This window comes from Eschscholzia californica, unplaced genomic scaffold (assembly GCF_041429995.1).
Source record: "Eschscholzia californica isolate CP2 unplaced genomic scaffold, dmEscCali1.0.p SCAF_3, whole genome shotgun sequence".
Taxonomy (NCBI): Eukaryota; Viridiplantae; Streptophyta; class Magnoliopsida; order Ranunculales; family Papaveraceae; genus Eschscholzia; species Eschscholzia californica.
The window spans coordinates 9,325,520-9,450,316 of NW_028238420.1; the positions used below are offsets into that span (position 1 = coordinate 9,325,520).

The 124,797-nt window shown below is 36.5% G+C and overlaps 5 protein-coding genes and 1 long non-coding RNA gene across 6 annotated transcripts; 3 read left to right on the top strand and 3 right to left on the bottom strand.

The window, feature by feature from the left end:
* Positions 1-40,039: 40,039 nt before the first annotated feature.
* On the bottom strand, positions 40,040-44,835 carry PIN1 (Auxin efflux carrier family protein). Its single transcript, XM_086664914.1, has 6 exons — positions 42,402-44,835; positions 42,048-42,303; positions 41,785-41,870; positions 40,790-40,947; positions 40,527-40,603; positions 40,040-40,432 (listed from the first exon to the last, which is right to left on the bottom strand). The coding sequence occupies exons 1-6, from the start codon at positions 43,612-43,614 to the stop codon at positions 40,366-40,368; spliced, it is 1,857 nt and encodes a 618-aa protein (XP_086521040.1). The 5' UTR covers positions 43,615-44,835; the 3' UTR covers positions 40,040-40,365.
* A 16,399-nt stretch (positions 44,836-61,234) lies between these two features.
* On the bottom strand, positions 61,235-63,809 carry LOC147548233 (protein C2-DOMAIN ABA-RELATED 4-like). The gene is made up of 4 exons (XM_086667827.1): positions 63,327-63,809; positions 63,116-63,211; positions 61,825-62,110; positions 61,235-61,589 (listed from the first exon to the last, which is right to left on the bottom strand). Exons 1-4 carry the CDS (start codon positions 63,462-63,464, stop codon positions 61,393-61,395), a joined length of 717 nt encoding a protein of 238 aa, XP_086523953.1. The 5' UTR covers positions 63,465-63,809; the 3' UTR covers positions 61,235-61,392.
* A 9,900-nt stretch (positions 63,810-73,709) lies between these two features.
* Positions 73,710-76,411, top strand: LOC147548234 (uncharacterized). The gene is made up of 3 exons (XR_015238407.1): positions 73,710-73,903; positions 74,178-74,274; positions 75,056-76,411. It is a non-coding gene; the product is annotated as an uncharacterized LOC147548234 (long non-coding RNA).
* A 19,279-nt stretch (positions 76,412-95,690) lies between these two features.
* On the bottom strand, positions 95,691-100,664 carry LOC147548235 (uncharacterized). The gene is made up of 2 exons (XM_086664915.1): positions 96,183-100,664; positions 95,691-95,794 (listed from the first exon to the last, which is right to left on the bottom strand). Exon 1 carries the CDS (start codon positions 98,527-98,529, stop codon positions 97,183-97,185), a length of 1,347 nt encoding a protein of 448 aa, XP_086521041.1. The 5' UTR covers positions 98,530-100,664; the 3' UTR covers positions 95,691-95,794; positions 96,183-97,182.
* Positions 100,665-101,344: 680 nt separating this feature from the next.
* LOC147548236 (protein FAR1-RELATED SEQUENCE 5-like) lies at positions 101,345-104,819 on the top strand. Its single transcript, XM_086668006.1, has 4 exons — positions 101,345-103,623; positions 103,711-103,797; positions 103,883-103,937; positions 104,013-104,819. Exons 1-4 carry the CDS (start codon positions 101,345-101,347, stop codon positions 104,817-104,819), a joined length of 3,228 nt encoding a protein of 1,075 aa, XP_086524132.1.
* A 5,565-nt stretch (positions 104,820-110,384) lies between these two features.
* LOC147548237 (UPF0481 protein At3g47200-like) lies at positions 110,385-112,280 on the top strand. The gene is made up of 2 exons (XM_086672483.1): positions 110,385-110,486; positions 110,564-112,280. The coding sequence occupies exon 2, from the start codon at positions 110,574-110,576 to the stop codon at positions 112,227-112,229; it is 1,656 nt and encodes a 551-aa protein (XP_086528609.1). The 5' UTR covers positions 110,385-110,486; positions 110,564-110,573; the 3' UTR covers positions 112,230-112,280.
* Positions 112,281-124,797: the final 12,517 nt, after the last annotated feature.

Here is a 124,797-nt window from a genome sequence, read left to right on the forward strand (position 1 = left end):
TTTACTAATTCTTGTTTTTGCTTACTAAATAATGCGTTATTTACTGTTCATGTTTAATACTCCTATTTCATTACATAACAAAAAAAAATCTTTTCAAATATTAAACATCTTATTTATTGTAAACATTACATATTTTATAAAACATTATTTGAAATGTAATATACATATTTTGTTTTCCTTTATACATTATACATTTTGTTCACTGTTTTTTTTTTCATTTTTGTCTTTGTAGTTTGATATTTAGTTATGGAATTTCCAACAGAATCATCTAACGTAGTGAAGAAGACGATTTTAAAATCAGATGGTTGGGATAAAATCTTCACTGAAGATGGTCAGTTGTTTCCAAGTGGCGCTAAAGCATTTCGATTCGCCCTTCGACAGTATAGTATAAGCACAAGACACGATTTCGAGTTTGCCAAAAATGATTTAAAGCGTGTAACTGACGTTTGGTTTCCTCTTTCATTTCTTCTGTCATGTAGTTACGGAAGCTAGTGATTACTTCAATCTGTTTGCTCAATATATATCTGAACTGAGTAATTGATTTGCAATGCGAAATGAATTTCGCTTCACCCACAATATCAACGGTTCTACCACTTCCTTGTTTCTCTTTCACTGTTGTTGTTTTTGAACTTCCACCCACCTGTAATGTAAATAATATGTTAAGTATGTACATTCAACATAATATATCAATAATTATGCATAATTTATAACAAACAACAGTTGTTCTTGTTCAATAATTAATGCATAATAACGAATCTTTTATCTATATCTTCTTTGTAATAATGTATCATTTCATTATAAATTATCAAAACTTTTCACAACTATTACCTCATGAATCGAGGGTGATTTGATTTTGGATTTCTTCCTATGCACATCCTCTTCAGTAATGTTTTTTTTTTTTCATAAGACTTTTTCTGGTTGGTGTAGAATCCTTTGTAGATTTAGCAGTACTTTTTGACTTCGGTGTCATTCTTAATCTCATGCACACAAAGAAATTGTAGGTATTCAATAATAAATTATATGTATATAAGTAAATAAAATGAAGTGTATGTGAAACAGAAACCTATTTCGTTATATAAACTATTTGTGTTTCAAACATTATACAGTATGAAAAATCAAATCAGAAATCCTAGATACAAAAACTCTAAAAGTAATTTACATCCTACAAAACTCGTTTTTTTTACAAATAATACAAAATTGGTGGACGGTTCAAAAAGTGAAATAAAACAAGAAATAACTTTAAAATCTTCTGAAATCTCACCAAAATGTTAAAACAAATTTCATTATGACAGAAAATAAGCATGCAAGATGAAATATAAATAGTTTTTCACCTGAGAGTGATGATGGTTCGAGAGTGAAACAGTTCAAAAAGATATACCATTTGAATGGAGATCGTATGTTTTTTCACTTGAAGCTTTGTGTGAGACGGTTGAAGAAGAATGAATGATTGAATAGAGGGATTTGGTTGTTCAGTTTTCTAGAATTTCGTCGTTCGGTTTTTTGGAAGAGAGAGAAAAAGAGATTTTGTTTTTCGAATTCTGAAAGTAAGAGAGAGAAAGTAATATATTCGTTTCCTTTCTTAAAACCAAAATCACGGTTAATTTGATGTTGAAAAAATTTTCGTTCGACTTCTGCCAAAAAATGGGCAAAAATTGATTGGGATATTGAAGGAAATTGTTTTATCTAAAAGAGAATATTAAGGTCCAATATGAAAAGAGGACTAAGATCTTTTTTTCTGCGAAGATTCCATCCTATTCTCCTTTTAAATATTATTTTGGGCCTAAAATCCATGGACCATATTAGGATTTTTGGATTTTTAAATAAAATAAGCCATTTAATGGTTGTCGTGGGTTTGGTACGGTGGTGTCTCAGGGTTCTTGCTTTGTTTACCTACATGGTTAAGAAAAGGTCATGGTTAGGGTCTAGAAAGTAATGATGGGAAGGTTAGAAATTTAAGGAGATTGTAATAAATGATTGGCTACAAGAATTATGGGCTGAAGTCTTTTAGGCCATGTTTGACGCGCGGGACTAGAATGTGATTCCTGGGAATCACATTCCCGTAACGTGATCCCTGGGAATCAGATTACCGTAATTTGATGTTTCGTTTCACCAGGAATGAGAATTTGATTCCTGACATATTCCTAATTAGGTGTTTGGTTCGTATAAGAATAGGAATGTAAATATTTGTAAATGTTCACTTTTACCCTTAATTAAACTACATAAAATACATATCAACTTTTTTTTTTGCATAAAATATACACATCAACTTTGTTATATATTAAAATCAGCATTATTTTTTCAAATTCGTAGATGTGAAATAATAACATGATACATCAAAGGGTTAGAATTTAAAGATAATAAATAAATGTCTTAATAAAAATTTATCTAAAATAAAATTTTGTTCGTAAACCTAAATAGAAATTTATCTAAAATTAAATTTTGTTCATAAACATAAATAGTACTTATTAATAACAGACCCTACAAAAAAATAAAATTGGTAATTCAATATTTTGTTAAGGATATATTTGTCAATAAAGATTAATATAGGTGATTTCGGGGGAATGGGAATCACAAACTCACCTCCCCCTGGGTTTGCTATTACCCCTTTTTGTGGGAATCACATTCCCGGGCCCACACCATTCCCGCGAACCAAACAATGATCGCGCCAAACATGGCCTTAGGTTAAATGGATTGGTAGGTTAAAAGTTAATTTGGGCATGACACAACTAAAAGCACCTCCTTAATACTGAAAAGCTCACATTTGGGCTCATGGGAGCACGTGCTCGCACGACTCTATTTGGGCTCACCCTTGATCATGCTATAGCTTATCACATTTTGATGATGTATCAATACCATGTAATGACTAACGTAAATAGTAGTCTATATTAAAAAAAATTATAAAAAAAATAGACTAAGCAAGGATAAAATGTCGATAACATAAGTTACATTCATTCAGAAAGCTCTAAACATGCTACGACAGTGAACCTTAGGGAGGCCATCAAAGTATAACTAATTGTAATTTGTTTAATATAACGATAGATTTCACTCGATAAAAGGTTAACATTTGATTCAAAACTCCAAACCAAGAATTCTTTCGTTGTTTTTGAGAGTTGCACAACTAAATTGCTTTAACATATCTATAATAGTACGTTTGACTAAATTTAAAACTTTTCCATTTCCTCCCAATCTATTATATTAAAACAGATCAGTCGGTTCTCCAGGGGATAAGTCTGGCCGACCATTTTATTTTAGAGACTTAGTTGGGAACACATCCGACGGATAATATAAATTCTTTTTATGTAAATACACTAAAAAAAGAAGGGTATCTATGTAAATCAGTCAAAATTGGTTAGAATAACTACCCACATATTTCTCTCCCTATTTTTTTCTGCTACGGATTACATCTTAAAAACTACCAACTTTACAGTAGAAAATCAAAATCGTGGGAGAAATCTAAAATAACTAACCCACACTCCCATATCTTCCTAATTTCTCTCCTAACTATTTCACTTAAATTGAAATTAAACCTCCCAATTTTTTTTATCAAGTCTTTTCTGTTAGTGATATTTCTTCCATAAATACAGTTTTCACTCTCTCCTCTTTAAACACACGGTTATCTCTCCTCTATTGATTTTGGAAAATGATTTACAAATTAAGAGAAGTTAATGTAATTTATGTTATAATTTAAAATTATTTTTGTCTTCCTCAAAGGCGTTAGCCAAGAGGGATTTTCCCCGTAAGACGGGGAGGAAACCTAGTACTCTATTAATCTAAGAGAATATACTAAAAAAAAAAAAATGATTTTCCAAATATAATTAATGAAGACAAACTTCAACGGTCCAAATTAGCACTAATACATACTTGTGGCCTTGTGGGTGGAATTAACGTTGTCAACCTCAATTGGAAAAAAAAAAAAATCTTCTTAGATATCAGAAGTGATTAAAAGGAGAAGGAAGAAGTGAAGTGTTAACAACAAAAACAAGAGTACGAAATACTTTCAATAATGAGAAGGCAGCCTTCTCAATTGATTCCTCTCTCTTCCTATTCATCAAAAAAGAAAAAAACAAGATAGGAAGAATCCAAATTAACATCAAGAATAAAAAACACGCACGCTCTCTTTCTCTCACGCACTCTAAAACACTCTTTCTCTCTTTAGAGAGAGATGTTGACAACACCTCCCCCACAATGGTTTGTCCAAATAACGGCAGACCAAACATTAGCTAGTGGGAAGCATTACCCACACCTTCCTCAACACCTTTTGTCTTTTACTCAGCCCTCTCTCTCACTCTTGGATCTCTGTGTTCTTGTGTTGGGTGGGTTGAGAAGACATCACTAATCGTCTCTTGTTTTATTTCTATCTCGTCCCCATTTGTTTTGGACAGTCTTACAAACGATGCCCTTTCTCGTTAATGTTAATGTTAATGCTAATGCTAATGCTAATGCTAATGCTAATGCTAATGCTGGTAAAGACATTCCTTTTTATAACATGTTTCGATTGGAATCAATACAAGCAGAAGTTCGTTTGAGTTTGACCTAACAACACAATTGACGTTGTTAGGTGAATAGTTAAGTCAAAATTTTGACCTAACCAACCCTCCGTCCAAATTTGCCAAAAACCTCTTCTCTTTGTTAGACCATCTTCATCTTCTTTACTTTCATCAAATCTTCCTCTTCTTCAACATCCTCATTTTTTTTCAAATTTCTCTATTTTTCCTCTAAATTAACATCTCATAATCTTCTTTGCCTTTGCCTTCAACTCATACTTAACTATATTCATTATCTTTTTTTCCTTTGTCTTCAATTAATTCAACAAAGTATTTGGATTTCATTTTTCTTTTATTCATAACAATTCGTTATTTTCAACAATAGTACACCACCGTTTTTTTTGGAAGAATAGTACACCACTTTTGAAGCTTCCGCCAACGAGTTTATATCAAAATCACAACTTTAAACATAGAGCACTGCTTTGGGGAAAGAAGAAAAAATTTCGGAGTACAACATTTTGAGTAAAAGTCTTTAATTTTTCCCCCCAAATCCTAGCACCATTATTTCCCACTCCTGTAATGATCGTCAACAAACGACCATTGTCGGCAATTTTTTTTTTAAATCTCTTTCTCTTCTCCCCTTCCTACTACCTTCGTCCACCACCATTATTTTTCTCTCCTCCTTTTTCACCTTCTCTCTCCCATCCTTCTTTCCTCTGTATCCATTCCAACGAAGAGGATGATCCCCCCGCTGAAAACAACTGCTTGTTGGGGACCAGTACAAATTGGTTGCGGGATTCACCCCCAACAAACATACTGGTTTAGGGTATTTCTTCCAAACTAAATCGAATTTCTAGTGAAGAGGATCCTCTGTTTTGGCAGAATAGGTAAAGAGAGCGGGATGAGAAGAAGAGAGAGAGGGATGAGAAGAGGAGAGAGAGGGATGAGAAGAGGAGAGAGAGGGATGAGAAGAGGAGAGAGAGGGATGAGAAGAGGAGAGAGAGGTGGGAAGAGGAAGATAGAAGAAAGATAAGTGGAGGTGGTGGAGGTGGAAGGAGAGGAAGAAGGAAAAAAGAGAAAACGGTATTGGTGGTCGGAAGTGGTGGTTGGAAATGATGAAGAACCAGATGTTTTATTTCCCTTTAAAACTTTTTACTCTTGAAAATTTGACAAATTCACAGTTTTCCTTTGAAATTTTGTACCCCAAATTTTTTTTCTCCAGAGTGTCTGCCTAAACATATTGCATTAACAAAACTGACATGGTTACTGACTTTCAATGACGATCGTATAAGATCATGTTTTGTAAATGTTGTTTTTAGCTCTAGCTATTGCAGTTGTAGAATCACAGTGAATCAGAATTGAAGGCATTGGTTTAGGCCAGATTGGTATTCATCCGAAAGCTTCGTAACCATTCAACCTCTTTAGCAGCTTTATCAAGTGCGATAAATTCTGATTTCATTGTCGATTTAGCGATGCAAGTTCGATTGGACGACTTCCAAAAACCTGCGGCTCCTACGAGTGTAAAAACAAATCCACTCGTGGATTTGGATTCTTCTGAGTCTGAAATTCAGTTTGCATCAGTATATCCTTCTAAAACCGCAGGATATCTGAGTAATGTAAACTGTGTGATAGAGTGTACTTTAGGTATCTTAGTACATTAATTAGTGAATCCCAATGGGTGTGGCCAGGATTATATGTGTACATGCTTAGTCGGCTTACCGCGTAAGCAATGTCAGGTCTAGTGCAGTTCATTATGTACATTAGTCTCCTATCACCTTTGAGTACTCAAGTTGGGATACTGCCTCACCCTTATTCTTCTTTAGGACTAAAGAATGGTTGAAGGGTACTTTCGCACAGGAGGAGTCAAATTGGTTAAATTCCCTGAGTACGGACTCGATATAATGTGTTCGACTCAAGGTAATCCCTTCAAGATTTCTGATGACTTTTATCCTTAGGAATACATATGTTTGTCTTAGGCCTTTCATTTGACTTAAAACGACCCTGCTACCGTCGAATGGGTATTTCTTTGCAGTATCTGAGTAAAATCCCCTACGATTCAACTATTCTTTATCAAAAATTGAAGAAGCAAACTTCTATTCTGATATGTTATCTTGACATAAACATTGGAAAAAAAAAAACAGACAAGAGAAGTAATAAACTAGAGAGATATAGAGATTTCGTTTATGTGTATTTTTTCCTTCTGGGAGGTATGCCTATTTATAGAGTTGGATTCTAGAGCAGACGACTTTAGGTCGTTTTGATCCAACGGTAGACAAATACTAGCAAGTACACACGTACTTGGACTGTTTCCACTAGCCAGTAGTGGGAGGAAAAAGTCAGAGACCAAGACCAAAACAGAGCCAGAGCCAGGGTCGGATTGGTGACCCCGACCCGCGGGTGTGCACATGTAAGAAAGGGATGAGGCGGAGGTGTGCTTAGGTAAAGGTGTGCTTCTTAAAAGTGATGGGTCTTTCCTCTGGAGAGCACTATCGTAACCCCAAGGGGCCACACCCCTGACACCCAATTTTGCTCATATAAACTCAAACTAGTTTTTCTCTTTAAACCATGCGTGTGGGATAAAACATTTTGTTTGAAATTTATATTTCTATTTTGGAAAGGAGGAAGAAAAAGGTTTTACAGTTTATGCTATAAGTGTTGTTAGAACAAAAGTTGTTTTTGTGTGTTTATGGAAAAAAAGTGTTCCCTCCAAAAATTTCCCTTCAAAAGGTGAGCTCATTTTATTCAACTATCCAAATAAAACTAACAAACTAACATGTCATCATCTTCTCCACCTTCGTCTTCAACTCATACTTAACTATATTCATCAAATTCGTTAAAAATAAATACTCAAAAACCTTATTCTTGATTTTTTTTATATTCGTACCAAAGCTTGATTCTTATGGTTGGGGACGTTTAAAAAGTTCATTGAAGTCTTCCCGCAGGTCATTTTAGTCTGGATTTGTATAAAAGTTCTTGAATTTTTTTAGGCCCAAATCGGTCACACAAGACCAATTTTATCCAAGGAATTCGGCTCAACCCCATCGATTTTCAATTTCCCTTAGATTATTCAACTTCTTTAACTATCAAATAAGTGAGTGATAAACACCCATATATTGAAAGGATAAAGAGATTGCCTTCATCCATTCTTGGTTAACTCGTTTTGACCAGGTCGATGGTGAAATTTACATTGCCTTTAACTAGAAAAGACATTGCCTTAAAAACTTCCCATTTTCTTTCTTAGGTCTTTTCTCGTCACTTTGATCGTTGACTGTTAATCTACTTCTTCTTTTCTAATTACGCCTTGTTCACGCGAATATTTAACACTTTTTGAATAGTAACTACAGTATATAATCATATAATTAATAGTTTTTCTTTGGTTGACCGTTAAAACAAGATGATATAATATTAATGAAGGAAAAGTTCAATACAAGACTAGGGGTCTTGGGAGTTCCAACAACTTGATACATTGATAGTAAAACTATACTAGGCTAACACATGAGCTACTGAGTAACAAAAATGATTGCAATGAATGAACCAAACATTCCCTAATACGAATGCGTCCGTTATAATGTCTCAGGCGATTTGACGTTATCTCTGTGGTGTCTCTTCACCTAGGGCCTATTAAGCTTCTAACAATCCATGGTAAATCGCTTTACTGATCATCTCTGTTTGCTAGAGTTCTAATTCTAGGCAGGCTAAAAGTTGGAAAGCTTAAGCTTTAATTTCCTCCGATACTACAGTTTTGTATTCACCTCCTACAAAATTGTTGTGGGCATCTCTTTCGATCGCTAGACAAGTGGCCTTTACAGGTGTGAAAGTACCATCAAAGTAAATTGTTGTGGCCATCTTCTGGTGAAGGTGAACTTGATGCATGTGAAGTGAGGGATGAGATCTTATATTTGCTTGATGTGATGCGGAGCTTTCCATTGATAGAACTCTTCGAGTGGAGTAAATGTTGAATTAAGTTGTTGTTGTCGCGCTCTAGAATTACGTGTTTATAGCAATGCTCGACTTATTCCAAATAGGATGGGTTTTGCTTATCCTTCTTCATTGGATATCGCTTCGAGAGTCGTTGCTTTCGCCTCAGTGAATTTTTTTTGAAGATCATGAACTATCATCCAATTCCAATGTAGTGTTTGTTGAAATATCTTTCTATATATTAAGATATCCCATATAATAGATGTTGGGAAATATCAAATATTAGAAACTAGTAAGAATTAGGAACTAGTAAAATATATTAGTATAAACTATTAAGAAACTAGTAAAATATTAGAAACTAGTAAAGTTAGAAACTAGTAGTATTGTAACTCTATAAATAGAGTCTTATATTTCTTTTGTAATCTATCAAGGAATAAAATAAGTTCTTTGATCAATTTCAACTTGGTACCAGAGCCAAAAGTCTTAAATTTGTGTTTGAGAATTTAAATTAATTGAAAGAGAAGAGCCTTTCATCTTTATCTTGTTTTTCCGGTTTAGCTAAAGTGAAGGGCAACTGATGCTTCCGCAATAATGACTCTCAATAAGGCAGATTCAAATTTTGCTAAAGTTGTTTGTCAATCTGACAAAATTACTTATAAGTGTACACCCTGCACCACAAAATACGGATCATTTTCAGATATTTCAACCGACATATGAACCTGAGCTGTCTAGTAGAGTCAAATATCCTATGAGTCAGTATGTGTCAGATCATCGGTTGTCAGAATCAAATGCGATGGAAATAATTTCTTTTTCAATCTACATACCTTCTGGTTATGTATTTGTGGTATCTTGCATCCCGGTGGAAGGTCCATATAGACTTCTTCTAATAGTTCCCCATTCAAAAAAGCATTCTTTACATCAAATTGTTGTAGTGGCCAATCTAAATTTGCTGCTAACGATAACAAGACGCGAACAGTGTTGATTTTTGCAACTGGAGCGAATGTCTCTGTGTAATCGACTCCATAAGTTTGAGTGTAGCCTTTTGCCACTAGTCTCGCTTTGTAACGTTCAATTGTACCATCTGCTTTATACTTCACTGAATAAATCCACCGACATCCCACTGGATTTTTATCTTTTGGACGATCAACTAGCTCCCTAGTGTCATTCTTTTGTAAGGATTTCATCTCCTCATTCATAGCTGCTTTCCATTTTGAATCAGATAAGGCTTCCTGTACATTGTTAGGAATATATACAGTAGATAATTGATTTACAAATGACTTATTTGATTCTGGCAACCGATGATCTGACACATACTGACTCATAGGATATTTGACTCTACTAGACAGCTCAGGTTCATATGTCGGTTTAGGAATACCTCTGGTTTGACGCGATGGTAATATTTTCCTAGGTGGTTCGGAAGGTGCTTCAGGAACATCCTCGACAACTGATTGGTTTGGTGTATTACTAACCCTTGGTTCAACGACTTCAATTGGAGGTGAATCCACAATTTGTTCAACGATTTCATTAACACTTTCCTCCATTACCGATTCAGGTGTTGGTAATTCTGGAATTTCAATTTCAGCTCTACTTATTTCTTCAGGAATCAAATTTACTTCAATATTAGATCCAATTTTGTTCTCTTCTACATGATTATCCGTTTCTTCATAATCAAGTGTCAGAACTTCCTGCTTAGTTTTTCTCCCCCTGAAGTTCAGACTCAGGTGAAAAATACTTAGAATCTTCATGAAAGATAACATCCGATGTAACAAACATTCGTTTAGTTGGAGGATGATAACATCTGTACCCTTTCTGATTTGCACCGTACCCTACAAATACACATCTTAATGCCCTTGGAGTTAATTTTGTACGTTGGTGCTCATGAAGATGAACAAATGCTACACACCCAAAGACACGGGGAGGTAAATTTGAAACTGTCGGAGAAGTTGTAGCATCCGATAGAGCTTGAAAAGGAGTCTTAAAATCAATAGTACTAGATGGTACTCTATTAATTAAATAGGTTGCAGCAAGAAGTGTTTCTCCCCAATAAGATAATGACATATGTGCTTCGATCAACATAGCCCTGATAACTTCTAACAAGTGACTTTCAGAGACCCCATTTTGTTGAGGGGTATTTGGACAAGTAGTTTGATGAACAATACCATGAGAAACCAAATAAGTTTGAAGTTCATGATCCATATACTCTCCTCCGTTGTCACTACGAAGTATCTGAACATTTGCGTTGTACTGAGTACTGAACAGTTTATGAACCTTCTGAAACAATAACTTTACCTCACTTTTAGATTTCATCAAACACACCCAAGTCATCCTAGTACAATCATCAATAAAGGTAACAAACCACCGTGCCCCACCCAAAGTAGGAACCTTAGATGGACCCCAGACATCGGAATGTAAGATCATAAAAGGAGTTGGACTTTTATTTAAATTTAACGAAAACGATGCACGATGACTTTTTGCAAGTGCACAAACATCACATTGAAAACTTGAAACATCGCATTTAATAAATAGCGATGGAAATAATTTCTTAAGGTAACCAAAGGAGGCGTGCCCCAGACGGCGATGCCATAACCATATAGACTTCTTCTAATAGTTCCCCATGCAAAAAAGCATTCTTTACATCAAATTGTTGTAGTGGTCAATCTAAATTTGCTGCTAACGATAATAAGACGCGAACAGTGTTGATTTTTGCAACTGGAGCGAATGTCTCTGTGTAATCGACTCCATAAGTTTGAGTGTGGCCAATCTAAATTTGCTGCTAACGATAACAAGAATGTTTTTTTGCATGGGGAACTATTAGAAGAAGTCTATATGAACCTTCCACCGGGATGCAAGATACCACAAATACATAACCAGAAGGTATGTAGATTGAAAAAGTCATTGTATGGATTAAAACAATCACCAAGAGCGTGGTTTGGAAGGTTTACAAAGGCTATGAAGGAATTCGGTTATCACCAAAGCAATTCTGACCATACCTTATTTACAAAAAGGCAGAAAGGAAAACTCACAGCACTTATTGTATATGTTGATGACATGGTGGTTACTGGGGATGATCCTGAAGAGCGAAAGGCTTTACAGAATTACTTATCTAAAGAGTTTGAGATGAAAGACCTTGGTCCATTGAAATACTTTTTTGGAATGGAAGTATCTCGATCTAGTAATGGAATTTTCTTATCCCAAAGAAAGTATACTTTAGACTTGTTACATGAGGTGGGTATGTCAGCGTGTGAGCCGATTGATACACCTGTCGAAGAAGGATTAAAGTTGTCAGTGGAGCCTAACCAGATACCAGTTGATAAAGGAAGATATCAACGACTGGTTGGAAGGTTGATGTTCTTGGCGCACACGAGGCCAGATCTTGCATATGCGTTAAGTATTGTTAGTCAATTTATGCACAATCCCAGTGAAAAACACATGAATGCTGTTTTACGCATTTTGAGATATTTGAAGGCGGCTCCTGGAAAAGGTATTTTGTTTACTAAAAATTCGAGTTGTCGAACTATTGATGTATATACTGATGCAGATTGGGTCGGGGAAGTAAATGGTAGGCGATCAACTGCAGGATATTTTACCTTTGTTGGTGGAAATCTTGTTACATGGAGAAGTAAAAAACAGAATGTTGTTGCACGTTCAAGTGCAGAGTCTGAATTTAGAGGAATGGCTGATGGCATATGTGAAGCGTTATGGTTAAGACTCCTGTTGGATGATTTAGGATATCTTTCTGAAAGACCAATTCAATTATACTGTGACAATAAAGCAGCATGTGATATTGCTCACAATCCAGTCCAGCACGACCGCACAAAACATGTTGAGGTGGATCGATGTTTTATTAAAGAAAAGTTGGAAGACAACATTGTAGAGTTACCAAAGGTCCGATCTGAAGATCAGTTGGCTGATGTTCTTACCAAAGCAGTTTAAAGTCGAATATTTTCGAAAATGGTAGACAAGTTGGGCATGTGCGATATCTATGCACCAACTTGAGGGGGAGTGTTGAAATATCTTTCTATATATTAAGATATCCCATATAATAGATATTGGGAAATATCAAATATTAGAAACTAGTAAGAATTAGGAACTAGTAAAATATATTAGTATAAACTATTAAGAAACTAGTAAAATATTAGAAACTAGTAAAGTTAGAAACTAGTAGTATTGTAACTCTATAAATAGAGTCTTATATTTCTTTTGTAATCTATCAAGGAATAAAATAAGTTCTTTGATCAATTTCAACTGTGTTTGATATCTGTTATTAAAGCATCAATGTTAATCTTGTAGTAGGATTTTTCCGGAAGAGTCCATTTAGAGTCACTGTGCTTTTAAGTTATAGTCTCACTATTGGGGAGAGGTAGAAAAATTAAGATTTGCTGAAGTACTTGTGTCGGGGTAGTCATAGCTGAAACAATGATCGCATATAGCTTTGCAAATAAACCATAAAATTGTAGAGAAATGAATATTCATTGAGGTGTAAGTTACTTTACCATTATCATTACATGATGTTATCCAGTCAGTTAGCGGGGTTATAGTTATCGATATTATATAAAGTAAAACCATACATTTTTTTCAAAGTGACAGTGGAGTAAGGCGTGTTATACTGATTCCATACGATTACAACCAAAGCAGTTATATATATTGATTACCTATATATTTGCCTATTCGCTGTCTAATGGGTAATGCTCCTGTACAACTTTTCCAAAGGAATAGAGTAATCCGAAGGATGGTTTTGATGTTTCAGATAAAGCTCCATTTTATGTCATTGATTTGATTGTTTGTTTTTTCCATAATAAGGTGGTGGTACATGGATCCTACTGAGTACCCGATCTATTGAGGGTCCATTGAATTTTATCATGACCATTCTTTTTTATACCAGTGGCTTTAACGATGTTAATAGTATTGTCATCGAAAGTGTTACTTAAAACTTGATCATTCCAATTGTTATTCCTCATTAGTTGAGAAACCCACTGAAGCTTGGAGTTATGAGTGTTAGCTAAGGGAGGGGCAGATCAGGGATCCAGTAATCTCTCAAAATGATTATTTGGGGGCTATCCTGAACTTCCCATATGGTAAGGGGATCTATGATGTCATAATGTTTGTGAATGGCTTTCCATATCTACGAGTGCCCCTACTTTAACGAACTAGGAAAGGGATTGTTCTTGAAGTATTTAGATTTTAGAAGTTGTACCCAAATAGCACTGGGCTCGACTTTCAATCTCCATGCAAGCTTACTCACAAAGGCTTTGTTGTCAATATATGGATTATAAATTCCTAAGAATCCCTTTTTCTTTTACAGACAAATAGAGGACCAAGCTTTGAAAAATATACCATTGGTTTGTCCCACCAAATAGACTTTTGAGAAGTCGCAAAACTAGTGCTCATGCCATTTGGGACGAAAAAACACTGCATCTGGGATCGGGCGACGGTTGCAACTACGGCAGTGATGACCACTTTACAACCAGCTTGTGACAGATAATTATTCTGCCACTTCGAAAGTTTGGTTTGAATTTTCTCTCGTAGGGAGCGAATACCTTAGTTTTATTTTCACTGATGAAGAGTTGGGCTCTAAGATATTTATCAGATAGAGAAGCATTCTTAACTTTTAGACTTCTAACGATCATTCTTGTGAACTTAGGGTGAGAATTTTTTTAGAAGAAACGGTAATGCTACGTTCCCGAAATGTTTTGACGAATTATTTTCACGGAATGATGTGGCATTACGTTTGAAAATTTGACTAGATCTGGGCCGTTCATTTCTAACGGCCCAGATTTAATTTTTAGTGAAGGACTGAAGGAGTACCTCATCCTTTCATTATCTTTCATCCCATTTTAGAAAGAGAGAGGTACCTCGGCCTAGATTTTCTATTCTGAAGGAGTACCTCGGCCTAGATCTGGGACGTAAAATCTCCCTTTTAAACCAACTTAAAAACCCTAGATTTTCTATTCTGTCTTCCTAAACCAACTTAAATTAGATAGAAAAATTTCTTCAAACTTTTGTAATTTCTCTGGTTCTGCCTTATGTTCTTCCCGTACACACACTCTCTCTCTCTAAAAAGTGGGAAGAATGAAAGGATGATGTGGCAGAAGGAAGTATGAATCTGGGCCGTTTATTTTTAAACGATCCAGATCTGGTCAAAATTTCAAAAGTAACACGCCACGTCATTCCGTGAAAGAAATTCGTCAAAAATTTTCGTGAACGTAGCATTACCGGAGAAGAAAATGTTGGATTTTGTGCAATTGATCACTTGTCCCGATGAGGAGCAAAAGATATGAAGAATTGTTTTGAGGTTGTGAATGTTGTCTAGAGAGGTCATACAAAAAATGATGCAATCATCAGCGAAAAAAAGATGGTCAATCACAAAATCTGAATTAGCCACTGGGAAACCCAAAAAATTACAGCCGAAATTAGGAGATATAAGGAGACGGCTCAATCCTTCCATGGCCAGGGTGAAAAGAAATGGGGAAAGAGTATCGCCTTGTCTAAGTCCCCTACTAGGGGAGAAAGTGGGACCTGGATGACCATTAATGCAAACAACCATGGAAGCGGTTGAGATGCAAGACATAGTCATTTTTATCCATTGGTCTGAGAATCCTAGTTTTCCATGATGTCAGTCAAGAACGACCATTCAATCTTATTTTGATGATTCATGGCGCACCATAAGTTACACTCCTTTTGTTCTCGCTTTTGGATGACCCCATTGTTTTACATAGACTCCAAGCTAGAGGCACTACATTTAATATAGTGTGGATACATCTAGAATAAATACATAAATAGAATAACCAATAACTACCATCACCAAAGACATCTTGGGCCCTAAAGGTCATAAAATGACCCTTAATGCCATCCTCCTATCTTTACGTTATTTATACCCTTTTACACTAGTCAATAGATGTTGTATTCCACCTCAATCGTGAATCGGACATGTGATCCCTGGGTTTTTAGATGCATAACCAACTGGAAGCAGTTGTTGGCTGGGTTACCCCGCTTGGTAGTAGAGATTAAATTCAGTAATGGCCCTACCAAAAACGTTTATTTTGATCAATCATGGCCCCTTCCTCTGCCATGGACTTCCATATAACTTGCTTCTTGAAGGTTTACATTCTTTTTTTTTTTTTTGGAAACCGATTACATTGTCGTACAATTGGCATTGAATACATCAAAGATGTGATAAGCTTGCTACCCGCCCACTCAAACTCTAACATGACCTGGCCTATAGCCCACTCAAACATAACCTGGCCTATAGCCTAACTAGATAATGGCCTAAAGCCCAACTACACTACCTTATTTATACCCTAATAATCCCAATTCAAATAACCAAAGATTCCACCTTCTCAGGGATTCGAACCTGGGACCTCCAGGGATTTCTGGAGTTTATGTCAACACCTTGGAACCACTTGGGCTACCAACCGTTGACCGAAGGTTTACATTCAATGTAATTCAAAAGGTTAGGTTTTAAGATAAAATAAGATTAAACTTAAATAATGGTACGCCAATACTATTGCCTTTCAAGACCGCTTTTAAGAAATTTCAAATAAGGTTATAGTATGCCTTCGACTTGTTTATTTGAAGTTCACAAATCCTGTCCTTGATTTTTATTGTTGCATTGAGTGGAATAGCTTGTAGGCTATCACGATGTTGTCCGTGATCTGTCAATTTTTGTACAAAAATATTTTGATTCTACCTAATGTGATTTCCAATAAAAGCCGAGTTTTGTTTATTATGATTTTGGTTAGTATAAAGGATGTCGCAATGTGAAATTAGGGAAAATCTAGACGCCTTTATTGTTGGTTTTTACATTTTGAAATCAATACCAAAACCAAATTGATGTCATTGAGGAAAAATGAATTCATGAAAGTTGACTGAATTTGTCGGGGGGACTCTTGGCCTTGTGACTCGCTAAGAGTGTTGATAAAATAAAGTGGGGTATTCACCTGGTCTTCGACTCTTCAATTGGCCCATTTTCTTGATTACTTGGGTAATTCCTTATACAGTTGGGACCGTAGACATACTCCAGTTCAATTAGCTAGTGGTATCATCCCCAAATGATTTAAGATCTCGTTCAGTGGCGAGTCCGTCGAAGTTACTGTTAACTGACTTTAAAAGTAGATAGTCAAAAAAGAAGCTAAATCAGTAACGTCAGAAATTCAATGTTTTGATTCTTTGAATGGTTGGTTGAATTCTTCTTCCTTTTGCTTAATATTCATAGACAAAAATACTTAAGTCCAATATTGCTTTGATCTTTGTTCGATGTAACATTTGCATGTTTCTTCTAGTAGTAAAAGTTATTTTTGACCACGACTTTGGGGCATAAAGAAAAGTCTCTGGATCATAAAGACTTAGTCAATCAAGATTGACTTAGGGGGCAAATTTGCTTTTTAGTCCTAAAATAAATCTTATTGTTTTTTAGCCCATTAGCCTTCATCTTCACCTAACCTCCACATACAATTCTGACCACCGCCACCACCATAATTTCTGACCACCACCACCATAGTTTTCTATTGAAAGTATCTTAAAAATGAGTCAGTATCTAAACCGGTTTGTAACCCACTAACCCGCTTTCAGGGCAATGGTAATTGTCGGCCGAAGCTGCAGGCATTGACACAAAATTTTGTACCCGTTTAACAAGGTTGATCTCTAAAGTAGGGCTAGTGTGTGACGCAAGGCTTATGTTAAGGCGGTTATTAATACTAAGGGTAACCATGTGTAACTTGTTTTCTTATCATAGTGAAAATCATCGCGCGGTTGTTCGTTGTGAGTAGGTCTTACAAACTGAACCACGTAAATTTCTTTGTGTTTTGTGTAATAGGATTACTTTTCTTGGTTTACTTGATTTCGTTACAACATTTTCAGTCACCACCGCCATTGTTTTTTTACTCAGTGGCGTTTTCTGAATATCTTTCGTCTAATTTTTGATCAAATACCCAAGCCTTTTCAAGCCCTAGTCACTTATGTGGTCCTAAACAATAACCTTCATCATCCATTAATGGCGGTAGTGGAACTAGATGAACACTAACAATGATGATGAAGAAATGGAATCAAGAGGTGTGACTCATCATTCGCCTAAACAAGCCTTGAAAAACTTCAAAGAGATTCACAAGTTAAGGATCGAGCCTCCTAATGGTGAATTGAGGATTGATGATGGACTTTTACTCAAGTGGAAAGCTGATTTTGGATCCACTCTTCTCAATTGCGTAATTCTTGGTGTTCTGCAATTGTCTATCTAGAAATTTCCGACTCGTCTTCCTTCTTAGAGAACAATAAACTTCGTGTTGGTATTAGTAGTCTCAGAAGAGGCATCAACCATGTCAGAGGGAAACCGCATTCCTCTTCACAGCATGGCAACAGATCTGTTGCCCTGCTGCAACCATGATGAAGGGGCTTTTCCTTCGTCATCTTCTTCAATTCAGTGAGTTAAAGAAGATTAACCCCAACAAGTCTGAGATCTACTGGGGTTTTTAGAGACATAAGGAAAGAATGAGAATGGGAGAGAGGAAGAGAGAAAAAGAAGGAGAACGGGAGAAAAAAATGGTGGTGGTGGGCGAAATTGGTGCTAATGGTGGTGGTCGGAATTGGGTGCAGGCGAGGTGAAGATGAAGACTAAGAGCTAAAAAATAATCAAATTTATTTTTAGGCTAATAATAAATATGCCCCCAAGTCAATCTTGATTGACTTAGTCATTATGGCCCAGGGACTTCTCTTAATGCTCTATATAATCCATATTCTGAAGATTAATGATAATTGTGGTGGGAGATAACTTTTGGATATATAACAATCTAGATTTTTCATTTTCCCAGGAAAATGGTCAAATGTTAGTCTACTCCATTTTTTGAGTTCTGTACTTACTGCAAAAATATGGTTGGATAATGGAATATCGTTTGACACCCATGTAGTCCTTATCTGATCCATGAAATCCGAGTTATTGGGCCATATATTGGTCAGCTTTGACCAAGTTAAGAAGTCAATAGATTGTCCAGAATACATACATGATGCACCTCCTTAATGGCATCAGGGAGGAAGATACGACGGAACCTTGTCACCCGAGCTCTAACATGTAAGGCCGACATGAGTCTTAAACCCTGCACTGGCCTAGAGGAAACCAAAAGAAGAAACTGTATAAGCTCTGTTAAGAGCTCTATTGTGGGTCCCAGAACAATTTCATTGGTTTGCGAAAATCAGGTTGGCACCTTGAGCTCCGTACTCCCTCGAGGCAAGAGGGAAGGTGGATCCGAGATAAGATTTACCCTTGAACGCTTCCTTAAGATGTCACCAGTTAAGAACCCGCAAAATCGCTTTTTAAATAAGATATCTGATTTCTCCAATATAAAGATTCAAGAACTGGAATTATAACTCCTTTACTAGAGATATACGAGCCCAAATCACTATCACCACCAATTAGTTAGCCGAAACATTAAGCGAGCCGAACTCCTCATTTGATAGCAAAAATTTCACTTGAGATAAATATTTTAGATCCAACGTGATTTCCAAAATTTCTAGGTAGCTCTAGAGTGGTATCCTAGTTCTATTAAGATTTTATCTAACTTGAGTTTTTTCATTTATCTTGATCACTTGTTTGGCAAGCTGGTGTAGACGCAACGAAAATAAATAAGATAATAAACTTGAATAAAGAACGATAAGAATAACGATAAAATAATAAACTTTGATTGGTAATTCTCTAAAAGATGATCTGTAATGACAAACTTAACGTCCCTTTTTACGAACTTAGACTCTATTAGATACACTCAAACTAGGATTCCTAAATATCGAAAATACTTAAACATAGCAACTCCCTAAATCTAGACTCAATAGGAATATAACCAAACATAGACACTTCCTACTAACCCTAATGGGCTCGGCCGATTGGCCTTCTAGATGATTTGGCTGTGAGGCCCATTGATGAGACCGTTCTGCCTGACTTTATCTGCATCAGCCTCCCCTTCCCTTAAGAGGTTCGTCCCGAACCGTTTGTGAAGGGAGTTCAATTCTTCAGAGCCTCCTTCAATTGTTAACAACGTCACAAGCTTTTTACTGCAAAGAAATTCGTAAGTTTTCGCATGTCCACGGTACGTAGCATTAACATCGGATTGCCAAGGACGCCCTAGAATAAGATGACATAAGTCCATGTTCGTCACGTCACACGTAACCTCGTCCATGTAATCAGAATCAATAGAAAGATAAACTTTACACATCTGATCGACACGTGTAGTAGTACCAGACTATATCCATGCCGTTCGGTAAGAGTTCGGCTTCGAATTCGGTGTTGTTTGAATTCCTAAGTAATCGACAAGTTTTGCAGAAATAAGATTTTCTACACAACCGTTGTCAATAACAATAGTACACACCTTACTCAGTATAGTTCCCCATGTAACAAACAAATTCTTTCTTTGAGAGTGTTCCTTCAGATAAGGAGTGAATATAATTTTTGTTGTTACCAACCTAACTCAATCACCGTTATCGGGATTGGTGAGTACATGTTCGACATGCTCGTCATCGGAGTCGGTGTCTGTCTGTTTCTTCACAATGTTGGCTTTGCCTCTGATGGACAAACATTAGGATAGTGGCCTATTTTATAGGAACGATAACACTTAATCGAAGGAGGTTTCTTGTATGGATTATATGTCGTTGAATTAGATTTGTCCTTGGTCGGTTTAGTGTGTTCAGGATCTTCCGTTGTTGCCTGAACTGGCTGCTTACGTGTTGCATGCCCACGGTATAGAGTTCGTAAATCTGTTTCAAAAGACCGAGCCACACTTATACATTTAGAAATCGAAGAGTACGATCGTAGATTAACTAGGTCTTTAATATCGTTACGAAGACGATCTTTGAATTTTTCCACTTTCATAGACTCTGTATCGGGGAAGTTAAGCCTTGTACTGAGGCGATGAAATTCAGAAGCATATCCTTCGACAAACCTTCTACTTTGTCGGTAACGAAGGTATTCAACACATAGTTGATTCTCATAATCCGGAGGAAGGAAACATCCTAACATGATAGGTTGAGTTCTAACCAAGAAGAAAGAGGAGGTAGCTTCATTAGACGACGACATTCAGATTCTTGTTTCCACCAAGTAGGAGCGGTTTTAGTTAAATAACCGGTTACACATCTTACTTGTTCTTGGTCGTGTACTTGCATGATGCCCAAAAAAATCTCAAGTCGAGAGATATAATCCAAAAACTCTTCAATATTGATTGACCCGTCATAAGAGGGTACATCCATGCGGATACGATACGAGGGACTTGATGACGAAGAGGAACCCGAGGTGTTGTACCTGGTTTCGGTTGGGTATGGGTGGCCCTAGTTCAGTTGTTGGTGGAGGATCCATGGTTAAGAAGTTAGTGTGGGTTGGAGACGAGAATGGGTGATGGGTGAGGGTTCGGTTGATGTTGGGTTCGAACTCTCGGGTTTGGTTCGATGGATGGGTGTCTATAGGTAGGTGATGGTAGACAGGTTGCTCACGGTTGGGTCGGTTGATTTTATGGATTGTTGTGATGGGGTAATTAGTAGTGGGCCGAGGATGTTCCAATGTGTAATGAGTTCAGTTTGGTTTGGAACCAAACTGTCGGGTTTGGTACATGGGTGGGGTTTCAATGGGTCAGTTATTGCAGGCCGGTTGATATGGTTTGATTGGCCAAAGGTGGGTAATGTTGTTGTATGGTACATGGCAGTGGGTAGTGGGTTTTCTAAAGATTTAGGGTTTGGGAACTGTTGGTCGGGTACGTGAGGGTAGGTTAGCATGGGTTGACCAATTGTGTTATGGTTTGCCAAAGGTTCGACGAATAGAGGGGTTGAGAACGGAGGGTGGTATCTGGGCATTGGGGAGTTAGGGTTGATGTACGGAGGTCGATGGTTGGTGGTAAAGGTGGTTGGTTGACTCGTGTAAGTTTAGTGGGTTGGTGGAGGTGACAAGGGGTATGAACTGGTAATGGTATGACCGAATAGTGTAGGTGTGTTCAGATCGGTATGCCAGGGTTGAAACTGCATGGGATGTCGAAGGTGGTGGGTACAGGTTGTGTTGTAGAAGAGGATAGTGTAGATGTCGGGTAATGGAGAGGAGGTTAGTGGGTGAAGGAAGATGGTGTAGATGTTGGTAAAGATGAAGTAGGAGGTTGTTGGAAGGAGAAAATTTAGGACACATACCGTCGAGTTTTAAGTTGATTCCTCTGATTGCATCCTGAGCTTCGCGAAGTTGGTGATTGATGTTATCAAATTTTTCAGTGTTGTCTCTCTTGTATTCGTCCAAAGTTCCTTCAACTTCGAAAACCGATGATAATCCTTGCTTAATATTGTCCCCTTCGCAAGCGAAGGTTAGAGCCTTCTATTTAGCAGGAGCATTGGGAAGAGTAAGGTTCACCATCTCGAAAAATTTTACGGCTCTAGATACCACTTGATGTAGACGCAACGGAAATAAAGAAGATAATAAACTTGAACAAAGAACGATAAGAATAATGGTAAAATAATAAACTTTGATTGGTAATTCTCTGAAAGGTCATCTTTAATGACAAACTTAACGCCCCTTTTATAGGAAATTACATTCTATTAGATAGACTCAAACTAGGATTCCTAAATATCGAAAATACTTAACCATAGCAACTTCCTAAGCCTAGACTCAATAAGAATATAACCAAACTTAGACACTTACTACTAACCCTAATAGGCTTGGTCGATTGGCCTACTAGATGATTCGGTTGTGAGGCCTATTGATGAGGCCGTCCGACCCGACTTTATCTGCATCACAAGCCTTCGGAATAAGAACTTGTAAGAGGCAGTTTCTAAAAATTGAAGAGGAGGTTTAAGAGGCAGCAATAGGCAGTTTCCAAATTGGGATGGTTTCCAATTTTTTGGCTCAATAGGCAGTTTCCAATTTTTTGGCTTATAATATATATAAATAGGGGTTGAGTGCTTTGTAATCAACACACCAACACAAGCAACAACAACTCTTCTTTAGAGAGCTAGAGAGAGAGAGCAAGTGAGAGAGAAATTTGGTTCATAGTTTTGAGCGGTGTTTAATTTCTCGGTTGTCGAAGATCTAGTATAGAAGGTTAAATTCTATACGGTACCATCTTGGGACGAACTTGCGGGTTGTGTTAGTCGTCTTCATCTATCCTTCAATAAAGATTTCTTGTTGGCCCGAGGACGTAGGCTTTAAAGCCGAACCTCGTTAAATTCTGTTCGCATATTTGATTTTGACTTAGCTTTTCGATTAATCTTCATAATCGGATCAATTTCTAGGATAGGTTCGATAGCTTCCGCGACTTTTAGTTATAACAATTGGTACCAGAGCCTTGTTGAGATTGAACGAAGAGAAGATGGGATCGAGAAGTGGTACGGTCAAATAAGGAAAATATGAGATAGAGAAGTTCAATGGGAAAAACGATTTTTCTTATTGGCGGTTGCAGATGAAGAATCTGTTAATCTCGCAGAAATTACATAAAACGTTGACGGGAAAGAAACCAGGAGATATGTCAGATGAGGATTGGGAGGAGTTAGATCTCGAAGCACGGGCAACCATTATGTTGTGTCTTGAGAGGGACGTGGCGTTCCTAGTAGACGGAGAAACAACGGCGGCGAGTGTGTGGTTAAAGCTAGAAAGCAACTTCATGACGAAAACTTTAACGAATCGGGTCTACTTAAAATCCAAATTATTCACATGTAGAATGGAAGAGGGTTCTTCTATTCAGGAATATGTGAATAGGTTTGACAGGATTATCTCAGATTTGAAGGATATTGATGTTAAGGTTGAGGATGAGGACCAAGCCCTCATATTGTTACTTTCATTACCTAAATCCTATGAGAACCTTGTTCAAACTTTGATGCTTGTTGGTGATAGTCTAACCATGGAAGAGACGAGAAATTCGCTATTAGCGGATGACCTTCGTAAGGTTGCTACTAGCAGTATGGCGTCGGGTGGAGTAGACAAAGAACAAGCACAAGGGTTGTTTGTAACGAGGGGGAGGAGTAATGAAAGGGGAAAGGGAAAGGGCGGGAAATCTAGATCCAAATCTAGAGGCTCTTTCAAGAAAACGTGCTTTAGTTGTGGTGAGCTTGGCCACTTTAAAGCGGCTTGTCCAAAGAGAAAGTTGAAGCAAAAGAACGAAGGCTACAAGGAGAAACAAGAGATGCAAGAGGCGGGATATGTGTCAGAAGAGGCGGACGAATGTTTCTCGGTGACAGAGGTGTCTGAGAAGATCTTCGATAAGTGGATGCTTGATTCAGGGGCGTCACACCATATGTGCCCAAATAGGGAGATGTTTACTACCTATAGGAGTGTAGATGGTGGTACAGTTATACTGGGTGATGATAGTATATGTAAAACTGTGGGACTCGGAACAATACGTATCAAGATGCACGATGGAGTGGTGAGAACATTGACGGACGTAAGACACATACCCGATTTGCGGAAAAATCTAATTTCCCTTGGTGTGTTGGAGCGGAACGGCTGTAAGATAATTATAGAGAATGACTCCATAAAAGTCGTTAAGGGTTCTTTGGTGGTAATGAGAGGTACTCGTTACGGTAATTTATACAAACTTTTGGGGACAACAATTACGGGAGATGTAGCAGTAGGAATCAGTGGAAGGGATCCAACGGCTAGTACGAGGCTTTGGCATATGCGCCTTGGGCATATGTCAGAAAAGGGTCTATCTTTGATGTGCGGGAAAGGCTTGTTGAAGGACATGAAGAAGCCTTGCATGGAGTTTTGTGAGCATTGTGTGTTCGGGAAGGCACACAGGGTGACGTTCTCTACAAGCAAGCACAGGAGCAAAGAGGTGTTAGACTACGTACACACCGATGTCTGGGGACCGGCAAAGTTACCTTCTAAGGGTGGTTCCAGGTATTTTGTTACATTCGTTGATGATCATTCGAGATTTGTCTGGCTTTATTTTCAGAAGCATAAGAATGAGGTATTCAACACATTCCTGGTGTGGAAAGCAATGGTTGAGAACAAAACTGGTCGAAAGCTGAAGACGTTAAGGTCGGATAATGGGACCGAGTACACGGATGGGGCATTCAAGGAGTTTTGTAATCAGGAAGGCATTGTGAGGCACTGGACAGTAGTAAACACACCTCAGCAGAATGGAGTCGCAGAGAGATTGAACCGTACACTACTTGAGAAGGCTAGATGTATGCGCTCCAATTCGGGATTAGGCGTAGAATGGTGGGCAGAATCTGTTGCTACAGCTTGTTATATTATGAACAGGTCTCCACATTCTTCTTTAGATGGCGGCATACCTTACGAGGTGTGGTCAGGTGAACATGCAGATTACGGGAGACTTAAGGTTTTCGGTTGTACGGCCTATTACCATGTTAAAGGTAACAAACTTGACAATAGAGCAAAGAAGGCAATTTTCTTAGGATATGCTACAGGAGTCAAGGGTTATCGGTTATGGTGTACGGAAGACAAGAAGTTTGTAATCAGCAGAGATGTGGTGTTTGATGAGTCATCTATTGTAGCTATGGCGAAAGCTACGGTGCCTAGTTGTGGTGATGTTGGGTCTACTAAAGCTCAAGTAGTGGAAGTAGAAATCGAAGACCAACGGGTTTCTAGGAATCATGATCAGGTGGAGCATCAGGATAATACTCAGGATGAGGAAATTGATGAACCCGATCATGAGGAGGTTCAAGGGGAAGGTACACAAGTTTTACAACAACAACAGCAGGATGTTTCGGTACACACTAGGCCGAAACGGTTATATAAGCCGGTATAGAGGTTAGGGTCAGACAAACCTCTTAGGCATTACGGGCAGGCAAATGTGGTTGAATATGCACTCTCGGTGGAAGACGACAAGCCGGTCACCTTCAAACAAGCTATTACCGCGGCGGAAAGAGAGAGTTGGTTGGTTGCTATGCAAGAAGAGATGGAGTCTCTTCACAAGAACCAGACATGGGAGGTTGTCCCATTGCCCGAAGGTAAGTCTGTTATTGGTTGTAAATGGGTGTACAAGAAGAAAGAGGATTCTTCCGAAATCAAGGGTACAAGGTATAAGGCAAGACTAGTGGCCAAGGGTTATGCACAGAAAGAAGGGGTCGACTACAATGAGATTTTCTCACCGGTCGTGAAACATACTTCTATTCGGGTGCTATTGAGTATTGTTGCTCACAGGGATCTTGAGCTGGAACAACTTGATGTTAAAACCGCCTTCTTGCACGGAGATTTGGAAGAAGAAATTTATATGGCTCAACCTGAGGGATACAAGGTTGAGGGCAAAGAAAATCAAGTATGTCGTTTGAGGAAATCTCTTTACGGATTGAAACAATCCCCTCGCCAATGGTACAAACGATTTGATTTTTTCATGCTAAAGCATGGTTTTCGCAGAAGTGACTATGATTGTTGTGTATACATCAAGAAGCTTCGCGAAGGTGACTTTATTTATCTCCTTTTGTATGTGGATGACATGCTTATTGCTTCTAGAAGCATGGTGGAGATAAATAAGTTGAAATCTCAACTCAGTCAAGAGTTTGAGATGAAAGACATGGGCGCTGCAAAGAAGATACTGGGAATGGAGATTAAGAGAGAGCGGTCAAGTAAGAAACTATACTTGAATCAGAAAGGTTACATCGAACGAGTAGTTTCTCGGTTCGGGATGCAGAATGCGAAAGCGGTGTCAACACCTTTGGCACCACACTTCAGGCTCTCGGGAAAACAATCTCCCACTACTACGGTGGAGAAGGATCATATGGATCGTGTACCGTATGCTAGTGCAGTTGGCAGTTTGATGTACGCTATGGTGTGTACTCGTCCAGATATTTCACAGGCGGTTAGTGTGGTTAGTAGGTTTATGGCAAACCCGGGGAAGACACATTGGGAAGCTGTGAAGTGGGTCTTGAGGTACTTGAAGGGTACCGTTGATACGGGTTTGTGCTTTGGTGGAGACACATGTCAGGTAAGCGGTTATGTTGACTCAGATTATGCTGGCGATCTAGATAGAAGACGATCTACTACTGGTTATGTATTTAGGGTACATGGTGCTCCAGTTAGTTGGCGATCGATGTTACAATCTACAGTTGCGTTATCTACTACGGAGGCCGAGTATATGGCTATGGCTGAGGGTGTGAAGGAAGCATTGTGGTTGTGGGGTCTTCTGGATGATCTAGGGATTAAGCAAGAGTGCGTGGATGTATGGTGTGATAGCCAAAGTGCGATCCACTTGCCGAAGAATCAGGTTCACCATGCTCGCACTAAGCATATCGATGTCAGGTATCACTATGTACGAGATGTCATAGAGGAAGGTGATGTTTCTCTCATGAAGGTACACACAGATGAGAATCCCGCGGACATGTTGACTAAAGTGGTGACATGTAGCAAGTTTCAGCATTGTCTGGAATTGCTACAAATCGGCTCGTGTTAAGTTGCCCGAAAGGGCGTAATGGCGACAAGATAATCTTTATGTGAAGGGTTGGTAGAACTACGGTAGGCTTGACCTGTAAAAGGGTACGTAGGCAAACATGGTCATATGGTGCAGTCGGATGAAGTTACAAAAAGAAGATATATCTTACAAGGAGTATCCTGGTGTTCGTCCAAAATTTGAAGTATATCAAATTGTGTACGAGGTGGAGAATTGTAAGAGGCAGTTTCTACAAATTGAAGAGAAGGTTTAAGAGGCAGCAATAGGCAGTTTCCAAATTGGGATGGTTTCCAATTTTTTGGCTCAATAGGCAGTTTCCAATTTTTTGGCTTATAATATATATAAATAGGGGTTGAGTGCTTTGTAATCAACACACCAACACAAGCAACAACAACTCTTCTTTAGAGAGAGCTAAAGAGAGAGAGCAAGTGAGAGAGAAATTTTTTGTTCATAGTTTTGAGCGGTGTTTAATTTCTCGGTTGTCGAAGATCTAGTATAGAAGGTTAAATTCTATACGGTACCATCTTGGGACGAACTTGCAGGTTGTGTTAGTCGTCTTCATCTATCCTTCAATAAAGATTTCTTGTTCGCCCGAGGACGTAGGCTTTAAAGCCGAACCTCGTTAAATTCTGTTCGCATATTTGATTTTGACTTAGCTTTTCGATTAATCTTCATAATCGGATCAATTTCTAGGATAGGTTCGATAGCTTCCGCGACTTTTAGTTATAACAGAACTCTTTAAGTGAAAATACATAGGGTTGGCCGAATATTAGGAGGCAACCAAGATGAATTAGTTTGAGTTAGTAATAGTACTTAATTAAGTTTTCAACATTTTTTTCGAAATTGTGATTGCGCAGTCTCGTTTACCTCCAACTTTTGAGTTGTTAATTGTTTCTAGAGACAAACTTTAATTTCTTATAAAAAAGACAAACTTTAATTTATTTTTAAATTTCAACACCAATTAATGCAATAAAGTATTTGAATTTCATTTTGCTTTTCATTCTTTTATGATTAGTAAGAATTCGTTATTTTCAACGATAGTACACCACTGTTAAGCTTTCGCCAACAATTTTGTCTCAAAATCACAACTTTAAACATAGGATACTGTTTTGGGGAAACAAGAAAAAATTTTGGGGTACAAAATTTTGAGTAAATATTTTTTTATTTTTTTCCCCCAAACTCCTAGCACCGTTATTTCCCCACTCCCGTGATGATCGTCTACAAACAACCATTGCCGGCAAATTTTAGTTATTTTTTTCAAATCTTTTTCTCTTATCACCTTCCTACCACCTTCGACCACCACCATTATTTATCTCTCCCCTCCTTCCTATTCTCTCCCCTCCTTTTTCACCTTCTCTCTCCCATCCTCCTTCTCTCTCTATCCATTCCAACGAAGGGGATGTCCCCCTTCGCCAAAAACACCTGCTTGTCACGGGACCAGTACGAACTGGTTGGGAGATTTACCCCCAACTAACATACTGGTTTAGGGTATTTCCCCAAATCAAATCGATTTTCCGGGGAAGGGAATCTTCTCTTTCGACAGAATAGTAAAGAGAGAGGGATGAGAAGAGGAGAGAGAGGGATGAGAAGAGGAGGGAGAGGGATGAAGGGAGAGATAGAAAAAAGATTAGTGGAGGTGGTGTCGGTGGAAGGAGAGGAAGGAGAAAAGAGAAAAGTGGTAGTGGTGGCCTGAGCCATGAAGTGGTGGTTGGAGATGAGGAAGAAAAAGATGTTTGTTTCCCTTTAATATTTTTTATTCTTGAAAATTTGACAAAATTCACAATTTTCTTTTGAAATTTTGTATCCCGATTTTTTTTTTTCTCGAGAGCCTAACATATTGCATTAACAAATTTGACATGGTTAGTGACTTTCAATGCCCATCATATAAGATTATCTTGTATGCTTCTTATAAATTCCATGGTTCTTAGTACATGTATTAGAGCATCATGGCCAGAGATCAAACATGCAGGTTCTGTTGAGCAATAGGTTCACCAGGAGTTGAGCAATGAAGACAAAGCAGGAGACCTTGCTATGCTAATTATCATTTATGGGCTCCAATAAAAGGCTTTTCCAAAATCTTGAAGGAAACATAAAACTTATCATTCCTAGATTAGTGAAGGATCTGAATGTGCTAACTAGACAAGACTAAACAATTTAGACAGGATTGTAGTGGCAACTAGTTTTGCAAATTTTATTTGTTAGTGCAATTCCTTGTACTAAAAAATGTACCAATTGTTAGAACTAATGAAGTGTATGCATCATCATATAATTAATGAAAATTGAGTAACAAATGAAGAAGATTAAGTATGCCCCTTGATATTACGGGTGACAACGGTCCGTTGCGAAATTTTGGATTGAGTCGAAGTTAAACCAATCAATGACGGGTTGGTTAAGCCGTCACACAAAACTAGCGTTGATTTCAGACGCTAAGGCTGAGCTAGCGTTTTCTCGTTTAAGGACCATTCAACATTGTCCGCGAGAAGCCAATTCTGAAGCCCACATGCTGGCCCATTCAGTCTTGGAGCAACTTTCTCTTTAACTTTGCGTTCTAGTCCTTATAATGGTCTAGTGTACGTTTAGTGTTTCTTTTAACTTCGTATTGTATAACATTTGGCTTTGGCCTTTCTATGAAGTTGTCAGTTCCAAAAAAAAAAGACGGGTTGGTTAAGCCGTCACACAAAACTAAGCCAATTGAAAAGCCAACCGACTAGGGTTGAGTTTAGTTGATGATGCAGGGAGATTTTCAGAAGATCTTCAAAGAATATTAGATATTATCAAGTTTAGTTATTTTAGTATTTTCTCTATTTTTTTAGTTGAGAATTATTAGTTTTATCAATTTTATATTTTTAGGAAACCTTGTAGGTTTTATATTTAAGTATTTTATTTAGTTAGAAGTTGTTATTAGAATTTGATTATGTTCAGGAAATTAGTATTTTATTTATTAGAAGTTGTTAATTAGAGTCTGTTTAGGTTTACGAAACCTCTAGTGACTAGTGCTATATAAAGGGATTCAATAGTTGTTTAGCTCATCAAGTTTAATCAATAAAGTTCAGTATTTTATATAATTCTTCCTAGTTTCGGGTGCTACAAGTCTTAAGACGAAGATCTAAAGGTTTTTTCTAATTTTAAAGTTTTTAGAGAAAGATCTAATTCTTGTCGTGTTCTTCCGCTGCGTCAGTTGGCATGAAGAGCGAGGATTTGTCTGGTTCGATATCATCTACGCGAAGATCACTTTAGAACACATCGATGGATTTGTCAAAGATGCATCTAAAGTTGGTTTTAAAAAAATCAAAAAAAAAAAAAGAATCATACAATTATTAATGTTTTTCCTATTTTGTTAGCAATCAATTAATCAATATGGAGAAATACTATCACAGTAATAATTTTTCAGTTCAACTGCACCCACAGAGAGACTATATGAATACAAGATTAAGATATCAATCTTCGATGGATACTTACCTATTAAAGGAAGAACACAACAATTTCAACATTATGTTAATAATTCAGGAGATGAAGGTAATAATTTCACAATTCAAGCGTACCCACACGATTGTGACGAGTACAAGATCTAATTCTTTGATGGGTATTTACCTATAGAAAACTTCCTTGATTGGCTAGATAAGGTCGAACGACAAGTCAATATGTCGGCTAGTATTCTCAATGAGCAGATAGTTAAAATTATTGCTTGTCGACTTAAAGGGAGTGTTGTAGATTGGTGGGATCAATTACAACATCTAAGAATGGGACAAGGAAATGCACCCATTCAGAGTTGGTCGTCTATGAAAGAAAACCTGAGGGAGAGGTTCTTACCTCCTAATTATCAACAACACTTGTTCAGGATATACAAGAACTGTAGACAAGAGTTGCGTTCAGTGAGTGAGTACTGTGAGGAGTTTTCAAGATTGGCTCAAAGAAACAATACGGAAAACATTACAGAATATGAAGATGTTGTAGAAAATCGGTTTCTAAGCGGATTAAAATTTAGTCTGCGAGAAAAGGTGGGGATAGTTACAATATGGACTATTCAAGTTGCGCACAACTTAGTTACAATATGGACTATTCAAGTTGCGCACAACTTATCCCTAAAAATTGAAGCTCGGGAGCGGGAATATAGGAACTTTGGATTTCGAAGTGAAGAACAACCTCGCTTAACTACAAAAAAGGTAAAAACAACTCTCTTAGAGAATGTTGAACCACCACGAATTGTGACTATAGACAATCCAAATAATATTATTCATGAAGCAAAATCCGATGTTATTGTGTTTACAAAAAAAAATCTCCTAATATCAATTTACACGATAAGGACTTTGTTTCTGAAGAAGCTGTTCAAGAAATTGAGTTAAAGGAAGTGGTTCAGGAAATTGAGTCAAAGGAAGTCGTTTAGGAAGTTGAATTAAAAGAAGGTGAGAAACTTCGTAAGTCAGACTTTAGTCTAATTGAATTTCTTGCATACGAAGATTCGTTTTCAATGTTTTGTGACCCTCAAGTTGTTTCACATGGATTGATAAGTAATTTTTTTTAAAAGTCTTCATCGAAGTTTGTAGTTTCCAATGACAATACTTATGATCTACCCAAGTTTATTTTTTGGGTTGAAAAGGGAGTTTGAGTCACATTGCAATTACAGACAGAAAAATCTTTGTGATATAATAAATTATTCAATCAAATCTGAAAGTTTGGTGGTTCCTATGCACAATTCACAAAAAGGCCATATCAAAGGAGAACATTCAAGTCAATCAGTAAACTCGAGACGAGTTTTTCTGAAGGGGAGGAGAATGTTGCAGAGAGATTTTCAGAAGATTTTTCAAAGAATATCAGATATTATCAAGTTTAGTTATTTTAGTAGTTTTCTATTTTTTTAAGTAGAGAATTATTAGTTTTATCAGTTTTATATTTTTAGGAAACCTTCTAGATTTTAGATTCAAGTATTTTATTTAGTTAGAACTTGTTATTATAATTTGATTACGTTTAGGAAATTAGTATTTTATTTATTAGAAGTTGTTAATTAGAGTATGCTTAGGTTTAGGAAACCTCTAATGCTATATTAAGGGCATTCAGTAGTTGTTAAGTTCATCAAGTTTGATCAATAAAATTCAGTATTTTAGTTAATTCTTCTTAGTTTCGGGTTCTACAAGTCTTAAGACGATGATTTATAGACTTTTTCTAGTTTTAAAAGTTTTAGACGAAGATTTAATTCTTTTCGGAGTTTTCCGCTACGTCAGTTGATTCGCGTGACCAAATTTATTCAATTAAGCCAAGCGTGTGAAAGTAAGAATATTTTATTTTTTAGATTAATTGTAAGTTTTTGACTTTTCAACTTGGATAATCCCAGTTTTCATTAACTTCATTAAGTTAAAAAAAATTCAAAAAAAATCTAGAACAAAGGTCAATAACGTTTCTGGGAGTGTTATGTGCAAAATGATTTATACAAAATACTTGACTTGCTGACTCACTTTCACTATAAAACAAAAAATTTCGAACTTTGACTACTTTCTACAACGTTCTTTTACCTGGGTGACTCGGCAAGTCAAAGATTTTGTCAAATATTCTTTCTTATTTTATGTATAATCCATATAATATTATAGAATATGGGGTTGGGCAAAAGGTCCATTCCTTTCTCCAAAATAAGAAGCAGGCCCACTGCACATAAACAATGAGGGGCAGGTCTACTAGTCAGATCATTGTGGGAAATTACAACAATAAGGAGATTTTTTACTTTTATTTACATAAATTGCCACTCGAAATTACAAAAATGCCATTAATAAATCTCGTGTTTCACGTTTCTCTCTCTAGACGTTGTTCTCCACTTTCTCTCTCTACATTACCGACGTCCTCTCCATCTCTCTCTCTCAAATCTAAACTAAATTTTTTCTCTTTCTCTCTTCTATAATTTTATTCTTTCTATAACATTATTTCCAGATCTAACTAATTTCCTATTTTCTCTCTCTTTTTCTTTTTTCCTATTTCTTTGTTTTTAATTTTCTTTCTATCTCTACAAATATTTTTCATATCTTTATTTAACTATTTTCCTTATCTGTGGTATATTTTTCCTTGCTTTTTTTTTTTTGACTTTTTCCTTTCTTCAATTTCTATTTTCTCTCCCATTTTTCTTTCTTTCTTATTATTTTCTCTAGAGATTTCTCTTTCCAATTTTTCTTTCTTTCCCATATTTTTTTCCTTTCGCTTGACATTTGAAAATGAACGGGAAATTTTGAAATATACTGGAAATAAAATAATTTTCTCACATAAATATGTAAATGCGGGAGTATATATGATATTTAATGGACATTTACGAGTGTACGGTGAATAATGTAACTTTTTTCTATACTTTGCTTTCGTAACATGCACAAGAAAATTTTGAAATGTACTGGATATTTACGAATGTACTATAAATAAAATAATTATATTTCATATAATCATCTAAATGTGGTAATATAAATGATATTTACTGAACATTTACGAATTTACGATACATAGTATAACTTTTTATGTACTCTGCCTTCTTAACATGAACCAGGAATTTTGAAATGTACAAGACATTTGTGAATGTAAGGGAAATTTTTGAATGTACGAGACATTTGTGAATGTACAGGATACTTACGAATATACGATGCATAATATAGTTTTTTTCTATACTTTGCCTTCTTAACATGAACCGGGAATTTCGAAATGTACGAGACGTTTGCCAATGTACTATAACTAAAATAATTTTCCTTTCACATAATCATCTAAACATGCGAATACATATGATACGGAGTATTTACTAGACATTTACGAATGCACGGTGCATAATATAACTTTTTTCTATACTTTGCTTTTTTACCATGCAGCAGGAAATTTGAAATGTACGGGATGTTTGCGTATGTACTATACATAAAATAATCTATTTTTCCTTCTAAATTGTCCTAAACATTGCTTTCAAAACGTAAACTATTTTACTAAAAATGTATCAACCATTCCTTCTAAATTTTGTTCATTTTCTCTAACTCTCTAGATTTTTCACTCTTCATATTTTCTTTTTTTTACTTTTTTATTTCCTTTTAAACATATATTTTTTTCTCCAAATAGAAAAGAGTTATAACGGGAACAGAGTAATGTACAATATACAGCTACACGGGACAGAAATAAAAAATTGTAGAGGAAACTGAAAAATGAACATTACATTTGGATGAAATGTTGTTCAAAAGCTTTGCAGAATTCAATTAAACTTCGGCAATCAACCATTGCTAAAACCTCAAGCAACTAAACAGACTGAAATTAGCAGGAAATCAAAATTACCTGAAAATCAAGACAAATTAATTATAACCTAAAAAACCTTTTAAGCAATCCAAGATCTAATTTTGCACAAATTAAAATTTGGTTATGTACCAGAAATTTTCGTCTGTACCGAAAATTGCTTTATGTACTGGCCATATGGTTATGTCCTCGACACTTTCGCATTAATAATTTTCTGGGAATTTTGTTATGTACAAGGTATTATTTTATGTACTTGTCATTTGGTTATTATTTTATGTACCGGGTATTATTTTATGTACTTATCATTTGTTGTTCTTCATTGTTTATTCGTGACCTTATCTAGGGTTGATGTTAAAATTTGGATCAGGATCTAGGGTTTTGTACTGTTTTACTTTTTATTAAGCTTTTAGATATATAAGATTTGATTCGATTTTGGTAAAAAGATAGAAAGAAAATAGCGGGTAAAAGGGGATGTTCGTAAGGAAACTTTCACCTTGCAACCTTCACAAAATAAGGAAACAGATAGAAATATAAGACGAAGGAAACTATAAAATGTACAGTAAACTTCCACATAACAAGGAAACGTGGAAACTGACTAGGAATGATAAAATGTAGCGGGATCTGAGGAATGTACATTACATTTAAACACGTAAACGTATATCTATGACGTTAAATATAACAAATATGGTACAATATCTAAGAGAACTGGGAGATCTCACCAAATCCGGATATAGTTGCTTTAGATCCAGATTTGTTGCTTTAGATCTCGTCAAATTCGGATATAGTTTTCCATCCGGATATAGTTTCTCTAAAACCCATCAATCTCTTTTCAAGAAAAAGATTTCTTCCCCATTAAATTTGATATCGAATCTGACTTCTCCAAAAAGCTAAGAGCATCTCCAATGCAAAACTTAAAAAAAACTCTATTTGGCTTATGTGTTGAGTCTCAATTGAGATTCTCTTTCCTATGTGGCTAACTGGAGTGTCTCTAATTCAAGTCCTTCTCCAATGCAACACTCTAAAAAAATCTAATAGATACACATGGCACACATACATTTAATGAGGAAAAGTGGTTGAGAAAGAAAGGCTTTCTATTGGTCCAAAAATTAAATTTGATGACTAGGACACTTAAGACTCTCAATAGAGATCTCAAAAATAGAGTTTCTAGTTGAGACATCTTAAAACTTAATGCTTCCACATCATCTTAAGGTCCCAATTGAGTTTTGCATTGGAGAGGTTTTTTCTCAAAAAAGAACTCTAAAGTCCTAGGTGGCACTTAAGATTTTAAGATTGAGTCTTGCATTGGAGATGCTCTAAATCATTCCAAAATATTACCAGATCTGGGTTTTTAAAATATTTCTTCACCATTAAACTTTCACCAAATTTGTTCAAGAAATCAAACCATTTCCAATGTCTTCACCAATATTTCTTCGCCGAATCTGTCTTCTCCAAAATCCTAAACTATTCCAAAATATTTCTAGATCTGGTTTTTTCAAAATATTTCCTCACCATTAAACTTTCACAAAATTTGTTCAAGAAAATCAAACCGAATCTGACTTCTCCAAAATCCTAAACCATTCCAATATTTCTTCACCAAATTTGTTCAAGAAATTTCTTAGAAAGAGAAAGAAGAGAGTTCTTAAAATTTTTTAGAGAGAGAAAGAAGAGATCTCTGAAATTTTTTAGAGAGAGAATGTAACGAAATAAAGAAAAAGGGTATTAATGGTAGTAGGATAAAAAAGACACAATTTTTTTTGTACTTGTTATCTCGGGCCCAACAAAAAAATGACATTTTGGACTGGGTTCTTATTTATGTTTTGGGCTGGGGATAAAACTTATTTACCCCCACTTTTTGGGCCATTCACTCAAAAATCCTATTATAAATTATATATATACTAGGTATCTCCCGCGTCCTGCAGGCGCGGTCAATCCCGTCGGTCTTACGCCAGTCGTGGTCGAAAACTTTCATAGTACAGGCACAGTGAGTTCAAGCATTCGGTCGAATGCACGTACTACGTTGTCTACGGAAATCGTCGTCTGATGTCACGTAGACCGAGCGGGAACCTTGACGTGCTAGCACTTATTTTGTCTATTTTAATATTATGTGGTGCTTGCACGTCTAGGTTTTTGCACGGTCTGTGTGACATCAGGCGACGATTTACGTAGACAAAGTAGTACGTGCATCCGAGCGAATGCTTGAACTCACCGTGCTTGTACTATGAAAGTTTTCGATTACGACTGGCGTAAGCCCGTCAAGATTGACCGCGTCGGCAGGGCGCGGGAGATACCTAGTTAAGAACAAACACAATTAGTAACATGAATAAGAAGAACCTTATAGATTTACATAACACTAAAGTGAGAAATGATAGGGGAGAACACGAACTCAAAGAATTAAATAAATCTCGGACGTTCTATTTTTTTATCTTCGTCTTTTAGCTGATTATCTCTCTCATAATACAATGGAATTCACCATAACTTGGTCTTTTAGTTGATGAAGAACGCACAAATCTCACATTAGATAGTAATTTGGTTAAATATATTATCATCTAATCTTAAAAATTAGAGTAACATACATAAAATGGAGAGTGACTTAAAAGAACAAAAACCTTCAAAATAACTTCAAATTTGCACAATCATAAAACATAGTTTTTCAATAATCATAAAACTTTCTTTCAGACTTTACCAGTCTAAAATATATTCAGTGAACCACAACTATAAACCTGTAATTGAAAATTAGAGTCATCTAAGGAGAAATATAAGAAAATTTAGAAAGAGTAGTTATTTTGGGAAGTTAGTTAGAAACAATTGACTAAGAACATGAGATTTACCTTAATTCATAAACATAAACCCTATTTTATTGTCTCAAAACAATGAAAAGAAAACACAAATCAATGAATCTCGTGATTAAAGAATCTAATAAAACATCAAAACCATTATATATGAAACTTGGTGAAGGATAAACAATGAATCCATGAAACAAAGATAAAAAAGTAAATAATGAGAAATTACATGAATCTTTTCAAAGAAATAGAAGCCCCCTGGTCTAAGTTATATAAAGATCAATTTTGACCTATCTTTTGAGATAGAGTCCCAAACATCAGGAATTAGACTAATAGCTAGAGATACTTTGGGTAATTTTATTGCAGGAAGAGTTGTTCCCTCCCTTAGCCGATCAATATATGAAGGGGAAGCCATGGCGGCGCTTCATGCAGTTCGATGGGCTATGGCTAGCAACTACAGGAAGGCGATTATTGAAGGCGACTCGAAGAGGGTGATTGATAGAATGAATAGGAAGACATCAAACCTCCACTGGACAGCAAATCATATTTTGGATAGTCTAAGAATTCCCGGATCTTCTTTTGAAAGCATCTCTTTTGTTCTAGCTAGGAAAGCTACTTTGTATGATGATGAACTTCTTTGGCAGGATTTTCTTCCTGATTTCCTTTTTTTTTGAGGAATCGACTACGATCGACTTAGTCGTTACAAGGAATTTATAAATCATGAAGATGTGATGAGCACGATAACCGCCTAATTTAAACCATAATGAAAGAGGCCTAAAGCCCGACATAATTACTTTATATATTGCCTAAATCACATGAGATAAATCTTGATGGCAATTTGCTTCCACCTAGACTCGATCCCACAACCTTATGGGCTTAAAAGGGGTGTCCAACCGTTACACCAAAGGGTGGTGGACTTGTTCCTGATTTCCCAAGGCATACTTTTGTAGAAGACTTAAACTCTATCCAACGTTCACTCATTCGATAAAGAACTATCAAATTCTTCTTACGTACAAAAGATCCAACATCGTTTTTCAAATGTATTGGGACTAAAATGTGGGGCATTCTCTACTCTGCAATACAAAATTCCTCTCTCCATGAAGTTATCTTTCTTTCATTTTTTTTTCCTAATAAAAAATAGTAGGAAGAAATTGCCAATCTTATATCTTAAAAGAAAGACCAAATATATAAAACAAATAAATGTTCATCTTCTAACTTATCACAAACACCAAACACACAAACATAACAGAAAATATAGAGAATTATATTTACCATGAAAAATGGGAGCAAGAAATAGTGAAAGTGAAGTGTTTATGTTTATTCCATTGAGATTCTAATGTCTATAAAAAAGAAAAAAAATAATTAGCAAAAACCTTAATAGTGGTTGGAGAAAAATAAGAAATGTAATTAGCAAAGCCAAGAGTTGATCTGAAAAAGATTAATTAGCAAAAAAAAAGTATTAGTTCCAAACGAAATTTTGTTTATACGCAATGAGGGATTTCATTTATGGTTTTTGAGATAACGTGGAGGGAGATGAAGAATTTTAAGTTTCAAACGATTCCTATCGTTATCCTACGATTCCTATTGATATCCCACGATTCCCTCACGTTCAAGATCCCAAATTGTAAAGTCGGGTGGTTATCTTCCTCCAAGGATTCTCTCCCCTATTCTAGGTGGGAAAATATAAATGATGATAGTATCCCTTTAATTGAATTTCCAGAAGTTAACATAAATTTTGTTTCTAAATACTATCGAGGACAAATAAATAAAAAATAGTTTTGATAAAAATCGAACTTAAAAACTGCTTAAGTATAGCTTAAAAAGGGGAGGTAGTTCGGTATTTTTTTGTGTCCTATTGGTAATTTATAACCATGAGATGGGTTGATGCTTGTGTGACAACAGTTAAGATTACAAATAAAAATTCAACGTCTGAAATTTATAGAACCAAATTATGATCTGGCAAAAAACCTAGCTAATTTGTTATATAGATATATATATTCTATCTATTATCCCGCATGGTTAGTTAGGTAACCAATGTTCACCCTTACTTTAATATAAACAACACATGCTTTATTAATAGGCCAATTCTCGTTTTAGATTTAATTGTTGGATGTCCTATATAAGAATCAGTGTCAGCTTAGTTGAAGCAGTCACAATACTGCACATCATCCAATAAAAACTCATTTTGATGTGCACCATATATACTCAATGGTCAGAGAATAATCTCATATGGGAGAAGGGTGATCTAGTAACCGATAATATAGTGTGTAGATCATCTCCACTTATAGTTGATTGGTTTTAGAGTTAGATGATCACAAACTTAACAAAAGTAGCTTGTGTCAATAGGTCAGATCGTGCAAACGAAAACGTAAGAGGGAGATTTGTAGACACCCTTCTGTGCTAAAAGCACCGCCGGCCGTCTTTAACTTCCCGGCGAGGGCACCTCTGAGTGTGTTTAAACTCGGGGTCGTGGAGTACCTAAGCGGAGAAGGCGCCCATTTCACTCAATAGTCTGTGAAAACTAATAAGCTTGGGCAACAACTTAAAAGCAAGTGGCGTGCACACGAGGACATACATGGCCCTAGTTTGGTATAATAAGATAAAAGCCTAATAAAGAAGTTGAGAAAATGCGAGTGCGACCAGAGAGGATTGCTGTCGGTTAATATGCGAAATGGGTCTATATCAAATCAGACCCACCACTTCTCTCTTGTGGAGGAAGGGACCCATCACCCCATCACTTATATCACGACCCCACACACCTCACCACCTCTCTCTCTAGGTCCCATCACCCACAAACATTCATATCCCCTCATCTTTGACATTTTATATTCTTCATCGGCTAAAGGATACCATTTAACTTTAAGGCTTTTACACACATTTGACAACTTCTAATATCAATCCTCAAAAAGTTAGAAACAATTCTTCACATTTGAACCACAAGAGGTTTCTTTCTCTTGGGTAGATAAATAATCTTATAGCAAGAAAATAACAACATTATGTTTTCGAGGCTCGAATGATATTATTTCTTTTGATGTTTCTTAACCGTTTTAAAAAATCTCATCAGAGAAGGGTGTTTGATCTTTTAAGAAGACACTACACTCCTTCTCACCACATAAGTGAAATTGTGTACAACACACTCTTTCAAAACTACATTATAGTAGAGCAAATCGTGTAGATAATGTGATGGTGCGGATTAGTCTTTTGTGTTGGTAGTGGCAGCTTTGAAACTTCTAGACCTCACGGGTTTAAAAGGTCTCACTAGGAAAGAATGCTTAACTTTTTAAGAGGAACACCACACTTCGTCTCACTATGGAGGTGAAATTGTTTAAACACCTTATACTACCATTATAACCAAATTGATTAATGAGACTAGAAACAAAGATTTTACAATTTTACCCAAAATAAACACAACTATCATTTAACAAAATAAAAGCACAACTACTAGCTATATAGAAAGTTATATCAAACCTATCCCATTGATTCCGTCTTCGCCCATTCTTCTTCTTTTATATCTTTCCTCCCTTCCATCATCTTTTCCGCACAACCCCACATTCAGTCTGATATATTGTGAGATCAATACCAAAAGATCGACATGACGTACACTTAAAGTCCCAACAATATGTAGTACACTAGGGTTATTGGCAACGCGATTAACATCCCGAATATGACACTACAAATTCAAACAAATTACGAGAAAATCAAGAAATTGGGTAAGCAAATAGGGAAAGTAATGATGAATGCTTAAGGTTAATGTATGTACTTACCCAGTGCTTAAGATATCAGGATGGACATTGTATTCTTTAGCAAATACAAAGGGGACAATTCCTTGTGGTAAAGCTGACTGTTTTTTACAAACCAAACAAAATTTTAGTTAAGAGTTTGGAATTCTTTTGCATTTCTTATTTCCAATCTTAAGTGTTTGATGTCAGAGGAGGCAAAGATAAACAAAGATTTTGTATAGATAGATCTAGAGAGAGAGAGAGAGAGAGAGAGAGAGAGAGAGAGGGAAAGAGGAAGGTGTTGGGACCTGTACAATGGCGACATGTAAGAGAACACCTCTAAGTCCAACAGCAATGGAAGCAGCTGCCATGACAGCTGGGCCTGTAAGGAATCTCACTGCCATAGCAAAAGTTGCTATAGAATTCCCACATGCTATCATTCTTGGTTGCAATGCCATAAACAACCCTGTCAAAATAATGCCCATCACATGTCCAACCACACATCATCATATCATCAGCATCATCCTCATGAAATCCTCTTTAATTTGCAAGAACTAAGATGTCCTAATTATTTTCATACCACTTTTCACTTGGTGACATATTTTCTTAGCTTAACCAAATGTCTTTTTTAATGGGGTTGACATGTACAATTTATAACCATGTGACATATCACTTGTATTTGGGATGTCCTAAAATAGTCTTACTTATGAGAGTGTCACTGTAAATTTATTTTCACAGTTCTTTTCACTTATAACGTCTTTTCTAGTTGAATTTTTGAAATTAGTGATATGAAGGAATATTTATGGTCATTTGGCCCAACACTTATGTACGAGATGTCCTAACTATCATTTTCATACTTACGAGAGCGTTAATTTAAAATTATTTTCACGAGCTTCTTCGCATGTTCCGTCTCTTTGAGCCTAACAAATGTCTTTCTAGTGGGTGACATGGAGAACATATGGCCATTTGGCCTGCCACTTGTGTATGTTTGGCCTACACGTGTGACAATTGAATGTATGACTTCGCCACCTAATTCTAATACTTTGTTAAAAATGAAATAACCAAATTCAAAACTAATTAACATTGAGGGAATACCTTTATCCAAACAAGACTGTTATGGTTATAAATTATGATTAACATCTTTAACAACCCACAACCTAAAAGAAAGTTGAAAATATAACACATGCTCTCAACATAATGATGCAAACTTGTGGGTTGCTTTGATTTGCCTTTTTTAAAAACAAAAGAAATAAATAAATTATTGTATGAAATAGTAAAGTTGGAGAGAGAAAGAGAGACTGACCTAGACTGAACATGGCCATGCCAAGACCTGCATCAGACAGTATGGATATGGACTTAGCTATAATGGCTGGCATCTCAATATGCCATCTGCAAAACAAAACAAAAGACCACAAAAATAATAGAAACAAACCCAAAATTAGTTAAGTTAGTAAGGGAAACCCAAACAAGGGAAATCAAACAAATGAAAAAAAAGAGACTAATATAAAAGCTTGAGAATGTTTTCTTGTTTCTTGATCACATTGAGTATAGTTTATATATATTTACCTGAATGAAACAAGTGACCAAGTTAAGCCAATTAAGCTAGAATAAGTGTTGGGATTTCTTATAAGTTTCCTCCAAACCATAATCAGAATAAGCCTTGTCATAACACTAGTTGGTGGCATTGCTTTTCCTTTACTATCACTGATTTTTGTTGGTTCTTCATTCACCATTTCTCTCTCTCCTCTATTTCCAAAGCTAAAATCATCTCTCTCTAAATACCCTTCTTGATTATGATGATGATTCTCTCTCTGACCCTCAACTATAAACACCAAATAACATATTTCAAACTTAAAATCAAAAACAAAAATAATCTAACAAAAGAAAATTAATCAAAAAAAAAAAACAAGATATTAGTACCTTTACTAGGAGAAAGAGCCATTCTAACTTCTTTAGTAGAATGATCTTGATGATGAACAGTACCATAATCTTGACCACCACCAAAAACATCAGAAACAGGAGAAGCACTTGAACTCCAAACAAACATATGAAGATCTTTATTATTTCCATCTTGATGATCAGATTTTTGAACTTGACCATTAGGTTTTTTATTATTAGTAGTAGGTTTAGAACCAGTAGGAGGAGGAGAAAACATTCCAGGATTAGGTGCTGGGTAATGTGTTCCACTAGGTGTAGGGTAATGAAACCTAGATTGTTTGTTGTTGTTATTATCATCTTCATAATTTGAAGGTCTGGGTGTTGGTCCTCTTGATGAATTAAGTCCATAAACATCAGATGAACCAAAATTTGAAGTTCTACCAGCACCACCAGCACCAGCAACCATTGAGTAAAAATCAGTATGATTAAAACTTGATCCTCTTGGAGTAGGGTTTCTTGAAGATTGAAGTGAATAAATTTCAGCATTAGTTAAATTTGAAGGTCTGGGTGTTGTAGAAGAGTAACCTTGTGATCTTCTTGAAAAAATTTCAGACCTAGAAGCATTTGATTTTCTAACAGTAACATGAAGTTTACCATCTTCTTTAATTTGGGTTTCAGTTTCAATATCACCTCTTCCTCCATCTAAAGACATCACATCTGAATCAACTGTTATTGATACAATTGAACCAGCAGTATCAGGAAATTGCTCTGTTATAAGTAATTTAGCACCTCTATATTCAAACAAAAATAACATTAGGGTATACCAAATAATACATTGAAGAACAACAATTTGAACCATTAAACTTCCTGAGAAATCTCCATACATTCCTTTAAGTAATGGAATACCCATAACAAGTGTATTTGGAAGTGTAGATAGAGAGAAAAGGGTTATACTCCATTCAAGACAACCTCTTTTACTAACCCTACTCCAAATAGCTAAAACAAACAAGACAATAACTTTTTGAAGGGTATCAGCAGCTATGAATCTCAAGTTCATTGTGTATGGATTGTTAGTTGAGATGAAATGGAAAGAAAGAAGAGGAACAGCAAAAAGTGCTACAAATCTGTTAATACCAGAACATTGATCAGGTGTGAAAATTTTCCACCATTTTACTGACCCATAAGCTAAAATCATGGCTACATAGAGAGGAACTACTGCTGTCATAACATGATAAAAATCTGATAAACTTATCATCTTTACTCACAATGATCAGTTCAAATCAAACAAGAAGTAATGGGAAGGGCTTAGAGAGAAAAAAAGAAAGGATATGAGTTGAGTAAGGAAAAGAACAAGAAAGGGGAGGTTTTAGAGAATCAAGAAGCATGTGTTTTGTGAATATAGTTGAGATTACACCAGATGGGTATTAGAAAACTTGAATAAGCTTTGAGAGTTGGGTTTAACTCTCATCTCTCTCTCTCTCTCTCTCTTCAGTCTCCAAAGCAATTGAGAGTCTTATTATGTTCCTCTTCTTTTTTGTTGGGTATCTATTTTTTCTTCAATGTGATGGAATTTAGTACTTGGATTAATAGATAATAGTTGAGAAGATGTGAGAGAGAGAGAGAGAAAAAAAAAGTAGCTGATTGGTGTGTTGGATGTCTGATGTATTTGTTGGGAAGCACTTAAAAGCTTTCTTTCAAACACTCTTTTAATCCTTGGATTTGCTTTTCATTTCATATGTTAGTGTTTGTTTTTATGGGTTTGATTTAATAGGACACTTTACCTTGTTTCTTTTCTTTATCTTTTTGGGTAACTACCTAATGGGGTTTTCTCTTCTCTTTTTCTTTTTTTTTTTTTTTTTTTTTTTTTTTTTTTTTGGAGAATGGGTTTTCTCATTTTAATTACACAGGAATTCACTAGTATCATTCATACTCAAAATTTTCTTTTGAGATGATCAAGATGGAACAACCTCATCCACCCCCTCTTGTCTCTTGATGTAGTAGTTGATCACCCACGCGGCAAATTGAAGTTTCGAAGTTCGATCGTATAGAAATGGAAATTTAGAATTTATTGAACTTGAGTATAAATAAAGTAAATGTAGATTCGATAGACTTTAGACCACTTAAGATGACATTTAAGAGTTGATATATGGCCTTTTAGGGCTCAAGATGTCTTAAATCGTGGAAAAGAAAACATCTTGAGTAGAAAGTGACCAGACTTTAACAAACTCAATTATGAACTAGTTGTAGAGTAAGTTTAATGGGCTTTCAACAGGGTAATTACTAGAGCTAATTCATGCATGTAGAATTGTAGATGGAACAATTTGGGCCATATATTTCGAGCCCAATATAACTTACCAAGATTTTCATAGAATATTATATAGTAAAGTCTTGTATCAGATGTATAACTTACCAAGATCTTCATACTATCATGTCTAGAGGTTATGACTTACCTCTAGACATCACATCTTATACCCAAACTTATATACACTGATTCTTATTAGTAAAAGTTTCTAACAATGCAGAATAAGGTAAAATGAGATTCTGAACTTGTGAGGTACAAATAGAGGATCAAAAGTTGCTATAGGAAAATTAGGAAACACTCTCTTTATCAATATCTGTTGTTTTGTTTTGTGGAGTTTTGTTTAAAGTGGGAAGATGATATTTCTTGGTATAAGATAGTGCACTATTATTTCATATAATCAAATCAACTACACATATCAAAAGGTAAGAGATTTTGGCTTTTTATTTTTGTTAATTTCTTTTTGGCGGAGTTTAGGGTAAGAGATAGTCCTATCGGAAACAATATACAGCCGCATGTATGGTTCCAAAACGAACCTAAATTCTTATAAGTGAACTGGCACTTAATATTTTGGTTTACACATTAAGGCACCGTACGCTATCATGTATGGTTACCCTAAAATATATCACGTAAATTTAGTATATATTGGACTTTTGTCCATACCCCTTTGTTAATGTGCGAAAATGAGGTAACTTTAAATTCAAATACCAACTGGTTACGAACGAAAAGACATTAGGTCTCTATCACTAGTTCAATACTTATCTTCATTTTAGCGGGGTGATTTTAATGCACCAAACCATTGAAAAGCACATAAGGTCACTGATCACTAAATTTATTAGGTGACAAAACTATGACGTCTGTTTTAAATTTGCGATTGTAGTGAATTTTGTTTGAATGGTATGTCATTGAATTATTAACTTTGTTCTTCATTCTTATGCTAGTCTATGACTATAAAAATACTTTATTCACGTCATAACAGAATACGTTCGTGCATGAAGGAGAAGGATTCTTACTCTTCTAGCTAGTTGCCTCTAGATAAGTTCGACAATGCATATTTAGAATTTTATTATATGTAAGTTTATATTTTCTTCTTCGTGTAACGGGTTGTGTTTTTTGTACCAATTTCTTCTATGTTGCTACCATCTTGACTTTTTTATAGTGGTAAATATCACAAAATGTGATTTTTTTAAACAACTTTTTAATATTGAAGTTTCAACAAAGAGAAGCTTCTTGTACTTGTTAGGATCCTCCAGTTCTCAAGTATATTTTGGAAAAAGAATCCTTCTCCCCAGACTTGTGCTGTTGTTTTACTGTGTGAAATTATTACCATCATTTCATATATTCTCTAGTGCAGAATAAATCAAGACCTATTCTTGTACGCGTGCTCATCTTTCTCTTTTTTTGTTACCATCCATTGTTTTACAGCTAAGCTCACTGGTGGAACAGGACTAGGGTTTTTGAGTGAGGGTTTACCTTTGGTTATGTGTACTCATGGTTAAGTAATTAACATGAGTACTTCAACTACAAAATTTAACATCTTGAGGTTTATTCAGCTTCACTATATGGTCCTTTAGGTTGTTCTGACTTCTTCCAAGTGCACCCTTTCTAAAAGGCCGCGGCTTTGGGGAATAAAGAAAATTCTCCGGAAAATAAAGATTTTTCTTAAAACTAATCAAATAAGATTGACTTTTTATGTTTCTTTTTATTGCTAAGGGGCTTCTAATTTTAGAAGATGCTATAAAAAAAGCTCCTCCATCTCATCACCTCTCTCTGCCACCTAACCTTCAACAAGGTCTGTTCACAGACCATCTATATCTGGTGAACCAGATCTAGAGAGAGAGAGAGAAGAGTGATTTTGAGAAAAAAAAATTTAGAGAGAGAAAGAGGAGAGAGGAAAAAGATAATTTTTTTTTTTTTTTTTTTTTATGTTTGAAGGTTGCCGGCCGGAAAATTGGCCGGCCGGCGACCTTCGCCGGAGAAGATGATGATGAGGTGGCGAGAAGGTTAGGTGGCAGAGAGAGCTGATGAGATGGAGGAGAACTTTCAAAAAAATGTATTTTGTATTCCCTATAAAAATTTATTCCCCGGAGAACTTTAAAAAAAATCTGGATTCCCTCGAAAATTTATTCCCCGGAGAATTTTCTTTATTCCCCAAAGCCGCGGCCTTCTAAAAAGATTGAAAAGCTTAAAGAAAAGGTAAAGAAAAAATTTTGGTTTTCTTTTTGTCAAATACAAAATAAGATTCGCAAGGAAAGAGAAAATGTATTTAATTGACTTGATATTTCTAGCAATTACATAAAATATTTATAAAGAGTTTTAAAAGAGAGAAGAAGTTTAACAATTATATTATGTGGGATTTATTCTAATATTCCTCCTCAAACGAGTGACTTTTGCTAGTTAAAAATTCATGAATTTATCGAAAAATGATATTGTAGAATCTGACTTGTAGTTGCTTGACATGGAGACATCATTGTGAGGTTGCTCTATTTGTATCTTATATCTTGTATCCTTTTATATGTTATCTGTTATCTGTGTTTGAAGAGTTATTTGATAATGACCAACCATTGTCCCGTTTTGACAATTACCAACCATTGTCCGGTTTTGTTTGGAGAGTTGTTTGACAATTATACACAATTGCTCGGTTTTGTTTGGAGTTCCACCTCCCTGTTTTGACAATTACTAACCATTGCCCGGTTTTGTTTAGAGTTTCACCTTCTTTGGTTTTAATAGCCCTCACAAATGATTTTTAATCCAACATCATTAATGTAATAAAATTTAAGTCCTTGATCTACTTAATTTTATCCTTTTTCACTACTAACAATCATCATTCTTGATTTTTCTCATTTTCCTTCATTTGTTTTTTTGATAATGATAAGCGGGAGAAGCACGAACCGCATACAAATAAATTAATATAAAACAGCAAAGAAATCAAGTTACATCACATCATTAGCCCCACCCTTTCCTCATTCTCACTGTTCCTCTAGTATCCGCATTAACAATATTGACTAGTTCCACCGGAAGTTGATTAATATTCAAGTGAGTTACCCCCTCTGTCCGAGCTTCATCTTCGACAAGAAATCAGCAGCCTGATTGGCTTCTCTATAGACATGAAAAACTCGAAAACTCCGAAATTGGCTTCGAAGCCTCTGAACTCTCTTCCACAAACGTCTCGCCCTCCATGGTAGTTTCTGATGTGGTTTTACAAGAAGTGACTTGATATTCATCGAGTCAAGACCAAGTTCAACTTCCTGCAATCCCGCGCTCAGTGCTAGCTCCAATCCCAACTTAACACCCTGTAGCTCATGTAAGAAGATAGTTTGTCCATCAACCTGACCTGTAGCTGCTCTCACAACCGTCCCCTCCGGATCTCGAATAATGGCTCCATACCCCGCGTCCACCTCGTTCAGTGCACCATCCGTGTTAATCATATATCTTCCTGCCGTCGGCCGAGTCCATTTACATGGAGTGTAAACCGGCTTTTGGAGAGAAATGGTAAGATTCCAGCGATCGATGGTTCTCCGATTCTCCTCCGTATCTTCAAACCGTTTGGTAACGGTATTCAACTTGATCCTCACTTCATCACAAATAGTATGTATAATGAGCCCCGGTGACATGACATAACTTCTAAATACCCTGTTATTCCTCTCCTTCCAAATATGATAGACATAGGCATTTAGAAGCAAACGGCCCACTCTGGCAGCAATAGAAAGCCCACCAAAGTGATTAATACACCACTGTAGCTCCCCTTCCCAATCGGCAGCACATACTCTCTGAAATCCCATCTTAAGTAATAGTGATTCCCATATAATCTTTGTGACCGAACAACCAAAGAGTAAGTGGAAATCTGTTTCTTCATCACCCCCACAGAATACACATGTAGTATCTATAACCATACCCCAACTGGCCAAGAGCGATCTAGTTTTGAGGCGTCTTCGAAAAGCAAGCCACGTAATGAAGCAATGTTTGGGTATACCTCCCGGTGACCATATTAAAAAAGTCCAACTCAATCGAGTTCCTCTAGGTCGAATTGCTTCATACGTCTCTTTGAGAGTAAACTCTCCATTCTGGCTTGGCATCCAGACCACCTCATCTCTGAGGGTACTATCTACCACCACATCTCTTGCCTCGACCGCGATATTCCCTAACATAGCTGCAGTACGAGTTGGGAAAACCCAACCTGATTGCCCAATAAACTGAGAGACCCGTGCATCTAAATGTAGGTGAGAATTATATCTGTACCCCTCTTTAAATGCATCATAGAGAAGCCCGCGAGGATGCCACAAATCAGTCCAGAATTTGGTATCACGACCGTCCCCTAGAGAAGTACCAATAAGTCGCCGAGCCGTTGGCCTGCTGCCTAGAATCTTACGCCAACACCATGAACTAGTACTCGGAGCTGAAAGAGTCCAGAAGTGTTGATCTTTGATGAGATTACTTCTCACCCAATCAGCCCATAGGGTTGGCTTTCCACTAACCAAATCCCATATATGACGAAGACTTGACGCCTCGAAAAGCTTCTCGATATTGCGAAATCCAAGCCCTCCTTCGTCAGTTGGGTAACATAAGTTTTCCCACCCAATAGGAGCTTTCTTACGTCCCATATCAGCACCAGACCAAAGGAACTTACTAAAGATAGAGTTGATATCGTTCAAGACTCTTTTGGGAATAACAAACACCGCTGCCCAGTATAATAACATGCTGTTCAAAACCACCTTTATAAGCAGAACACGCCCCGCAAACGATAAAAAGCGACTCTTCCAAGATTGGATTCGTCCTTTGATTTTATCAATCAGCGGAATACAGTCACTATAAGAAAGACGAGAAGATATAAGAGGCAATCCCAGATATCGAATAGGCAGAGAACCAGTACCAAATTCCAGGATGGTGGTAATATCACTCTGACCTTGAGCCGAAAGACCAGCGAAGAAAATAGTACTCTTAAGCACGTTGGCCTGCAACCCCGTCGCCCGATGAAAACTAGTTAACACACCTTTTAGAGATTGAGCCGATCTCGTGTCTCCTCGAAAGAAGACCATGAGGTCGTCTGCAAAACAAAGGTGAGTGACCTTCGGTACTAGACACTGAGGGTGTAGCAAAAACCGACCTGCCCTTTACTCTCGATCAATAAGAACCGCAAATACCTCCATCATTAAAACAAACAGATATGGAGATATCGGACAACCTTGCCGTAAACCCCGTTTTCCATCAAAATAACCATGGGCTTCACTATTGACCAAAATAGAGAACTTAGACGTAGTAACACAAGCCCGTATCCATTACATAAATATCCTTGGAAAATGGAACTTACCAAGGACTGAGAATAGTGAAGACCAACGGACTGTGTCATACGCCTTCTTAAGGTCAATCTTAACCGTACACCGAGCTTGACCAGTAGGTCGATGGTAATTCCGGACAATCTCATGGGCTAGCATGATATTGTCCTGGATAGTACGGCCCGAAATGAAAGCTGACTGGTTCAGACTAATCATCGAATAAATGACTCCTTTCAGTCGTATAGTGAGTATCTTGGTAATGCATTTATACAACACATTACAACAAGATATCGGTCTGAAATCTGAAACTGAAGAAGCATTATCGATTTTAGGAATAAGGGTTACAAAAGTAGAGTTTACCTCTTTGAGAAGTTTTCCACAGCTGAAGAAGTTCTGAATAGCCTCCACAAAGTCATCTCCCACGATCGACCAACACGCCTTAAAGAAGTGAGAAGAAAACCCATCCGGCCCTGGCGAACGATCAGAACCAATAGTTTGCAGAGCTGCATATATTTCATCTCTGGTCACCCTCATAATAAGAAGAGCTCCTTCAGCTTCCGTCAGCGGTCGTGAGAACTCCACATTAGATATGTGATCTACTGCTTCATTATCCCCACCCTCTCGACCGAATAAGTCCCGATAGAAGTCCACACACATATTAGCAATTTCCACTGGATCCTCGACCACCGAACCATCCTCTCTAGTGAGTCGAGTGATAGCGTTCCGAGACTTTCGCTCCTTAATAGAATTATGGAAATAAGCTGTGTTGCTGTCATCGAGAGTGAGCCAATCAACTTTAGCGCGTTGTCGGAGCATTGTTGTTTCTGCCCGTACAACGTTACTATAGATTTCAGTAGCTACTCTCTCTTGCCTCCGTAAAACCGGGTTTGCTGGATCTCCCTGCAATCGGACCTGCACTGAATGTAAAAAATTCCGGTTAATGGTTACCTGGTTCGTCACCCTGTTAAACCGATCTTTCTTCCATTCATTCAACCGAGCCTTCAAAGCTTTGAGTTTTGTCACCATACGAAACATCGGGTTACCCCATACTGACACCTTCCATACATCAGTAACAAGAGCTCGAAACGTGGGATCCTCCGTCTAGGCATTGAAGAACCGAAACGGAGTACGCCGGTGTATATTAGGTGCAGCGAGCGGAATAATGATAGGAGAGTGATCTGAATCTCCAGGCGGTGGGAAGTCTGCTTTAGCTAGAGGATAGCAGGTCAACCAACCACTGTTAATAAGGGCCCGGTCAATCTTGGAACTGACATTAGCAGCTCCCATCTGCCTGTTGGACCATGTATAGAAACAACCTGTAAACGGGCAATCAAACAGGCCCAAATTGGTAACACAGTCAAACATCTCATTGGATCCTTGAGATGGTGAGCTATTACCGCCTCTCTTCTCATTGGCCATCATCGTGGTGTTAAAGTCACCTAGCACTAGCCACGGAGCCTCATAACCCATTATGAGAAACTCAAGGTCTCTCCAAAGCTCCCGGCGCTGAACAGTGTTATTGCTTCCGTATACCACTGCCAAAAGAAAACCCGAACCATCTGGAAACCGAACACCACCTGCAATAACTTGTCCTCCGACATGGGACACAGTGAAATCAACCCTACTCGGGTCCCATCCGATCCAAATCCGTCCATTTGGAACAACCACATAATTATCAGTAAAAGTCCAGCTAGTATTAAGACTACGTTGAATACGAGTCTTATTCCTTTCCTGGACATGAGTTTCTAAAAAGCCACACAACCCAATACGGTTCAATCTCACAAAATCTCTAACACTCTTCGTACGGAGAGCGTCGTTAAGACCTCTCACGTTCCAACATGCAAGATTATTCATTAAACTATTGAGATAATGTTCCGACCTCCGTGGAGGTCTCGGTGCTACTATGTAAACTCAAAATGGTTGTATTTGGATCAGGATCATAAGGTGGATTAATTGCTGAGTTATTTCCTTCCTTATGAGAGTTATGATCCATTCGCGTCATCTCCTTCTCCGGCTCTCGACTAGGATTATGAACATTAATATCGTCTCCATTAGCTAGAAGAGAAAAGGAGTTACCTGTGGAAGGGCCATGCAAAAGCAGTGGTCCAGGTCGTGGTTCATTTCTTTTTGCCATCTTCCGACGTTGTTGGTCAGATTTATCAGGTTGGCTTACTCCGGTAGTAAATTTGATGGATTTCGAGTGTATCACAGACTACCCTCCTCCTCTTTCTCGGTCCTCCTCTATGCTAACAGTTGGTGTCTCCCGGTTACTAACCATGGCAGGTCTCTTTCTACCGCCACCAAGTCGGCTAGACTGGTTTCTCCGTTCGGTTGTAATGCTTTCTTTTCCCATTTTTGCATGGACAGGTTGCTGATTTGAACCTTTCCTAACGTCTAGGCGAGAAGTGGAGCTATTCACAACCTGACCAGCAGTTTTATTGTTCAATTTGTCTCCAACAGAAACATTGTTTTCTTTTGTAGCTTTCGGACATTTCGGACATGTTTCCTCGTCATGTCAAACACTTGACATACCCCACACTTAGCTGGTTTCCAAGAGTACTCGACTTGGATCTTAACCGAGTGTTCGGAGTCACCATCGTCAACCCAGATTTCAAACTCATTTGGTAGGTCCGTTTCCACTTTAACCTCAACACAAACTCGAGCGAACGCCATTCGCTCTCTTGATTCCGTGTGACTATCCTGCATTAAAGGAACACCTAGCACACTAGCAATGTGTGAAATACCGTTAGGGTTCCAAAAAAGATAAGGTATGTTTCGCAAGTTAATCCAAATGGGAATGGTTTTCATTTCTTGTAGTTCCTTTTCCACATTTAGACGCCACGGTCTAACCACGAACGGCCTACCGGCAATGAAAATAGGCTCACATTCCAACGCTCGTCTCCTATCTTCGAGAGAGGAGAAATGTATAACATAGGCCGAATTTCCAAGTACCGTAAGCTTCATTTCACTTGTTGGAATCAACTTCTTCAATAAGACACTGTTCACTAAACCATAGGCTAGCCTCTCACCCACGAAACAACCAATAAGGATATTATCAGAGGACTTCATTTCATTTACAAAATCTGAAGTTTTCAACTTTGCACCTAAGGAACCATTTCTTAGTATTGGAGGGACATACCTTAACTCAAAACCATTTGATGCTTTCTTTGTATTAAACAATGCAGTCCAGTTGGAGAGTTTAGGGGCACCCACAGCTTCCGACCCAATTGGGCTTTCTGTAGCCGTGTTTGAGCTTGGTGCCGGAACCCTAGCTGCTGCATGGGAAGGTGGTGTTGCCGGTAATTGATTCACCACCGGTGACTCCTTGTTCATGGTGATACCCTCCATTGGATTACGGAGAGATCGTGCAAACATGTTGTTTCGAATCGCATCCGCAAAAGGATTGTTGCCCAGATTCTTTCTCTGACTCCCCACGGTTTTGCCTGTAACAATGGAAGAAACTAGGGTTTCGTTCTCTCTCAACTCAGTCATTTGTAATGTAGACCCATCACTAGAACTATTTGACCCTTTTGATGCCTTAAAACGCAATCCAACCAAATCAGAACCTTCTTCAACTCGTCTTTGTTGATCTTCTTGAACAGCACCTGAGTTATCATCTCCCTCCATTTCATTATCACTGCAAGGAGAGTTTCCAGCCGAGGGAAACCGCCCCTCACCCACTGCCTCATCATCTTTCATGGTTACCAAAACTTGGACGTGATCCCCAGCCTTGCCTAGTCTTCTCTTTCTTTCTTGCCAAATCTCTCTGGCTCTTTTTTTTGGCTCTTTCTCTCTCTATCTTCTCTTTCTGCTTTCAGTTACCTTCTCTCTCTCTCTCTCTCATTTGTTTCTTTATACTTCTTCTCTTATCTCCTCTTAATTTGATCTTATTGAAAAAACTAAAGAAACAAAGTAACTACCTAGTGAAACAAAAATTTCAGAGTTCTCAACTTGGATATAAGAAGTATGACCAAATAAAGTATGAGAAAATCACATGCACCACCATACTTTCAACTTCTTATTTCATAACTCCGATGGCAAATCAAGTAAGAGAATGGACTTGCTTGCCATGAACGAACCCACACACATGTTTACAAAACATCAAAAGCAAACCCACTTTGAGAATAAGCATCATTTTTTTCACGCATTCTATCGAGCAATTGATGTGCATCATTAAGTAAATCAAATTTTGTAAAGCTGTAAGTCTAGTTGCAAGATAAAACATGACGTAAGTAACTAGTTTTAATCATAAGCTCATGAACTCTTTCCCCTCTCTAATAGCTTTCAAATTTCTCTTTGTTTTGACATCTCAAGCTTTAGTTAATTGACTGTTGATGGACATAAGTTTCATGTTTGATTTTGCCCAGACGTTGAAGGTTGTTTCAAGAGAATGTGGGTCGTGGAGAATTTGAGGCATTTGAAATGGCTGAGATCATTTAAGAGTTTATCTCTTGATTTCTTCAACAAATTACTCTTGTTTTAATCTTTCTTATTCTTCTTCTTCTTCTACATAGAAACATAAGCTAAATTCCGACGAAAGTTCAGTGGACGGTAGTCATTAGGGACTACCGCCGCCTGCTAAGCGGAAGACTGATTGACTAACTATCCCAAAACAGAAAACCTAGGCTCTTATACCATGAAAGAAAAGAGAAAATGTATTGAATTGACTTGATATTTCTAGCAATTACATACAATCTTTATAAAGAGTTTCACAAGAGAGAAGTTTTAGCAATTGTACCATGTGACACTATATGACTTATTCTAATAAGATGTAATTAGGCTATCCTAGGGTTGGTTGAATCCTTGATAAGGTAAGAGTACTAAGGTGTCGTTTGGCAACCAAAAGTATAAGTACTTTTACTAAAAGTTATTTTGTTTCAAAAAAGTAAAAGATTATCAGAAGTATATTTGGTAAAAATATTACTTATAAGTAAAAAACGTCAAAAAGTTAGTTTGATAATGTAGTATACTTTTCTATTTTATTTTTCTCACAAAAATAATTGATTTTATTTAAAACATTCATGGTTACTCTTTTGGAAGAGGTCGCGACAATATTGGTGGTGGTGGAGCCTTGAAAGTACGGTGATGGAAGCGTTGTGGTGGTTGTTGTGTGATTTGGATGTGGTAGTGGTGGAGTTCGGTGGCGGCGATGGTGAAGGTGGTGAAGGTATGTGAATGGTGGGGGATGTATGAGGGTGGTGTTGGTGGAGCTATGATGGTGTTGGTGGTGGATGTATAATGGTGGTGGCGGTAAGGTGGTAGTGGTGGAGATACGGTGGTGATCTAGGTATGGTGGTGGTGGTGAATGTACGGTGGTGATCGATGTATGGTGGTGGTGGTGGTGGTGGTGGTTGTTGAGATGCGATGGTGGTGATGGTGGTGGTGGAAGTGGTGGTGGAGGTGGTGACGGAGGTGTATGGTCGTGGTGGTACAACGGTGTGGTGAAAGTTTAGTTGTGGTGGTGAAGCGGAGATAAACGAAGAAAAAAATTTGGTAAAGTAAAATTTATGCATATGTTGAACAAAAGTTACTTCAGTTGAAAGTCAAAAGCTAAATATCTGAACTTCAAAAGAAAGTCAAATTTTAACTTTTTTAAGTCGGAAATTTTCACGTTGACAAACTAACTTTTTTACTTTTCTACTTAAATAAGCAAAAAAATAACTTATTTTAGTGTTGCCAAACGGCACCTAAGAAAAGAAAGAAACAGAGGAAGAGGAATTTGACTCGCTTCATCCTAGATTTATGTTTCTCTTTTCCTTTCAGTGTTTATCTTTTGATATGTTCCGATTCTTGTAACCTTTTCAATATTATAAATAAAGCTGGCGAGGAGTCTTAAAATATACAACCAAAACTCAGGGTCGACCCTGTCTTTCATCTTCTTTCAATAAAACAGGTTTACCATGGATCTTCAGAAGCTCTTCAATCAACAAAATGCAAATTTTAAGTGGCAACAAGACTATACCTACATGATCTTCGAACTTGATTTATCCCTAAAACCTAGTTTGAGGATTCATAGATAATGGGACTGGAGTTCATTCCAAAGATAAAAAAAAATTTGAAGAAGGTATAGATCTAATCTATACTAGTTAGAGTTTTCCAGACGCTTTATGAAACTAAAGTGTCCCCCATTGAAAATCGAACCTCAAACACTACAATTTATTGCACGTAACTCGCCAAAATAAAAAGTTAAGCACTATAAATATATCACTGAGGAACTGATTTACAATTGATAAAAATGGAATTTACTAACTCTATGAGTCATTTCTTCATCATACAAAGTTAACCATTATATATACTGTCAAGGAAGTTCTACGGTCAAATTATGACACACCCAAACTCTTGACTCTAGATAATCGTCTAACTATCTGTTTTCCGTTTTCACCACTATTATTTTACGTAAAAAAGATCTCTTTTTCATTTCGAGTTGGTATTGATGGTTACCAATCCATTAAAAGCATAAGTACTTGCAGCTATTATCCAGACCTTTAGGGCATATCAAAGTAGATCTAATCCAACCTTTTACCATATTCCCTATAGTCATATCTTTTCGATCACATCGACACTCTTCGGTTTAACTTGCTGACGTACAAAATTGTCAATCTGGTATTAGTCAAAACAAAGAATCCGTGATGCTGGATCCTGCCGTAATTCATGAGACTGCTACATTGAATTTCTCTACGACCAATCCTACTCCTTTGAATCTGGTGGAAAACCTGCAAGGAGCTCTAAAACCTCTCCGACGCTGAAGATAGTCAGGTTACCCTTGTAGTGAAAATAATTGAGTATTGAGTGAACCGTGGAGTTCCTACCTGCTTTGAGGCGAGTTGATGACCTTTGTATGCTCCTTTGGTTGACTGTTGTTAGCCGGCGTAATTGAGGCGGTTGAAATCCAATGTGTTGCATCGAAGCTACTATTTCGTAGTTATAAGATATTAGGGGTTCCCTTTGAAGATATCCCGTATCTTTGATATTTAGAAGTTCCTCTGTTTTAGGATCCTTGATAGATATGTTACGAGTTTTGTACATTCTTTAGGAGATGTTTCCTCCTTCAAAGACTCTTGAAGCCAAGTTTGTGAAATACTTAAGATTCTCACTGACGGAGATCTTCGATTAGTGATGGGCCATGAAAATGTCTCATCTGAGTTGTTTAACTTAGGAAAGTTAGACCATTTTTAGGCTTTATTATAATAAAATGTTTGGTTTTCTTGATTAGGTAACTTCATCTAATCCTAAATTTCTTTCCTTTTTTCCCGTTTTACCCTAAAACCCTAGCCAATCTTTTCACTCTCTCACTCTTTTTTTCCTCCAATATTCTTGAGAATTCTCATTCTCTGTTTTTTTTCTTTTCTAACCCTAAATTTCTTCACCTAAACTTCTTATCTATCTAATTTCTCTCCAATTTCTTCTTTAAAATCTATCTTTCTCCCATTTCTTTTATACAACCTATTTCTCTCTAATTTCTTCTCTAAAATTCATTTATCTCTCATTTCTCTTTTAAATCTCTCTTCTCTCATTTTCTCAAGCAATAAAAGAGGCTATCACTTGGACTTTGAATTTATTCTTGAGAACATTTGGAGCAAGTATTAGATATCAACATGGAGACAGATTGTGGTATGAGATTGGACCTCCTTTGATGTTTTGTTTTTCTTTTTTAGTTCATTTATTTTGTAATTTCAATGAATATTTCTCTGGAATCCATGTGTAGATAATTTAATCCATTTAGTGTTGATGATGACCTTTATTTGATCTTCTGAGACATGTTTTAAATAATTAGATTTTTTTATTGTGCTTCATTGTCAATTAGTTATCTCTCTATATATATTTGATGTTCTGTTCATTATTTATACTTCATAGTTTGATACTTCATGTTTATGTTAAATTGTTTGATAGAGTTTACTAGTTGATAAATAATAGTTTAGAGGTTTTAATCTTTTTAAAGATGGTGATTAGAACTTTATGATTGTGAAATGATCTTATTCACAATATCTTCCGGAATCTTAATAGTTCATTATATTAAATTTCGAGTTATAATAAAAGAGGTTTGATTGATTAATTATTAGTTTCTAAAAATGATTTTAGGTGGTGTATTCTAAATCCTAGACTTTTGCTCACCTTGATCTCTTCCTCTTTATTTATTATCTTGTTATTTTACACTTCAAAACAAAAATCAAATTTTACGAAATGGGTTAACTAAAGATTAAAAGCAAATTCAACTTATCTTCGTGATCGACTCGTGATGGGCCCTAAAAGGTCTCCACCACTCGTTCAAGAAAAGGTTTTGAAAAGTCAAATGTGAAAGAATCAAATAGAGTGTTTCTACCCAAGTCTCATGACACACAACTTAGCAAGATTCAGCATCCGAAGGATTCTGATGAGCAAGCACGCATGAGAAAAAGATGGTTATGTTGAAGGCATAAGATCAGTCATGTTGGGCATGATTAGCGTTTACCTCGACGTCTCAAAATACTTGGAGTATTTATGGTTGTCACCAATCAAATCCGGATAAGCTGTTCTAGATCGCAATTGAGAAATATCACAAAGTACTAGAGAAGAACTTGTGATAAATTCTGGGTATAAAGTAGGGAAATAAAATGTTTGAAAAGTCATATGTTGCAAATTTCCAGAATAAGATTTCAATCTTGACTTGGAAGAACGGTAAGTTGGAAAGGTTCCAGGCAAAGACTATTGTAAACTTTACAAATAAAATAAAGTAGTTAAAGCTTGAGACGCTTTAATTTAGTATTTAAATACTAAAGATTATCATCCTTTAGTCGGAATGATAACCAGCAAAATCCACATAGATAAGATCTATTAACTAAACTGTCACCTTAGACTGAGTATGTAAGTTATACTAGGGTCATAGGCATTAAGCTTTTTTGAAAAGTTTAGACTAGTAAATTGAGGGTGTAAGGAGTTACACGGGAAGGCTCAAATTTACAAACTCTTATTATCAGAAATAGTTATTTCGTCATTAAATCATGGTTTAGTATTTAATCGACAATCCAAAATAATGAAGCATTCCTAGTAGGCCTATCAGATACGTGATCTGATAAATGAAACCCTACTAAGTGAACTTGGAATAGATTCATTATTATGTCCCTAGTCGAGGTCGTTGAAATATTGGACAACAATGACTTAATAAGACTAGCATGTGAGATTGACAGATAGCGCAGTTTCATGGGCTATAGAAATATGGTATTCAAGTCAATTACATGGGTGTATGGTACACTGGATAACCCAAACATGAGAGTTCTTCAAGTGATGAAAAACGTCATAAAAACTCATAGGCAAGATTGGAGAGATTCCTTGAATATGAGTGTTCCACTCATTTATGTAAGGAATGTCAAACTTTGGTACCGCCAAATGCCGCGCCATAAAAGGAGGTTATAAAAGCGGTCACTGGGTGAGACGTGATAGACATGAAGTTAAGTGGGAGTACAAGTCTGGATTATGTTTTCCTAACTAGGTTAAGGACAGTATCTCTGGGCCAATTGAGGAGAAGCAACTGAAAAATGTGATGTCACACTCAAATATGGATTAATAGTTAATCATTTGTTTTGACAGTTGTTGTCCAGATCAAGAAAGTATGAAAAATATGAGTAACATGAGATGCGAAGTGAAGTGGGAATCGAGCATTACACTTGTTCTAAGGACAAATGAGAGCCTAAAGGATATATCCTTTTGGTCTGAAGGAGATGTCCTTCTGAAGGAGTGTCCTTCGACCAAGGTAACAATGCGCTCAATTTATCAGTTAGGATAACGATGATCTTATCTGGAAGATCATCTAGTCCGGTCGAATTAGGGATTGTAATGCGTAGCTAAAAGCTACTTACGATCGCCGGGTCACTTCGGTGATTCGCGGCTAACATAGACCAGATCCTACAACGGCTTAAACCAAAGAGTGGTGACTTGATCGAAGAGAGTTGACTAGTGGGAACTTGGCAAATAGATGGATTAGATCCATTTAAAGAGGCCCAGCTGGGATTCAGACAAAGATAGGAAGAATCGGGCTCGAAAAGGGAGGCCCGAGAAGGCTAAAGGGGCTAGACATGTGATGGTCGGCCATGCTAATGGGCTGGCCAGGCCAAGCCCATTAATGGGCTAATCTGGCCTGTCAGGGTTAAGGGAAACCCTAGATGGGAATCTCTCCCACCTAGGATTTCTAGTCAGAATTAAATCCTAATCTGAATATGATTCTAATTAGGGTTTCTCTATATAAGGACCATTATAGGACAGAAAAGGTGTGAAATTTTATCAAGAGAAATCAGTCCCTCAGACAGCTTTGGAGAGAGAGGGATTTTATAGAAAAGGTTCCCAACCTATCTATCCAGTCAAAAGAAGAAGAGTTTTTCTTCTCAACCTTCAATAAGGTCCTAATTGACATTAAAGAAGGGAGATCAAGTCAACTTGTTCGGGTCTCTCAAGTAGAGGAGCTACGATTGAAGCTCTCGTTTTCGGGAAAAGACAACGAATTTACTTTGATAGGAAAGCGAGAAGAGGTATTTTTCTTTCTGTTTCTAGTTCATCTTTAATTCATGCATGTGATTTAAACATATAGATGTTTGAGATTCCGCTTACAACACTAGGTGACACGAAAACCCCAACGTACGGTGGGGTCAGAGCCTCTTGCACAAACTAACTTTGACTAGGCGAATTAGATTCGGACTTGATTAGTTAGATAAATATGTTCATTAAGTTTTTCGGACATGAATTTGATTAGTTTGAATGAGATTTATTATTAATCATATAGAAATTGAAAGAGTTTCAATGGATGAAAACCTTAAATTTTCGGTTTATTTGAAATTAGTTTTCGAAAACTAAATCTCTTAACTACGAAATAATAGTTTCAATCCAACACGGTTAATCTTAACCGCCTCATTATCACCATCTATCAACAGTAAGCCAAAACAGCCTATAAGAGGGCATCATCTCGCCTTGAACAACATACGAACTCAACAGTTCATTCAATAGTCAATCTTTTAACTGGAACGACAATCTGACTGTCTTGAGCGTTGAGAAGTTTTCGAGCTCCTTGCAGGTTCTCAGGAACAAAAGCGAAGCATGATTGATCGTAGCGAGAATCATCAGAGTAGATTCGATCATCAAAACGTGATCCAACATCAAGTCTTCTTTATTTTGACTAATATTAGGTTGACAAATTTTGACATCGACAGTAGCATTTATTTTCTTCCTAAATCAACGAAATTAATATTGCAAACTCTTCCGTTCTTGCAAACAGTTTGTAGGAGGGTTGCAATGGTTTGGAATAGGGTTGCAACTAATTGCAAAAGGATTGCGAAAAATTGCAAAAAGATTGTAAAATGTATTGGGTTTTTTACCAAATAAAATACAAATAGTAGGATTTTTAACCAAACAAATACAAATATTGAGTTTTAACCTCACAAAATATAACTTACAAAATATAACTTGTTTTTAAATAAATAAAAAAAAAACTTAGTACTTACTCTTCTTCTGATGACTCTTCTGACGACTCTTCTGATGACTCTGCTTCTTCTCCGCCTTCTCCTCCTCCTTCTCCTCCTGCTGCTGCTGCTGCTCGAATTACCGATTTAAGAATTTTTGTGGCTGTCTTGATCTGCTTCTTTCTCTTCTTCTTTTTCTCCTTTTCTGTTTTCTTCTCGTCATCTTCTAATATTTCTGTAAAAATTTCTGTTTTTAGATTTGCTACAAAGTAAGACCAACTCTAATTTATATCGGACACAAATGTAAAATTACCAATTCATGAAGGTAATCTGTACATCGAGTATAGATCACCTTAACCACGAATCGGTCTACACATTTAACAACTAAAGATTCACCTCCGTACCCTAATCGTACTGATTCATATGTTCCTCAGGTAAATTTATAAAGTTAACATGATTGTGATACATACCTAGGGATCTAGGAAGGCCAATCCACTGAAGTTGAAGGACAATACAACCACATTCAACATTTTTAAGTTGGAGACACATATCTTGAGTAACTTTTCCATCATGAAACAAAATACAACTCTCTTCAGCTAAGTAAGTATTCTCATGAGGAGTGATTCTTGTGAGAACAGTACCACTTGGCACTATTCCTTCCCAATTGTTATCTGCTGCATCTACAAATGATTTTACACCAAACTCAGCGACACCCATTTTGTCATCGCGATTGAACGTGTCTTTATCGTACACTGCCTGCTCCGTCACACAATAAAAGAGATGATAAAATTTAATGCCATAAAAAAAGTTGAAATGAAATAAAAGAACATGCCGAATGAAGATTTCATTTTCACATGAGTAATAGCCATTTTTGCCTTCTTAACAACATTGAGCATATGTTATTTTTCCTAAATTTTTTTTAGTTAGGCAGAATCGTCATTTTTTCAGAAAGTAAATCGCCCATACTAAACTATGAGTGAAAGGTCATAGATCATTAGTTGCTACAAGGCTACGTCAATCTAGTTCATTATAGATGGAGCATATGATAGTTACTCGGCAGGATACAGTGCTATATCTAATAGCAGCTATGGTGATGTTCTCTTATTAGCTCGTATTGTTTGGCTCGTACAAAGTCTCTGTTTATGGAGAAACTAGAAATTCAGCTTGGACATGCTTGTAGAAAGATTTTGATAGTATCTGACTCAACAGCTACCTGTGCATACTATCGGGTCGAGGAATTACACCTCTGCGGTGTGTGGCGGAGGTGAAGGGTCATTGCAGAAATAACGAAACTCCGAATTCATCTGATGATTGCAATATGAAAAATGTTTACAGAGGTATAAATCGCGCAGCGGACTAACCAAAAATCAAACCGCAGTAAGACATACTTGAATTTCAAAATGGTTACGTGCCGAGTTAACTTCAAGAGATTATCGAGGATGACAAATTAGGAGTGATATGGCTCTGTAACGTCTTAATATATCGGATTTTTTGCTTTATTATTCGTTTGAGGACCGGGTCCCTCTTTTATCCGTGGACAAATGCAAAAAGAAAGAAAGAATCTAGTTTATATATATACCTTGGCTATTCTCTATTGTTATAGCTACCAATTAGATATTAAAAGGAAATGTATCTAAAGCATAAAATGAAGCTATGATCTAAGCAATTTTTCTCTAAACTCCAATTCCTATAGGCAATATTCTTGCAATTGGGAAGTAAATTTATCTTTGAGAATGACTATTGGGGTAGAAGAATACTTACAAGGCTGACAATAAGATTTGGATCTGAAACACAAAGAGTAAGATCTTCATTCCACTCCGGATTTACATTCTTCTTTACCACACATGTCTCAGCTTTCTGCATTCCAAGTTCGACAAAAAAAATATCATTTCGATTAGTAAGAAGATAATATTATAATCTCATACTAGTATATAATATTAGATAAAATTTTGATAAGGATTTGAAAGCAGACCTGTTTACCCATTTCGATAACGACATAAGGATCGCTAGTTTTCGAATCACGAATGGCAAGATTAATTCCTCTGATTACTCGAATTTTAAGCATACCCAATAGATCTGTCTTTGAGGAAGAACCTGAATCAGATCCCATATCTCTAATCAAAATTTGCTGATATTTTCTTCTTGTTATTCTTCTTGTCCTTGAGATGAGGTACTTAAGTTTCTTTAATCTCTTGAGAGTTGACTGTGTTTTGGAAGTTTTCTGTATACCTGTTTATATAGATATCTATACTAGTTTATTTAGTCTTACTTGTGTTTTATATATTTTTTTTCTTTTATATAAAAATATTCTGATGTCAAAGTTGAATTTTTCCTCAAAGTGAATGAAAACAGTTTTTTAGTTGGGGAATTCAATTATGATGGCTGGTAAAGTTGGAGGGAAACTTGAATCTCATCATCACCATTGTGTGTGTGCCCTTATTATATTCTCTCTCTCATCCATCACCTTTGTGTGTGCCCTTATTATATTCTCTCTCTCATCCATCACCTTTGTGTGTGCCCTTATTATATTCTCTCTCTCTCATCCATCACCTTTCTCGCTAGCCACCCTTGACTCAACTTCCATCAATTTCCCATCAAAAAAAAAAACTTCCATCAATTGATATTGGACCCTTACTCAATTGCTCGCATACCACCCTTGACTCAACTTTATATTAAGGGAGTGTGAAACAACTGATATACACTCCTACTTGGATGCGGAACATTAACTACGAGTTAAGTTTCAAGCATGCGAAGAGCCCATGTGAATCATGACGAAAATGCCTTTATTTACATTTTAATTCCCGAATTAATACTATCTTCTTCTTTCTTAGTCATAATCAACTTCACCATTAACCAGTTTCATCGACCAAGACCACTCTCCCTTCGTCGTCGACCACCACCACCATCATCTTCTCTGATCAACACTGGCATTGGCACCCATCTTATTAGTGGGTGTGGTGGTGCTGATGGTTGTACTCATGTATTGGTTATAGTCATGTCTTGGTCGTGTAATGGTGGAGTTGTTGTAATTACGTGACGTTCGTGGTGGTTTAGCTCTGACGATGGCTTGGTGATAGTGGGGAAGCCATGGTATGGTGGACGTTGGGGTTGGAGATGATGGTGGTTGTAGAGGTGTATCTATTATATAAAACGTAAAGTGTTGAGTTGACTGGCACAAATAAAAAATTATAAATATAGAGGTTTGTTATGTAGAAACCGGATCTGTTTTTTGTCAATTTGGGCAAACAAACGTTGTCCAAATTAAGATCCGGATGGACCATTGGATCAGGGCCGGCCCTGAGTTTGCTGAGGCCCGAAGCGGACTTAGTAAATGTGGCCCCGAATTTTTTAGTCTAGAAGTATTATTTTTCGATACTCCTTGCACTTTTCTTCGAAAAGTATTTATCAGTTTTACGAAAAAGAATATATCAATATGTAAAGTTGCAAGGGTTTTGAACATAATATAGTTTGTGAAATCTCATACATATTATGCAAGATTTAACCACACGTTAAATTGTCAAGTTAAAAAATAGTTGCATGAATTTGCACAATGAGTTGATACCTCAAAAGTATATTAACTCAAACTTGGAAACCTTTGTAAAGGGCTTATCCTTGAGATTTTTCCGAGTATCTTCCCGAGTTCCCTAGAATAAGTGGGATGGAGGGAAGGAAAGGGAAGCATAGATACATGAAGATAAAGGTGGAGAAGTGAGGAAGTAAGCGTGAGAGTGCGATGAAAGATAGAGGTATGAAGAGAGGTGGTGGTGAGAGATTGTGTGTTGTGTGTGACTCATTGGTAGATGACCAAGATGCACTTCACGCTGACAATCAACTATTAGATGCGAAGATGACTAGACTAGAGAGAAATGATGAGGAAAATAATTTGGAAAAATGTAACGGGTAAATTTAACTCGAAACATAAACATGAGGACCAAATTTTATAGTTGACCACAATTAAGACCAAATTCTAAAGATGGTTATAACACTAGGGGCCACATTTGAATTAAACATTTCTAATGTGAAAGTGGCTTGCACGTGAACCACAAATGAAATGGTGGGCCCGTAAGAAAGTTTGGATTGAAAGGGGCTTGGAATTGGACGTGATCCTTTCCATGTGTTTGTGACCTGGATTAATTCATTTTCTTTATAAGCACCTAAGTATAAGAAACCAAATGTGGCCCCTAAAGTTGGGTGGCCCAAAGCGAGGCTTTGCTCGCTTTGGGCCAGGGCCGGCCTTGCATTGGATTCGTCTCGTCGAGCTCTTGAATTTAGACATAAAGTTTGTCAGAATCCGATTTCATATGAATGAGTTATCATTGATTTACTTCGGAAAAATATAGGGATAACTACAACGTGTAGTTTTATTATTAGTACCGTATTGTGTAAGTGGCGGTTTCTTGGAGTTGGAGGCGGTTTTGCAATTGGCATTGATTAATGGCGGTTTTGCAAATTGGCTCAAATTAAAGGCGGTTTCCAAGTAGGCGGTTTCAATTGGAAATTGGTTCCCAATTTGTAGCTTAGGGGGTTTGATTTGAGGAGGTTAGGTCGGCTTATATTATTATATAAATAGGTGGTCTTGAGTGCTTCTAATCATCACCAAAAACTACTCAACAACAACTCTTCTTTAGAGAGCTAGAGAGAGAGAGCAAGTGAGAGAGAAATTTTGTTCATAGTTTTTGAGCGGTGTTAAATTTCTCGGTCGTCGAAGATTTAGTATAGAAGGTTAATTTCTATACGGTACCATCTTGGGACGAACTTGCGGGTTGTGTGAGTCGTCTTCATCTATCCTTCAATAAAGATTTCTTGTTCGCCCGAGGACGTAGGCTTTAAAGCCGAACCTCGTTAAATTCTGCTTGCATATTTAGTTTTGGCTTAGCTTTTCGATTAATTTTCGTAGTCGGATCAATTTCTAGGATAGGTTCGATAGCTTCCGCGACTTTTAGTTATAACAATTGGTATCAGAGCCTTGTTTGAGATTGAACGAAGAAGAAGATGCGATCGAGAAGTGGTACGGTCAAAGCAGGGAAATATGAGATAGAGAAGTTCAATGGGAAAAACGATTTTTCTTATTGGCGGATGCAGATGAAGAATCTGTTAATCTCGCAGAAATTACACAAGACGTTGACGAGAAAGAAACCAGGAGATATGTCAGATGAGGATTGGGAAGAGTTAGATCTCGAAGCACGGGCTACCATTATGTTGTGTCTTGAGAGGGACGTGGCGTTCCTAGTAGATGGAGAAACAACGGCGGCGAGTGTGTGGTTAAAGCTAGAAAGCAACTTCATGACGAAAACTTTAACGAATCGGGTCTACTTAAAATCCAAATTATTCACATGTAGAATGGAAGAGGGTTCTTCTATTCAGGAATATGTGAATAGGTTTGACAGGATTATCTCAGATTTGAAGGATATTGATGTTAAGGTTGAGGATGAGGACCAAGCCCTCATATTGTTACTTTCATTGCCTAAATTCTATGAGAACCTTGTTCAAACTTTGATGCTTGTTGGTGATAGTCTAAGCATGGAAGAGACGAGAAATTCGCTATTAGCGGATGACCTTCGTAAGGTTGCTACTAGCAGTATGGCGTCGGGTGGAGTAGACAAGGAACAAGCACAAGGGTTGTTTGTAACAAGGGGGAGGAGTAATGAAAGGGGAAAGGGAAAGGGCGGGAAATCTAGAGGCTCTTTCAAGAAAACGTGCTTTAGTTGTGGTGAGCTTGGCCACTTTAAAGCGGCTTGTCCAAAGAGAAAGTTGAAGCAAAAGAACGAAGGATACAAGGGGAAACAAGAGATGCAAGAGGCGGGATATGTGTCAGAAGAGGCGGACGAATGTTTCTCGGTGACAGAGGTGTCTGAGAAGATCTTCGATAAGTGGATGCTTGATTCAGGGGCGTCACACCATATGTGCCCAAATAGGGAGTGGTTTACTACCTATAGGAGTATAGATGGTGGTACAGTTATACTGGGTGATGATAGTATATGTAAAACTGTGGGACTCGGAACAATACGGATCAAGATGCACGATGGAGTGGTGAGAACATTGACGGACGTAAGACACATACCCGATTTGCGGAAAAATCTAATTTCCCTTGGTGTGTTGGAGCGGAACGGCTGTAAGATAATTATAGAGAATGGCTCCATAAAAGTCTATAAGGGTTCTTTGGTGGTAATGAGAGGTACTCGTTACGGAAATTTATACAAACTTTTGGGGACAACAATTACGAGAGATGAAGCAGTAGGAATCAGTGGAAGGGATCCAACGGCTAGTACGAGGCTTTGGCATATGTGCCTTGGGCATATGTCAGAAAAGGGTCTATCTTTGATGTGCGGGAAAGGCTTGTTGAAGGACATGAAGAAGCCTTGCATGGAGTTTTGTGAGCATTGTGTGTTCGGGAAGGCACACAGGGTGACGTTCTATACAAGCAAGCACAGGAGAAAAAAGGTGTTAGACTACGTACACACCGATGTCTGGGGACCGGCAAACTTACCTTCCAAGGGTGGTTCCAGGTATTTTGTTACATTCGTTGATGATCATTCGAGATTTGTCTGGCTTTATTTTCTGAATCATAAGAATGAGGTATTCAACACATTCCTGGTGTGGAAAGCAATGGTTGAGAACAAAACTGGTCGAAAGCTGAAGACGTTAAGGTCGGATAATGGGACCGAGTACAGGATGGGGCATTCAAGAAATTTTGTAATCAGGAAGGCATTGTGAGGCACTGGACAGTAGTAAACACACCTCAACAGAATGGAGTCGCAGAGAGATTGAACCGTACACTACTTGAGAAGGCTAGATGTATGCGCTCCAATTCGGGATTAGGCGTAGAATGGTGGGCAGAATCTGTTGCTACAGCTTGTTATATTGTGAACAAGTCTCCACATTCTTCTTTAGATGGCGACATACCTTACGAGGTGTGGTCAGGTGAACATGCAGATTACGGGAGACTTAAGGTTTTCGGTTGTACGGCCTATTACCATGTTAAAGGTAACAAACTTGACAATAGAGCAAAGAAGGCAATTTTCTTAGGATATGCTACAGGAGTCAAGGGTTATCGGCTATGGTGTACGGAAGACAAGAAGTTTGTAATAAGCAAAGATGTGGTGTTTGATGAGTCATCTATTATAGCTATGGCGAAAGCTACGGTGCCTAGTTGTGGTGATGTTGGGTCTACTAAAGCTCAAGTAGTGGAAGTAGAAGCCGAAGACCAACGGGTTTCTAGGAATCATGATCAGGTGGAGCATCAGGATAATACTCAGGATGAAAAAATTGATGAACCCGATCATGAGGAGGTTCAAGGGGAAGGTACACAAGTTTTACAACAACAACAGCAGGATGTTTCGGTACACACTAGGCCGAAATGGTTATATAAGCCGGTACAGAGGTTAGGGTCAGACAAACCTTTTAGGCATTACGGGCAGGCAAATCTGGTTGAATATGCACTCTCGGTGGAAGACGACGAGCCGGTCACCTTCAAACAAGCTATTACCGCGGAGGAAAGAGAGAGTTGATTGGTTGCTATGGAAGAAGAGATGGAGTCTCTTCACAAGAACAAGACATGGGAGGTTGTCCCATTGCCCGAAGGTAAGTCTGTTATTGGTTGTAAATGGGTGTACAAGAAGAAAGAGGATTCTTTCGAGATCAAGGGTACAAGGTATAAGGCAAGACTAGTGGCCAAGGGTTATGCACAGAAAGAAGGGGTCGACTACAATGAGATTTTCTCACCGGTCGTGAAACATACTTCTATTCGGGTGCTATTGAGTATTGTTGCTCACAGGGATCTTGAGCTGGAACAACTCGATGTTAAAACCGCCTTCTTGCACGGTGATTTGGAAGAAGAAATTTATATGGCTCAACCTGAGGGATACAAGGTTGAGGGCAAAGAAAATCAAGTATGTCGTTTGAGGAAATCTCTTTACGGATTGAAACAATCCCCTCGCCAATGGTACAAACGATTTGATTTTTTCATGCTAAAGCATGGTTTTCGCAGAAGTGACTATGATTGTTGTGTATACATCAAGAAGCTTCGCGAAGGTGACTTTATTTATCTCCTTTTGTATGTGGATGACATGCTTATTGCTTCTCGAAGCATGGTGGAGATAGATAAGTTGAAATCTCAACTCAGTCAAGAGTTTGAGATGAAAGACATGGGCGCTGCAAAGAAGATACTAGGAATGGAGATTAAGAGAGAGCGGTCAAGTAAGAAACTGTACTTGAATCAGAAAGGTTACATCGAACGAGTAGTTTCTCGGTTCGAGATGCAGAATGCGAAGGTGGTGTCAACACCTTTGGCACCACACTTCAGGCTCTCGGGAAGACAATCTCCCGCTACTACGGTGGAGAAGGATCATATGGATCGTGTACCGTATGCTAGTGCAGTTGGCAGTTTAATGTACGCTATGGTGTGTACTCGTCCGGATATTTCACAAGCGGTCAATGTGGTTAGTAGGTTTATGGCAAATCCGGGGAAAACACATTGGGAAGCTGTGAAGTGGGTCTTAAGGTACTTGAAGGGTACCGTTGATACGGGTTTGTGCTTTGGTGGAGACACATGTTAGGTAAGCGGTTATGTTGACTCAGATTATGCTGGCGATCTAGATAGAAGACGATCTACTACTGGTTATGTATTTAGGGTACATGGTGCTCCAGTTAGTTGGCGATCGATGTTACAACCTACAGTTGCGTTATCTACTACGGAGGCAGAGTATATGGCTATGGATGAGGGTGTGAAGGAAGCATTGTGGTTGTGGGGTCTTCTGGATGATCTAGGGATTAAGCAGGAGTGCGTAGAGGTATGGTGTGATAGTCAAAGTGCGATCCACTTGGCGAAGAATCAGGTTCATCATGCTTGTACTAAGCATATCGATGTCAGGTATCACTTCGTACGAGATGTCATAGAGGAAGGTGATGTTTCACTCATGAAGGTACACACAGATGAGAATCCCGCGGACATGTTGACTAAAGTGGTGATGTGTAGCAAGTTTCAACATTTCTTGGAATTGCTACAAATCAACTCGTGTTAAGTTGCCCGAAAGGGCGTAATGGCGACAAGATAAACTTTATGTGAAGGATTGGTAGAACTACGGTAGGCTTGATCCTGTAAAAGGGTACGTAGACAGCCATGGTCATATGGTGCAGTCGGATGAAGTTACAAGAAGCAGATATATCTTACAAGGAGTATCCTGGTGTTCGTCCAAAATTTGAAGTATATCAAATTGTGTACGAGGTGGAGAATTGTAAGTGGCGGTTTCTTGGAGTTGGAGGCGGTTTTGCAATTGGCATTGATTAATGGCGGTTTTGCAAATTGGCTCAAATTAAAGGCGGTTTCCAAGTAGGCGGTTTCAATTGGAAATTGGTTCCCAATTTGTAGCTTAGGCGATTTGATTTGAGGAGGTTAGGTCGGCTTATATTATTATATAAATAGGTGGTCTTGAGTGCTTCTAATCATCACCAAAAACTACTCAACAACAATTCTTCTTTAGAGAGCTAGAGAGAGAGAGCAAATGAGAGAGAAATTTTGTTCATAGTTTTTGAGGGTGTTAAATTTCTCGGTCGTCGAAGATTTAGTATAGAAGGTTAATTTCTATACGGTACCATCTTGGGACGAACTTGCGGGTTGTGTGAGTCGTCTTCATCTATCCTTCAATAAAGATTTCTTGTTCGCCCGAGGACGTAGGCTTTAAAGCCGAACCTCGTTAAATTCTGCTTGCATATTTAGTTTTGGCTTAGCTTTTCGATTAATTTTCGTAGTCGGATCAATTTATAGGATAGGTTCGATAGCTTCCGCGACTTTTAGTTATAACATATTGGAAAAATAAGGAAAGTTCTACTTCCTTATATAGACTTTTCCTTATGTTACTAATAATAGATTGGTTGGGATGATGGGATGGTTGGCGTGGTTTGCACCACGCAAACCACGCATCACGCACGCGCACGCGCGGCGTGGGCGAATGGGCGTTTAGGGCGCATTGGGCGCTTTAGAGGCGCCCGCACGCACTTTGCACTTCGCACGTACGTCGTCATCATAGATATGATCTGACGGTCAGGATATTTGGCGCTCTTAAGATAGATCCGTTAAAATCTGACGGTCAATATGGCATCCGAAAACCAACAGTCAAATATGACTGTTGGGAAGCATCCATTCATCTATAGGCACCCATACGAAGTGGTGGCAATACCCCTATAAATACCATGAGAATTCAGCAAACAAATCATTAGTTTTTTGCATTTCTGAGCATTCATTTTCAAGCATTAGAGTTTAAGGATCGTTGTTCAGAAGTTCATATTACTTACCAAGTTCGTCAGACTATTCTAAAATATTAAGGATCGTCGAAGGAGGATACTGATAATGTAGATGTATATTGTTTCCAAGCTGAAAATTCTAAAATATTTGAAGATTCGATGATATTGTACGTTCATATTTGTTGTTAGCTTCATGACTACCCCTTTGAATTGTCTTTTGTAGATCCACGTTGACGAACATGTTGAGCTTCAAACTAACTGTCTTAATCCGTGGACAACATCTACCATTAACAATTTGTTGAAGAAGATTAATCCGCAGATGATGAAGTACAATGTGAGATAATTAACTTACCTAAATAATATCTCTAATATTTGGGTTTTTTTTGTTGAAGGGTCTAATAATATCTCTAATATTTGGGTCGGTACTGTGTTTGAGAACTTTAACCCACTTTTAGATGTCCCCCAAGTTATTGTTTCAGGGTTACCGCAAGATTAACAAAATTCATACCGGGAAAGTTCCATTGTCATCTTTGCAAAAGACTACAAGGAATAAGATTGTTGAGATTGGTAGTAAATTAAGGTTCTGTATATTTGAATCATTTCTAGACGAAAGCACCATTATTGCGAAGATAAACCAAATTGAAAACAATTGCATCACTCGGTCATTTAGGTTTTTTTTTTTGTTGAACTAGCTTTTATTAATTAAATCACAAAGTTATTACGATACTTATTAACTAACATACAAGGCACATTTTTCCATACTTTACTAGCATTCTTCTTTCGCGCCCATTTAGCTAAAGTGTCTGCACTGGAGTTGAGATTCCTCCTTGTGTACTGAAATTTGACCTCTTCAAATTCTCTCCTGCTTTCCTTGATTCTCCGAACATTGTATTAGTGATTGCCAGTGTATCGAGTGTCGTTTATTTTTGAGATGTTTGATAAGATTGATGTTGTCGCTTTCGATTATTATCTTCTTGTGGTTGTTGGCTTTTGCCCATTCAAGACCGAACAAAATCGCCATTGCTTCTCCTTCTTCGCTATTTCTGGCTCTAGAAGATTTAACATTTGCTTCCATGAATTTCGATTCTGCATTGGACAATAAAACTGATTCCCATATTGGATGTTAGATTGATAAAGGAAGCGTCTACATTCATCTTAATATAATTTTGAGGCGGAGGCTGCCATTTTTCATTTGAATTTTGAATTATTTCCTTGCTTTTGTTTTTTATTTTTGGGAAATTTTCAATCATTTTTATGATCTTATCGAGATCGTTGATTTCATGCTGGAAACAGTGATCACACCTCACTTTCCATAAAATCCATAATATAATCGAAAGTGGATATTATTTGCAATGTAGCTAAGATGAGCATTTTCTTCCCACGAGAAGATCCAGTCAGAAATAGACGTTATATTTTCAGAAATGATATTGTATTTAAACCATATGTTTTTCGCCATCGCGCAATGTAATAAAGCATGTTCAATAGATTCAGTATGCGTGCAATTAGGACAAAGAATATTATTGTCAATATATTTTCCTATTCTTTCTCTAACACGGTAGCGCTTTGTTACAAACTTTCCATATGAACATTTTGATCCGAGGAACAGTAGGGATAGACCATATGAAATTCCAGTTATGATGATTATTATTGTCGATATAAATTTAGTCCTTAACCTCTACCATGGTATGACCTGCTAAACTCATATATGTCATCTGACTATTTCATAGTTCGTGAAGCGTTAGTTACTTCTATGTTATATTTGATTGTACGCTAGATTTGGTCTTTAAACAAATATGTTTTTATTCTTCTTTTAAGTTTTCATGTGTTATGGCCAACAATATTTGAGTTGTATAATTGTATAAAATTTGCGATGTATATGAAAAGAACATGCCCGGGCTATACCTAGTTTATATAACAAAACACAATGTTTTGTGCTGACTTGGACAAGCCGAAACACAAATTCGGTCGTCCGTTGTGTTTTTGATAAGATTGACACCCTTAAATCCGTTACCCACCCTAATTTAATCACCCCCAAACGAAGAAGGTAAATAAAACCTTCAATCTGGGATGGCGTTATCCCAGTAAAAGAACCTATTGAGTTGTATCTTCTTCACTTGTTGGGACGTTAGAAAATTTATGGCTATATAAATTTTCAAGATTTGGTGGAAGAAATCGTGCCTTCTTGGGACGTTACAAACTACAAATCGATCATGAATCGTGCTTTAAAATCTCTCATATTCTGGTTCTCTCTCACTGAAATCGATAGCTGAATCGTGGGTTTATTTGGAAATAGATCATGGCCGTGTGAAGGTCTTACTACTATCTCTCTTTCCCTCTTTAGGTTTTACAATTGGAAATTATGTTATTCATAACTTATTACAATAGGAAATTTTGTTCTTCGTAACTTATTACAAGGGAAAATCTAGGTGTTTTGTATTCTCTACAGTACTTTGATCTATTTTGGTTAAATTCCAGTTATGATTAAGTGTATTGAAGAAGCCTCATCGTAAATCAACCTAAATTACAAGGGAAAATTTAGGTTTTCTGTATTTTTCCACATGATTAAGTAGATTTTGAATTTCAGGAGTTTCAATTTCGTCCCCAAATCTTCCTAAATCAACCCCCTCTACTGGTGGAGTGAAGAAGCCTCATCGGTACCGCCGTGGAACTGTCACTCTTAGGTAATTCCTGTCTTGAAAAGTTGTTGCTTTTGATTATGATTCTTGTGTTAAGTGTGAGTACTGAGTTGCTTATCAGGAAGCTGCCATTTCAGAGACTAGGGCCCTTGACAGTCCCACGTGATATACCGATATGTTAATTAGTGTCCTTCATAGATTGTAGATTGTATTAGTTCCAAAAAAAAGATATTGTAGATTGTATTCTTCTTGTTGACATGTTAATATTAATTCTCAAATATAGACTTTTACTTATTTGATTCACACAGATTTAGTTGTATTTTGATGTTGATTTACTCTCATACTATTGGTGTTAATAGCTTCTTCTTTTGCTTCCTTCAACTCACACTTAACACAAAGGTTTGCACTTTGTATCTTTTCCTTTTATTCTTCCACTAGATTTAAACGATCTTAGTCTGTCATAAACTTTCAAGGTAGATAGTTTTGCGAGAATGGTGAAAAATGAATTAGAGGAGAACTTTTCAGATCGATAGTTAGAAGATTAGGCAGGAACCCAAGAACATCATCTTTCATAGAAAAGACAGTGATGATGTCTAAAACATTGATAAAGAAACGGGCATTTCAATTATGATTATGGCTTACTTTTTGCGGTTAAAAAACACAAGTATATAGTTGGAAAAGTTGTTTTGCCAAAGTTTTTACATCCATTTTGATTAATTTGAAATACTAATGTTAGATGTAAATTATCACTGACCCAATGTTGTCGTTCTCTCGAACAATCTGAAATCGGATATAGTTTTTGTGAAGTTATTTATTGTTGGTGTAGCTGTGGCATATCGATTTCAACACCATGGAAGCTCAAAGTAATTAATTCCTTTCAGCCTTTAAACTCTCTGTAAGTAAATTAGCATCCACATACTTTTCTTGGAGTTCCATTGCCTTTAGATTTACAGGTGAAGAGACAAAAACTCATCCAATTAGATGTGGTAAAGGGTCTCTTCTCATATGTCTAGGTATGATATGAAATGTTGACCATAGTTAAATATTCTCTTCACATTCGATCAGAGTTCTTAAAATGGTTATCAAATCTCTGTGTGGAGCTACGTTTGAACATATTTTAGCCATGCTTATATTACATAACCTCCACCATTTTCATCTTTGACTTGTGATCCATTCTAATAATGGAACAATACCAATATTTTTATATCCTGCACTCAAGCTCATACTACCCATTCCCTTGCGTGAACTCTACTTGGTCATCGTTTATAGAAATTATTTTTTGATCCTGTTCGAAAAATCTCCGAATTTATGTAACAACTGTTGTCTGCAAGCGACTTCGTTAGTTCATATTTAAACTCTGTTATGTTTCTTTAAGGAAGGTGTCTTTGATGATTTATTACATTGCAGCACTGGAAGAGATACTTTGTGTTCAAAATGTAGGCTTTGGATATCTACAATGAGATCACTATCATTGGCTTGTTGAATCAAGATTTTTCCCTTCTTGGGTTATTGGCCGATGCAAAGGTATATATAATATATTAATTTGAGGAAGTGCAAACACCCAATTGTCTTTTTCTGTTTCTATGTCTTCCATTTTGTTTTTGATCTATTTTAGTGTTTTCAGTTTGTTTAATATTTTATTGAACACGAAAAAGGATATTTGTTGAAAATATGGTTGAAGAAAGAGAACGTGCATTTGAAGAGTTATGAAGAGAGGGAATATGGATGATATTTTATTACTTATTAGATTCCATATAGCATTATAATTATATATGTCTTACGCAGCTCAAAGGCAAGTTAAAAGTTAGAGATAGTTGATAAATTAGAAGATATGCACAAAAATCGTAAAGCAAACAAACTTCCAGTTGTTACAATCTGCCCCCATATCTGATTTGAACGATTTGATTGTCTTCAAATATTTTGGTGTAAATTTGAAGTGGATTTGATCTTCTGTAACTCATGTAAATTTTCTTCTCAACCTCCTATGTTTTCTGAAATTGAATTATGGCATGTTTATACCCATTATAAATTTGCAATGTTGTGTCATTGAGAAACAAAATGTGTCAAATTATATGGTATACAACGCTTTAATTCATTTTGCAGGTCATTTGTAGTTTGTGACACTAAGAGGCATATGCTTATTGGGTGAATTTGAATTATATATATTTCATCTCCTTTTATTTTCTTTGGCTTTACAAGTTCATCCTTTTATTTTCTTTGGCTTTAACATTTGATTTCCTATTCACAGTGATAATAATTTGAAAGAGCTTCGAAGGGCATAGACAGAGGGTTCACGAAATCTGAACTTGGATGGGTCGCATATACATTTCTCCTTATTGTTTTTTTCCATGTTATTAGTTGCGTAGTTTAAGTTTGGTTTAGAGTATGACACTAAAATATCTTCATTTATGCTATAACCATATTCATACTCACTTTATTGGAAGTTAATCAAGAAATCAATCCTTGAGCAACCTCTTATTTTATTTATAAAGATAAACATAATTGTTTTTTGTAATTTGTTTTGTACTTACATTTCGTAAATTGTTGTTTCTGTGGCTTTATTTAGAGAAGATTTGGTAATTCGAGATTGATTTCTGATGTAGTTTCATTAATCTAAAACGATGATGCAGCTATATTTGCTCAGTTCAGGTAAAGTACTTGACAAAAGTTTTTGTGCCGAAGGCACGGGCTATACCCTAGTCTATTATACAAATCACATCAATGTGACTAGGGCATAATTAATGTTTATATAAGATGACTAGGACAACAACATAGACATCTAAAGGTGATTAGGACAAACAACATAATCAAATCTCGTGACCCTTAGAATCCCAAAACCCACTTTTCCACCTAAATTCAATGTAGAGTAAATGTTTGTAGTGAAAATTATGGTTGGTGATTGTCTAATGGAAGAGGTTGTCCGAAACCCTAACTCAACTGTTGATTTATTTCTCTCCACGTCTCTAAAAAATTTGTAATAGATGGTAATGGTGGAAGAGGTTGTCCGAAACCCTAACTCAGCTCTTGATTTTTGTAGTAAAAATCCTAACTCAGCTCCTGATTTATTTTTCTACTTTGATGTTATTAATTTGAGTTGAATGGAATTTTGCCACTACATTAACTCATATCATAATTAAATCTCATGACCCTTAGAATCCCAAAACCCACTTTTCCAGCTAAATTCAATGTAGAGTAAATGTTTGTAGTGAAAATTATGGTTGGTGATTGTCTAATGGAAGAGATTGTCCCAACTCTTGATTTATTTCTCTCCACCTCTCTAAAAAATTTGTAGTAGAAAAGATGGTAATGGTGGAAGAGGTTGTCCGAAACCCTAACTCAACTCTTGATTTTTGTAGTAAAAATCCTAACTCAGCTCTTGATTTATTTTTCTACTTTGATGTTCTTAATTTGGGTTGAATGGAATTTAGCCACTACATTAACTCATATCATATTTTTTTTCTTTCAACAACTCATATCATATAGGTCTCTATGTTTTGCTCTTGATGTATTTTTCTACTTAATTTTCAAATTCTAATCAGGGATAGTTCTCAACAAAATAATAATAAGAACGTACAGTCTATCTCTATGTTTTACTACTACTTGTGTAGCGCCCTGACCTTTGAGTCGGAGAATCGGACGAGTTGGATCGTCGAACAAAGCTAGCAATTTTCAATAGTTGGTTTCGAGTATATATTTCAGTTGATTCAGACGACCCATTGGATATATCTCGAGAAATAATAGATTTTGACTAGTCACATGTAAAGATCGGACGTTGTTTGGCTATTGTTATGTATTCGTTAGTTTTCTTTGTGATCCGGTTAGTATCATATAATTTTTCATGGTTGGTTGTGGGAGGAAAAGGAAATAAAAGGTTAAATTCAGGTTCATAAGGTAATTAGTGGAGGTTGAATTAGAGGGATATTAATATAGTTGGACTTATCTGCGAGAGATATATGAATTTAGGGACTTAACCCAAATTAATTTTGCTGGCCACTTTAATGGCTGACACGTGGCACCCCATGCAATTTAAATTCTTTAAAGCCAGCCCACTGCCCACATCCTACTCCATTAACCCACTTTTCATTTCCTTCCAACAACATCAATAATAGGTTCGGTGGAAAGTTTAGGTTTTAAACTTCGATTTTCTCGATCCAATTAGTTTGTCATCGGTTGTCGGAATTCAATGAAACTTATTCCAGGTAATTCCACTCAACTTGTTCTACATATCTATCCGTTTAGAATTTTCTATTTCGTCCGTTTTTGGTGGGTTCACGATAGTTATTTCGATAACTGTATAGTTGGGTCTAATATCTCTTGGGTTCGTAATTTAGAGCTATTTGGGATAGTTATAGTTATATTTCTTCGAATGGTTTGTGTTCAGAAACATGTTTAGAATATTATGGACTATTTTGGGGTGTCTATATATAGATGGGTTGCTGCCGAATTATTTTACGGTTCGAATTTCGTATTTGGGCTAGTTTTGGGAATGAATTGGAATAGAGATGGATACCCGAACTTTTTCGTATTTCACATAAATGAAATTTGAGTTATGGATTTGTAATATTGGGTTCATTTTATGATTTGATAGTTCAAGATATATAGAATTTGGTTCGTTATATAATTTGTCAGCTTATGGGGTATCGGAAATGTAAAATAGAGTTTGTGGGAAGTTGGTTGGTTAATTTGTTTGTATTTCAGTTATTCGATGGGACGTCTCAGTGATCTCTTTAGTGCGGATAGGACATTTCTAGTATAGTTTCATTCATTTTATGCATTCTTGCTCTGCAAGAGGACTCTTGACAGTTATGTAACTGTCAAACGACCGTTTTGCCCTTTCATATTTCAGTAGGACTAATGAACTGCAATAGGGAGCCCGAGGAGAAGTGGAGCTTAGGCAGGAGCACCATTGGAAGCGAAGAAGAGGTAGGATCCTACGAATCTTACTTGGAGCACGGGTATTCCCCGTTTCACCATTATATATATATATATATATATATATAGTTATTTTTCTTCTTTTTATAGTTCTCTAGTTCAATTTATGATATGACATGGTATGATATGTATGTATGTGGTGTAATCTATGTTATGGATGTTTCTCTTTTCAAAACAAATTGGTTTTTCTGAAAAATAAACACATGGAGGCGGAATCGCTTGATATGTGTGATCGTTTTGTGTGAATTGTAAACACGTGGTGGCGGAATCGCTTCAGCTGCGTGTATAACATGGAGGCGGAATCGCTTGATCTGTGTTACGTGTAATGGTTGTTTTACCACGGGCATTGGTTGGTCCCCTTGTTTATTTTATGTTATGGATTAGCCATGAATTATGTCAAGGGTTACACTCGGTGCGTGGCCAGCCGTTTGGTAACGACCATTCTAGTTTACCCGGAATGGGGTCCGAAGAGGATGGGAGTTGGGGTATTCCGACCCTTGGAGTGATTAGGGGACTGACCCAATGCCATGCTTGTTTATTTATTCTACTGAACCGCTGGTGTGTGTGGTTTGAATTCTGTTGTGATTGATACTTACAATGTTTTCACCGAAATAAGAGAGGGTGTTTACCCGAGTTTTCCTAATAAGAAAATACTAATTCCCTGAAAGTGGACACTTGTAAAAGCTTGGCTTTAAACTGGGTTTACCCTACCTTGAGACATGAGAACGCTCTTCTCCTTTGGGTTGATGGGTCCTTTAGGAGGGCTCTGTTCTTGTAGCTTTGGGAGCCTATCAGATCATTTAATACTATTATAGGTTCATGCATATGTTTGGGTATTCTTCGAATGGTCAATGAGTTACCTTGCGAGGAAGCGTCAGATCTGGCCGGAGATAAGACGCGCCTCAAGATGAGATAATTGTATCGCCGTGGGTATATGGCTCTGCTACACGACGATGCTCTTATAGTCGTCTGGGTAAGTCATGACATATTCTAAGCGTATCATTGTTTGGGTGAGATTTACTATTCGATGCGTATTGAGATCACAAGCCAGCACGATGGGCGATGATGACGAAGGGAGAGTTACGGAAGCTCTTACCGGGGTATTACGTGGATCCATGTGTACACTGCAGTAGTCAAACGTTCGATATGGCGCCGCCTGCCTACGCACTAACAAAGGTCGAACGGTTCTTCCTAGCCGAATAGTAGGTGACCCCGACTGAGGGCGTATTCAGTCGTGATCTTGGTAAGCTAGAAGAATTATCTTGCTATATTGCTTTGCTTCGTGTGCATATTGATATCTCTGTATATATATATATATATATATATATATATATATATATATATGTATATATGTAACACTTATAACTATGAATGTATTAAAATGTTGATGTGTGTGGTGCGGGTAGGATGTCTAGGTATCCTACTGAGCTGACCTTCGGGTTATCTCATTCCTATTTGTTGTTGTTCAGTTGCAGGTATTGGTGACCCGGAGTGACATAGTTTACTTCGACGGTTCACATTATGTAAGATTGTAATTTCTATTATATTTTCAACAAAATCACAACGTTAATATTATATATGTATCATCTAGAATAGTTAGGATCGTTCTCTCACTTATTTGCGATTGTACGCATGTAAATAGTATGCACATTATCACTTTTTATTTGATGCTATTGATATTTAGAAGTTTATGAGATATGTATGAATGTTTGACAGGTTTTTCAGGTTTGATATGTTCAATTTATAGAGGAGACTCTGTCCAAATTCCGTCTCTTCTGTGAATTTTTCATATACATGAATTCAAATTGTTTTTATCTTTATGAAAACTATTTTTGGGTTACATATATATTCCGAGCATATTTTCGAAAGGTTTAAACTATATTTGATTTTCCGCTGTGTTTGTTCTCGATTTGTACCCCGTGATTAGAGTTTTGACTTGGGTTTATATTTGAAACTGGTTTGAGTTAGTATTAGGCCGAGTTTCTTTTATAAACTGCCTGGCAAACCGTGATTCGGAACACGGGGCGTCACAGTTGGTATCAGAGCATGAGTACGTGCATTGGGTCGACTGGCATCAGAAAACTATTCTGTGTAATAATGGGTGAGGTAACTAAAAACACCAAGGCTTGATAAATTCGTAAAAGCTTCAAGATAAAATATGAAAAGATAATAATATTGTTGATTTTATTTTGTTTTATTTGAGATTTTAAGATTTTGATTTTATCTTTGCTGACTTTTATGTGCTCAACTCATCTGAGTCAGGCCTACGTGAAGGTCCCACTCAGATATCATAATGTGAGTAAGGTTCCTTTAACGGTAGGTCACTTACATTGTGATTTTGTTATGCGAGCACATTGCCTGCAGAAGATAGTGGTGGCGATCAACCAAGCATTACTGAGGTACGAATTGCATTCATGCTAGGTTCAGGTTCATTTCATTAGATGGTTGTGGATGTATTCCTGTGACTTCGAGTTACTCAGAAAAATGAATACTTGGTGGACGATTTTTGTTGGTTTATTCCTTCCTTGGCTGGTGTGCAAGGTGGTATATGAGGTCAAGAGTTCATAAGCGGCTTTAGGACGACATATTGATGTTGTGAAAGTGTCAAAGACAAAAAAAAAAGCCTGAGGAGGTTAAGTGTAGTTGCCATTTCACAGTATACAAGTTCACAGAGATCGACAATCGAAAAATGTTAAGAAATTTACAAGATATATATGGATGTATCGGTTCATTAGGACAATGACATGGAAATTAGTAACCTAATCTCCATAGAAAGACGATTTGGAAATCTGCAACGACTCAGGAAAACCGAAGCAAGAAATGGTGTTAACGACCAGGTGTCCAGCGACAATAACCTAGAGCATCAAAGTCAAAAAATAATATGCGCGGACAACTTATCTGATATGGATGAATTTGTGGTAAAATTTTGTGAGCCTAAGTCACTCGAGCAGGTGATTCTCATATGAAGACATTGCCAGGAGTAATTAACCTAGGTGAATCGGTAATACGAGAAATGCTATCGAGTAATGAAGAAGCTACAAATTGAACCACTAAAGAAGTATTGTGATCATAATGGTGCGAAAACATATGTACGAAGGATTAACTAGATGAGAAGATGAGTCGAACCTTTTGTGTTATGGACCTCATGGTAGTTGTACACCTTCCTTCATTTATGAGTTTCGATCAGATCAATGAGAGAGAGTTGAGGTTGACTTTGATCGATTTTGTTTCGAGCATGTATTATTTTAGTTTGATTACAGATAAGGTATGGTCTGGTTGAAAGAAAGTTATATGATAGAGACACATATCTTTTATCGGCTATAGTTGTTGGTGGTGAGATTTAGGGGCATCGAGCATATAACCTTATCGATAGAGACTATTTCACAGTATGGTAGTTAGTCACCTGGAAATTAAAGATGTGTTGGTGTTCAGATTTATAGATGTGGCATAGATGTCAGTTATGTCGGGGTTTTTAGTCAGTTGTCAGGGTATTATCAGTGAGAAGGATAGTTGTCTAGGTTCAGTTGTTATCTGGTACATCTTTTTATTCAGATACACTATATACGAAGTATGATTCTCAAGTTATGTGTTGACTGCACGATATTGAGTTCGATTTTTTCTGAAGGATATATATTTTTCATATGGTCTAGTAGGTTAATGTATGGGATTATATTAGTTCAACGAGATACTTCGATATTAGAAGTTATATGGATTGAGATAGTGTTGGGTGTCAGGAGTATCGGGAGTTCTAAGTTATTGAAGAATTTTTTCAGGGTTGGTTTATTTATGACTTGTATAGATATTATAGTGGTCTTCTATTTTCATTTATCATCTTATCGACAACAACTATATTTTTCTTGAGATTATAGTGTCAACGCCAACGTTGACTTGAATTTATTATAGATATCTTCATTCTTTATTTTCTTATTTTATCGAATCAACGTTATTTCTTATATTATTGAGAACGATATTTTCTGAGGATGTGGGATCAACGGCAACTTATACTTATAGATAGATTATGGAGGTTTTCATTCTTTATTTTATTATATTATGGACAACGGTATTTTCTTATATTATCGAGAATGGTATTTTCTTTGAGGATATGGGATCAACGAGAACTTATTTTTATATATAGATTATAGAGGTCTTCATTTTTCTTTATCTCTTCATATGAAGGATAGTTATTGTTATTGAATATCCTTAAGTTCTGTGGTTATGTAGAAGAATTTGGAATATGAAGGATTGGATCTAGTTTGTTTATAGAGTTTAGCCAGCTTGGTTTTTGTTAGATGCAGTGAGTTTGTGACTTCAGAAATGATATAGTTTTTCTCAAGATCAGAGTTGGTAGATAGAACTGAGCAAAAGAATAGAAGAGGTTGGTTAGTTGTCTTCTTAGCATATAGTCAGATTTATAACATCGCAGTCGCTGGTGGAAATGGGATCGACAGATTACTTATCAAGGGTTCATTGCATTATCTAGTGAATTGTTAGATTTCTCATATTTTAGTGTGGACTACTTTGGATAAGAGTTCGAGAGTTGTTTTGAATGATGGAGTTATTTACAGGGCTGCCAGATTGAATTTTATATCCATTTTTCGACAGGTGTTTTAAGAAAATAGGCTATTCAGATATTAGAGTATATGTAATATGCCTTTTTGTTCGAACCAACAGAGTATTGTGGCGCAAGTATTTTCATGTGTCAGTGTTTTCTCACAACAACACCAACACTCGGTTTATTCTCATCAGATTGATGTCATTTGAGTTTTTGTTTGGTAGCTTGTGTTTGTCATCATTTGCAAGTTTGAGTTGTAGATCTTTTTGGTTCAGATTGGTAGAAGGGACAATGGAGTTTTGTTGATCATCGACAAAGTCTCTTCAGTGCTACGGAGAACTCTCTTCCTAGCAGAGTGTCGTGATGGAATAGTTCATGAGATTCCTACTTCGGTGAGTATCACTAAGAATATCGGAAACCTTTCAAATTCACAGGTTACAGAAGTCTGATTTAGTATAGGAACTGGTTGTTCTTTTAGTTCGAGTTTTGTGGCAGATGTGTTGACATTGAATTGTTGTTTCAATTCTACTCTATTCGAATTTCGAGGACGAAATTCCAATTAAGGGGGGTAGTATTGTAGCGCCCTGACCTTTGAGTCGGAGAATCGGACGAGTTGGATCGTCGAACAAAGCTAGCAATTTTCAATAGTTGGTTTCGAGTATATATTTCAGTTGATTCAGACGACCCATTGGATATATCTCGAGAAATAATAGATTTTGACTAGTCACATGTAAAGATCGGACGTTGTTTGGCTATTGTTATGTATTCGTTAGTTTTCTTTGTGATCCGGTTAGTATCATATAATTTTTCATGGTTTGGTTGTGGGAGGAAAAGGAAATAAAAGGTTAAATTCAGGTTCATAAGGTAATTAGTGGAGGTTGAATTAGAGGGATATTAATATAGTTGGACTTATCTGCGAGAGATATATGAATTTAGGGACTTAACCCAAATTAATTTTGCTGGCCACTTTAATGGCTGACACGTGGCACCCCATGAAATTTAAATTCTTTAAAGCCAGCCCACTGCCCACGTCCTACTCCATTAACCCACTTTTCATTTCCTTCCAACAACATCAATAATAGGTTCGGTGGAAAGTTTAGGTTTTAAACTTCGATTTTCTCGATCCAATTAGTTTGTCATCGGTTGTCGGAATTCAATGAAACTTGTTCCAGATAATTCCACTCAACTTGTTCTACATATCTATCCGTTTAGAATTTTCTATTTCGTCCGTTTTTGGTGGGTTTACGATAGTTATTTCGATAACTGTATAGTTGGGTCTAATATCTCTTGGGTTCGTAATTTAGAGCTATATGGGATAGTTATAGTTATATTTCTTCGAATGGTTTGTGTTCAGAAACATGTTTAGAATATTATGGACTATTTTGGGGTGTCTATATATAGACGGGTTGCTGCCGAATTATTTTACGGTTCGAATTTCGTATTTGGGCTAGTTTTGGGAATGAATTGGAATAGAGATGGATACCCGAACTTTTTCGTATTTCACATAAATGAAATTTGAGTTATGGATTTGTAATATTGAGTTCATTTTATGATTTGATAGTTCAAGATATATAGAATTTGGTTCGTTATATAATTTGTCAGCTTATGGGGTATCGGAAATGTAAAATAGAGTTTGTGGGAAGTTGGTTGGTTAATTTGTTTGTATTTCAGTTATTCGATGGGAATGTTTGACAGGTTTTTCAGGTTTGATATGTTCAATTTATAGAGGAGACTGTCCAAATTCAGTCTCTTCTGTGACTTTTTCATATACATGAATTCAAATTGTTTTTATCTTTATGAAAACTATTTTGGGTTACATATATATTCCGAACATATTTTCGAAAGGTTTAAACTATATTTGATTTTCCGCTGTGTTTGTTCTCGATTTGTAACCCGTGATTAGAGTTTTGGCTTGGGTTTATATTTGAAACTGGTTTGTGTTAGTATTAGGCCGAGTTTCTTTTATAAACTGCCTGGCAAACCGTGATTCGGAACACGGGGCGTCACAACTTGTTTGAGGTTTAAGTTTGTTGCAGAAAAATTCAAAATTAAGCTTATCTTATTTCCATGATATATTCTTGATCCTCATTTAGTTTTCAAATTGACGTTAGAATATATCAGTTTGAGCCAACTTTCATCAGAATTTTTGTCTATTCAACTGCGGTGAAAGTCTCATGGAAGTCTTCCAAAGCTTCATCTCAATTCTGATAGTTGATTCAAGGTAAATTACTAGAGATACAAAAACTTTGGCTGAGTATCTGAATTTCTAGGAAAAAGTTGATTCATTTAATAAGATAAGGAAAATGAGTAAGAACATGTTCCACGAAACAAAAGATGATTCAAATAATTTGGTAAAGCTTTATTATATTTCTAAAAAAATTATATTGTAGACAAATGAACTTTTTCTATAAGTTTTCTTACTGATCCATGACTTCCACCAAATTCAAATGGTTGAGAAAACTAAATTGATAATATTATACTTCCAAATAAAAGTGATCAATATCCTATAACTTCTAATAATTATCATAATTGAGGTTATTACAGTAGACATGATGAAATGCACCATTAACATCAAAACCACTTTTTTCCTACTGTAAGTATAAAGATATTGAAATGTCAAAATGAAGAAGACATGTATTGAGCATTTTTGTTACTGAGTATTTTTATATACCTTAATTTTCTTTTAATCCCCTTCCGCTTTTATGCTTTTTTTTTCGTGAAGTTTGAATAGTTGTTTTGTTTGATGAACTAGGAATACAACTTCTTTTTGGCCTATTATTTTGTCAGATGAATTGGGTATATACTTCTATGTCTTAAAGCTTTTGTTGATGTTAAGATAATCGAACTTGTTGGACATGAAAAATCTTTTTGGCCTGGATCTTGCCGATATTATGGTCCTTGAACTGATTTGGCTTTCCACGAAGGTAATTTTCATAACACAGTTTAAATTAGCATCTAATTTTTACTACAAATTTCTTAAACTATTATCTCTCCCTCTCTCTCTCTCTCTATATGTATATATATATATATATATATATATATATATATATATGAGATTTAGTATAGGGACATTGATATATGGTATAGGGACATGGCCAGAATATCATATTTTTAGATTCGAGGTCCCTTTACCAATTAGAAAATAAACATTATTTTTAGATATTTAAATCGAATAAATTAATGTTTATTTGGATAAAAGCTAAGATTGAACTAATACAAATATCGAAGTTTTCTTTTATTTTCATGTCCTTTAGATCTACATATCTTAAAACAAAATCATTTTTTTAACCTAGAAACAACGATCACCTATAGACAACATATTGTATAAATCAACCATCACTTATAAACACTACATTCTTATTTACATTTAAGTTATTCCCGTCTCTCTCTTTCCTATGTAACACATTTATTATTTAATCCTATTAGTGTATAATGTTGATGAACATATTTCTCAAAAAGTAAACATTTCGGCTATCGTGTTCATTTTTTTTTTGTGGCCAGAATTTCGGCCACCGTGATCAAAATATGTTTAATATTTCGACCATCGTGGTTGAAATATGCCCAAAATTCTTGCCGCCAAAGAAGTTCTTTCCGACGGAAAGAGAAAATAAGGTCGTCGGAACAATCTTATTTTCGACGACATTTTGTTCCGTCGAAAATACATATTTCGTCTCAAAAATTTTTCCGCCTACCGTGCATGTTTTCCGACGGGTTAAAACGAAGTCCGTCGGAATTCTCACTTATTTCGACGGAATTTGCCAAATCCGTCGAAAATAGCCACTTTTTAGGACGATTTTATATATTCCGTTGGAAATAGCCCGTCACGAAAAGCCCCCACTTTTGTAGAGTCCCCTATCGATCTACTTCCAACGAAAGCAGTGGGTCAATCCATCTCCTTACCGAGAGTATCCGAGCATCCATGTAAACCCCACAACTACTGAAGTCATTGAGTATATGATCGTCCTAACACCATTATGAGAATACAAATCTCATGTTAAGCACAACAAACTCACCATGAGTACCCAAAAACTCGACAATGACAAGGGTATCCTAGTAAACGACACGAGTGCACAACAAGAGAAACCACCCAACTAACAAGGATATCGAAGTATCCGAGTGTCCTGTAAGATTCTTGAGAGATTGAACTGTTGTATTCTCAATGTGTAACTGTCCAAAACTTATGATTTTGACTTGAAATGGATTTTAAAGAAAGGTGATGTCCAAGAACAAGAAAATAAGACAAATTTTGGAGAAAAATATACGCTAGAGAGTGTGAGAAGTGAAAGATTAGTAGAGAGAGAAGTTGTGGTTTTTCTTATTATCAATCAAAGAGAGAGAATCTCTTTATATACAAGTAGAGTGAGGGAGACGAAGGTTGTTATAGAGAGAGAAAGTTTGTTAACAAACTTTCCCACTCATAACAGAAAATGAAAAAGAGGAAAAGACCATAATACCCCTGGTCGACTTATTCTTACACTCCCATTACACTGATATCTCTTCTCTCTAACATACTCGATATACTTACACTCCTATTACACTATCTTCTCTTCTCTCTAACTCAATCTTCAATTATATCTCTAACACTCCCCCTCAAGCTGAAGAAGAAGTGATCTTCATCAGGTTGTTAATGAGAGAGAGAAATAAAGGGTTAGATAAGCCCTTAGTAAACACATCTGCAAGTTGAAGATGAGATGGAACAAAATCAAGTCGAAGAGCACCATTAGAGACTAAATCTCGAACAAAGTGATAATCTATCTCCACATGCTTGGTGCGAGCATGAAATACTGGATTTGTAGCCAAATGTCGAGCCCCCAAGTTATCACATTTCAGCACAAATGGTTTTGAAACAGAAATTCCCAATTCAGCCAAAACATATGATAACCACAATAGCTCAGAAGTAGCCACAGCTAGAGCCTTATACTCAGCCTCTGTACTTGATCTAGCTACAGTAGGCTGTTTCTTAGAACACCAGGCCACCAAAGTATCTCCAAGAAAAACACAGTAGCCTCAAGTAGATCTCCTGGAATCAGGACAACCTGCCCAATCTGAATCACTATAAGCAGTGAGAGAAGTAATATCCCCTGGTTTGATTGAAATACCAGACCCAAGAGTGCCTTTTATGTATCTGAAAATTCTCTTAACCATTTGGAGATGAACATCTCTTGGTTCCTTCAAAAATTGAGCTACATAGTTCACTCCAAAAGCTATATCAGGCCTAGTCATTGTGAGGTACTGAAGACCACCCACAAGACTCCTATAATGAGTAGGATCATCTAAGAGAACACCATCAGCCTGAGAAAGCCTCTTCCCAAATGGAATTGGAGTAGCAAATGGTTTAGACTCAAGAAGATCTGCCTTCTGAAGAAGCTCCAAAGTGTACTTATTTTGAGTAAGTAACAACTCAGAAGAAGAGCTGCCTGTAACTTCAATTCCAAGAAAATAATGAAGTGTTCCCAAATCTTTCATGGCAAACTCACTATGTAGAGACAAGATTAAGGAGTTAACCATTTCAGTAGATGAACCAGTTAGAATTATATCATCTACATAGAGAAGTAAGACCAAAGTGACACCTGTGGCCTGAAACACAAACATTGAGTGGTCTGTGGCACTCTTTTGAAAACCATAATCAAGCAAAAAGGTAGCAAATCTTGTGTACCAGGCTCTTGGAGCCTGCTTGAGGCCATATAAGGACTTATGAAGATGACATACCCAATCTTTCTTAGATGCTTCTGTAAATCCAGGAGGTTGTGCCATAAAGACATCTAATACACCATGTAAGAATGCATTTGATACATCTAGTGATAGGCCTAAAAATAGGTCTATTCCCGCAAGTATACGGGGTCAAGTTATAGTATTTCTAATAAGTCGAGTATCGTCCCAAGAGACAAGCTAATTTATCTAAATCTCGAATTAAACCCCCTTTCAAACTTTTGATTTGATTTGGAAACTACTATGAAAAAAAGAAAGCAATACTAATAGACTAATAAGAATTAAATCAAGATGAGAAGAAGAATCTAGGGATTTCGATTTCACCACATAAATGGACTACTTAAGACAAGCATTCAATCAACAAATCACTATTTGTTTATAACTCAAAACCTAGCTTAATGAACTAATTAGGTTTCGGATAATATTCTTTAATAGCACAATTCAAAATCAAGAATGTATGATTGACTATCATATAAAACTAATTTCCTACACTATCATTCAAGATCTAAAAGGCATATCTCATCTAATAAATCAATAAAAGCATGAAATATCTAATTATAATACATGAATGATAACAAGGTTATAGAATCAACATGAAATGACAATCAATAGGCATTGAAGCTCAAAATAAGGATTCATTGATTTATAACATATCTCAAAATAAGCCCAAATATGGGTTTCCTCTACACCCTAGATACAAAATTTAGCTACTCATGGAATCTAAAATAATATTCATTGAATTCATAAAATAAATGGAATTACAAAAGATTAATGGAAAGAAATCACCAAGAATGTTCCCAATCCATATTCCCATGTATCTCCATTTTGATGTCCAATTTAAGCTCCAAGTATCTCAAGAATATTGCTCAAAACTCCAAATAATAGCTTATTAGAAGATAAAAGAAGAGAAATTTAGAAGAGAGATAGAAGAAGAAGAGATTTTAGAGAAGAAGGTATGGAGAAATTAGAGGGTTAGAAGAAGAAATTAGAAGGAGAAAGAAATTAGAAAGAAAAGATGAAGGTGGTAGAGAAAAGAATGGTGGCTAGGGTTTTTAGTTGAGAAGAGGTAGAGAGAAAAGGAGGCTAAGAGAGGATAAGAAGTGGCTTAGAAATTAGGTAAGGAAGCCTTTTGAGAGGGTTGTTGAAGTCTAGGTTTTAATGGAGGAGGAAAAAGGTCTTATATAGTGTTAGGGTTTATTGAGGTTAAATGGTAGAAATGGGAGAATAGGAGGGTTATTTGTGGGATTTTAGGTTTAAAATATAAAAACCCCGGAGTACCCAGGCGGCTAGGGTTTCTCAATTAAAAAGAGAGAAATGGGAGGACACTTGTCTCGTTACAAGAGGGTAAGCCTATTAGCCGTTTTTGGGTTGTGAGGAAAAGCATCTATTTTGAATATGGGGGCGCCAAGTGTCGGCTATGGAATTAATGCATCAATCAGGTTTGTCCTTTACTTGTCTCCAAAGCTGGGAAATTGAAAGTTATTGTGTGAGCTGATCCACGGTATTATGTTGTACCACAAGCAGCATCCGTTCGATTAAAAGTGCACGGATGTGGACGGTTGTACGAGGACGGGACTACCGAATCTAACTTGCTCCGCGCTCCACTAAATCGAACACTTTAAGATCAGTTCTGGTGTTTCACGTACCACGGAGTTAAAGTGCTTCAGGCCTCCAGATTGCGACACATGTCCAACTGTTCCCGAACTTTACCCTAATATTGACCCAACTTTGACTTTGCCTAGTTTCCTCATCCGGACTCCGAATCGACTTCCGTTTTCTCCTACGGACTCGTCTCGGACTCTACTTTTCACCCATAAACTGACCTTGGCCAAATTTACCATAATACCCTTGTGTCCAAAAGACCAAAATGCCCTTCAAGTAACTTCCTCCCGTTCTTAATTGATTTTCACACATAACTCTACAAAAGACACCTAATCAAGAAAACCAACCATTTTATTATAATAAAGACTCGAAACGAACTAACTTGACTAAATTAAACGACTCTGATGGGACATTTTCATGACCCATCAAACATCCCCAAACTTAGATTTTGCTAGTCCTCGAGCAAAACAAAATAAAAGAAAAACCTAACTCACTTTCGGAGGAATCCCGGTTGCATTTAGCGTATGCAACAAGCCGTTAAACCCCTAGGTTGCCCTAGTGGACGAGTTTTGTCTCGTGAGGGTTTTCAGAGAATGTACCCACAAAATTCAAAAACATTTCAAAAATACAATAGGGTTCAAAAACACTCAAAGTCAACGAAGACATACCAAAAATGTTTATCTCCTAGAAAATTTTAGCAAGCTAATAGGAATCAGTCAAAGTTAACAACACTATACAGATGTTAAAGATCTCTTCACTAATAATCTAGACTCAAAGTGTACGTGACTAGCCACAATGAGAATCACTTCAGTTCCAAGCAGACAGACTCTTGATCCCTATCTTAATACATTTCGCCTCGACTTTGGCCTCACAGACATACGCTCTAAAAGATGAATCACTCAGAAATGGTTCGCTCGTATGTGCGAGTGTGATCACTAAACTTGAACTCGACACATAAAAAGGGTGAGGACAACATTTTAGAACGAATGATCTACGAAAAGGAATATAACCACTAAATGGAATGGGGAAGCTCACTTACCCTTCTCACCCACTCTACCTTATAATAATGTTTCCTAAAGGTCAACGGATACAAGTGATGAGATGGATGGTGATGAGATCCCGAGAATGTCGACGCCTTCAATGCTAGAGAACTTCAAGCAACTTCCATACTTAGCTTTTTTGCTTCGAACACTTATTTTACATAACAAACTAAAGTTCACATGAACTTTCTTTTACACAAAATTTTTTTTTTTTTTTTTTTCTTTTTTTTTTTTCAGAGATTTTTCTCTTCATTTTCAATTTCAATTTTTTTTTTTTTTTTTTTTTACAACTACAAACAACTACAAATACCAACACTAGTATTCTCAACAATCAACTTTTCTATTTTTCGCACTTTGCTTTCACATTCTTCTTTCTTTACTTTTCATGCCTTCATTCTCGGGAGTCATATGATGAATGGATGGTGGAGTATCCGTCTTCCTAAAGTTGACACTATTATCGGGTTTCATGGACTACAAGAGTAAGGTTTATTCGCTATCCTGATGTCACTCCTAGTGGCTATGGAAGTTGAGCACACGAGATCAAATGAGCTCTTTTTATAAAGTTGCGAGGTTGAGTAGCTCTTCACTCTACTCAGAGTCAGCGCAGAAGAGTACGCTCAAAGGTAATAGAAAGGCTCAGAAATCTCACAAGGGTTAAGTCTCCACTAATGATTAATCTAGTTCTCTCAGAACCGTCTACCCTTCACTTCCATAATACTCACATGGCTAGCACACAGACGACCTCAAGACTCGACATTCATGAAAAAAACTTTAACAACCGGATATTACAATCAACTCGACTCTATAACTATTAACGAGCCAAAAACAACTATTAGACTCACATTTTCGGTCCAAAATTGAAAAAATTTTGAACCCTCTTGAATTTCCGAAATGAAGGACTTAGCCAAAGTACTTCCCTATCCCCAAACTTAAACCGAACATTGTCCTCAATGATCTGAAGACTATGCCAAAAATAAAAAGATGAGAGGGAAGATATTACCATACTCCACTATCCTATATCAGAAGCATGGGTTGCCTCCCAAGAAGCGCTAAGTTTATCGTCTTCAGCCAGACGATGATGAAAGAAAAAGGAAAGAAAAGTTACTGTAAACCTACTGGAATAAGGGTTGATGACTCCCCATACAATAGTAATCGGAAGATTTGAGGGTCAACCCAAAAGATGAAGTATCCAGGAAGGTTCAGTCTCACGTCCATGGAATGATATGGCAGTTTAAGTGAGACTTCCAATGTGAATGATTTATCCCCAAACTTAGATGAAGCAACAATCATTAAGTTTGGCGATAAACTAAAGTTGAAAGACATTGGATAAAACGGATCCTCATAAACATGACAAATGGATTGAGAGACCATGGTAGAGTTCACAAGCGATTGCAACGGGGTAACTTGAACTTCCGAGGGACATGGTGCATAACTATTTAAGAGATTGGACTCATCTAGATCAACACTCAAACTAGGAGGTTCTAAAATGACCTCATTGGCTCGTTGTAAAATCACCTCCAAGTTAGGTACTAGCTCATTTGAGTCTGACTTAGGTAAAGACTCTGAAAAACTTTCTAAAATTTCTCTTATTATGATGTCATCGGTGTCCTTAAAGAATTCTAAGGTTTCACCTAAGTCAAATGAGTCATCACTCTCTTTACACATTTTTGCAAACCCTCTCATATCTTCATCTCCTTCTCCTCTTTCTATCCCTCTTCTTACCTAATACTCCTTCTTCTTATCTACCTCTTCTACCATTAATCTACCTCTTCTACCATTAATAAACCTCTTCTACCATTAATAAACCTCTTCTTACTCAATCCCTCTTCTATGAAATCCATCTTTTTCTATCTTCTTCTCTACCACTATTCTTTCTTCCATTAATAGTCTTCTTCTTCTCCCTTCCATATTCTTCTATCATCTTTACCCTCTTCATCTCTTCTTTCCAACTTTCTAGATCTAATTTCTTCTTTCCCTTTCTTTTTCTTATTTGGGTTGCAATAAAATAGCTATTACTTGGATTTCTTGGAGTACAATTCTTGAACATAAATGGAGCAAATCTTGGACATCAAAATGGAGATACATGGGAGTATGGATTGGGAACATTCTTGGTGATTTCTTTCCATTAATCTTTTGTAATTCCATTTATTTTATGCATTCAATGAATATTATTTTAGATTCCATGAGTAGCTAAATTTTGTATCTAGGGTGTAGAGGAAACCCATATTTGGGCTTATTTTGAGATATGTATTAAATCAATGAATCCTTATTTTGAGCTTCAATGCCTATTGATTGTCATTTCATGTTGATTCTATAACCTTGTTATCATTCATGTATTATAATTAGATATTTCATGCTTTTATTGATTTATTAGATGAGATATGCCTTTTAGATCTTGAATGATAGTGTAGGAAATTAGTTTTATATGGTAGTCAATCATACATTCTTGATTTTGAATTGTGCTATTAAAGAATATTATCCGAAACCTAATTAGTTCATTAAGCTAGGTTTTGAGTTATGAACAAATAGTGATTTATTGATTGAATGCTTGTCTTAAGTAGTCCATTTATGTGGTGAAATCGAAATCCCTAGATTCTTCTTCTTCCTTGATTTCATCCTTATTAGTTTATTAGCATTGTTTTCTCTCTTTAAGTAGTTTCAAAATCAAATCTAAAAAAATTGAAAGGGGTTTTAAATTCAAGATTTAGGTAAATTAGCTTATCTTTGGAACGATACTTTGAATACTATAACTTGACCCCGTATACTTGCGGGAAAAGACCTAGTGCAAAACAAAATAAAAGAAAAACCTAACTCACTTTCGGAGGAATCCCGGTTGCATTTAGCGTATGCAACAAGCCGTTAAACCCCTAGGTTGCCCTAGTGGACGAGTTTTGTCTCGTGAGGGTTTTCAGAGAATGTACCCACAAAATTCAAAAACATTTCAAAAATACAATAGGGTTCAAAAACACTCAAAGTCAACGAAGACATACCAAAAATGTTTATCTCCTAGAAAATTTTAGCAAGCTAATAGGAATCAGTCAAAGTTAACAACACTATACAGATGTTAAAGATCTCTTCACTAATAATCTAGACTCAAAGTGTACGTGACTAGCCACAATGAGAATCACTTCAGTTCCAAGCAGACAGACTCTTGATCCCTATCTTAATACATTTCGCCTCGACTTTGGCCTCACAGACATACGCTCTAAAAGATGAATCACTCAGAAATGGTTCGCTCGTATGTGCGAGTGTGATCACTAAACTTGAACTCGACACATAAAAAGGGTGAGGACAACATTTTAGAACGAATGATCTACGAAAAGGAATATAACCACTAAATGGAATGGGGAAGCTCACTTACCCTTCTCACCCACTCTACCTTATAATAATGTTTCCTAAAGGTCAACGGATACAAGTGATGAGATGGATGGTGATGAGATCCCGAGAATGTCGACGCCTTCAATGCTAGAGAACTTCAAGCAACTTCCATACTTAGCTTTTTTGCTTCGAACACTTATTTTACATAACAAACTAAAGTTCACATGAACTTTCTTTTACACAAATTTTTTTTTTTTTTTTTTTTCTTTTTTTTTTTCAGAGATTTTTCTCTTCATTTTCAATTTCAATTTTTTTTTTTTTTTTTTTTTTTACAACTACAAACAACTACAAATACCAACACTAGTATTCTCAACAATCAACTTTTCTATTTTTCGCACTTTGCTTTCACATTCTTCTTTCTTTACTTTTCATGCCTTCATTCTCGGGAGTCATATGATGAATGGATGGTGGAGTATCCGTCTTCCTAAAGTTGACACTATTATCGGGTTTCATGGACTACAAGAGTAAGGTTTATTCGCTATCCTGATGTCACTCCTAGTGGCTATGGAAGTTGAGCACACGAGATCAAATGAGCTCTTTTTATAAAGTTGCGAGGTTGAGTAGCTCTTCACTCTACTCAGAGTCAGCGCAGAAGAGTACGCTCAAAGGTAATAGAAAGGCTCAGAAATCTCACAAGGGTTAAGTCTCCACTAATGATTAATCTAGTTCTCTCAGAACCGTCTACCCTTCACTTCCATAATACTCACATGGCTAGCACACAGACGACCTCAAGACTCGACATTCATGAAAAAAACTTTAACAACCGGATATTACAATCAACTCGACTCTATAACTATTAACGAGCCAAAAACAACTATTAGACTCACATTTTCGGTCCAAAATTGAAAAAATTTTGAACCCTCTTGAATTTCCGAAATGAAGGACTTAGCCAAAGTACTTCCCTATCCCCAAACTTAAACCGAACATTGTCCTCAATGATCTGAAGACTATGCCAAAAATAAAAAGATGAGAGGGAAGATATTACCATACTCCACTATCCTATATCAGAAGCATGGGTTGCCTCCCAAGAAGCGCTAAGTTTATCGTCTTCAGCCAGACGATGATGAAAGAAAAAGGAAAGAAAAGTTACTGTAAACCTACTGGAATAAGGGTTGATGACTCCCCATACAATAGTAATCGGAAGATTTGAGGGTCAACCCAAAAGATGAAGTATCCAGGAAGGTTCAGTCTCACGTCCATGGAATGATATGGCAGTTTAAGTGAGACTTCCAATGTGAATGATTTATCCCCAAACTTAGATGAAGCAACAATCATTAAGTTTGGCGATAAACTAAAGTTGAAAGACATTGGATAAAACGGATCCTCATAAACATGACAAATGGATTGAGAGACCATGGTAGAGTTCACAAGCGATTGCAACGGGGTAACTTGAACTTCCGAGGGACATGGTGCATAACTATTTAAGAGATTGGACTCATCTAGATCAACACTCAAACTAGGAGGTTCTAAAATGACCTCATTGGCTCGTTGTAAAATCACCTCCAAGTTAGGTACTAGCTCATTTGAGTCTGACTTAGGTAAAGACTCTGAAAAACTTTCTAAAATTTCTCTTATTATGATGTCATCGGTGTCCTTAAAGAATTCTAAGGTTTCACCTAAGTCAAATGAGTCATCACTCTCTTTACACATTTCTGCAAGCCATAACTCATCATCTTCATCTTCTGTAATACCTCCAATTGGACTCAAAAGGGTATCATCATGACTACGTGTAGTAAAAGATTAAGAATCAAGAAATAATACAGACTCAACTTTTGGATCTTCTAAAAGTGGCTCAAGAGTTTGCTCAACAATGGACTCGTATGATAATGGAACATTGATGTTGACATGTTTGAACAATTTCACTACCTCATCAGATTGAGGTAACTTCATCGTCTCCATTAGACGCTGAGGGTATGGAGCTCTAGGAACATAAGGTTCAAACGTTGGAGGTGGACTCTCAGACTCACGAGCCTTCTCAGGATTATCACGAGGGTGTAACTTGTTATCCTCATGAACTCTTACTCTCTTGTCAAGAACTCTACCTCTCCTAAGGGTGGTAACTACACTGGCTTGATCGAGTGGTTGTTTAGCCAATGTACATTCTGATCCCTGCCCTGGTTGGCTCAGAACCTCACCAATTTCTATCTGACTAAAGGCTTCTTGAAGTTGACACACCTGGTTTTTTAGACTAATCAATGTCTGAGTGGTCGCTTGCATAAACTCTGACGTGTTCATGGTGTCCTCTAATGTCATCTTCTTTTCAGAAGAATGTTGGACACTGGATTGAGCATAAGGATCGCTAGAGGCACCAAACTCAAGACGGTTCATAGAAGTACTGGGTTGACTCTGGTATTGACCTTTAGACCAAGAGAGATTGGGATGATTTCTCCAGCTTGGATTATATGTATTACACACAAGTTCTCTCGAAGTTCCCCATTGATGAGATTGCACGGCTAGTTCCTCTAAGAAGGCCATGCCCTCGTCGGCGGTTTTATTAGAAAACCCGCCATTACAGAATGATTCAACCAGGGATATGGTAGGATAATCTAGTCCTTCATACAATATTTGGACTAGTTTCATTTTTCCGAACCCATGGTGTGGACACTCTAGTAAAACATCTTTGAATCTCTCAAGATATGTATGGAGAGACTCTCCTTCGAGTTGCTCAAAATTTAGCAGACTCAGCCTTAAAGCTCTGGTTTTATGCGTGGAAAAGAACTTTTGTAGAAATACACCACTAAGTTCTGCCCACGTAGAAATAGACTCTGGTTTTAAGGCATAAAACCAAGACTTTGCTTTATCCTTTAGAGAAAAAGGGAACAACCTAAGTGTAACGGCATCTATCGAGTTAGGGACGTTCATAGTCTTACATACGTCCTCAAATTCCCTAACATGATAATACGGGTTCTCATTCTCTAGACCACGAAACACCGGAAGCATGTTGATAATCCCTGACTTTATCTGGAAATAAGTGTTAGTCGAGGGTAACCTAATGCATGATGGCTGACAAACCATAGTTGGGTGCATGTAATCTTTGAGAGTCATAGGTTGATTCTTGGTCCTAGCTTGATCAATGTGATCCTCCATAGTCTCGCTTAAAGAAAGGTTTTCAAGTAAAACACTCAAATCAGACTCTTAACAAAATGACCCCTCTCATCACAACCTAAGAGGCATACACCAAAAGACAAGACAACGGACTCTTTTGATTTTTTTTTTTTTTTTTTTTTTTTTATTAAAAAAGTAACGAAACTACGAAGATCCTAAGGAAAACAACAAAGCAAGCAAGCTGACTCCACCAAGCAACCTAGACACAATCTAGACGACTGGGTAGTCTTTTTCACCTAAAAATTGATCTAGACAGCTTCTACTTCTTACCAAAACTTGAACTATGATTCTTATGAGGAGTTACTCCGTCACAGTACAACGATCAAGAATTGTGTTCTTGGATCGTTCCCTCTTCCTGGGAAAACTCCAAATACTAATCAAGTTCGAGATTTGTCAAGAATGTCCTATAAGCTCGTTACCCTTTGGCCAATGTCTAAATCGATTTTTAATTTTAAGTGAGGCTTGGGATCGGCGATGTTGTTACCTAGATGGGCAAGAGACCGGTGATGAAATCCGACTCCTATCTTGTAATGGGTTAATGCCCTTACTAATATGATAATTAAACTAACAGTTCGACAATCAATTAGGCAAGCAAAAACATCACAAGTACCCACTTACAGGAGATTCGTGGGTGATCTAGAATTTACCTCCCGTTCAAGACGGGCGACGACCTTTGTAGACGACCAGGGCCACTCTCCCGTGAGTGTTCGAACCCGAGGCTTCGTTTTGGTTTTCGGTTACAATTAACAAGCCCTCTAATTTAGGGTCAAAACATTTAAACCAAAAATAAAAACTAGAAAGTCTAAAAGTCTCTCTCTCACCAAAAATAAAAAAAATACTAAAAATAAAATGTAAATTTTCCTTCTTGAGCTCCTCTCCTTGTTGCGCCTCTTCCTTTGCTCCTTAGCGTTCTACACACCAAAAATGGAAAAGCAAGTCAAAGTGTCCAAAAATAAAAACTTACCAAAAATAAAACTTTCCAAATATAGAAATAAGATAAGACAAATTCAAGATTGAAAATAAAATTAACCTATCCCCGGCAGCGGCGCCAAAAACTTGATAGGCCTAAAAATAGGTCTATTCCCGCAAGTATACGGGGTCAAGTTATAGTATTTCTAATAAGTCGAGTATCGTCCCAAGAGACAAGCTAATTTATCTAAATCTCGAATTAAACCCCCTTTCAAACTTTTGATTTGATTTGGAAACTACTATGAAAAAAAGAAAGCAATACTAATAGACTAATAAGAATTAAATCAAGATGAGAAGAAGAATCTAGGGATTTCGATTTCACCACATAAATGGACTACTTAAGACAAGCATTCAATCAACAAATCACTATTTGTTTATAACTCAAAACCTAGCTTAATGAACTAATTAGGTTTCGGATAATATTCTTTAATAGCACAATTCAAAATCAAGAATGTATGATTGACTACCATATAAAACTAATTTCCTACACTATCATTCAAGATCTAAAAGGCATATCTCATCTAATAAATCAATAAAAGCATGAAATATCTAATTATAATACATGAATGATAACAAGGTTATAGAATCAACATGAAATGACAATCAATAGGCATTGAAGCTCAAAATAAGGATTCATTGATTTATAACATATCTCAAAATAAGCCCAAATATGGGTTTCCTCTACACCCTAGATACAAAATTTAGCTACTCATGGAATCTAAAATAATATTCATTGAATTCATAAAATAAATGGAATTACAAAAGATTAATGGAAAGAAATCACCAAGAATGTTCCCAATCCATATTCCCATGTATCTCCATTTTGATGTCCAATTTAAGCTCCAAGTATCTCAAGAATATTGCTCAAAACTCCAAATAATAGCTTATTAGAAGATAAAAGAAGAGAAATTTAGAAGAGAGATAGAAGAAGAAGAGATTTTAGAGAAGAAGGTATGGAGAAATTAGAGGGTTAGAAGAAGAAATTAGAAGGAGAAAGAAATTAGAAAGAAAAGATGAAGGTGGTAGAGAAAAGAATGGTGGCTAGGGTTTTTAGTTGAGAAGAGGTAGAGAGAAAAGGAGGCTAAGAGAGGATAAGAAGTGGCTTAGAAATTAGGTAAGGAAGCCTTTTGAGAGGGTTGTTGAAGTCTAGGTTTTAATGGAGGAGGAAAAAGGTCTTATATAGTGTTAGGGTTTATTGAGGTTAAATGGTAGAAATGGGAGAATAGGAGGGTTATTTGTGGGATTTTAGGTTTAAAATATAAAAACCCCGGAGTACCCAGGCGGCTAGGGTTTCTCAATGAGCAGTGATTCATTGAGCTCGAGCTCATACCGTGAGGTATGAGCTCGAGCTAATGACCGTAGATATTAGGAGGGTGTGATGGATGTGAGTTGTTGACAGCTTGCATTCACACCTAAGATTTATGGGAATTTTAGAAATTATGGAATAAGGCTTATCAATCAACTTAATTACAAATTGCCATTGTCTTTAAACTCAGCACACACACACACGATGTTCTTTCCATCCCATTTAAACAATTAATTGGCACGAGTTCCTAAATCAACCACTTACTTTTTTTTTGTTCCACTTTTTGCAACATATAAATACTTCTATATATACGATTTGGAATTTTTGTTTGATTTAGGAAGTTTCTTTTTCTTCTCATCTATTATTTTAGAGAGTTTCCTTAATAAAAATGTAATACCACATTAAATTGAAACGTAATTTTAAACTTAATCATATAAAAAAAATTATTTCTTCATCTTCTTTCATTCGGACTTTCAAAGTAATTAACGGATTCGATAAACAAATTTTTTCATCTTCAAGAACATGCTTCCACAAAAAGATACGTTTCTCAACAACAAGGGTGAATCCCAACATATAACTATTGATAGTGATGAAAAAGATGATATTTACAGTATGCATGAAAGAGACGATGAATGTAAATTAGGAGATAAAATCAACGGAGAACGTGAAAATTTAAAAGGAGATGTACGAGAAAAAGACTATGATGATAGTCAGAATGAGATAAATGAATTTCGGCCATATGTTGGCATGGAAATTGAATCTCCCGATGAAGCTTACAACTTCTACAATCAATACGCGTCTAATATGGGGTTTAGTGTTCGAAAGTCTTCGACCTGTAAGTCTAATCTCACCAACAAAATAATAGGTCGAAAATATTGTTGCTCGCTACAAGGATTCTACAATTCCACTACATCTGAAAATTTCAAAGATAGAAAAAAAATTCGTTCGGAGACAAGAACGGATTGCAAAGCAATGATGTGTATAAGAAAGAGAGAAGAAACTAAATGGGTAGTCTCTCAATTTGTAGAAGAGCATAACCACAATCTTGTGAGCCCAAATAAAATACATAAACTTCGATCACATAGGAAGATAACAGAAAGTCAAGGAGTATTGTTAAATCACATGCGTTCAGCAGGTATGAAAACAAATCTTATGATGAATTATATGGCCCGTGAAGCTGGGGGTAACCGCAATGTTGGATTTACAGAAAGAGATGCGAGAAATTTCTTTAATGCAAAGAGAAAAAAAGAGCATATAAAGAGTGATGCAGAAGCTTTACTTGATTATTTTGAACGTCAACAGAAGGAAAATTCATCATTTTTTTATTCAATCCAAGTTAATGCAGAAAGTCAAATAACAAATTTTTTTTGGACTGATGCTAGGTCAAGGATGGATTACCATTACTTCGGAGACGTTGTTTGCTTTGATCCTACATATGGAACAAACAGGTATGGCATGCCTTTTGTCCCCATTGTTGGCATAAATCATCATTATCAAACAATATTATTTGGTGGTGCATTACTTTATAATGAATCAGAAGAATCTTTTGTGTGGGTAATGGAAACATGGATGAGATCAATGAATGGTAAACAACCAAAAGTAATTCTTACTGATCAAGAATCTGCTATTGGGGGAGCCATTGCGAGGGTATTACCAAGTAGTCGACATCGTTATTGTTTGTGGCACATATGTAGAAATGCAATGAAGAATTTAACTCATACTATTAGTCAACACAAGGGGTTTACTCGTGACTTTAATGATTGTTTGTACGGTAACGAGACAATTGAAGAATTTCACTCAAATTGGGAAGCAATGTTGAAAAGATACAATTTAGAAAACAATAATTGGTTGACAAGACTATTTCAAAAAAAAGAAAAATGGGCGTCAGTTTATACAAGGGATATATTTTGTGGAGCAATGTATACAACTCAACGTAGTGAGAGTATCAATTCCTTCTTCGACGGTTACTTGAAAAAGAGTTTGCCTTTAGCTGAATTTATTAAAGAATATGAAAGAGCAGTATTAGCTAGAAGAGAAGCGGAAAACGATGAAGACTATGAGACCAATCATAAAATTAGAGTTTTGAGATTTTCAATAGGTATTGAGAAACAAGCAGCAGAAATTTACACAAGAACCATCTTTCAAAAATTTCAAAGTCAACTTTTTATGGGTATTTCATACCGACATGAATTGGTAAAGAGAGAGGAGACAAAATCTAGTTATCGTGTATGGAGACCAGAACACAAACAAGCAACACGTATGGTCACTTTTGACTCTCTTGACATGACTACAAGTTGTAGTTGTCAACTTTTAGAATTTGCGGGTTATTTGTGTAGACATATTCTTAAGATATTTTTAGTTGAAGATGTTCAGAATATTCCAATTCAGTACATACTAAAAAGGTGGACAAGATATGCAAAATACGGACCGGTGATCGATGAAAAAGGTAAAGAAGTGATAAGTGACTTGAATGAAAGTATTACAATGAGATATACTAAACTTTGTCAAGAGGCAATTAATATTGCAGCTAAGGGTGCAACATCTATTGAATTATATAATGTGGCAATAAATAGCTTACATAATGCACTAAAAGAAGTCGAAAGTGCAATGAAGAATCAGACGACTAATTTATCTAAAGAAAATATTACTAACAATTCAGCTGAGGAGAAAATGCAATTGTTGGAACCACCTATTGTCAAACACAAAGGTCGGAGGAAAAGAATAAAATCTTGGATTGATCAGTTACCGAAGAAGAATGTTGTTGAAACTACAACAAAAAAATCTAAAGGGGTCGCGAGAAGGTAATGTTAATTTATGGTCCCGGATAAAGTATTTATCTTGTCATAATGTGTTAAAATATTGATAAGTTTTATTCGGATTTTTTGTAGCTCACAATGCATGCACACAACAACAAAGAAGATTCCTTATAACACAAAAGGAAGAGAAAAGTCGGCAGTATCACAACACCAAATCAGGTATTAATTAAAATAAGATAGTTTATATTTTATTAGAGTCAATGAAAAAAATTAACTAACTTAAAAATTGTATTTTTTTTCGTAGTGGTAATGATAAACACATAATTTCTAGCACAAGCAACGATATTTTAATGAGTCAGGTAACAATAATTTTAAGTTACACGTAATTTAAAAGAATTTTTCTAAATTTTACTAACGATCTTCATTACTTGAAGGGTCCCTACATGGTTGATGTTTCTTCAATGAATAAGAAGAAAAAAAATCTCTTACCGGACCTCAACGAAGACCTTCCACATGAAACTGAAGACAACACCTCACAGTGGGACATGGATATAATGTCTATTTATTCCGATCGATTGTTAAGTTGTCATAACCAAATTACTAAGGAGATAGGTTATGTTAGTCAAGATCTCATACTAAAAGATGTGTCCGATGAATGGGTGTTAGAGAGTTTATTGTCTGAGTTAGGTGTAAAAGTTAAACAACATGTGATTGAAAGGTTAGAAGATGTTCCTGGTGATGGTCATTGTGGATACAGATGTTGTGCAGAACTTTTAGGTTTGGACAAAGAAGATGGATGGGTAATTGTTCGTAAAAATATGGTTGAGACATTAAAAGAAAATGAAGTTTTATTTTCTGAGCATTTGGGTGTTGATCGATGCATATACATTAGAAAAGTACTTGACTATTATGAAGAATATTGTGGTAAGGAGAATTGGTTTACTTTACCTGATATGGGTTGCTTATTTGCTACTACTTTCAATTGTGTTTTGTGTGTGCTATCAGAAACTCAAAATATAACGTATCCACCGCTTAAAGGGGGTGTTCCAGAAGAGCCAAAGATTATTGCAATTGTAATATCTGAGAGGAAAAATCACTTTGTCAAGGCAATCCTAAAAGAAAATGCTCCAATTCCACGAGTATATAAAGGTTGGCTTCGATATTGTCTCCCTTGTGCAGTTGAATGGGCATTTTGGGTTAGACCCAAAAGTGAAACATGGAGTTCTTTAGTAGCTAATTAATTTTCTCAAGAATTTTATTAATACTTTGTTATACTTATTAGTCCAATTTTCTGTTAATTTTAATTTATGATTATATTTAATATTGTTAAATTTTCATGATTTTTTTTTCTAAATTGTTAGATGAAAAGAAAAAGAAGGTCCCTAAATTAAACAAAGCTTTCAAATAGTATATAGAGAAGTATTTATATGTTGCAAAAAGTGGAACAAAAAAAAGTAACTGGTGGATTTAGGAGCTCGTGCCAATTAATTGTTTAAGTTGGATGGAAAGAAAATCGTGTGTGTGCTGAGTTTAAAGACAATGGCAATTTGTAATTAAGTTGATTGATAAGCCTTATTCCATAATTTCTAAAATTCTCATAAATGTTAGGTGTGAATGCAAGCTGTCAACAACTCACATCCATCACACCCTCCTAATATCTACGGTCATTAGCTCGAGCTCATACCTCACGGTATGAGCTCGAGCTCAATGAATCACTGCTCTTTTCAATTAAAAAGAGAGAAATGGGAGGACACTTGTCTCGTTACAAGAGGGTAAGCCTATTAGCCGTTTTTGGGTTGTGAGGAAAAGCATCTATTTTGAATATGGGGGCGCCAAGTGTCGGCTATGGAATTAATGCATCAATCAGGTTTGTCCTTTACTTGTCTCCAAAGCTGGGAAATTGAAAGTTATTGTGTGAGCTGATCCACGGTATTATGTTGTACCACAAGCAGCATCCGTTCGATTAAAAGTGCACGGATGTGGACGGTTGTACGAGGACGGGACTACCGAATCTAACTTGCTCCGCGCTCCACTAAATCGAACACTTTAAGATCAGTTCTGGTGTTTCACGTACCACGGAGTTAAAGTGCTTCAGGCCTCCAGATTGCGACACATGTCCAACTGTTCCCGAACTTTACCCTAATATTGACCCAACTTTGACTTTGCCTAGTTTCCTCATCCGGACTCCGAATCGACTTCCGTTTTCTCCTACGGACTCGTCTCGGACTCTACTTTTCACCCATAAACTGACCTTGGCCAAATTTACCATAATACCCTTGTGTCCAAAAGACCAAAATGCCCTTCAAGTAACTTCCTCCCGTTCTTAATTGATTTTCACACATAACTCTACAAAAGACACCTAATCAAGAAAACCAACCATTTTATTATAATAAAGACTCGAAACGAACTAACTTGACTAAATTAAACGACTCTGATGGGACATTTTCATGACCCATCATCTAGCTGTTTTATAGACCATTGATTTGTAACAGCAATGGTGAGAACAGCTCTAATGGTGGAAAATTTCACAACTGGGCTAAAAGTTTCAGAATAGTCAAGACCATCCAATTGATGAAACCCTTTGGCTACAAGTCGAGCCTTGTACCTTTCTATACTGCCATCTGACTTGAGTTTGGTCTTAAAAACCCACTTACAACCCAAGATATTCATAGAGTCCTGTTTAGGAACTAGAGACCAAGTGTTGTTATGATGTAAAGCATCAATTTCATCTGTCATTGCTTGCATCCACTCAGGAGATTTGGATGCTTGAGTAAAGCAAGTAGGGTCTGTGGGTATGTCAAGTAAGGCTAGAAAACACTGAGGTAAGGGATGACACACAGAGTGATAAGTAACGAAGTCTTCTAGGTTTCTAGGCCTTAGAGCACCAGTCCTTGATCTAGTTGTCATAGGATGTATAGGAGCAGGGTTAGGAATAGCAGAAGTATTAGTGGTGCTACACTCACCTATATGATGTATGGAATTAGTAAAAGGTGAAGGAGAAGGCTCTTGAGGCTGAATTTGAGGAGCAGGAGAAGAAGAGATAGGAAACTCAGTATTAACAAAGGGTAGAACAACCTGTGCTGATTTAGGTGATGGTTGGGTAGAAGAAGATAACACAATTTGCTCAGCAAAGGGAAATGATTCCTCATCAAATATCACATTCCTTGAAATATAAATTCTAGCAGTAGAAGGATCAAGGCACTTGTACCCTTTGTGAATCAAGCTATAACCCAAAAATACACACTTTACAGATTTTGGAGATAGTTTATCTTGTCTAGTTGATGCTAAGTGAGGATAGCAGGTGCAACCAAACACTTTTAGAAAAGAGTAATCAGGATGAGTAGAGAAAAGTACCTCATAAGGAGACTTTTGAGCAAGTACCTTGGAAGGAAGTCTATTGATCACATAAGCAGCAGCCTCAAAAGCATCAAACCAATATGATTTTGGAAGGGAAGCTTGAAATGAAAAAGTATTACCAACTTCTGTAATTTGTCTAGTCTTCCTCTCAGCAGTACCATTTTGCTGAGGTGTATAAGGACAAGAACACCTTAACAAGATCCCATTCTCATCTAAATACTTTTTGAAGTCACCTTTAGAGAGTTCAGGTGCCCCATCACTTTGAAACATCTTAATAGAAGTAGATAAGAGTTTCTCATATGTAAGTTTGAACTGCTTAAAGCAATCCACACTCTCTGATCTTTGCCTCATAGGATATATCCAAAAGTATTTACTAAAATCATCAACAAATAGTATATAGTATCTAGTGCCATTAACTGTCTCCACAGGTGCTGGACCCCAGACATCACAGTGGATCATTTCAAGAGGAGATGAAGAACTACTAGTGGATAGAGAGAAGGGCTGACACTTACTCTTGCCTAATTGACAAGAGTGACAGACTTTCACAAAGTCTGTAGAGTCTAATTGAATAAGCCCTTTTGAATTCAGTTTTTCCAAGACACCTCTAGCAGTATGACCAAGTCTCTTATGCCATAAGGAGGGAGAAGCTGATAAGACAGCAGTAAGACCCAATGGTACAACCTCAGATTGACATTCAATAGGATAAAGATTATTGATCATTGGACCTTCTGTAAGAATATCACTAGATAAGAGATCCTTGATGCTATAACCCCAAGGGAAAAATTCGACAGAACAATCATTATCCTTAGTGAATTTGGCAATAGAGAGTAAATTTTTCTTTAAATGAGGAACCACTAGTATATTCTGTAAATCAAAATCATGAGTTGAGGTGTTCAAAGTTGCATTTCCAGTGCACACTATAGGTATTGAAGAGCCACTCCCTACCATTACAGACTCATGACCAAGATAAGGAGAAGTTTTATCTAGTACCTTAGAATCATTTGTCATATGGCTTGAAGCTCCTGAATCAGCAAGCCAGACTTTTGAAGAAGAAACAGTAGTAGCAGCCATATGACACTCTTCAATAGCAACATTACACTCTTCTTGAGATGTTTCTGTATTATCTTCCACACTTGGTAAAGAAGAATTTGTATTATCTTCAATATGAAGGCCAGCAAAGTTTGGAGAATTCAGAGGTGTTGATGGTGTATATCTGAATCTGCACTTACTTGCTAAGTGACCCCATTTATGACAAATACCACAAGGTATGGAAGTAAAATCAAAATTTACTGCTTTCTTATTCATAAGTGGATGTCTAGACTGTTGTTGTTGTGAATTTGATGTTGATTGTTGAATCTGATTCTGATTTTTAAGACTTTGAGTCTGCACAGAATCAGATTTGTGTGTCTGATTTAATTTAGATTGATATGAACCTTGTCTGAAAGGTTTTTGATTTCGTGAATTACTTTGATTAACATAATAAGCTGTTTGTTCAACAGTTTCTTGAGAAAGAAGCCATTGTTCATGATGAAGAAGTTTTGATCTTAATTCAGGAAGATGAATCCTATCTGTTCTATTATCAATAGCTATAACAAATTGACTGAACTTTTTGCCTAATCCAGCTAAAATGATACGAATCATCTCTTTCTCAGAAACTTTATCATTAACAGAAGCTAAAGAATCAGCTAATGATTTTATTCGTCGAAGATAATCATTGATAGAAGCATTACCTCTCCGAATATTCTGAATTTGCCTTCGAAGAAAATCTTGTTTTGCTTCAAATTCTTCAGCATAAACTTCATTTAGATAACTCCAGATCTTGTGTGAAGTAGGAAGCCCTAGAACATCAGCTGAAATTGAATCTGAGAAAGTAGCTTTCAAACATGATTTTACATAATGATCATATTTTCTCCAAGTTTGAAAAGCTGGATTAATAACCTCTCTTCCTTCTGAATCGATAATAGAAGTTTCAGGTTGTGAAATCGATCCATCAACATATCTTATTAGATCGTTACTGATCAAAATCGATTCGAATTGATCACGCCAAACCAGAAAATTGTTTTCATCGAGTTTAATTGAGATGAAATTAGTAATATTGAATGTTAAAGGTTGTGAAGAAGATGAAGACGACGCCATGAATTTCGATTGTTTCTCTCTCTAGATTTTAGATGCGGAAGCAATTTGGAAAACCTAGACGCTCTGATACCATGTGAGAAGTGAAAGATTAGTAGAGAGAGAAGTTGTGGTTTTTCTTATTATCAATCAAAGAGAGAGAATCTCTTTATATACAAGTAGAGTGAAGGAGACGAAGGTTGTTATAGAGAGAGAAAGTTTGTTAACAAACTTTCCCACTCATAACAGAAAATGAAAAAGAGGAAAAGACCATAATACCCCTGGTCGACTTATTCTTACACTCCCATTACACTGATATCTCTTCTCTCTAACATACTCGATATACTTACACTCCTATTACACTATCTTCTCTTCTCTCTAACTCAATCTTCAATTATATCTCTAACAGAGAGCGAATAGGAATTCGGGATTTTTTTTAAAAATATCTTTAGTTGATGAGCAAATACTATACGAATTAAAATTGGTATTAAAATCAAACTATAAAACTTTTCTGTAGAATTAAACTATAAAACTCTCGAACTCGCGACCTTGTACGCGGGAACCTTAGATAAGAAGCAATCAATTATTTGCTTTCAATCCCAAATGGGTCAACATTCTCTTATTCTGGGTCAAGAAAATGATCAATCAATTATTCTGGGTCCACATTGTTATCAATATACAAGAAAATCATTAATCTCTAATTGCTTCTTCTTTACTATATTTAACATCTCTTTCTTTTGTTCGATTAATACTGGGACTATCCAAGAGATAGTTCTCACATGTGAAGTACCTAATACTTCTGTAATTAGAATTGACTTATTTGAAGAGCCGGTGCGGCGGTGCCTGACAACTGCAACAACCGACGTGCAACTATGTCATTCTTAGTTGCAGTTGTACTAGTTCTTAATACTCTCACTTCAACCATATTTTCCTTGTTTGTTAATCATTATTTGATTAATGTATGTCACGGTGGAGTTCTGATATTCAAACATTATTTTGGTCCTTCGAGAATCAAGAAGGAGTTACATCAGTTGTATAGTTCTCAATTGAATTTTTGAATGGATCTACTCTAGTGTGGTGTGGAGCTTCCTTAGCTTTCTTTTTCATTTCTTTGTTTACTTTTCTACTTTTCTTTATTGACTCCTCTTGTTCAATTATTGAACCATGACTACAATGTTAAATTAAGTCATTCTTGTCAGATTGCTGAATCTTTTTTCCGTATATTCTTAGATTATGTGGCTGGAAATTATGTTTCGACTAGTTAGTTTATGTGGCTAGTAATTTTTCTGTTATCATAACGTAATATTGTTAAATAGTTCGATTTTTTATGCTTATGTGACATCTCTCGTTCATAAACTTTTTAGTTGTTAGTATACCAATAGTTGTTAGAGAAGGAAGAGCTAACTCATTTCATTTGTGGAGAAACAGAGTTCATCAAGGTACGTGTATCTCTCTCAATTATATACATATTTCAAGTTAACTTTTAAATTAATATGTCAATACTATATTAACGTAGATACTGAAGAATGGGAAAAGACGATGAAGATCATATTTCACTTCAAATTCCACACGACAATGTTTTTGTTGATGCAAATATTGGGTTAGGAGTTGATGATTCAGTCAACCATGAAATTGTTGAAGTAGATGATTCGTACAAGGTTTTATCTAATTCAATCGAGGGGAAGGTTAAGGAAGCATTTTTTTCACCATATGTTAGAGAATGTAGTATTTTTAGAGTTCACGAAAAATATCACAAAATGAATGAGCGTGCTTACTCGCCTGATGTGGTCTCGATCGGTCCTTTACACCATGGCAAACCAAATTTGGAAGCAATGGAACCTGTTAAGTTGATATATATGCACGCCCTGCTTTACCGAGCAGCAATCGTAAAGCAATATGGTGATCAAGTCACTGAGAAGAACAAAGAAGCTCCAATAACAAATATAGCAGAAATAGTCAGTGTTTTCTCGAAACGCACAACTGAGGCGAAGTTAAACAATGTTGAAGAGTGTAATGGAAACAAAAGAGAGTTAGAAGAAGAGTCAGAACTAGCCATACTGAGGGAGTGTGCAAAATTTATTGAGAGTAAAGAAGAAGAAGCCAGGAATTGTTACTCTGAACCTATTAATCATATCAAAAGTGACGAGTTTGTCGAAATGATGATAATTGATGGTTTCTTCATAATCGAGCTCTTTTGCAGGACAGCTGAACTAGTCGAGATGGACGGGTATGATCCAATATTTAGTAAAATTGGGTATTTCTCAAGTATCAAGCGAGATCTATTACTGGTTGAGAACCAAATTCCTATTTTTGTTCTTACTGGTCTACTGGTGGTCATTGGACTAATGGGGAGAGAAACAGAATCCAGGTTATTTATAAATATCCTCACTCTGAATTTCTTCCCTATCTTTATGCCAAAAGATGAAGATGTTCTTAAGAAATACTTGGAACGTGGAGGCAAAAATTTACTAGATTTTCTTGCCAATACATTACATCCTTCCCCAAAAGCCGGAAAAGTTGTTAATATTAAGGATACATACTACGAATGGAAAAGGTCACTACTAGGTAAACTATATAAAAAGTTTCGTACTAGGACACCTGAAATTGTACGAAGAATACCAATGTTGGATTCCATCAAAGTAACGTCAAATGCTACAGAGATGGAACGATCAGGAGTAAGGTTTAAGAAAGGGTCTACAAAGTGTAGCTTCTTAGATATCAAATTTAACAGTAATTCGGGGGAATTGGAGATTCCTCCTTTAATTATTCTAGACGAAATCTTGATTAAAAATCTTGTTGCATATGAACAATGCTCGGACGGGAAAACTGCGTATATGAGTTCTTATGCTTTCTTCCTGGATTCACTCATTGATTCTGCAGAAGATGTTCAAATACTTCGTTCTAAGGATATCATAAAAAATTATCCAGGAAGTGATGAAGATGTCGCGAATGTCTTCAATAAGCTCGGTTGTGATGTAATGATTCGTAATTATTATTATTCTGATGTGTGTAAAAGAATTTATAAATATTGCAGGAAGGATATAAATGTTTGGAGAGCAACTTTGAGGCGTGATTACTGCAACACTCCATGGGCAACTATTTCATTCGTAGCTGCATTTCTACTTCTCGCATTTCTACTTCTCATTCATACTCTCATCTCGACTGTATTTGGTCTTCGTTAGTTTTTATTCATCATTCTTGTTTGATTAATGAATATAATTGTGTCACTCAAACATTGAATTCCGAATCTATCTTGTTTTAATAAGTTATATGCTATATGATGAATCATTATGTATGGGTGATAATATGAATAAGTGGATCATGAGTATACACTACTTATGTCTATTTTTTTATACACTACATTGTAAGTTCTTATATGGGTGATAATATGAATAAGTGGGTGATAATATAGCAGAAAAGCTTAGTGAGATTATGGATATATTAGGAGTTATAAGAGGAAGGTCTTTTGAGTTTAAGGTCCAAAAATAGGGGGGGGGGGGGTTGAGTTTAAGGTCCAAAAATAGGGGGGGGGGGGGGGGGGTGAGTCATATATCCACTCCTAAATCTATATAATAAAACAGAAGGAAAAACGATGACTGAGACAAATATCCTTTTTTAATAAACGATATTGTTTAGAAGCCCTTCTCAAAATTTAAAATATAGTCCTTCGTAGAGATAAAGTTACGTATTTAAAAAACAATAATCCTTTCCTTCTTAGAAATAAAATAACTAATTTAAGAAAAAAAGAAACAAAATAAATTTCAAGGGTTAACAAAAGAAATTAAAATCTCTATCTCAATAAAATAATAACTAATTTAAGAGAAAAGAAACAAAAAAAATAATAACTAAAATCTCTCTCTCAATAAAATATAACAATAAATTTCGTAACGTTTGATTGATACAAGTGTCCGTGCCCTAGGACACGGGATATACCCTAGTCAATAAATAAAAGAGTTATTTCTTTTTTGGCCCCCTAATTTGTGACCAGCTTCCTTTTGAGTCCCCTGTTTTTCATAAATTCAAAATTGAGCCCCTTTTCTCTGACTCCGTCTAAAAACTGTTAGAGTTAATAGTTTTCTTCCAAATATACCCTCGTGTGGGTCAGCGTGCATTACTCCTTTTCAAGAAATAAAAACCCATTTAAGAAGTTTTCTTCCACATTTGTGCTTAGAGTCACTAAGGCATAACGGGTGCGTCTGGCACAATGAGATCTAAATACGAAAAAAATTCTTACGAACGGAAATTTGAATTAGTTCGAAAGAGTATCTAAAAGTTGTATAATAAACTAACAATTATGAAAATAAAAAGGTCAAAGAAGAAAAAAGAAAAAGAAAAATTAAAGAGATTTATAAGTCTACGAAGACCCCCACTGAATATACTTATGTAGATGCTTATCAATTGATTCTAGATTCTTTTGATAGACTTGTGCTAAATCGACATATATGCTTAGCTGAATGTAAAACATATTCCATGAAACTTAGACCGACTTCAAGCCAATGTAATAAGACAACAATCTATTTCCGTCAAAGTAAAATCTGAACAAAATTGACCCACGTTAGTTTTTTTTTTATAACAAGCCACTCAGCTATATTGCTCTTACAATAAATGTTGTTGATAAATAAGTCTACATAGCCCATTTGATGTAGAATGCAGCGGAATTTAAGAATAAAATAAACTAATACGAAGAACGATAAAATAACGATTAAATAACTCTAAATAACTGTAAACTCGATTAAACTTGATTGAGTTTTCTCTTCAACATGAGAATAATGGACAAACTAGATATCCTTTTATAGGATTCTGGACTTTCCTAGATAGACTTGAATTAGACTTTCCTAAATAATTAAAATACTGCAACTTCCTAAATAACTAGACTCAAATCTGGACCTTTCCAATTATTGGAAATACTAAAATAACATAATTTCCTAAACCTAAATTCTCTAATAATCATACTAATTAAAATTGGGACTTCCTAAAACTATTCTCCATGGTCGGTTGGCCCATGGCCCGGTTTGGTCATGGAAAAAGCCTCCACGCCGGGTGCCCCTGCATCAGCTTCCCCTTCTCCCACGAGGTTCGTCCCGAACCGTTTCGACGAAGAAAATAATGTGAGCCGCCCGTATACGCTGAATTCCGCCATGGCGATTCGTAATTCCCACTTCGAACGATTTTTACATTGAATCTGAAGGAGACGAATTTGGCAAAAAACGCCAACTTCAATTCCAATCTCATATGCCACTGAATCAATTATAGTTTGAAGAGCTACACGTCGGTCTACTTCCAATAAATCAACATATGGAAAAGGGGGACGTTGGCGTTCATGTGCAGCTACATCCTTACCATATTCTCTAGGCTGAAGTATGAAATTAGGGATTGAAATAGTTCTGAACTTCTCACTTCCAACATCAAATGCAATTATACATGCACGTCGATCATTTGCACCCAAAAGAAGTGCTCTAGTGCTCCAATATATAGAACCACTAACATAAACCGAAGGACAGCCAGCAGCCACAAAATAAGGTGCCACTTCATTGATCCTTCTCCATCTATTAAGCTTATTACAATTGTCTTCTCTCCCGACTCTAGCGACTAAAACTGTCAACACCTCACAAACACTATATGATATACTCTTATCTAAGGTATAAAATTGATGTAAACCAACCAACTTGTATTCACTGCAAGCAGGATCGTATCCAAATTGATAGTTTGATTGTGAGATGAGTAAATTGTTACTATATGTTTCTTTGTTTACTACCATTGGTTTAACCAGTGGTGATTCTTCTCGAGTACTGATATTGTACAAACGAGGAGTACAGCCAAACCTTGAGTCAATAAAACAAATCAGGCCATTAATGGAGTTTGTTATTATTTGAGGATAGAATGACATTGCTTTCCTTATGTTGTAAAATTGAATGGAGGCCGCTGTTGCTGCTCTTGTTTTTCCTTCTTTATAAAAATCTTCAAATAAGTCACATGTCAAGAAGATGTCCCCATCATATTCTGGTTTATAATTTTGATTTGGTAGTGTAGCGATTAAATAGGGATTAGGTTTACGTGATTTTGATCTGGAAAGGTGTAAATCAATGAAGTTTTCATCTTTTTGAATAATAGAGTTCCAACTTTTCCGGACAGATTTGAAACGAAGAAGGGATTTGACTGGTAATCTGGTTAGTATCTCATATACTATTGTATCTTCATGAACAATAACATCACTGCCACTACTGTTAATAGGAGAAAGATATGGAATAATAACAATACCTTCACTGTTCTTCTTCTTCTTGAATTTGTTGTTGTCGTCTTTGTTGTTGATAGTGGAAGAAACTGCATTCATCATCGTGTTGGGAGGTGCCATTCGTAAAGATGGAGCAGAATGATGGAAGAAAATTAGGGTTTCCTTCTTTATTGATGGAAAAAGAGAACGATTCACCATTGTTAATGGGATGGAAGATGAGGGTTCAATGTCGGACTGAAATTGTTTAACAGTTTGACGACCATCTTCTAGGTTTTGTGTTGGAGCTGACGTATTGGTTGTCGGTTGAAAAGTAGACAACGATGAGGTTTGTTCAGATATGGTTATATGAGGAAGTGTTTGGTCTCTAGTATCCTCGAGTTCAACGTGTGGACCTTCTTCATCTAGATAGTCATCTTCTGTTTCTTCATGTTCTTCTTCCTTAACTTCAACTTCTTCTTGAGCATCTTCTTTAACTTCTTCATACTTTTCTTTTTCTTTTTCCTGAGGAAAAGATATAATCGACGAGGAAGATGGTTGACATATTGTTTTGACGTCGTTACAATTAAGTAGTATCTTATCCAAATCGGACTTTAAGGATAGAACCTTCTCTGAAAAACACTGTTGTGGTGGAGGTGGTGAGTAGTAAAGAAAAGATGATTGTGTTGGTGGTGGCGGTGCCGAAGATGGTAAAGGCGGTGAACACGGTTGTGAATAATAAGAGTACGGAGTTGGTGTATAAGAAAAATATGAATGTGAAGCCGTATAAGACAATGGTGGGGGTGTTGACGGTGATGATGAATACGGTGGTGAATTCGGCGGTGGTGAATGATTAGTGTACGGAGGTGGTGTAGAAGAAGAATATGGATGTGAAGCTGTATAAGACAATGGTCGGGGTGGTGACGGTGATGATGAATACGGTTGTGGAGGAGTTTCTCGTTCGATTTCTCCCGGATTCCAATGATAATTGTACGAGTCGTTATTCGCATATAAACATGAAGAACATGAGCATTGATTCGTTATCTCTTGATGAGTATAATTTGATTGAATATAATCATCTTGACGAATATAATACGATTGATACTGATGTAACTGGTCTGGAAAAAAATTTCCAGAATCATTAGCCAAAAACTTTGGTGGCTCTGAATACCACATGATGTAGAATGCAGCGGAATTTAAGAATAAAATAAACTAATACGAAGAACGATAAAATAACGATTAAATAACTCTAAATAACTGTAAACTCGATTAAACTTGATTGGGTTTTCTCTTCAACATGAGAATAATGGACAAACTAGATATCCTTTTATAGGATTCTGGACTTTCCTAGATAGACTTGAATTAGACTTTCCTAAATAATTAAAATACTGCAACTTCCTAAATAACTAGACTCAAATCTGGATCTTTCCAATTATTGGAAATACTAAAATAACATAATTTCCTAAACCTAAATTCTCTAATAATCATACTAAAATTGGGACTTCCTAAAACTATTCTCCATGGTCGGTTGGCCCATGGCCCGGTTTGGTCATGGAAAAAGCCTCCACGCCGGGTGCCCCTGCATCACCATTTTAGAGGACCCCCACTTGAACCGTCCACCTTACGTGGACACAAAAAGACAAATTACTTTTCCTGCCACATAACGTAACTTTGAGCTGTCTGATTTGCCGTTAAGTTGTGAAGGAAAAATTCATCTGAACCGATAATGGCTTATAAGAGAAGATATGATCATTTGTGGAAGGAAAAATTCATCGGTACTTCCATCTTCATCCACCTGTTCTTCCATCTTCATCAACGTCTTCTTCTTCTAGAATTATACCAAAACAAATGGTTGTAAAAGAAAGTAACCCATTCTTTAATTAGTGCTGACAAGACATAATCAAATGCTAACCAAGGTGTAATCTTGAAGTGTTCTTCTTCTTCTTTGGGAATTCCTGCAAATTTTGAAGATTTTCAAGAATTATATAATCATCTTTGTATGACTATGGATTTTGGTGATCTCTTAGACTTGCCTAAGCTTAAAGACTAAGAGTAACAATGGATTTTCCTGATTTCTGTACATGCATGGTGGTAGTGGTGGCCAACGTGTCGTGTTGACCTGGAAACAGACCGGCAAAACTCGTTTATAAGTTAGCACGACACGACACGGAACGTCGCGTGCTTGGCCGTGCCGACATCACAGGTCAAGCGGGTCGTGCCGACGTCACGAGTCAAGCAGGTCATGGCGGGTCTAGGATTTTAAGCTTCCAGACCCGTCAACCACGACACGTTAGGAACGGGAACACGACCCGCCACAGCCCGTGGCGATCCTAACCCGCCACGCCACGCTAACCCGTTAGAAACAGATACTTAGTTTCCAAAATGTTATTGCTATTCTGTTGAAAGTAGTTATTAATTTATAAAATTAATAGTTACAAAAATTATTAAGTAATAAAAAAACATAGATTCTAAAGTTTAAACAAAGATCACAACGTTTGACTTGAAAAATATTTTGTTATTTTTTTTATTTACAAATAAAAAAATCGTGAATGGGCCGGCAACAGCTGACCCATTAGCCACGACCCGGCACTGCAACGGCGAACCTCCACGAATTTTGTGGGGCGTTTCTGTGCCCAGACCTTATGGTTCGGGCACGGCTCGAAGTCGTGTCTGACGTGGTTGTGGCGTGTCTAACACACCACGACTGTCAAACAGGCCGTGCCGCCTCGACACGACTGTCAAACGAGTCGTGCAGCCATGACACGACCCGTTGGCCACCACTCCATGGTGGGATTTAAATTAGTAATTTTGTTACAGAAATCTTAAACCCTAGGGTTTGACAACTTCAATTTCTTACTAAGGGGTGTTAGTGCTTACAAATTTTAATGTCAATATTGGATGCTCAAAGTTAACCTCATGTGAAGAGAGAGAGAATGCTAACTTTTCTCTCCCCCATCCTTTCGTATTAAGGTGTCATTTGGCAACACTAAAATAAGTTGCTTTTTTGCTTATTTAAGTAGAAAAGTCAAAAAGTTAGTTTGGTAACATGAAAATTAACGACTTCACTGAAGTTAAAACTTGACTTTCTTTCACATTTTGTCTTTTGGCAACCAAAAGTAGAAATACTTTTGCTTGTAGTAGAAGTTCTTTTGCTTTAAAAAAGTAAAAAAAATTTAAAAGTAAATTTGGCAAAAATGTTACTTATAAGTAAAAAAAAGTCAAAAAGTTAGTTTGGTAACTCAGTTACTTTTGATAATTTTATTTTTCTTTCTCATAGAGATACTTGATTTTAATTTGAATTTATTTATTTATGATGTCCACGATAACTCTTGTATACGAAGTAGTGGTGGTGCCATGAAGGTACGGTTTATGGGGTGTGGTGGTGGTTGAGGTTTGATGGTGGTAGGTGGTAGAGAGGTATGATGGTGGTAGCTGTGCTGGTGGAGGTATGATGGTGTTGATGATGGTGGAAGTATAGTGGTAGTGGAAATACGGTGGTGGTGATGGTGGAAATACGGTGGTAGTTGGGATACGATGGTGGTGGATTAGGTATGTGAGTGATAGTGACGGAGTTATGGTGGTGGTGGTATGGTGATGGTGGTAAAGGTGGTGGATAAGATATGTAGGTGGTAATGATGGAGGTACGATGGTGGTGAAGGTACTGTAGTGGTGGTGAAGGTATGGTGGTGGTGGCGGTGGCGGTGAAGGTAGGGTGATGGTGGTGGTGAAGGTACTGTTGTGGTGATGAAGGTACGGTGATGGTGGTGGTGGTGGAGCTACGAGGTGGTTGTTGTAGAGGTGTGGTGGTGTATGGTGGTGGTGGTGGTGATGGTACGAAAGTGGTGGTTAAGGTGTGGTGGTGGTAGTTGAGGTAGGGTGGTGAAGGAGGTCTAATGATTGTTGTGGTGGTGGTGAGGGTAGAAGTTTAGTTGTGGTAGTGGAGCGGAGATAGACAAAAAAAAAATTGTCAAGTAAAATTCATGAATGTCTCAAAAAAAAGTTACTTTACTTTGAAGTCAAAAGCTAAAAATTTTAACTTCAAATAAAAGTCAAATTTTAACTTTAATGAAGTCGGTAATTTTTTAGTACCAAACTAACTTTTTAACTTTTTTACTTAAATAAGCAAAAAAGTAACTTATTTTAGTGTTGCAAGTTCAGTAACTCTTCTTCAACATATGCACGAATTTTATTTTACCAAAACTTTTTCTTTGTTTATTTCCACTCCACCACCACAACTAAATCTCCACAACCGTTGTACCATAACCACAACCACCACCATACACCTCCACCACCACCACACCTCAAACCTCCACCACCATTGCATCTCAACCACCATTATACCTCCACCACTGCCATATATCCACCACCACCATTACCTTTACCACCACCATACCTCACCACCACCTAACCTGAAGGATATATCCTTTCGGTCTGAAGGAATGTCCTTCCGAAGGAGTGTCCTTCGACCAAGATGATAATGAGTACGATTTGGCTCATACGAAAAAGATGACCTTATTCGTAAGATCATCTAGTCCGGTTCAATTAGGAGTCGTAACGCTTAGCTAGAAGCCGCTTACGACTACCGGATCACTTCGGTTATCCGCGACTAACATAGACTGGATCATACAACGGGTTACACATAAGAATGGTACTGTGGATGAAGTGAATAGACTTGTGGGAACTTGCCTATAGGTGGATATGATCCAGTCTGATAGTTTTTAAAAGGATAGAAAAGAATTAGGCTAAGAGAAGAAGTCCGAAAAAGTGTAAAACCTACTTTTAGGCCAATTAGGTGCAAACCCCTTAAGGGGATGACCATAGCCGGCCATAAGAGGGTAGTGGGACAGACAGACTAAGCCCATTAAGGGGCTAGTATGGTCGGCCGTACGCTTAGGGGAAACCCTAATAGGAATTTGATACTAATTGGGATTCCCAGTCAGATGGGACTCTGACAGGTTTATCTTTTCTGTGGGACTTAAGGAATCCTATTTTGGGTGAGACTCTTATTAGGTATTGCCTTTAAAAGGACCAAGTTAGAGAATAGAAATGTGGTGGAATTTTCTCAAGAGAAAATCATCTCTCTCATACATCTCAGAGAGAGGAGGAGGATTTTAGAGAAAAGGTTCTCATTCTATCTATCAAGTCTAGAAGGAGTTCTTCATCTCAACCTTCAAGAAGGTCCTAGCTCACTTAAAGGAGGGAGTTCATATACATTCGGTGTCTCAAGTAGAGAAGCTACACTTGAAGCTCTTATCTTCTGAATACTGTTCGGGATTTAGTTCGTGGGAAAACGAAAAAGATATTCTTCTTTCCTTCTAGTTCATCTTTAGTTCATGGATATGATCCTAAATAATCTAGTGTTAAACATATGATGTTTGAGATACCCAAATGCCCCCCAAATGTTAAGTTTTTTTTTCAATGTTGGAGTTATTATTAATTTGAGTTGAATATCTCGCCTAATTTTAGATGTTATAGCGGACTTGGAGTATATTCTTGATTTTCTTGGTTCCAATCCTTTTATTCGTTTGCTTCTTTCTTTTGTTTCTTGCTTTAACTCTTTGTGTTTTATAATCTTAGATAACTTCTTCTACTAGGGAAAAAATTCCTTCTTTTTGTAATTTTTTTTATTTCCCTAACTAGAGGTTGTTATGTACCAAAGCACCAACTCCCATCATGTGCTCCACCTTTGATAAATTTTATTAAGGGTTATTTTCCAATTAGCCCCCAACTTTGTGACTAACTTCCTGCCTGGCCCCCTTGATTAGCAAAAATACCCATATGGCCCCCTTTTTCAGTTATCTAACTTTCCATTAATCTTTCTCCTCTATCTCTTTTTCTCTCTCTGCCATATCATCTGTTACGCCACCTCATCATGTTCTCCGGGGTGAAGGTCGCCGGCCGGCGACCTTCAAACATAAAATTTTTTTTCTCTCTCCTCTCTCTCTCTAAATTTTTTTTTAAAAAAAAAAAAAATCTGTTCTCTCTCTCTCTAAAAACTCCGGCGAAGGGAAAGCCCGTCGCCGGAGGTGGGTTTGTTCTTTGAACATACCTTCTTCACGAACAGATCTGTTCGTGAACAGATTCTCCGGCGAAGAGAGAGGACAGATTTTTAAAAAAAAAAGTTTTAGAGAGAGAGAGAGAGGAGAGAGATTTTTTTTTATGTTTGAACAGGAGAAGATGATGACGTGACGTAACAGATGATGTGGTAGAGAGAGAAAAAGAGATGGAGGAGAGAGAGTAACGGAAAGTTAAAGATAACTGAAAAAAGGGGCCATATGGGTATTTTTGCTAATCTAGGGGGTCAGGCCGGAAGCTGGTCACAAACTTGGGGGCCATTTGGGGAATAACCCTTTAATTAACCATTGGATTTATTAGGTATCTTTCTTCGTTTCCTCTGATCAGGGTATTCTTATATTTCCTTATTTGGAGTTAATACCACTATCTTATTGTTCTCTTTTATGTGTGCAGATGGGTTAGGTACAAATAGGGATAAGAATTGCTCCACATCAGTGTTGTTGAATCCAACGTGGACACGCCCTTTTACTTTATGCACAATTTCCTTTGGAAGGTAATGTTTGATCATTGATGTTTTCCGTTTGAATGTAATGTTTTAGTATCTGTTGTGGTGTGTAGCTCCTTAGTTTGAACCATTTCCTATCTTTTTGAAGTCGAAAACAATATGCTATTTAAGTTCTCAAAAACTTTCATACTCATTCTCTTCAAATTGGGGTTTAAATTACCACCCAAAAATTCCAACCACTCTCTCACGACATTCTTTGGGATATATTGGAATTAGGAAACTGAAAATGAGAGCAAGAGAGTCAACCTTACACACAATCCTCTTAAGTCTCTTTGCATACCCGACGAAGAAAGAGCAAGTGGAAGAGGTTTTAGACAGAAGGGTGAAAAAGAAGAACCTTCCTCTATTCCAACCATCTCTAGGTACTGCAAGTAGGCGTTACTTGTATACCTATTCAAGTTGTTGAAGTATAAAGAATAACAAAGTAAATAATTTATTCTATTTGTTTTCAATTGATTATTTCGGAATCTATCATTGCCCATCGATGATGGATTAACAATATAGTAAAGTAACTTCTTTAATTTGATTACCTTATTTTCTATTTCGCATGTGTTTGAAGATACCTTTAATAGATTATATTCTAGGTCTGTGCTGATTCATATTTTCTTCTATACATTTTACTTCACATCTTTTCTTATTTTTATTTCTATGATTTTGGTGTTTATTGTAATCTCCTCTTATTTTATTGCAAAATACAAAATCAAATTTTTGGGTAATTTTTTATTTGTTTATTTGGTCGAATCTTTATTTGTTTATCTTTCGGTTCACATTTTTGCAGGTTGATTCATATGTGAACATTTATATCTTCCATTGTTATGTGTGAGGTATGTATTTCAGACTGTATCCGTATAGTGTATGTGTATGCTCTCGTGTGTATATCCCGTTTCTAATTATAGGTTATTTTGACAACGTTATGTTCGTCTTTTAATGTTGGTCAAATATGTGTTTTCGTTAAAAAAATATATGTTATTTTGATTGTATAAGGGTCGTGTTTAGGGCATTTGCTTTTTTCTTTTTAACATTTTGAACTTCCATTTATCAAGATTCTTAATTTTTCTTTAACTTATTGAGATATGGAAGATATATTAGATATCTAATATATCTTCCATATCTCAATATAACTCTTTCTTACAAGATAGAGGAAGACAAATCAACGATTATCTCAAACATATGACGAAGACTTTATGGCCCTTCTGAGTTCTCATTCATCATATCACTTGCGTTTAAGGTTTCAAAGTTTTGTTTTAATTTGGACATGAATATTGTATGTGTTTCTTTATTCATCAAGTTGATAAAATTAGAGTTCCTTAAATTAGTTTGGAGAGGTTTTTGATGAACACCAATGTTGTCTTTTATTATGTCGGCATTTGAAGAAAAAGTACTAGATGAACTCACGTTTGGTCTTAACAGTCAAAAATATAATTCGTGATCTTAAAATGCTTTTGGTGTGCCGATGAACCTATTGGTTTTTTACTATTTTCTACAGCTTAAAATGCTGCATATGTTTGAGTAGTTAGTGTCTGTCAAGTTATTGCTCTGTGGTTATCAACTTAAACACTTGCTACATTGTTTCACAACTGACTTCATGATATTTTTCGTGACTCTTGCTAATAAACAAAACCAATTTGAATTTAGATTGAGGATGTTATGGTGATGGAACAATTCTTGCTAATATATATAACTAAATATTTTGTTATCTTTTTAAGAAATGTACGTACTATTTCCCTGTTGCTCTTTTTCAGTTTCAAGTCTTCAACTTACTTTTTTCTTTTTTTAAAAGTCTTCAACTTACTCTTAGTCTCTCATCCAATTCACTTGGTAAGTATTTTCAATAAATTTTATCTTAATTATCATGACTTCAAATTTGAAAAGATAAGGCGATTCCATAGATCATAATCTGGTCGTGTGGTTGATTATTGATGTATAGATTTTGATTATGATTCTATGTCTTTTTTGTAGGTATGTTTCAATTTGTTCAAGAATTGGCTTTCCATACTCCTGTCAGAATGATTTGGAAAGATACGGGCACTTGTCACGTGTGAGATAGAGTAATCTTCAATAGATCTAATAGTTTGCACAAACAAATATGTTTTCATGTTCCTGTTGCTTATAGTGATCCGGTGAAAGTAAATCTAGAATCAAATAAAACCTTAAAATTCTATCATTGGGTTAAAGTTCAACATAGAATTACCTTTCCAAATCTCAAACATGTCTTTGTAAATATAAAGCGTTTGAATTGATTGCACCCAAGTTGGAGTCTGAATCGATTTTTTTTCTTTGATCTTTTTTCCTTTGCTATGAGGGAGTTTAAATTGATTGGAACTAATTGGACTTGAAACTCCATGTAAAATTACATCTAATAACAACACAATCTGTTAACGTTTTTATGAACGCATGAGTCAACAAAGTAATATTACAGTGAGTTATCCATAGAAGAAAACTAAAATCTTTTTAGAGTACTTTTTATAAATAGATTTAAGAATGTCAAAAGCAAAAATAATTTTGTAATCTCGAAACCTTACATAACTTACGGCAAATCTCATATCTCGGACCATTACACGTATCTTTAGAGAGTACTGACCTGAAAAGTTGAAATAACAATGACAAAAATACCAAATGTGAAAAATAAGAATTTGATAATTTTATATAATGTACATTTATCTGTGTTGAGTAAAGGGCATTCCCCCGCCCGTAGGGCGGGGGTTATGCCTAGTCTATATAACAAAACAAGACTTTTTGTGTTGATTGGGACAAAATGAATGCTTGATGACTAGGACAAAATAAATGTCTCTATCTCATGCATCTTTCCATCATTTAATCTTTCCCCACAAAGTGTCAATTATTTGCTGAGCAAATGACCCTTCATATTCAATCAAACACCCACAACACCTCCAAGCCACTCAAGTGTCATTACTCATGAATTATTCTTCTTTGCGCCATTTAAATCATATTCATTGTTCAA

Excerpts from the sequence above, each read along its gene's own strand:
- PIN1 (XM_086664914.1), bottom strand. The coding sequence starts at position 43,614 with ATGATAAGTTTATCAGATTTTTATCATGTTATGACAGCAGTAGTTCCT. Across the intron at positions 40,948-41,784 it reads CATGGCCATGTTCAGTCTAG|GGTTGTTTATGGCATTGCAA; the intron begins GTCAGTCTCTCT and ends TTATTTTGACAG. Across the intron at positions 40,604-40,789 it reads TACATGTCGCCATTGTACAG|TCAGCTTTACCACAAGGAAT; the intron begins GTCCCAACACCT and ends TGTAAAAAACAG.
- LOC147548233 (XM_086667827.1), bottom strand. The coding sequence starts at position 63,464 with ATGGGATCTGATTCAGGTTCTTCCTCAAAGACAGATCTATTGGGTATG. Across the intron at positions 63,212-63,326 it reads TTATCGAAATGGGTAAACAG|AAAGCTGAGACATGTGTGGT; the intron begins GTCTGCTTTCAA and ends CTTGGAATGCAG. Across the intron at positions 61,590-61,824 it reads TGGCCTTCCTAGATCCCTAG|AAATATTAGAAGATGACGAG; the intron begins GTATGTATCACA and ends AAATTTTTACAG.
- LOC147548235 (XM_086664915.1), bottom strand. The coding sequence starts at position 98,529 with ATGGAGGATCACATTGATCAAGCTAGGACCAAGAATCAACCTATGACT.
- LOC147548236 (XM_086668006.1), top strand. The coding sequence starts at position 101,345 with ATGCTTCCACAAAAAGATACGTTTCTCAACAACAAGGGTGAATCCCAA. Across the intron at positions 103,624-103,710 it reads TCTAAAGGGGTCGCGAGAAG|CTCACAATGCATGCACACAA; the intron begins GTAATGTTAATT and ends GATTTTTTGTAG. Across the intron at positions 103,938-104,012 it reads ACGATATTTTAATGAGTCAG|GGTCCCTACATGGTTGATGT; the intron begins GTAACAATAATT and ends CATTACTTGAAG.
- LOC147548237 (XM_086672483.1), top strand. The coding sequence starts at position 110,574 with ATGGGAAAAGACGATGAAGATCATATTTCACTTCAAATTCCACACGAC.